The following is a 144,179-nucleotide window of genomic DNA, read 5'->3' on the forward strand; positions in this document are numbered from 1 at the left end:
AGTGAAAACAGAAAATGTCAAGTTGTATGTAGTGCCCAACAGCAGACATCAAACACTTTACAATTCCAGCTTCCTGGATGTATGCTATGGAAAGAATGAAGGTGGCTACTCATGTCTAGCTGGGGAAGAAGGTGAAGAGAGAGCCATAGCAAAAAGTCGTGTGGGCAGCCAATTAAGATACCCATTCATTCATTTCAAGAATGAAACAAGTAAATGGATTTCATTCTCTAGATAAAAAAGATGAAGATCTGTTTTATGTTTTCAGCAATTCACTGCCAAATGGAGGACTAGACAGTAAACAGCAAACTGTAATAAGCTTCAGGATAAAGGTACTAGCAACAGTCTGGTGGAATCCCAGAAAATAATTCCACTAAAAAAGTAAGAGGTGAATCTTGGATTGGAAGCAGGTCTCAGGGTTGGGTGAATCCTGAATAAACTGATGCTCATTTGCAGAGACAGAGGGAGAGAGAGAGAGAGAGAGAGAGAGAGAGAGAGAGAGAGAGAGAGAGAGAGTGTGTGTGTGTGTGTACAATATAGGAGGAAAGACATTCTAGAGCAAGTGATTCGGTTTGGGAGGCTGTGAGTGAGCCATGCTAAGTAAAAACGGGAGGCTTGATAGCTTGTCCTTCAACAGACGCGTCCAAAATGACTATATAAAGTAAATACCATAAATCACTGTTGTCAGGGCGCACACTCCACCTCCTCCCTCCCTTCCCCACAGCCGTCCTCATTTCCACACCCCCTCAACGGTTCAGGGAGAGCTCGTGGTCTAAGTAAACGAGAGGACTTCTGACTGTAATCCTAGCACGTCACTTTGTTGAAGGCAAACACGTGGTTCAGGGAGAACTTATAAATCTCTCCTCCCAGGCAAGATCGTGATGTTATCTGCTGGCAGCAGAAGGTCCGCTCCGAGGGGAGCTCCAGAAGCTCCCGACGAGAAAGAGAGAGAGAGAGAGGCAGGCAGACAGGAGAGAGAAGCAGAGACCGAGGGAGGGAGGCAGAGAAAGGAACAGAAGAGCAGGAGCGCAAGTGACGGAGACACGGGGACAGGGATGGGGAACATAGTATAACGGTCTAGGGAGCCATTCGGGAACAAAGTGAGGAGCTGCCCGGCTGCAGAAAGGAAGAGGACAGGGTCTCTTTCAGGGTGCCAAGTGCCCACCTACCCGCAGCGAGAAAGTCCGAGTGGGAGAGAACCCAGGAGAGGGTGGGGAAGGGTGGGAGTCCAAGGGACCCCTCTCGCAGCCCCCTTAAGGAATAACGCTCCCTAGTCAGCGCGTCCCCGGGGCTGCAGGCGACGGCGGCAGCTGGTCGTCCGTGGCCGGGTTGGCGTCCGGAGCGAGCGGAGGAGGAGAAGCAGGAGAAGGAGGGCGCTGGAGGCTGGACGCGTCTGCGAGCGGCGGCACGACGTGGAGTAGCCGGGCGGGTCGGCGCGCGCCGGCCGGGGTGTCGGCCACCGCGCGCAGCTCCGGGAGCAGGATCGTCGCCGCCTCCGCCGCCGCCGCGGCCCGCGCAGGACCCGACCGAGTCCCGAGCGCCGTGCGGAGCGCACCCGCCTCCCCGCGGCGCGCCGGGCTCGCCCCCAGCGCGCGCACACGCGCGCGCGCACACACACTCGCTCACACACTCACACACTCACACACGTGTGCGCTCTCCGCTCCGGAGCCGCGGCTGCTCCTGCTCTCAGCGCCGCAGTGGAAGGCAGGGCCGAACCGCTCCTTCTTTAAATACCTAAATTACCGCCCGGCCAGCCTCGGCGGCCCCCCGCACAGCGCTCCCGGCGCCCCTCCCGCCAGCTCGCCAGCTGCCAGCCCCGGGACCTTTTCATCTCTTCCCTTTTGGCCGGAGGAGCCGAGTTCAGATCCGCCACTCCGCACCCGAAACTGACACACTGAACTCCGTTTCCTCCTCTTAAATTTATTCCTGCCTAATAGCCACTCGTCTCTTCCCCCCCCCTCCCCAACTCGTGGCTCCAAGAAAACTTTTTCTTACTCCCCAAAGTTAGGGTTCTCCCTGCCCACCGTGTGTTAATGTTTCCACTTTTGGAACGACCTGCATCTTCTTTTTAAAGGAATTCAAGCAAGATACCTTTTTCCATTGGACGTTGACTCTCGATTGTTTGCAAAAGTTTCGCATTAAAAAAAAAAAAATCTACCTGATCTGTACTTGAGAGTTGTCGGTTTCTTTTTTTTTTTTCCTTAGTTTTTTTTTTACCTTTTTTTTTTTTTAACTTTTTCCACCTTTAAAAAAAAATGCACTACTGTGTGCTGAGCGCTTTTCTGCTCCTGCATCTGGTCACGGCCGCGCTCAGCCTGTCTACCTGCAGCACGCTCGATATGGACCAGTTCATGCGCAAGAGGATCGAGGCGATCCGCGGGCAGATCCTGAGCAAGCTGAAGCTCACCAGCCCCCCAGAAGACTATCCCGAGCCCGAGGAAGTCCCCCCGGAGGTGATTTCCATCTACAACAGCACCCGGGACTTGCTCCAGGAGAAGGCGAGCCGGAGGGCGGCCGCCTGCGAGCGCGAGAGGAGCGACGAGGAGTACTACGCCAAGGAGGTTTACAAAATAGACATGCCGCCCTTCTTCCCCTCGGAAAGTAAGTACTGTTTTTCGCTTCCATTCCCCGAGGCTTAGCGCTGCCCGAGGCTCTCGGGGCCGCCACGACTCCAGGGATCGCCCTTCCCGCTCCGGGTCCCCGTCTGCGCTCCCCCCCCCCGCCCCCCCCCGTCCTCCGTCCCACCCACCTCCTCGCCAGTCGGGTGCCTGAGAACGTTAGGCTTGCAGTCGGCGACTTTCGACTTAATTTTCTCCATTTCTCCCTTCCCCCAACGCCTCGGTCCCGTACGAGGCGCGATTCTGTCCTTCTGGCCCCCGAAAGTCTCTTCTCGGCCACCAGCCAGGAGTCAGCCCCCCTCCTCTGTCAAACGAGAGGCGCTCCCTAGGGCAGGGTCAAGCTGCGACGTCCCGGTGGGCTCGTTTTCTTGGCTTGGCGCGGAGCCCGCCGGGCCGGCGCACCAAGGGTTAAAAAAAAAGTGGCTCAGAGCTAGCCTCTCCGGAAGGCGCCCCTTTCCGGGCCGACCTATCAGCGGGTTCCCCAAGCCTTCCCTATTGTCTCTAACGCCCCGAAAAATGTCAGCATCGTCGACACAAAACCCGGTTTGGAGACCCCTCGAACACTAACTCGACACCCTCGACTCTCGCATCTGTTGCCACAGCTGGGTGTTTACACTCCCCGCAGAGCGAGCCCTCGTCACCACGTCCCCTTTTGAGTTCACCTGGAGTGGTAGAAGGGACAACGTCGCTTCTGACGGGGCTTAAAAGCGTTTTACTTGGCGTTATTTTCCAGAATCCACTCAGACCTGTCTTAAGATCGCTGCTGGAGCAGATCGGTTTCCTCACGGGGTTTACCGTTTATCTTTCCTACTCCTAGAGCCTCGGCTCCCGGCCCTTGCACAGGCTTCCTTGCAGTAACTTTGGTGCATTCCTAAATCTCACGTAGGGTAGAAGACAGCCGATTTTTTCTTTTTTTAAACTGGCTTCTCGGAGGGCAGCTGGCATATAGTAGCAGAGGGAGTAGTAAAGTGATTTATCGTGCAGTTCCTTTGGGGGGGGGGGGGCGGGAAGAGGACAGTTAGCTGAGAATGGTATCCAAGTTCTTAAAGAAAAAAAAAACAAGAGAGAAAAAAAAAAAGCATCATCCTCCAGTGATACCTGAGAGGGTTAAATACCAGGAAGAAGAAGAAGAAAAAAAGCTTCTACATTTGCTATTCCAAATCCCCAGTCATAAACTTTTCATTGGTTGCCCATTTCTCTCCTCCCCTTTCCATGCCCTATATACTTGCTGGCCGCCTTCACAAAGTCTCTGTGTCTTGCCTAAATAGATAATATGGCCATCTTAGTACTTTTGTCCTAGAGGCTCTAATTGCAGGGTGGTACTTCTCCTTCTTAATATTTCTTTTTAGTCTGACAAGTCCCAGTCCTGCGACTTTTCCCATGGCTTGTACTTGCGGGTCTCAGAACGTCAGCCCGTGTATCTAACCCCAGTCTTCCTGGCCACCTTTCCTTGGCTGCACCTTCTCGACTTCTTGTTCAAGAGCAGAGCAGATGCGGGGGATCCTGGCCAGCGGGATGGTTTTAGTACCGTCGTGAGGGCCTTCCTCAACCGCGGTGATAAATGCAGACACCCCGCTTACTCCCCTCGGGAAGTAAAGCGTTTCTACCTGGGGTGGAGCCAAGGAGATATTAGGAAAGAAAGTTGACTGTAATTGGCCCACAGTGCTTGAGACCAAACAGAAAGTCGAGTGAGTCCGTGTGCTTTCTCAAGCACGTGTATCCGTTCTACGGGTATTTGGGCTGGTAGGTAGGGAGGTTATATAGAATCTGCACCGTATTTACCTGCGAAAGTTCAGATGAATTGCCAGCACTTTTATAACAGACAGGAGGTCTGATCTCTGCTCCTCATTAAGACAGGTGTGGAGAGAGCAAGTTACCTAAGAGGGTGTTGATTCCTTGCCCTTTCTGGTGCATCTCGGTCCAAATTGCTGAGATGATCCAGCCCAGAATAATGATCATCAGCAAATTGGAAAAATCCTCAGATTGTTGGGATTTCAGAGGATGTCACTGAAGATCAGCCTGTGGATTCTCTTCTCTATCCTACCTCCGGCCACCAAATAGATTAAAAGCTCTGATAAGTCCGGTATAAAAAATATATGCAGATCCTATCAGTTTTCATACAAAGAATGCAGCCTTCTATGGAAGTTTAGGAGCAGAAAACCGTATTAAGAGCAGATTCGATACTACTGTGCAAGGGCTGTGGATAATTTTATAGAAAGTAGGTTAACTGATTTTCCAGCACTTTCTAGTTATACTGGAATATAGTGAAGCCTTCCAAAAAAAAAAGGGAGAAAAGAAGAAATCACTCCACCATATTTTTAAAGAGCAAATTGAAAGTACAGCATTGGCTTATATACCAGCTTTCCCTCTTTAGGACTTTCCACCCAGCTTTTAACTCGGGCGTCACTGAAGTAACCGTGGGGAGGAGTGTGCCTGTCATTTCTTGCAGTGAATCCGGCAAGGGTCATAAGCCCCAGAGATGAAGGCATGGGAAAGATCACTGGTTCACTTTTTACCACCAACTTATTAGTGTTCAGGGAGTGACTTCAGCTCAAATATTACAAATATGCTCTAATTATACTCAATGAGCTATATATCATTACAGATTGCTGATAGCCCTTTGTGGGACATTTTATACAGTTCAGACTAAATATTTTTAGCAATGTGGAGATTTAAAAGTAAAAATATAAGAGATATTGTATATGCCCTCAGGCATATTTTGTTTTAAATATTATCCTTGGCCCAGCATACTGTATAAATATAGTAAATATGAATAGAACTGGCCAGGTGCCAATCTCCTAGGATGAATTTTAGTCAAGAAGGTATTTATGGGATATAAATAATACTGTGTCAACATTTAAAGAAGGGGTCTGATTAGGTTTGAATTTATTCATATTGATCTTTTCACATGCTGTTGGTTTAAGGCTCAAAGTGGAGTTATGCTAAGGTTTACCGATAGTTTACCCAGTGGGAATTAGTAGCCGTCTAGTCCTTTTGACAATGCACTTGATGCTCAAGGCACATTGATTTGAAAGACACTGCACACAGCTTTAGAAATTTTGAGAGTGATTCCGTCAACTAGGGTAAGAATCCAAATGATTGACAGTTGGAATCGGTAGAGGCTTGGACAATCAAGGGAAGAAAGAGAAAGTTTCACTTTCTATCTTTCCTCTTACTTTTTTCATCATCACAGATCGGGCAGTGTTGGGATCCTAACAGGTGGTGATTCCGCCCTCCCCCTCCCTTCCCGGGAACCTGTGGCAATGTCTGGAAACAGTTTCGGTTGTCATGACTTGGTAGGGAAGGGGTGCTACTGGCATTGACTGGGTAGAGGCCGGGTTCTGTTGTTGACCCCCCTAAAATGTACAGGACAGATTCCCCCCCTCCACTCCCACCACCACGTACATCAGACACTCGTCCAGCCCCAAATGTCAATAATGTGCATGTTGAGAAGCCCTAGTAAGCCTGGTATTGATTTTGGCTTATTCAGTTCTGCTAGGAGTGCCATTTTAAAAGTAATATCCTAACCATAAAATAACTGAGTGTCCAAAAGGACATTAACCTGAGAGCATTGAATAGAAAGGTAATCGGAAAGTTATCTTAATTAAGTGGGAGTATGTACTGGACCAGTTTGGTGTGATATGTACATTCTTATTATGCTCTTCGAGCACCTAAATTGAAGACATCAAAACTCCCCATTCATTTAGCCTAAATAATGATGTTGCCCCACCCATCAGTGACTTCGGGCAGCAGCAATGTGATGTTAGAACAGAGCAAGAAGAAGTGAGGAGCAGTCTTGGATTTTCCTTGCAAGGAAAATCAGCAGTTCGTGTTAATGAAGAGTAGACTCTCCACCCTAGGCACCGGAAGAAAGTAAATGATTGTGTTGGTTCATTGTATCCAATTGAGTTAGATAAACTGAAAGCTACAGCCCGAGACATCACCATGAGGTTTCCTTTGTAATTGTGGCACATGAGAGTTAAGCATTCAGTAGCAAACAACCTCCTTTTCTATTTCCCCTGTAATTTTCCAAGTGAAATCATGGAATGTAGAATGAATACCAATAGCACTATGGTTTTGGTGACTTCGACTTAAGATTCTATTCATGGACATGTCTTTCTGTATACAGATTGCTGGACTCTTGGCCAGCCGCCCAATGAAGGCAAATGTTAGCAATTGCTGGAACAGAGTAGTATTTTTGCTTTATATTCAGGGGTTTTATTTTTTAAGATTCTGTGTGTCCAGAGGTATGAGAAAGAAAGAGAGCAAGATCAAAGACAAGCGGATTTGACCCCTTGACTTCTACCATGATTGAGTTATTAACACACAATGGACCAGACTTTAACTTCTGCATTTTTACTTGTATCATTGCTTGTCCTAACTCTAGTGCCTGACTGTGGTTCCGTTGAACTTAGGTCACATTCTTTCAGGATTTCCTCTCCTTTCCTCCTTTTGCTTTTCAAAGACTGGGAGAAAGATGCTGTTTATAACCGAAGGAGTTGGGCCGCTTTTGTTGCCAGGTGAGACCAAGCTCACTGCAAGCTTCTCCTGAGGCGTCCCCATCCCGTGGAGGCTGGGCTTTGCGAAGCTAGAGGGGCAGGTGGGGACCTCTTGACCTGGCAGAGGGACCTGGAGCCCTCTGTGTCTCCACAGCGACCCCTGGGGTCTACTCACGGAGCTGCACTTTCTAAATTCTGACTTTTCCCTGGCGAGAAGACGCTGATGTAACCTAGTCCGAGCATCTTTCATATAAAGATATGAAAGAATGACAGATCATTTTTCCTAGAGGAAACTGAGACGCGAAAAAAAAAAAAAGGGCTAATGACTCACTGCTGATCCCACATCAAATCTGGGTTAGCACCGAGGAGGTCACTGACTGTTAGGCCTTCGCCCAGAGATTACAACACACTTCGGGCTGCATTTTTAGAAGGTTAGGGAGACGGAGTGGAGGAGCCGGGCCCTGGGCGGGCGTGCTGGCGACCACCGGGTGGCTCTCGGTCCGACCCCGCCCCCTGCCCCCCGCCCCCTGCCGCCGCTCCCACCCCCCTCCCCGCTTTCTGCTGTAAGGTGAGCAGCCTCAGGGCAGAGAGGCTGCGAGAAGGAGTTCTGAAAACAGCCCTTTCAGCTGTCTTGATGTAGCATTTCCGGTCCTGACGGATCCTGGAGAGAGGATCTGGATTTGCCAGATGTGCTCGCTCTACGCAGGCAGCCTTTCTCCTGCAGGGTGTATTCCACTTTGCAGATTCGGAACAGCTTGATGAAATGTGCTTTTGGCCCAGATAAACAAATGTTTCCATTGTCATTTTGAAACCATATGGTGCGCTTTTGTTTTTTAATATTCTTTAAACAAAGATCGTTTTAAACCTAGGAATTCGACGTTCTCCAGGTATTTTAAATTAAATAGCTCGCTAAAGATTCTTGGATGGGTTTGCCTAGACTCAAAGCCGGCCTCTTCACTTGTTTAGGAGAAATTCGCATCCTGCTGCAACCACCGCGGGGTGGGTAGTCATTTGTTTCTTTCCTAACGTGGGAAATCCGGAAGTGGGTGTTGAACTGCACTGCCCTGTGACCACCTTGCGCCCTGGGGCCGGCTTGGTGGCCTTGGCTCTGCACAAAACTGCCCTTTGACCTCTTCCCCACAGTCTCTGCATTACCTTCTTCTTCAGCTATTCTGGAATATCTGCGTGCATGGCCGTTACCTTCACTTTACCAGGCCTCGCTTTCTTCCCTTCTAAAGATGGAGAATATACCTGTGTGTGTCCTAGGGTTGTCGGGTGGAGGATGGCCTGCGGAAAGTAGCGCCTAGCTCTGCGTGCAGCACGTAGTAGGTCTTCTTTGCAGCTATTGGTTCATTGAATCTCAAACATCATTGATTTTCAGAAGCGCCATTATTTTGTGTGGCACCAAGAAAGCAATATCACTGACCATTAATTCTAGCATGCCGCTAATTGTAAGACACATTAAAAAGAGGGATTTTAGAGATATTAAGATGGGATTAAAAGCAAGGCTCCGGGAACTACTCCCGCCAGCCTGGAATATCACTGGTACCTTCACTTCATTCTTGTCTTTGTATTACTTCCACTCAATGGATCCATTTCCCTTGCTTACTTGGATCGGGCTTTAGGTGACCTTTGTTGCATAAGAGACTGGGGAACAAAGGCGGGAAGGGCTGGTAATCCACCGGGTCTAGTGCTGTCTGTCTTCTGCTGTCTGTCTTCGTATAGGAAGCCCTTGAGAATTTAGGCTTCTTAGGTAAGATTTCAGATTTCTTAGATAAAATCCAAGACCTCTCAGGGCCTGGCCCCTCCTTGCTCAGCCCCACGTCTTGCTAAATCCCTGCATGAAAACTACACTCTGGCCACAGCAGCCTGTTTGCCTTTACCCAAATGGGCCATTTATTTTTGTGCCTCCGGGCCTTTGTCTGTGCTGTGTCTTCTGCTTGGAGATCCATCTTTTAACACCTTTCAACAGCCTTTGAGCTTTAGGCAGATGTCAAAGCCTTTGATTTGTGAATTAGTTCATCCTGTGCAGCCTCACAAGACGGATAACTCATCTCTACAGCAAGCGGCCTCTTCTCTTTTGCCGTCGGGAAAATCTAGCCAAATTCCAGCTGGCTTCTTCACCGGTTTGTAAATTGCCTCAGAACGGGAGCTGACTCTCACAGAAACTAGTGCATCGTATTTGCTCAATACCTGCCTCGTAAACGAATGAGCATTTCCCTTTAGAGAATAAGATCGACCTACCAGACGAAGGATTTATGGTTCCCAAGCATCAGGACCAGGAGATGTAGAGATGAAATCGACTCCCCTTCGTTATCAGGGAGAATGTGCCCCATGGATCCTATCGCTGTGGGAACGGCAGCACTGGGCTTCTCGTACCCATACATTTCCTGTTTCCGGTTTTACAGATAATAAAGAGCATCATGGTGAGAATGATAATGATGGCAGCCAACCTTCGCTGGGCGCTGACGATGTGTCGAGCACAGTCTTAAATATTTTACATGCAAGTCCTCATTGGATCCTCACCAGTAACCCTATAAAGTCCGTACTAGTATTTTCCCTGGGACATATGAGGACCTGGACGTAACTATTTCTGTCAGGGATGTGACTTATTAAAGTAAGGCTCTTAGTTACCACAGATAATCGAGGCCCTAAAATAAGAGACCAGGAAATGGAGAGCCTGACTTTCCTGGCCCTCTTGCAAAACGATGTAGCACATCCACAGAAGAGTGGTATCTCTCCTCTCCTACCATAAATTATGTTGTTAAGCTCTGAATTCTTTCCCTACAGAAGGCAATATACCTCTGAGGCCATGGTCCTTTTCCCATGGTCCTCTTCCCTGCCTTTAACACATTCAACTTTTCTCTTTATATTTGGTTGATGCAAAAATGCTGATTTATCAAGTCCCTGGTTTTGGCCTGGAGCTGCAGCCATTTCTTCACCAACGTTTTGATAGGTTTGATGGAAGGAGGATTCATCCTGTCTCTTTCAGAGAATTAGTGTTTTGGGGAAGGCAGGTTGGTGTGGTAATGAGCACGGGGGTAGCCGATGGCAGTTGTTAGAACATGGTCTTGTTTTAGTTAGCTAGTTAGCAGCTTCGCTGGTTTGGCGCCTGTTGTCCAAACTGCCTGAGGGACGTTTAACTTGCTTCCTGCTGAATTCGGATCTTGACTCTGCCATTCGTGGCTTCGTGGCCCCTTATTTAACCTGGCCTCAGTTTCTTCTCTTCTAAAGATAAAGAAAGAGACACCGGGGTGACTCAGGCAGTTAAACGTCCGACCCTTGGCTCAGGTCATGATCTTGCAGTTTGTGGGTTCGAGCCCCGCATTCAGCTCTGTGCTGACAGCACGGAACCTGCTTGGGATTCTCTCTCTCTCTCCCTCTCTCTCCTCTGCCCCTCTCCCTCTTCTCTCTCTCTCTCAAAATAAATAAATAAACTTAAAAAAAAGTAAAGATGAAGACAATAACACCCGTTCCCTAGTGTCAGAAAGGACTGATGAAGACGTGGGTAAAAAAGTATCGAGTGTAGCTGTTTCTGGCACCTACTAGGCTTGCTTTGCATTGAATCTCAAGGGCATCTTGTGGCGCAAGTCAGCACGTTAATTTCCAGTTTTGATTTTTTTTTTTGACATCTCAAGATGTTACCGACCGTTTCAAGGGGTATATACGTGTTTAGGGAAAACATGTCTCAAGTATTTTAACCGATCCCTCTGACTATGCCTATGGCTCACATAGCATTCACCCCTTTATCTTTCTCGGCCAGAAAGTTTGAAATGCGGTGATGCAGGGAGCGGATGTCGTTCCTAAGAGGCTGATACTAAGAGGGTGCTTCTGTGTAAGGTGCTTCTGGGCCTGGTTCAGTCCTTCTTCACAGGTTTCCTGCCCCTGCCCCGCCCCCTCTCCCGCCAAGTGAGAGTCTGCTGAGATGGAATCCAGGCCATTTGCACTCAAGGCTGAGCCAGATCAGGCAGCCAAAGTTAAGCTGTGGTGGACCTCATTTCACCTCCATAACCAAGCACTGGCCGCAACAGTTTCTTAGGTGTCAGGTGATTCATTTTTAAAAAGGCCTTAGCGACAAATGACATCAGGGAGTAGAAGTCTCCACGAGGAAGATGGATGGCAGGAAGGAGAGAGGGTGGCCCAGGGTCACCACAAAGGGTCTGAGGAGGAAATGAAAACTTGGGAGGTGATAGCCGAGAGGAGAGGCCTCACCAGGCCCTGGGCGGCTGTTCCCAGTGCAAGATGTTCTCCGTGAGAGGGAGCCTCCTGCTTTCCTGGGGCAGCCGAGTGAAGCCATGTCATTGGTGTGAGAAAAACATTGCCGTCCAGGCGGAGTTGCGTTTACCGGATGTGGCCTCTGCTGGATTTCTCAACAGCCGAGAAAGCCATCATTTGTGGACCAGGACGATCCCATCGTTCTCTCGCATGAGCTCTTGGATATGCTATCACCCGACAAGTTGGAAGCGTGGGGCTTCGATACCCCTTTCACCGCGGGGACTGAGCAATCGGAGGCAAACGGAAAATGCTTTCTGGAGGTTGTGAAGCTCAAACCTTCTGAAAATAGTTCAGATGCATTTCCGAGCTCCCCCCGCAGCTGTCTGCCCTCGCTGGCACGTTCCACGCGTTCCTCAGCGAGAGCACCGCTCTCGGTCAGGCCCTCCTTGCTGCCTGCATGCTGGGACCGGGGAAGCGGGCTCTTCCTGAAGCAGAGACACTGGCTTGCTGACAATGTCTATTTCAGCATGCGACGGCTTTTTTGGGAGATGTTGTTTGTTTCAGGAAATCCTGCAGCATCTTTCCAGTCTCCTGCAAGAAAAAGAAAAATGTTTGCGACTTAGACCTTGGCTCTGCTCGTTTGGCTTTCCCTATCTGACCCACACCACGCTGACAAATACCACATCTGTCTTGACGAGCCGGTTCACAAATAACTACTCATTCATAACTTTGGGCTGTTGTAAGGATCCTTATTTGTTACTTCATCTTGGGAATAGGAATGCAGAGTTTGGTTTTGAGAAAGACCACAAGTCCAGCGGCCTTTGCAAATCTAGATGGAAGCACTTTTTGGTGTCTTTTGAGCGCACTAAAACATTTATGGTTTTCAAAACGTCCATGGGAATTTTCGGGAAAATATAATTTAATTTTTGAGTCTTGGACTCATTTCAGTATTGGTAATTCAGTGCTGTTTTTAGACCAGATCGATCAGAGATTATTCTCTCTAGACCAGATTCGGCAGTGGAACAGTGGTTCCACTTGGGAGTTTGGTTCTTATTTGGTCATTTATTTTTCCATCCATTGGCTTAATCTCATTTTCACTTCTGCTTTGACGTCTTAATGACAATACCACTGACGTTGTTGCTCCCTGCTTTATGATAAAGGCTTAGGAGTAAGTTGCTGGCTGAGAAAGCACCCAAAAGAGTGGATGACATACTCAGAGTCTACTTTAGAAGGACAAAAAAAAAAAAAAAAAAATCACAGACTGAGCATTTTTTTTTTTTTCCCCAGAAGTTAGGCGATTTGGTAAAAAGAGCTGCCCCCTCAGAGGTCTGTTTGGGCTTTCTGAGGGGAAATGTTCCCACATCCAAGCTCATACCTTGGCATTTGGGGCTCTGGATGTTAGTGGGGAAGAAACAGGGATGGGAGTGAGGCAGAATTCCTAGCTTTAACTGGAATAGCTGGACAAGAACCAGAGCTGAGTTCTGGCCGCCTCCTCAAGCTCGGAAGGATCCGTGCTCACCTGCAGATATGTCTTTTGGGGCACCTGAGTGTCTCACTTGGTTGAGCATCCAGCTTTGGCTCCGGTCATGATCTCGCAGTTGGTGAGTTCGAGCCCCACATCAGGCTCACTGCTGTTGGCATAGAGCCCACTTTGGATCCTCTGTCCCCCTTTCTCTGTCTCTCCCCTGCTCACTCTCTCTCTCTCTCTCTCTCTCTCTCTCTCTCATAAATAAAGAGTCTGTTAAAAAGTCATGTTGATTTGAATAATAATTTAGTCACTCATTTGTACCCCCTCGGAGTATAAAGCCCTAGTTAAGTATGTTAATGAAAGTGAAGTATGTTAATGGAAGTTAATGGAAGTCACTGGTTAATGGAAGTTACTGGTCAGATGTATGAACTAAACCCTGAACCGCCACTGTTTTGCCTACTCCCTAAACTTGTGCTTCTCTCCCCCATAGAATAAGGCGACTGGTGCTAATTTGTCTTGGAGAGAGACATATTTTGGGAGAATTCCACTGTCACAAAATGTCACCATCAACAATGAAACTATGTGTAGAGAGTCATGTCTAATTTCATTAATTCTTTGGCACTAGTATCCAGATTCTAGAAAGAGGGTCTCGAGCCCAGGTGACCCCGAGTCATTATACATTTGGGATCAGCAGTCTGCCCTCTCTCAGTAACATTTGCTGGGAATTCGCGAAGTAGAGACTCATTGTAGTAAGTGTTGGGAAGAAATGATAGTACCCACGTACGAAACTGCTGCAGTCATGAGAAGGATGTTTGTGGGGCAGGTTTGGAGGGATTGAGGTGGGGACTAATTCCACACCAAGTTTACTGGAGCATTTGTAATGGCATTTAATTATGGTTAAGCTATCTTGCAGCCAGAAATGCTTTCTCTTTCATAGACACTTTCACACTACAAAAAACCACTACTTACCCAGAAAAGTAGACTTTATGAGAGGCTGATTTTTCCCTGATCCACCTGGTTGGATTGCCTCAAGGTCAAGTGAGATTTTGTAAAAGTCCTTTTTGAACTATAAGTCACAAATACCTATACTAAAGTTTCTCAAATTTTACCATGCAAAAGAATTCCCTATGTCAGTAGTAGTGCTTGTTATAAATGGGGTTTCTCAAACTTTTGTCTCCTACCCTCCATCCACACTGGGATTCAGTAGTTTTATTTATTGATTTAAAAAAAAATTAAATGTTGATTTATTTTTCAGAGACAGAGAGAGACAGAGCGGGAGCAAGGGAGGGGCAGAGAGAGAGGGAGACACAGAATCTGAAGCAGGCTCCAGGCTCCGAGCTGTCAGTGCAGAGCCCGACACGGGGCTCCAACTCAGGAACTGTGAGATCATGACTTGAGCTGAAGTCAGATGCTTAACCAACTGAGGCACTCAGGGTGCCCCGGGATTCAGTAGTTTTAAGGTGGGCCCCAGCCATGCAAAATTTTAATTCAGGACCATTTCTATCTTCCGACGTAACACGAGGGATAGTCCTCCATTATCAGTCAGTGAGTGCCCAAATACTTCTAAAAAGGACTGTTTCTCTAAAACTAATTCATGTCTCGGAATTTCATAGGTGTTCACACTTTATACAGCATTTCATACATATCCAAAGACTCATTGATCTAAAAAAGGATATTCCTACCACAGTGCCGCTTTAGTCATATGGATTGTTGAGACTGATTTTTTTAAAAACTAAGAATTGCTTTCTTTAACCTAAATAATCACTATTAGCATCACTTCTGTCTCCATCCGATTTCCGGTCTTTACTTCTGCACAATGGATCAGCACCAGAGCGCCCTGTCTTTTGGCCTTGCTCAAAAACAAACAAACAAAACAAAGCAAGAAAAAAAGGAAAGAAAGGATTTAATACAGCAGCTTTATAACAGAGTAAAAGTAAACCAAAGGTGCATACTTGAAGACGACTTGCTGGAAATTGCAAATGACAGTAGTTACCTTGCCTTGGTCCCACCCAGACTTCCTCTGACCTGGGTGACCTGGGGCATTTCAGAGATCGGGATTCTGTTACTAGAACTGTCCCTCTTCCGGCACCACGACATCCACTGGCCTGAAGAAGGTGCTGTTTCCCAGGAAAAGGAGTTAAATCCCCCCAAGAAATGCACAGGGCCATAGTTGGAAGAAAAAGTGTTGCTAGCCAAGCGACTTCCTCTGCATATTCTGCCTTTCTCTGGCTATAGTCTTGGAGATTTTTATTTAAGATAACTTTCAGCATCTCTTGTCAGAGGTCAGATATGAACGAGGATTTTGTTTGACTTGCTAATCTTGCGACAAACAGTTTATACCCAGTGTAGCTTCCTGTCTTGGCTGACGGGTTATTCGAGGGAATTTTCTCCCTGTTAAGGCTGTGTAGAAGCTCTAAAAATAAACAACATGGTTGCTCATTGGGGAGAACACGTGTGAGCAGATGCCGGCTGGTAGCGGCATATGGTGGCAAGATGATAGTGGCATATTGCAGAAACCTGGGCGTTGGCCTTCGTCTTCCGTGCCATCCGGGCCATCCGGAGTCCCAGAGTCTCCACGAAACAGGGCTCTGACCGGAAGGTGTAACCCACAGAAATGTGAAAGCATAGCCTTGGGGTCTTGGTAGTGGGCGGAACGTTGGAGACGGTAAGTTACAGGGTATGGAAAAAAAAAAAAAGGCTTCCTTATCCATTTTCAAAGTGAGAGATAAAATAGGCACAAATCTGGCAAAAAAAAAAAAAAAGAGAGAGAGAGAGAGAGAGAGAGAGAGAGAAGCATCCATCCACTTCTTTTGTCTTTGGTCTTTGGTCAAAAGAAGTTTGCAAGTCAGGTCTGAAGAGTGGCAGTGATAACCGCTTTTGGAGGACGTACCCTAGGTGAACGGAAGGTACATGGATTTTACATCTGGGTGGGGAGCTCGGGAAGAAGTAGGTTCACATCAGGTCTGGAAGCCGGTCGGGGATTCGTCTATCAGATGAGATAACTCATAGTATTACGTCCCTCGATCACCTTCAATTTGCCAGTGTCATTGTGATCTTCTAAAACCCCTCAGGGGTAGCGTTACGTATGCTTCATCTTACAGAAACAGAGGTTTGGGTAAAGCCAGGGATTTGTTCAGAGTTTTACAGGAAACCAGGGACAGGGTAAAGGTTTCAGTCTACATTTTGTTTTTTTTAATGTTTATTTATTTTTGAGAGAGAGAGACAGAGACAGAGACAGAGCAAAAACTGGGGGAGGAGCACACAGAGAGGGAGACACAGAATCCAAAGCAGGCTCCAGGCTCTGAGCTGTCAGCACAGAGCCTGACGCGGGGCTTGAACCCACAAACTGCAAGATCACCACCTGACCTGAAGTCAGACACTTAACCGACTGAGCCACCTAGGCGCCCCTCAGTCTACATGTTCTTATGCAGAAATCCATTTGTCACTCACCCCACCCCAGACAGAACACTCAAGAGTGTTTTCTCTTCAATTAGAGGTATTTTTTGGTGCATTTTCTTTTATAAAAATATGGTGGGCGATATATGAGATGTAGTTGCTGTTACTTTAGAGAAAGAAAAGTTCAAAATTTCATGATGGGTAACTGTCATGGCAGATGCGTTTAATCCATCCCACGCAGCGCTAGATTTCTAAACTGTAGCTCAGCAGCCCCGAACCAAGATCCACTCGCATTTTTGACTTATTCGAAGAGTTTCCACACGCGGGTTAGAAATGACGATGGGGGTTTTAAGAAAACTGAAATCTAGGCCAACCAAATGAAACATTCAGTTTCATTCACAATAGGTAGGCTGTCTTTTGTCAAAGGAGGTCAAGGCCCTTCCTGTTCATCTTTAATATAAGTCACGGTATTTATTTTACCATTTCCGTATATAAATTGTGCATTGTTATTTTGACGCTAGAGCTAAGTGTTAAAGGGAAAACGGAATTCAGGAGCATGGCTGGTGGTTAAGAGATCAACAGATCTGGGACCAGAATCCAGAATCCCTCGTAACTCCTTGGTCCCTGAGTAGCAGGGACCTTATGTATGTGGGGGAATAAGTATGTTCAGAGAGGCCCCTTGGACTTTGAATCTTTGTATAGCTCTGTGCGAGGCGTCTCCTCAGTAAAATAGCTAATGACTGTGCTTTTTAAAACTCCTAGCTGTCTGCCCAGTTGTTACAACACCCTCTGGCTCAGTGGGCAGCTTGTGTTCCAGACATTCCCAGGTGCTCTGTGGGTACCTTGGTGAGTATACTTGTCTGCTTTATACCTCATTTGATGTAGTGACATCGAGTCCATCTTTCGTGTGTGTCTCCTGTGGGGAACTTGTCAGAGGCAAGATAGAATTATGAAGTGCAGCCTTGTTGCTGAATAGTCACAAAGGCGCCCCAAAGTGTCAGTCACAGTTTACCTGAGAAAAAGTTGTGAACAGCTTTGCAGTAACTGATGACTTAATTGTTGTATGTGAAAGAACGGATTGTGGGTATATGACATGTGTGTCCCGGGGGTGGCATAGTGATCCGAAAGACGGATCTGCGACACCACCACCACCCCCCCCCCCCGACCCATGGAGGATGCTTTCTGAGGGGTTGAACAGCATGGCCAAAACATCAAGTGTCATTTGTTTGTTATCTTTTTTGCATCTATGTTCTTCTGCCCGGCATACAGTAGTTGCTCAATTAATGTTTCTTGTACTCGACGGAAGGGGAAGAAGGAGCTTTTCTTCTTCATAGGGAAGCCTAGGGGAAAGTTGCCATTATTTGTGACCTTCATGGTGTCATTTCTGGGTTGCCTGAGAGTGGATTGTCATGGGTCAGGCCTTTGGCCGACTGGACGTGGGAGCTGGCCACTCAACCCTGACCCTCAGCACAAGCGCACACCCCTCAGAGTCAGTACCACGTGTGAGGCCGAGGGGCACTGAAGCCAGCGGTCTCAGTGCTTTCTGATTCGAAACGGTAATCAATTCAGCCAGCCTTTATTGAGTGCCTACTGTATGCCGAGCAGGGAGACCACAGCAGAATAGGACTCAGATGATCCTGAGGTATTCAAGAACTCAGGGGTCCGAAGTTGCCCCTGATCCATGTTCAGGAAGACATGAAATGAATTTGCAACCCTGGCATTGGTTCACTTGCATTTTTGAGACCCCAAGAAGGTTTGGATGATATTGGTGCTAAATGTGGGCGGAGGTCCCGGATAGGGACAAAAGAAATGTTTTTATTACCCTGGTAGATACCTGATTCACTGGTATATCCTCCTCTGCAATGTACCATGCCCAACCTTGCTTCTTAGGAATCAAGGAATGAAGGATTAAAGTAGTTTATTTCCAACGGGCTGGGCCGGGTTTCCTCAAAAAGAACTGATTCTACTGAGACGATACATTTATTTTCATGAACTGAAGTGGCTAAGAACTGCCATGTGTAAAGAGTGAAAAGTTTAATCCATGCTTTTAGATTTCCCTTTTGTGACACAGATTATATTTTGTTTTCAATCCATAATTTGTATTTCATTTCACTGTCCAAACCAAGAAGAGTTAATTATCTGGTGTTTGTCCCACTAGCCTTTTGGAAAAGGAAAGGGAGGATGGAATGAGAGGAGGAAAACATTTGTTGACTCCCTCCTGTGTCCCTGGCATTTAAAACGCATCATCCTGACCCCTTCCCCGTGTCGGTGGGTTGGGCAGGGCCTGGATGACGATCCCCACGTGTCAGGAGACCGTGGCTTGGACAGGGAAAGACCCTGTCCTCGGGCACAGCACAGGCAAAGCCAGAATCTGAATTGAGGTCTGGCCTCCACGCCCTCCACCAGGCCACGGAGCTCCCACACTTTCCTGCCTCCTTTTTGCGTCCCCTTTGAAATCTCGCCCCCTTCATTTTTATCACTTTCTCGGTGACTACTTTGGATTCGTTTCCTTGTCCGCTTTTCTTCCCCTAGTAAACGAGTTGAGAGCCCCACTCTGCTTCCTTGTGTGGTTTTTCCTCTCAGACACTCCTCACTTGGGGTTATTTTCGGTCATTTAATGGCTACAAGCTTCCTTCTTTCTTTGGTGAAAAAAAACAAAAAAACAAAAAAACACTGGAAACCCACCCTGCTCTTCAGCGAGTCTGGGAAGATCAGGAGTGTCTCCGAGGGTGTGGAAAGGAGAGATAGGGCACCAGCCCCATGTCGATTCCCGTACAGTGGGAGGCTCTGTCACCCCACCCCCGGCCTCCAGGCCTGTGGGAAGAGCCCGCGGACCCCTTTCAGACCTTCCATAGAAGACCGCTGAGCAGTGGGGCTCTGCATTTTTTTTTTTTTGTCTCTGTTCTTAGAAATAGTAATTGAGTAAAAATGTAAGTGAGTGGGTGCCAGGGGGCAAGTGTCCAGGGTCAGGGTGAATTTCTCCATGCTGAGTGTGATTCTGAGCGCTCGTTAAGTGGAGGCTGGCCTGTGCCAAGCGGCTCCACGGCCATCCCTGTCACCTTGTGTGAACCGCCTCTCCCTTCCAAGGAGATGTTGGGAGCGGCCGGAGGGAGCTGGGCCTGTGGCGCCTCTTGCTGTTCTCACTCTCTAACCTGGGTGTAGTTGATAACTCCGTGTTCTGACACCCACGACTGGACTGGCGGTGCTGATGCTTCATCAGCTGGAAATGAAATCCTCTGGAGGACGAAATGGTCCTTGCTTCTCACAGCCCATGTGGCTGCTGAATCATTTTTCTCTTTTTAAATTCATCACCGCCCCCCCCCCCCCAAAAAAAATCTTGGTTGAGATCAGGTTAGCCTGCCTGAAGCTTTTCCTAATGAGATAGAAGAAGCCAGAAGATCAGCAACTGGAACGGGCTCCCTGTGGATAAATGGATTGAAAATTGTGAAGGCAAATTCAGGTGGTTTGGGGTTTTGTTTTGGTTTTGGTTTTGGTTTTTTTGGGGTTTTTTTGTTTTTTTTTTTTTTGAGAATTTACTGAATGAGAGGCTGTTAAGTAGCCCCGTGAAGGTTTAAAGATGGTGTTTCTCAAAGCGTGGCCTGCATTTGTATCTCCCGAGGTGTCACAGAAAGCAGATTCCCTGGCCTGGTCTCAGACCAGATCCGTGGATCTCAAGATCCGTGGAGGGGGGCGGGGGGAGTGGAGGCACCTGGACACCTAAGCAGACCCTGAGGGCTGTTCTGACCTCACTGGCGCTTGTGGATGCTACGATTGTGCAGGTCTGTGTACTCACAGCCCTTCAGCATGGAAGGATTCAGACCCAGTAGGGCTTCTGTTTGATCAGCTGGTTCTGCAAGCGTGGGACCCTTAATCCACGGCACGGCAGAATCTTGGCCCCGCGCCTTCCATTCTCCCACGTGCGTGCAGATACCGAGGTAGGGCTGTTGTCAATAGTGTCACACATTTCCCTTGCTCACTCTTCACCACAGAGGGAGCGATGAGTGCGTAAGGAAATAAATTAGACACACGGGGTAACGGGTGCCTAGTTTGGAAGTTATGCATGGGGGTGAATTTTTCCGCTCAAGTGCCTTCAACCGGGCGACTGTGAGTGGAAGGAGAATTTGGAAAACTCGTGTATTATGTGTAAGTGACATAGATAACGTATAAGTCAATGTATAGTGTTTAATTTCTTGAGGTTCTGTTGGATCAAAGCACTGCCGACCTCTTCATGGCCTGAATTCTGTTCTCAGACATTCCATGGGGTAAGGATCTAGCCGACAATGGAATGTAAACTCTACTCACTCTCTCAGCCAAACTCAGCTTTGAGTAACGGCAGTTTCCTCTTTCCAAATGCTGTTTTTCTCAACGAGAGGTAGTAGAGCAGGTGCACATCTGACCAGCTATTGAAAAGAAAAGTTAATGATAAATTGCTTGGTATCTATGCAGTCCTGTACCTCCTGTTATTCTGATGTGGTTTTGGAACCGTAAGTTTTTTGAATCCGGCCACACATTATGGATATTCTGTAACTACTGTAGGATTTTGGGGCTATCAAACTATTTACAGAAATGTTCGGTTCTACATGGACTATATCACCAACCATCCCACACGATTCAAGTATGAAAAGAATGAAATGAATGAAAAGTATGCAAAGAATGAACGCAGATGGTATTAATACTATTTCCCCCCAAAGCTTTTAATGAAAAGATCTCTACATTAATTACAAATACAGGTACAGTTCTGAGAGAAATGAATGTCAAATGCATGCAGAGATTGTGGGAAGACACAGGTAGAAACAGGACACTCTTATGATATTCGTTCATTCTACAGTATTTACTGAGTGTCTGCCGTGCGTCAGGCACCGATCTAAGCACTAGTGACCCTGATAAGTGAATCAAACAGCAAATCACCTTTGTCCTTAGAGAGGTCCACCTTTTGGAGGAAGATAAATAATTCATTTTAAAAAACGAAATAAGAATGGCAGAATTTTGAAAACGTTAGAGCGGAAAACGTGGAGCAGGGTCGTGGCTGGAGAGGGGAGTTGGAATTTCAGAGAAGCTGGGCCTGGAAGCATTCGTGGAGAGGGTGGCATTTAAGCAGAGGCTTGAAGGAGGTCAGAGAGGAGCCTGGAGCTGTGTGGGAAAGACCACTTCTGGTACAGGGGACAGCCAGTGCTGCTCTGGTCGTGTTCCAGGATGATCAAAAGCTTCCTAGGAGAGGAGATGAGAGAGATGATATTGGACAGACAGGTCCTTGTAAAGCCTGTGGCTTTTCCTCTGAGCAACAGAGGGAGGACGGTGGTTTTAGTCAAGGTTGTCCCGGTGGCTGTGAAGTTGAGAATAGTCCGCAGGGTGACTGACGTAGGGGCGTGAGGTGCAGTGAGGAGGTCTTCGTAATGCATCGCGACGGCCGTTTGGCAGCTGCATTTCCACGTGAAACTTCACTCTGTCAAGCATTTCAAATAGTGCTGAGTTCTTTCGTGAGTAATCATCTGATAGGCAAGCTACCATGGGTTCTGTATATAGAACATGGTTTGTTTTTAGTGTTTTAAATGAATATTCCTGAGTTATCGTCAACTCACCTGCCCTTTCTTTTCTGGGAAGAAGCTATCTGTGTTTTCAGATAACCTCTTGGGTCTCCCATCTGTGCTGACAAGTGTGGAATGGCAGAACTAGAGTTCATACTCGCTTCAATGCCTCTTCACAGCCATCTTTGACTCAGTGGCCAGGGACACGGGGCACTAAACTCATTGGGGACGAGGTACTGGCCTGAAAGAAGGACAAACTACCTTTCCTCATGTCAACTAGAAAGTTGGGCTTAGAAGCGTATTTGGATGTGTCCAGATGTGCCTAGTGCCTTCGCCTAAACTTTGAAATGAGGTCATAAGCCAGGGAATTTGCAAAACTGTGTCTCTTATTTGTTGAAAAGCATTTCTGTTGGACCAGAGTTTGCTTTCTAACTTTTAAGTTTTGAACCGTAAGACTGGAATGTCGATCTTATTCCTTCATCCGTCTGTACAAGAAGTATCTATCCAGTCTACTGTGGGCCAAGTGTTGTGCTAGGTAGGCCAACAGATGGAGGAATGTGGTGTGGATCCTATCCCCAGGGAGCCTGTAACTGAGTGAGGAAGTCAGGCAGACCAAACCAACCAAGCAAAACCAAAAAGCCAACACCGGATGGTTGGTTCTATCTAAGTAAGAGGCCCGATTCTAAATAAGAAGAATTGCCTAACTTGTCCTGGAGAGGTGAAGGAGGTCTTCCTGGGGGAGGTGATACCTGCCGCTTGAGGGACAACCTTTGAAATTACCGTTTGGCAGTCCTCAAGCAGCAATAGGAAGCTGTGTATGCTTTCTGGAAGGAAGAGATTTCCCTTTTTGTATTATTTCCTTCCTCTCTGAGTTTGCATGACTACCATCTTAATGAATCATGAAACAGCAGAGCACTTGGTGTGGTCTTTGAAAAAACTGATACATTCCTTAAGGAGACCCACTTGGAAATACTGAGCCTAGGGGATAGGAGTTTTATATCAAGTATTTCTTATCCAAGGCTGATACATTCAGCAGACACAATTTGCCTGTTGCCTATAAAATCCATTAGATGGTGATGTGTTGTGGTCACATGGGACTCTGTGGAATATGGCATTATTTTACAAGCTCAAGGTCACTATCTAGAGCTTTTGTCTTCCTCTCAATGGCATACCCCCAAAACTGACCTTATAATATGGTCATATTATAGGATTTGGGGGTTGGCTATGGCTTTGCTCGATTATAAGGATTTTTGGGTTGGCTATGGCTTTGCTCAATGACATCCTCATTCCGGGACCCAGGTAAAGGAGCAGCCTCTAACTTGGGCATGCTGATCTCCTGGCTGGACCAGGAGATATGGCAGTTTTCCATGCCCGGGCTCCATTGGCCACACCTGATTTCAACAGCACAGGAAGGGAGCACAAAGGTGGACGCCAGGGGGCAATGGGCCCAGGGGAGAGGGGCAGACATTTTGAACAACTGATACCATTCACCACAGTGTAGGTGGAGGAGTTGGGGAAGGAAGAAAGATGTCATTCATGCCGAAAACTTTCTGTATCGTGTGTGTGATGTGATTGGATTCACACTCTTGCTTTATCTGTGGAATTATGGGGACTTTTACAATGGATATTTACTGAATAATTAGTAGGTTGATTTTATAAGACAGACATAAATGTCATTCTCCATTTTTATCTGGTATAAATGGCGCAGTTGGCAAGTACTGGGTTTTTGAAGGAAGCCCTGATGTGTTAGGTGAAACTTACGTATGTCCGGGAAAGCCTAAAACTCAAGCTTGCCTCCCCAACATGTAGTGTAGTGACATCCCGTAGCCTCAGGGTTTCAGACTGCCACCATGGTCCTGACGCGCCCAGCAGTATCTGATAGATGTTGTCCCCAGTAAGACCCAGGCTGCGTCCCAGGAGAGTAGGTCACAAGATGCGTGTGAGTTCCATGCCCGTTTGACAATGGAAACGTCACGTGCCGTGCGGTTGCCTAGAATCCTGTCCAACCCGAACCTTGGTCTCCTGACAGCGACCTACTAGGTAGGTTGCTTAGACTCACGCTCCCTCCTGCTGTGTCCAGTGAGCAAATGGAGAGTGACCCTGCGGGCATGGGGCATCTCCCGTGTGACTCTCAACACAGTGACAACCGCCTGTCCGTGCTGATGGCCCCTGAGCAAGCTCGGTGGCTTGGTCTGGCACGCTCATAATCATCTCCACGGCCTGTCCCTAGTGGCCGCAGATGATGGGCTTTTCCATCCTGCCCTTGAGGTCCGTGGTGGGAAAGAGCAGAAAAAAATGAAAGCATTGTTTTGCGCACGGCTGGACATCTGTGTCTCTGAATCGGCCCGCTGTGTGCCTGGGGCAGCTGCTGGGGCTGTTTTGCTGAATGTGAACTTTGTCCGCTGACTCGAGTCACAATTGGTCTTGGATCCTCTGAAATCGAAACGGTCAGACCACGTTTTTCTAATATTCAGTTGGATCGTACCTTTGCTCTGAAGTGGAGCTGACTCGCATGCGTTGGTGCCGGCAGCAGGGGTTGCGTCTCTGTTTTCCTGGTCAGTGTGGCTTGTTTTTCCAAGGCTGCTACTTACCTTGTCCGCTGCCCACACTCAGGGGAGCGGGAGGGCGGCTCCTTCTGGAACTGCGGCCACGGACGCTTCAGGGCTTGTTGCCTTGAGTGTGAGTGTTAGGGAGAGGGCGGTCTTTTCGGAGAGGGATCAGGGGAGCACCAAGGACAGCTAACCTACAGGTTCGCTGGCCCCGTGGCAGGGACTTGGCCGTGGACTTCAGATAGCACCGTGCTCAGACCCTTCATTGGAAGCATTGACTGTCGACGCCTCGGTCGCCGTCTGAGGGCTGTAGTGTCGAGATTCTCCGCGTAGCTGCGCACTGAGTCACCTAGGGGGCATTTGATATGCTGGGGGCCACCTCCCGAAGTTCTGACTCAGTTGGTGGGGGCAGGGGAGGAACGGGCATCTTTTGTTTTCCAAAGAACCCCAGGTGATTCTAATGTTCAGCTAGAGTGGAGAACCTCTGTTTTGGGGGCTTCCATAGCTTTCGTTGAAACTATGATTTTCTGTCCAGCTAGAGTGAATTTCTGCATGAAGAAAAGGCATGTGTTTGAGTAGGGGTATTGGTAGAGGGAGAGGGCAGTTTCTGTCTTTAGTAACGTTAATTAAGGTGAAAAATAATGCCAACGCTGGCCATCGGTTATCGAATAGCTGCACTAGGTGCCGTGCTAAATATTAGCCTTATAAGGTAAACACAATTATCATTCTCCGTTTGACAGGTAAGGAAACCAAGGCTTAGAGGCATCATGGAATTTCCCCCCAGTCACCCAGCTAATAAGTGACAGAGCCAGAACTCGAACTTGGTCTCTCTGACTCCAAAGCTCATCCTATCAGTCAGGCCCCTGAGATGATAAACTTAACTATAAAATTTTGGACGAAAGGATGAGATGTCAGAAAAGGGGCATTCACTGAGAATAATATGTGTCTATAGTATTAAGAAATTATTCTTTTTTGAAAAAAGAAAAAAATGTTATGTTTGGATGTCTTTGTTCTTTTCCCTTAAATACGGTATTTCGCTCCTAAAAACCTAGGAAAGTTCAAGGCACGCGCCAGAACCTGAGGGCTTGAACACGGATGTGGGAATTAGGTGGTGACTTCCGAGTTTAGCGCGTCTGTGTTCCGTGTTCCCCATTTGGGGAATGGAAGTGGTTTCTTGTGATGTGAACAAGAAACTACAAGGAGGCAGCTCTTCTGTAGTTCTTGTAGTTCTTCTGCTGTCCAGATCGCGGAATCACTGGAGTGTGGAACACAAAATCCGGGCGTCTCTCGTTTTGTTCCTTGGTTAGACCAACCTTTCTGTGGTTATCGTTGTTGTTTTTCTGCAGGCTGTTAAATCTGAGTCCTTACTTAAACTACTGCATTTATCCTTGAATGCCTGTTAAAAGTCCAGAATGGTACCAGGCTAAGGCCCTAGAGATTCTGTCCCTGGCAGTCCTATCTATCCCCATACATATGAAAGAATGTTGTAGATTCGGGCACCTAGTAACTATTTGTTAAATGAGGGAGTGAATGAATTTTGCAAATGTGGGCCATGATGGAAACAGTGCCTTCCAGGTTGCTAAGGATTTCTTGGGGAGATGAGAAAGATCTTAGTTAATGGGTAAGCTTCCAGTTTCTGCCTGGGGCCACATAGTCTGGTAGCCAACTCCTAATTGCCTACCTGGGAGACCTTTCTGTACACAAAGCGTAGCAATATTAATGGGCTTGAAAACATCACCAGCCTCTGCTTATCTCTCTTAGCCTTGATGAAAGGAGGCAGACTTGTTCTTCAGCCGGCAGTAGTGTCTTTCATATTATAAGTTAGAAAAAGGGCAGAGTCCCCAGGGCACGGGAGGAGCAGGAGGAGGAGCTACCTCCCAGCCCGTGTGAAAGAGGAGAAGCCCCACTCTGATGCTGGCTTGCCATGCAGAGTCCTACGGGGACACCTGGATTGCACCCTGCTCCCTCTGCGAGTTCACACTGCTGTCACTGGAGTTATAAAGGGACGGTTAGGCCTGTGTTCTTGGGTCTTTAGCCAGACAGCACAAGTATTTTTAGGGCCCTTCTTGTCTCAATCTGATTTCTGCTCGAAACTTTAACACATGCAGGCTGCACTGGAATGACTTTTAAACTACTCTCTGGGTAGTGTCGAAGGGGGTGGATTAGCACTACAGCCTTTAAGCAGCGCTTTTTTTTTTTCTTTTTCTTTTTTTCTTTCTTTCTTTCTTTTTTTTTTTTTTTTTATTGCTAAATATCCAACAGGCTGAACGGAGGAAATTCAAGTCTAACCCTGGAGGGACCCCTGTTTAGTCATCTGTCTAGACAGACGGGTTCATATAATGGGCCTCTCTGTTTCTTTTGCTTTGTTATAACAGACGGTGGTCCCTTCCTTTAAACTTGTGAAGATGACAGCCTTTGGTTTTTTTGATCCTAACCTATGGTTGATAAAGCCAAGAAAGTGACTCACACATGAGCCAAAGATGACTCTTGAGTGTGGCACTTAGTCTATGATATAATAGAAAGAAAATACAGGCTTTGCATAAAAGAGACCCGGATAAAATCCTAACGGTGTAATATCGGGCAAGTCAGCTACCTTCTCTGAACCTCATCTTTCTCTTCTCTAAAATGAGAACGAATTTTTAAAAATCTGCTTCTTAAGGGGACTTCAAAAAAAATAATACATAAAAATAACTTGCACAGGGTAGGGGCTAAGTAAACCGTCATCATTCATTCATCCATTCATTCATTTCAGGGTGATCAGTGACATCTTCACTTCTAGCTTTTGTATGCTGAGAACTATAGAGAAACCATAAATTCCAGCCCATGTTTTTTAACATCCAATTTCCATACGTTGAGAAAAGCAAGCATACATTTTTTAAAAAGTCTACGAAAAGAATTTTAAAAAGTGCCAGCAACTTTGATAAGAGGAAATAATATCAGAGATACTGTTTAAAAATTGATGGAAGTAAGTAAGGCAGAATGACATTCTTTGTCTTCTCCGGAGGGCTTGAAGCTCTCAGAACTTGCCTAAAAGGACTATGTGTGTTGTTAACTCTTTCTGCAACGAAGTGGGTACATCTGCCTCCCTTGTTGTGTCTCTAATCCCTGCCTGGTTTGCCCCTGGAAACACTGATGTGGAAAATTTCGTTTTATTCAGTTTAATTCGGTAAATATTTACTGAGCATATAGTGCCTCAAGGGCTTGGTACCTGAACCACACAGGTGGATAAAAAGTGGGTCCCTTCTGGAAGAGGCAGTGCGCACGGCCCAGAGGAATACGCTGGGGTCACATAATCCGGGTACAGTCGAGGTGGCACTGTTTCTAGTTCCATATGTTGGGTTGGGCTTGTTTCCTGTTTAAGCCTCAGTTTCTTATCTTCCACCAAAATGGGATAATCCTGGTGGGGTACGAGACGGATGGCACGCCTTTCCAAACAAGTCATGTTCCTTTTATTGCTGTACTTTTTAAATTGTTATTGTTCTATTACATCTGCCCTCAAGTAACTTGTAGTCTGCTTGTGGGGACAGGTCTATACACTGGCAACCCTCTACAAAGCAGAATCGTAGAAAATTGCTGAATGATATTTACAACAAAGGACAATGGTAGCACAAGGGCAAGGTGGTTGGTTAACGAAACCACCTTTTAAGAGAAGCCACCTATACTTGTCCACGGAACAGTGTGTGTACCTCAGCAGCGAATAGCCACAGCCTTACAAGGAGAAGGGAACCAGAAAAAACTCAGCCTGTTCTTCAGCCGTGGAAGGACAGAAGCAAACGAGGTCTATGTCGATAACAAAGCTTTTCACATTTCATAGTACAGTTCGTGACATTCTCCTACATTGAAATTCCATTAGAACCCAGTGCTATACGTGGCTTCGGATATGGTATGTCTGACTCATGTCTCTTTCAATACAACTGCAATCAATAAAAAACCCCAGTAAAATGTGGTTAACCACAAGGACATCCCTCCCCACCAACCCCACCCCCAAATCAGCACTGTGATTCATTCAGTTCAGTGCTCCTCCCCCTAATATACTTTATATGGAGAGAGACTTAGCCTTCTTCAAGTACAAAGAACAGAAGTCCTGTTCTGTTGCTTGGTGCCTGAGCCTTGTGGGATAGCTTTGCCCCTGCTGACCCCCGGGAAGCCCAGTCCTCTCCTCTACCTTGTCCGGCTGTGGCCAGAGAGAAAGTCTACCCCATGTCATGGGGTTGCGAGATAGATGCCTCCAAAGGATGCAGTCCGAGGTCCCAGAGGGTCTTGCTGGATACAAATTCCTTCTGTCTCTCTAACAACTATAACTGGCTTCTAACTGTTCCTCAGTAACGTGAGCGGGGGGCCCCCTGTTTGCCACCATCTCCTTAGTTCTAATTCATTGTCTATGTGGTAGTGCTTGTCTCTTCTGTTTCTTACACAGAAGGGACCTGAATGAACAGCAAGAGCTGTGGGTGTACTAGGAGGGGTGGAGGGAGCCAGGGGGACGCAGGGAGGGGACGAGAAGGGTAAGAGAGAAACAGGTGTAGAAAGGGCACAAAGGTAGCCTTCACCTGCTTGCTGTTTGGGCCCATGGCCATCACCGGCTCAAGAAGCACCTTCCAGGGCCAGTGAGCCAGAGGGATGTCTGCCAGCAGGCTCGAGCTGTCCTTGAAACATGACCTTCTGTCACCCATGGGGGAAGTAAGGCCTCACTCTTACCTTTAATTGCAAAAGCAAACCAAGAGAGTGTGCGACATTTTCTTTATCCTTAGGGAAATGTTGCCCCTTTCTTTGTTCTTACCTGCGCCTCAAAGCCACCAGTTGTGTGCTTTCTCAAGGTGGCCATCTGGGACGAGGTTTTATTTAAAAATTCTGAGGTTAGGGGCACCTGGGCGGCTCAGTTGTTTAAGTGTCTGACTCTTGGTTTTGGCTCAGGTCGTGATCTCATGGTGTGTGAGTTCGAGCCCCCGCCTGGGATTCTGTGTCTCCCTCTCCCTCTCCCTCCCCCTCTACCCCCCCCCCCCCCGTCTGTGTCTCAAAAATAAATACATAAGAAACTGAAAAATAAGAAAAAAATGGTATTTTTTTTTTCTGTTCTTATGACCGAGAAAAGTTCAGTCCTGACATCTGAATTGGTGAAGTCCAACTTTAAGTTGCTGGCTGTGATATAATCTAATTTTACCATTTTCCTCTACTTGTTGTTAGTGGAGAAAGGAAGGCCTAGTAAAGTCTAATTGCATTTAGCTTCTTCTGCTTAAGGAACGAGTTACCCTTTGCTAGGATCTTTATATTCTGTCTTTTGTTTACACTTGGTATTTGGTCAATAATAACAATAATGACAACAACAATAACATTTACTACGTATACTTATGTAGTGCTTCTTATACTCCGGGGACTTTTCTAAGCACTTCAGAGATATTGGTTCATTTGATCCTGGCAATAATTGATAGGTATTATTATTGTCTCTATTCAACATAGGAGGAAATCAAGGCACAGAGGGAGATTAAATAACTTGCCCAAGTTCAACAGCAGTTAAGTGGTAGAGACAGGACACATACCGCCCATAGCTGTCACCTCCATGAATTAGAAGCTCCTATCAGTCACCAGTCATGTGACCCAAAAGCAGTGACTTTTCTTTTTTTATTTATTTTTTATTTTATTATTATTATTATTTTTAATTAACGTTTATTTATTTTTGAGACAGAGAGAGACAGAGCACGAACGGGGGAGGGGCAGAGAGAGAGGGAGACACAGAATCGGAAGCAGGCTCCAGGCTCTGAGGTGTCAGCCCAGAGCCCAACGCGGGGCTTGAATTCACGGACCGCGAGATCGTGACCTGAACTGAAGTCGGACGCTTAACCGACTGAGCCACCCAGGCGCCCCAAAAGCAGTGACTTTTGTTGCGATGCTTACAGATATAGACTCTGGAATGAAAGTTGCTTAGGTCTGTTGTTTCGGGGAAAGGCAGTCCACTCTGGAAGTAGAGTCCACTTGGACTAAAATAGATAAATCATGTGTCTATGTATATTGGAAGCCTATGTGGCACACATATGCACAGTGCTCCTTGCGTTCTAAACAGAAAAGAGCAATCCGCATGCCAAGTTCTCTTCGGATGGCTTTAAAAAAAATAGAAAGAAACGTAGCCCTTTGATTAGCAAACAGTACAAATGTTTATAGACTTGGAGGATTTTTAATATCTTTATTTGAATTGCACAAAGCAGCCAAATGTAGTTTGGCCCTGGGCTGCAGCATATACGTGTCTGGGGCCAACAAGTAACAGCACTCGGCCCGGGATGCCAAGCATTCCAGACCTGTTACCTTGTAAGTGTAATATTTACCAGATTTTTGCTTCATCTGGTGATGAGGAGCAGAGCTGAGCCGAATTGGGGGCGGGGCAGGCCGCCTGGAAGGGAGCTGGGTGTTCAGGGGAATCTCTGAATGAGTAGGTAGCGGGGAAGGTGAACAGACATTTGCCAGGGACAGCCCTTTTGCTGACGAACTTGGAGTGCGGGAAAAAGTGATAGAGGCCCAACCCGCGTGCTGGGGTGCTGACCGAGCGCCAGGCTCAGGTCCCAATCCTGTTGCACCCCCATGGCTCTGCGGGAGACGCTGTGTCATCTCCATTCCGCAGATGGGGAGCGTGCAGTCTTCAAGGCTGAAGTGGGTTGCCCGGGTTGCGTTCCAAGGTCTGTCTGTATTTTGACTTTAAGTGAAACTGGTTAAGAGCAAGGGGTGAGGGCGGCCGAGCCGGGTCAGACGAGCCCCTCCGTTGACTCTCCCTTCCTCTGGCCTTCCCAGCCACCCTCCAACTGGGTGTTAGTCACATTTTACAAATGAGGAAACTGAGGCCTAACGGAGCGAAGAGACTTGTCCCAAGGCCGGCTTTTCGGAGGCAAAGCCAGGAGTGGACTCCGGGCCGGCCGAATCACAAAACTTCATCCTCCTTGTGCTAAAGCGGGAGTCTCCATTAGGTGCCAGCACCAAGGTTATGGACGAAAGCAAACCCCAAAGCTCTGGGCAAACGCAGCGTTGTGTGCTGTTCCGAAAACAGAAGGGGCTTGAGGCAGAGAGCCCGTCCTGAACCCCGTATGTCGATACACAGAGCTAGTAAATGAGATACTTTATTAGGGGTGTGTGTGTATGTGTGTGTGTGTACACGTGTGCACCCGTGGGGAGTTGCAGGCTGGAGCGGACGAGCGTTATTCCCAAATCAGAGGGAGCAGCCGTTGCCAGAGAAATACACGTATCATGTCCCGTGTTTTAGTTTCGTTATCACTTCATCTGATGAGTAAATGGTGCTGAGAACAAGATCCCCAAGGTCAGCGGAAGGAGATGGTGAAAGTTCTTTCTGCCTTTACCAGATGGGCATTTCTGCCATTAGGACCCTCAACAGAGCTGTGATTTGGCAGGGGCGGGGCGGGGGAGGGGGGTGCGCGGCGGGTGGTGCAGCGTCAGGAAATTCAGCCATGGCCAGGGAAGCAGCCCCTCACTCCCACTCTCACCTCCGCCCCGTAGTGCTCGGGGCTGTCTTCCAATGAGGCTGGAAACATCCACAGAAGAGCCAAGAAGGCCCTGAGGCCCCGTGCGAGAGCCTTTATTCCACCACCGTGCCTGTTGCTTTGGGGGATTGTGCTTTGGTTGAATCTCACTCCGAAAGGAGTGGTTTTGGCCGAAGATGGAAAAATCATAAAAGTAAAGGGGAAATGAAGCTCTCTGGTAGTGTCGTCCGTGCAGAGACGGACCTTGAGACTTCAGCAGGCACTGGTTCTTACCGATGCTGGCCTGGTCCGGGGACGGGCTGTGAGCACCCGGCTTCACTTCCAACTCAGAGGAGGTAGTCAGGTTCATTCTCTGGAAATTTAGCTATTCTTCTCCCCTGGCTTCTCAGTGCCACTGGGTCCTGTGGAACATCTGGACACAGGAAACTGAGTCCATCATTTGAAACACAAAAGCAGGAGATAGTAGGGTGACCGGTCTGCAGTGACGCAGCCAGTGCTGAGAGTCGGGATTAGGCAAAGGAGGACCGGACTTACCAACCCCGGCTCCCCAAACCGTGCGAGACCATCTTCAACCGGCTACTTCTAGTCTCTGGGGGAGCTCCCAGCTTCGCGGACATTCCTTTCCAAGCACTGGGGGCGTATGGAGGTATGGCGTGCTGTCAGTCTTTTCGTCATTCTCTCGGTGTTTGGAAAGAAGTCTTTATGGGGGTGAGGAGGTTGTGATATGACACGAACCTATTGTAAATTGCTTTCAGAGTCTTCTTGGAAAGAATTGGGTTTTAAATTCAACATTAGATGACAAAGAAGGGTTTCAGGGAGGAGTAAAACAGCAAATGGAAAGGCAACGCTCCACCAGGAGGAAAGAAAACTGTGAAAGAGTCTGAAACTTTTGGATTCTGCCCGTGGATATTCCAGGAAAGCTGCAGAACTGGATTTATGATGTAAACAGGGGTTTAACTGGAACACTGTGAGTGCAAAAGCACCTCACGTGTAGACAGAATCTGAAATCCCTGTTTTTTCCATGTTTAATCCTCCTGGGATTTGTAAGGGATTTTTTAGGAGGTTTCAGAATGCAAGGCTGGAAAGCATGTGTCTTTTAAAAAAATGTATCATCCATTGTAAATACAAACCTACACTGACAAAAACACAATAGCATTCTGAACTGTAATGACAGGAGTGTTAATTTGTCCTTCGGAGGTCCCTTTCTTTTTGATGGGAAAGCTGGTAACTTGCAGGAAGGAGATCCTCAGGCTCGTAATGGCTTCAGAGGCAACTAGAAAATCCTTGCAGAAACTGCTCACCCCTTTAACTATGATGTTTGGGAGTTTTTTTACTGACGAATGTCAACAAAAGTGCATGTCAGAGGGCTCACAAAATTTGGTGATATGTTTCATGAGTCAGGTTTCAAGGCGTTAGAAGTTGCAACAGAATTAACCACAAGCTTCTGAAGAACTTTCTATGAAGGGCATTTTTAAATAAAAAACATATTGCCTTTGGATTTCCCCACCTAACAAGGTAGAGAGTCAACGCGTACTGACAAAAACGTACCACATTCTGGAGCATCCCGAGAATTGGGAAATGCCCTAGAACGCCTCCCCTCCACCCTTTCCCTCTTTTTGACATCGGGGAGCTTTTGTCACACATGACAGTTTTGTGGTGGTGTGTCAGTGCCATAGGGATGAGATCTACAGAAAGTTTATTTAAATCATATAAAGTAATTTGCGGGGCTTTCCCCTCTTCCTCTTCCAGGACCTCTTAATTCATGAAAAAAAAAAAAAAAAGGAGAAAGTAAGAGACGAGGAATTAAATATCATTGGGTACTTTTCTTAGTTTTAATGACTGCATCCGGTTATTCCTTGGTTTATAGGATTAAAAAGTTATGATCCTTTTCCTGTAGAGAATCCACATACCTATGTGTGTGAGAATAGAATTAGAAAAACTTGACATGGAAAAAGCATTGCAGGTATGTGGGAGATTTGAAACGCTGAGAAAAGCAAGAATGTTAAATACTCCGTTATTATGAACAGGATTGTGTGTAATACGGGCTGGTGTTACCTTTTGAAGTGATGCACTACAACTGGTCCGTGGTAAGACACTTCTTTGACTGCGCCATTGACTGCCTGTGTGACCAGTGATACAGCACTCAATCCGTCTAAGCCTTACCTCTTCATCTGCAAATGGGAACGAAAATGGGATATACCTCGTAGATTCCTTGTGAGCCTTAAAGGGGAGAATCCAGGGAAGGCTCTTAGCTGCTGGTGTTATTATTGGCCCTTTCCATGTTGGGAGGCTGACTTTCCAGGCAGTGGATTTACCATATGTTTGCTTCACCTCACCTCTTACCCCCCCCTTTTTTTTTAAGGATTTATTTTATTTATTTTGAGAGAGAGAGGGAGAGAGAGAAGGAACATGTGCAAGCGGGGGAGGGGCAGAGAGAGGGAAAGAGAGAATCTCAGGCAGGCTCCATGTGGTAGCACCGAGCCTGATACGGGGCTCTATGCCACGAGCTGTGAGATCACGAACTGAGCTGAAATCAAGAGTTGGACACTGAAGCAGCTGAGCCACCCAGGCACCCCTTCACCTCCTTAAGTTCAGGGGCCATGGATAGTCCATTCCCATCTGTAAGGTGTGGCCAAAAAGGAACAGAAGGCAAAACTCAAATCTGTCGCGAATGGATGGTTAGATTGACCTGGGACCGGGAAGGGGGACCTGTAAGGCCACTCAGTGAGGCTGGGAGAGCAAACAATAGTTGGCTGCAGGTGTATTGAGGCTGCCCCGGATGCAGGCAGAGCCCCAGGCAAGTGTCATTCAAGGGACTGGTGTCACAGGGATCGCACATAACCGTCCTGAGGGTGGCTTGAGTTCTCTGCCTTGAAATCTGCACGAACCCTTCCCAAGTCTGAGGTGATGTGTTGAGTGGAAAGAACACCTGTCAGGGGTCAGGATCTGGGCTTGGTAATCGCTTGTTAGTGCTGTCCGGTCTCAAACTCTGGGCCTCAGTTTACTTATCTGCAGAGCGAGAGATCTATCTCCAAAGTTATTTCCAGGGGACTCAATAAGGTACTGTAAGCAAATGCTTGTTATCTTGGAATGACTTCCCAGTGTGTGGACGGCCTGAACTTCTTCAGTGACGCCTGAAAATAAGTTTAAGTACAGCTCTGTCACCTTACACTTATTTGTCGCTTTACATTGGACAAAACGCTTGCACTAACGTCACCCTATTTGAACCTAACTGGAGCCCCGTGAACGAGTCACAAGTTCGCCAGGCACAGAGAGGCTATGGGGTGGTCCCCCAGGCAACACCGCTTCAGAGGCAAATGGGAATTCTTACCAAGAAATGGCATAAACCACCCAGCCCCTTCCTTGTACAGGCTGGGAGTTTTTAACCGAAGCGTTTTGATAAAACCGTATGTCAAGGCGAAGGTCAAAGTCTCCCCACTGAGCTATAGCAGACAGCGTTGGGTCCGGGGCTAGCAAATCACACACACAGCGGGTCCTCCGCTGGTGAGAAGGGGCTGTGACCCAGACCTCAGAGCGGCTCCTTCAAAATCCAAATGAGGCTTTTTACGAGTTCAGTCTCTGAACTCTTGGTGTGTCTGACCCCTCCCTCTGTCCCCTTTAGGAAGACTGAACGTTCAAACTGCTAGTACCAGGCTGGCTTGATAAACTTCAGCGTAGTGTGCAGATCCTCAGGGGGGTCGCCTTTGAAAGGCCATCTGGTTCTGCCATCTCTCCTTGACTCCTGTCGTAAGACTGCTCCCAAATTACCAGCTTCTTCTGTGGATAGCTTCGACCCGTGGAAGGCTTGAATGAGCTTGGGTTGTTCTGGGGCTTTCCACCCCCTGGTCCTTAAAGTAATACAGAACAGACCTTTATCGGAAGGAGACGTGGGGCCACGGATAGAGGGTGGACTTGGGAACAGAGAGACTCGGTTTGCAATTTCTGGCCCCTTCTCTGTTCTGGCTGTCTTCACAAGTGGCTTGCCTGTAAACCCCAGTCCTTTCACTTATACCCTGGGAGCCGCAAGGGGTGGGATGATCTAACGCAGAGCAGACGCTGTCAACAGACGGTACTTACATGAGATGTCACTAGGTTTCAAAAGATTGTGTGCAAGAAAGTGTTTTGTAAGTGGTATGTGAACGTGGGTACTTTTAATAGCAGAATCACTAGAAGTCTCCTTCTACCCCTGGTGTAGATGGGAGTAAGCCGGGGGTCAGCAAATCTGGTGAAACCGAGAGTGGTTTTCTAAGACACGTCCTACTGAATCGGGCTCCCCTGTGCCCACAGGTCTCTGATTCTCGTTGTTGTAAACTGAACAGCAGAGGCAGACCCGAGGGCTGCACTGAGGGTGTGCGTTCGATTCTGGAGAGCAGAGAAAAGGATGGCTCCCGTCCCCAGGGTTTTGGGTACAGCTGCAGTTTTGAAATATGGGACCTCTTCTTTCTTCCTGGTTGGAAGAGTCTCCTTGACACCAGTCTCCTGGAGTAGATACAGCTTTCCTGCTGTATCTGGATGGTCATTTCCATGTACTCTGGATGGTCATTTACAATACGACCTTACGTTTTTTTGGCTACTTGTTATGTTCCTATTCATTATTTTATCTAACCCTTCACAGCAGTTCCTAGAGGCAAGAGTTGGCATTAGCTCATTAAAAACAGAAATGAGCCCGAGTCTTTGCCCTCACGCTGCTCACATCTTAGGGGGTAAAAAATGTGAAGAGCTGGCTATGATATACGATACGACCAGTGCCGTTGGGGCACAAAGAGGGGAGAAATCGATTTCGCTCTGGAAGAGCTGGAACTTCTTCCGAGGAGAGGAGGCACCAAGGTTGGACCTTCCAGCATGAGTAGAATTTGCCAAATGTCAAGGGTTTCTGGGAGAAGAAGTAATGCAGCAGGGGTGTGGGTGTGGTGGTGGGTCGGCATCTGGCCGGTTGGGAAATCACAGGTGCATTTAGGGCAGAATATACTGTGGCAGGGGCGGGAGGGAGGACAGATGGCAGAGGGCCCGTGAAGCTGGGAAGGTCAGCTGGGGTCACAGGGTCACAAAGCCAGTCGTGTCGTGAAGTTGTCTCTTTGAAGTTATTGGACGTTATTGTAGAGACGTCGGTGGTTGGAGATTAAGAGGGAGGAGAGGATGGGGAAGCATGGAGGCGAGCTTGCTTGGCCCCGTGGTGCCCGACCTTCTAGAAAAGGCATGCCAAGCTGTAGCCGAGTCTGTGCTTTCTAAAGCCCAGCAACCTCAGCGGAAGGCGGGGACTCTCCCAGCCTTAGACGGAAGTGTGGAGCCCAAGCCCAGCATCCTCTTAGGTGTGGAGGAACTGAGCCCTGCAGGGTTTGCTGATGCGCCACAGTGAGGGCTGTGGACAAACTGTACCGCGGTCTCTTCAGTCTCATTTCTGCAAAGCCCCTCCCTCGTTGTGCACCTTACACCCCTTCCCAGCCTAAATGGGCACCGCTGAGACCCATTCCCACTCGACCATTTCACTTCCCACCCTGGACTTAGGAGAAAAGCTGGTCCGATTGAAGGCTGGGGAAATAACACTGACTCCATGCTGGCCGTCTCCCTCTCTCTCTAAAGTACTTTTAGGGTTCTGGGATCCTCCTCCAAGATATTTGAGGGTGCCATACATGCCATGAAGTTCATGTCTCTGTTGGTCTTACCCCATCCCCTTATCACCCACCTGCTCAGTGTTATTCATCATAGAAATGAATGCAGCCAGGGGTTTCTCAGTCAGTTAAGCATCCGACTTCACCTCAGGTCATGTTCTCACTGTTCAAGAGTTTAGAGTTTGAGCCCCACGTCGTCAGGCTCTGTGCTGACAGCATGGAGCCTGCTTGTGATTCTCTCTTTCTCTCTCTCTCTCTCTCTTCCTCTATCTCCCTCTCTCTCTCTCTGCCCCTCCTTCACTCACACTTTCTCTCTCTTTCAAAATAAATAAATATACTTAAAAAAAAAAAAGAAATGAATGCAGCCTGGAAGGTCCACCAAGAGCAGAGCCACACATCTATGTGTTCTGCAAGATTAGAATCCATAGTTAGAGGACACAGTGCGCCCACAGAGCAGTGGGTGTGAGATGAGACATAGGGTAGAGTTACAGCATTTTAGAGAAGCCATATTTGCCTTTTTGAGCCCTCCTAGCTTCCCTCCTACAACAAAAGCATAATGTGTGGTCAGCTGGTTTCAAAAAAAAAAAAAAAAATTAGCAAAGGGATCAGTTGGAGTTTGTAAAAGTCCATCTGTGTTTGGGCTGCACTGATTGTCTGTCCAAGCAGAATGGCCTTTGTGAGGCCATCTGAGGGGAAGGGAGCTCACATCTGGTGCTCCACATCCAAAGGGAAATTCTAAAGTGCTGTACGGGCGCTTGGGTGGCTCAGCCAGCTCAGCGTCCAACTCTTGATTTCAGCTCAGGTCCTGATCTCACAGTTCATGGGATTGAGCCCCACATCAGGCTCTGCAGACAACATGGAGCCTGCTTGGGATTCTCTCTCCCTGTGTCTCTCTCTCTCTCTCTGCCCCTCCCCTGTTCTTTCTCAGAATTAATACGCACGCGCGCACACACACACACACACACACACACATATTTATTTATATAAACTCCCAGACTCTCTCTGAACTGTGAAAAGTGATTTTGTCATTGAGGCTGACAGTCAAAAGGTGCCTCAAAGTCTTTGTTACGGCCACCGCGGCAGCTGCCTGTGGTCCAGTCTCTCCCCCCCCACCATGGAAGAGAGCAGAGGGTTCTAAAGAGGTTGCACATCTCCTGCTGATACTGGGGGACATGAGTCTCTTCCTGCCTCTCTCTGTCTCATTCCTAGGTCATTCTCAGAGTCCCAGTTAACAGAGGTCATGGTATATCACGGTCCCCAAGGTGGCTGCCTGAAATGAACATCAGTCCCTTTCTGCATCTCGTACCTTCTCTGCACTGGCACCCCTGGGCTGCTGTGCTTTTAAAGGAAGATGTTTCTGCTCTTGGCACTAAAAATAGCTATTCAGCAATAATAATGGAGACAAGACACAGGGAAGTCTTTCAGATATGTTGTCTAGCCTTTTAAAATGGTCTAAAGTTACAGCTGAAACTAATATGATGTTATATGTCAATTATATCTCCATTTAAAAAGCACCTTAATGAAATCAGTGCAAAATGACAAGAAATAGGCATCTAAAAAGGCATAACCCACTCCCCCTAACATGGCAACAGTTATTCCACTGACTTTAAGGTACATTTGGATGTACATTATGTAGCCCTCTGCTACCTTTGTATACCCGATCTCTTTACCTTCGTGTGCTCCTATTTTATTGTGGTTAAGCACGTGAGTAGATACCACTCTGGTTCTCTGGGACTTCTGTTTGCTTTCATTTAAGAAGCACCAGCCTTGTTCGAAGAGCTCTTCTTTAAAGGGGACTTAGTAAATGCTTTTGAGGAAGTGGAGGAGAGCCGCTGACTTGGGACTGAGGAGAAGCATCTGTCTTGTGCCGTGAGAAAACAGAGTAGATAGAGAAAGGTTCAGAAACCACCTGAGTTTTGACCCTTTGCCAGAAAGACTTCTGATGTTTTCTGGAACAAAGAAAAATTAGAGAGCTGGAAGATTAAGCTTTCCTAAAGAAGAGAACCTCTTTTCTTCTTCTTTTTCTTCTTCTTCTTCTTCTTCTTCTTCTTCTTCTTCTTCAGAATTCTCTCTCTTCTCAAAGTTTCAGCCCCTTCCATCTTTGCAGGGGGTATAAAAGAAAGTGGATGGGTTGGATGAACTCTTTGGACGTCCTGGATCTTGTTGTTCTATCAGTTCTAAGTCCCTAAGAGCAGGCTAAATTTCATATATCTTATAGCCTCTGTACACCCAAATCACGGGATTGACGCTAAACCATTGGGCTTGCTCTCAGACCCTTACATAAAAATAACCATACTCAAACATTTTAAAGTACTCAGCTGTGGCTCTAGTTCTGCCATGGAGATTTCCTGTTGTAAAGATGGTTTCTTCTCCTCCCGCAAAATGGCGGCCCCTCCTTGAACAGAAAGTAGCTTAGCACCCAAATGAACACGATTTCTTAAAACAAGCCTAACACCCGCGGCTCCATTCCAGCACGCATTCACACCGCAGTTAATCTGGATTCCTATAATTCCTGTATGGTCCCATATCTTAATTGCCCATAGCTGTGTTGCCAGTACAAACAGGATGGGGAAAGAGTACACACCCTTACTGAATACATCTACCAACCCAAGGAAAGCACCATCCTTTGAAACTCTAATATTTTTTTGCAAGGTACTGAGTGGCCATCTTCTGAAATGCTCAGAAGAATATCTGATAACTAAAAATTCCTTCAAAGCAATTCTTACTCCCTACCATTGTTATAGTTGAGACTCAGGGCTGGCATTCAGCACGAAGAACAATTCAGAACTTCCATGCAGCTTTGGAAACTAACCCTCAGAGTGCTGATTCATAGAAGATCGGCATTCTGCGGTGAGGTGGGTTCCAGAACCTTCCTCAGCTGTGTCCCGTTGGCCACTTACTTGGTGATCTGCAGTTGGACACAGCTGGCCTGCCGATCTGCCTTGACCAAACTGTGCCGCTGGGCAGACGGAAACCTCTGTGGCACTAAGTGGGTGATTGTGTGGCATCGGGGGGCCCCTTCCCATGCACTTGGCTGTCCCCACAGAGATGAGTGGCACAGTGATGGTGCCTGCCGCAGTGGAGACCCCTCAAAGGAAGAAGTTCTAGAATAGATTCACGTCTGTATTCACCCAAGCAAAGTTTAGGAACTTTGTTCATGATCTGTGAATGTAGGGGATTTAATGAAATATATGCCAAGTGGCTTTCTGATTTTAAGATTCTGTCCTCTGCAAAATCATTTAGCAAATGAATGCACAGGCTTGCCAAATCAGATTTCAAATCCATCTCAGCGTACCTGAAATGAGGAATCAAGTCAAATAAGTAGGGGTATTTGAAGAAAGGTGGAATGATTGTAAAATTCGCACACACACAAAAAGCCTCAGGGTGTAAGAAATAAGACAATAGCGTCTGTAGAACAGTTTGTATGGAAAAGACCCAAGACTTGTAATTTATTATGCATTAAAAACACACAGAAAATACGAGTGCAAATGTTAAAAAAAAAAGAGAGCAAGGATAATTTATTGTTGGGATGCATTAATAAAAATGTAACTCCCGCAGTAAGGGAGGTGATAGGTCTACTCTGTTCTGCCTTGGGGATTATGTTCAGATTGAAGGCTAGGAGTTTAAGATTGGAACAAAGAGGAAACATCCACGAAAGTAAAAGGCTTTCGTGAAAAATAATGAAAGGAAGTGAGGACGTTTTCTTAGAAAAGGAAAGAAATACGGGCGGGGAGACTTCAGAACTGCCTTCAAAATTTCTGAGCACAGTCAAGCAGAAAGGAAGTAAATCATCTCGTGTAGCAGATCCTTCGGGATCGAACTGGATCCTTCGGGAAGGGCTGTGAGCACGCACATCTCAGCCCAGCATAGGGGAGAGATTTGGGGCAACTGGAGCCACCAGAGATCGTAGGAGGCCATTTGCCTGAAGTTTGAGTTCTCTGTCACTGAGGAGTTCTGGGAGCTACGGTCTGGTCTCATCTTGGAGAGAACACTGCAGTAAGAGGAATTAGGTACCAACAACACCGAGAGAGGCCCTGACAGGCGCCAGACTTGCACTTCATTTCTAAGTGCAGTGAAGAGTTGCAGAGAGATAGAATGTTGGCCGTATTTGTTTTCCTTCTCCCAAACTGGATAATCCAGACCATCCATTCCTCTTTATATTTACTCACTCCCAAGCCATGAATTTAATACGTTCGTAATAATAGCCCATGTTACTTGGTTAAGTTGGTAACTAGCTTGCAATCCTAGCAGGGTGTGCCTCGCGGCTTATTAGCTCAGCTTCAGGGCAGAGCAGTAACAGATCAGCACAGCTCCCCAAAGTAATTAGGCAATTGCCTGACAGAGAGGTTCGGCCACAAGCAAGAAGCTTACAGCAAACATAGACAGAAGCTTGCGGAACCAGACATGCTTTGGCCATGATATGCATCCCCGCCATACTTTTAGAAAGATCAGAGAAAGGTTTTCAGCCTAGGAAAGAGCCACTGCACCCATTAAGCATGTTGAAAATCCACGCTAAGCATTATAGAGCTGCAGGGGAAAGTGCGGTAGTTTCTGGAAAGGGGGATGTTGAAGTTTGGGGATAAGAATGCTCTCTTTGCAGGGATGGACAAGAATGCCTAAGATTGTGCATTTTAATCCATATTTTGTCAACGTTTGGTGTAATCCTGGAAAGATTTTACTCCTCGGTTTCTCAGTCTGTAAAAAGAGATTAAAAGCATGCCTCTGATCCATGAAGAGATTAAGGTTGACCTACTAAATTTCCAAGTTTAATTTGTTAGTGAAGTCAGCCCATACTGCCTTTTTTTCCCCCAGTTGCCCTTGTTGGGAGCAGTTGCTGAATTCTAGAATAGCTGTATGGAAAACTATGTGGTGGGGTCACTGGCTTCTCTAAGTGCCATTAAGGAACCAAAATCATGACTATTTTGCCCCCTAGATATCCTAGGGAGAATAAAAAGCACAAATTGAAAAGAAGAAAGCAAAAGCAGAGAGAGAAAATGGAGCAAAGGAAGGAGAGGAGGTAAGAATGGAGAGAGAGAGAGAGGAGGAAGGAAGGAAGGAAGGAAGGAAGGAAGGAAGGAAGGAAGGAAGGAAGGAAGCCAAACCAAGAGAGCTCTATATGCTCTAAAGAATGAGGCAGTGGCAGAGAAGAGCGCCACCAACGCCTGTTGCAACCATGAGGGCAGCCTGCCGTTGTGAGGTCACTCGAAAAGGAGATGCTGCATTCACGGGATGCCTGCCCACAGAGGAGTGTCCAGGAGCCCTCGCCACACTCTTTGTCTGTGATACTTTTCTGTGTCACCCACTGGCCTCTCGGCAGCGCCGCTTGGCCCGCCCCTTTCCATAGGCATGGATTTTACCGCTAACGCCCAGCAGGCCCTACACGCGTCTCCCACGTAGCCCTGACCGTGACGGTTGAGAAGCGTGGAGGGATTGAAACGGAAGAGGCGGTTCCACGTAGGCGGGGTTTTAGGAGCCTGATGGAAGCTGGGGAGCAGACGCTAGAAAGCCCGTGTCTGCCACAGTTCAAGAAAACCCACCACCATGGGCCGGCAGCACTGTGATCTTCCCGCTTTTGCCCTGTGCGGGAAGGGGCCCGAACACTCGGGCTGACGGTGCGCACGGTCTCAAATAGCAGTGAGGCGGAGGCCAAGTCACGTAAGCCGACGCTGACACAATTAGCCTCGCAGATGCCAACAGCTTGTCGAGTGAGACACTGTCCCCGTCTTGGAGACGCTCCCCCCCCCCCCCCCCCCCAAATGGCAGATGCTTCGGTGCTGTGTTACATTTAATAGGACGGATGGCCGGGAGAGAAAATCAGAAACCACCGCTGATGCGCTGTTTATTTCTCAGTCGTTTTGTGTTAAATTGCTGTGACTTGAATGTCAGCAGCGTTTGGGATGTGGTAGTGAAATAAAATCCATAGCCGGTGTGCCAAGACAAATTTCAGAAAACCCCAGAACGCAATTGTCTTGGTTTCTTGCTGGCTGTGTCTGTGCACACGCAAATAGAAGCTAGTTTACTGCCCTCCAACCATTCAGTGGGTCGCTTGTCTTGCCGCGCTCCGGGGGATGTCTAGTGGACCCCAAACTGCTTCCCTCAGAGCTGGGGGGTGTCAGGAATGAGGGGCTGCTACGCTCATTAAGCATGTCGGGAGTCTGCGCCAGTTACTGCGGACCTGCAGGAAAAGTGGTCATTTCTGGAGAGGGAGGTGAGGAGTTCGTTGTGTTCACTCGAGGAGCTTGGGGTAAGAGTCAGCGGAGGGTAGTGGGGCTGCAGCCGCCAGGCACAGCTCTACGGGGTCCATAAGATCCTGGACAATACCGGTATTAGCAAAGAGCGTCTCATAGGGAAACATTCACACCGAGCAGGCCCCCAGGATCTCCTGACTCTTTTAAGGAGTATCAGTGAAAATATTTGATCTTGCATTGAACTTTCTTGACCTTTAAGGCGAGGTCGAGCTGATCTCTAGTGGGAAGGGAGCGACTTTCTGCTCCAATGCCCGTGTGGGTATTTCTGCCCAGGGTAGTATTCATGCCTTCCCGGCAAGGGACTCCTTTGCACAAAAGGCAGGCATCATAATGAAAAGCCAGTGATATTGACTGAATGGGCAGGCTCACCTTGACCTTAGCCAAGAGCTATTTCACTCCCCTTGTTTTTAATTTCTCTATCTGTGAAATGGGGATTAAAAACACCCTCTGAGGGGCGCCTGGGTGGCGCAGTCGGTTAAGCGTCCGACTTCAGCCAGGTCACGATCTCGCGGTCCCTGAGTTCGAGCCCCGCGTCGGGCTCTGGGCTGATGGCTCAGAGCCTGGAGCCTGTTTCCGATTCTGTGTCTCCCTCTCTCTCTGCCCCTCCCACGTTCATGCTCTGCCTCTCTCTGTCCCAAAAATAAATAATAAAAACGTTGGAAAAAAAAAAAAAACAAACACCCTCTGAGGGGCACCTGGGTGGCTCAGTTGGCTAAGCATCTGACTCTTGATTTCGGCTCAGGTCATGATCTCACAGTTGTGAGACAGAGCCCCGTGTCTGGCTCCATGCCGAGCGTGGAGCCTGCTTAAGATTCTCTCTCTCTGCGCCCCAGCCCCCCCACTCTGTATGCATGTGCACACGCACCCTCCTTCTAAAAAAAATCAAAATAAAAAAAATAAACAAAGCATCCTCTGAGCAGAGATGAAGTATATAAAGCTATTATAAAATGGGAGGGGTCATGAAACAGAATTCTGAGGCTATAGTGAGATCAGGCCATTCTTCTTAGGGTGTGGATGGTGATGGACATATTTTATTCATCCCTGGCTAGTTCATGGCACTGAGTAACGAGAAGGGAAGGCCGGCCAACTTTTAGTGGTTGGACCATAGTCTAGGGCAGATGCTCCCAGACCTGAATGTAAAACAGAACCATCTGAAATGATGGTAGGTCTGGGGGATAGAGCCAGACAGCAATAATAATAAAGCCCCCGCCAACCCAGGTAATTCCGACTCAGGCGGTGAGTGACAATCATCTAATGCAGAATTTAGGGAAGGAAAACAATTTTTGGAGGTTTCATGAGTGGGGAACATGAACACGAGAATGATGTGATGGCAGAGCAGCAGGTGACCTGGGTGGCCATCTAGTTCAACCTGCCATCAGACCCAAGACACCCTGCTGCATCTTTCAGCTTGCAACCAAATGGATTCTTCCAGTGAGGTGAGAGCTCCCAACCCAGAAGGACAGTGAATTTTTTAAAACCTCTTCTAAATTATTAGAAAAATTATATGTTGAGCCAAACTATGACCTCCCTGCCCTTTTGGAGAGTAAGAACTTCCCATGTGCAAGCCCCTGAGATACTTGGAATCTTTCTGGTGTCTCTAAGTTGAATTTTCTTCAAGCTCAGTATTATCAGTTCCTTTTTAAGGGATTGGGCTCTCGCTCCTGTCTCTGAGATTCGTCTGAGGAGCTGAGAAAAGTCACTCCGAGTCCAATTAATTAAACAGTCTTTGGGGCCGGGTCCCAGGCATTCTTCTTTTCAAAGTTCTTTAGTTTGAAAGGTGTAGTCAAGGTAGACAATTAGTGCAAACTATGGGGGGATTTTATTTTTCTATAATAAGAGCCTCAAAATCTCATGTTGCTGCAATTGTGTCTTTTCTCCATCCTACTCTTTTTTTGTCATGCCTGACCAAAAATATAGATGCTCCAAATAAATAACTTTTCTTCTTAAGAAGGTCTAGATGTTCCTTTTTCCTTTAAAAAAAAACATTCTAAGTTATTTATTGAACTACTACATTCTATGTACTTTCCTAGATACTTCAGATATTTCATTGTACGAAGCAAAGATCAGTCTATGGAGTTTATATTCTCCAGGAATATAAATGGACAATTTATGGAAATGAACAATTAAAAAAAACACAATAGACTAATTGGGGCGCCTGGGTGCCTCAGTCATTTAAGCGACCTACTTCGGCTCAGGTCATGATCTTGTGGTTCGTGAGTTCGAACCCCACCCCCGTCGGGTTCTGTGCTGACAGCTCAGAGCCTGGAGCCCGCTTGGGATTCTGCGTCTCCCTCTCTCTCTGCCCCTCCCCGGCTCATGTTCTGTCTGTCTCTCTCAGAAATAAATAAAACATTGAAAAAATAAATAACAAATAATAGACCAATTAACTAATATTTTTTATTTTAGAAGTATGTTGGAAGATGATCAGTGCTTTCAAAAAATTTTTAAAAATCTACCTTAGGTGCTCCTTTGTCTTTCTGTGTGGATTTCTCTTCCCCTGTCCTTCATTTCAGTGGTTCTTAGACTTTAGGGAACATAAGCATCGCCCAGGGAGATTGATGAATTGCGGGTGCCACTACCCCATGCCCACGCTTTGAAAACTGTGGAGACTCCACACCTACTAACCATCAGGGGCCTGGACTGCTCTCTAGGCCTCTTGCAGCCTTTTCTCTGAGGGGGAGACTCGCTTGTATTTAAGGTTCAGGTAATTGGCGAAGGCCTCGGGCAAGAAGACAAAACTAGTTGGAAATAAAAACAGCTGGGTGACTGAGGCATTGCCTCCCTAAAGGCTGAGCTCTGGACATTCTTGGGGGTATTTCTTTCAGGCCCCAAATCCACATTCTTTGTCAGAGCTCATCACATGCTGGGGATGTTGGAAAACCTTCCTCGGATTTTGTTTTTTTGCTCACCTTTTTTTTTTTAATTTTTTAATTTAAAAATTTTTCTTTTTTAGTACTCCTATTATGAGCATCGTGGACTAGCTTGAGGCAGAGAAGTCTGATGAGAAGAAAGATTCTCTTGTCACCTTTCTGATGTCAGGGTTCAGTAAATCAGGTGGAATACGGAAGGCTGGTGGAGGAGAGTCCGAGGGAACTCTGGATGACTCCGGTAGAGTCCTTGACCAAATGCCAGTACACTCAGCGCCTTCTGCTTCTTCCCTTCTCTTCTCGGTGTTAGTCTCCCTGGACATATTCAGGGAAGGCCCAAGGGCCGCTTGACAGCTTTGCTGCAGAATGGGAAAGGGGACAGGAAGGGACCTTTCTGAGGTGACATCAGTGCAGGACCAGTGCTCAAATGTTCCATCTACTTACTCTCGTAATCCTGACCACACGGTTCGATGCGTGTGATCTAGGCAATTACTTAAATCGTATCGATGAAGAAACAGATTCAGAAAAGCCAAATAACGTCCTTGTTGCCATATAGCCTGCTCTGGATGACTTGGGATTAAAATTCAGATGGCCTTAAAGGTCCCTCATTGCATTAAGATCCCGTATCTCTATTTCACTGTGGTGGGGCTAGCTGTAAAATGTGTGGGACACTCTTCAAAATGAAAATGTGGGGCCTCTTGTTTAGAAAGCAGGGAAGAGACACTATTGAAGGTTCTAAAATGTAAAACTTTCCCCTTTGTTCCATGCTCTCTCTCTCTCCTCTCTCCTGACCCGTTGTGGTGTTTTCATGTGCTCTTTCTTTTTTTTTTTTTTTAACTTTTTTAAGGGTTTATTTATTTTTGAGAGAGAGATAGAGCACAAGCAGGGGAGGGGCAGGGAGAGAGGGAGACACAAAATCCAAAACAGGCTCCAGGCTCTGAGCTGTCAGCACAGAGTCCAATGCAGGGCGCAAACCCACAAACCATGAGATCGTGATCTCAGCCGAAGTCCGATGCGTAACAGACCGAGCCACCCAGGTGCCCCTCATGTGCTCTTCTTTTTTTTAAATGTTTATTTACTTTTGAGAGAGAGAGACAGAGACAGAGCACGAGCAGGGGAGGGGCAGAGAGAGAGGGAGACACAGAATCCGAAGCAGGTTCTAGGCTCTGAGCTATCAGCACAGAGCCCAACGCAGGGCTCGGACTCACAAACCGCAAGATCATGACCTGAGCCGAAGTCGGACGCTTCACCGACTGAGCCGTCCAGGCGCCCCTCCATGTGCTTTTTGATGTCGTGCTTCCCTGGGTATGGGGATGTTCCCAGAGTGGTAGCAGGCTCACAGGCACTGGGGGCCCTGTCCACTACCCTGGTGCTGGGCAGCTGGGTTCCCCCTGCCTCCAGCTACCAGGCTGATGCCACACTGAGCCTGGCATCTCCCTTCCCATGGGACCACCACTTCGACCCATAGGATTGCAAACTCTGTGACGTGCTTGGTACCCGGATCAAGAGTGGGCCAGAGTTGCCCTCTGAATGCTCTGCAACACTGCCAGCCTCGGGTGGGGGCAGCCTGGCAGCTGCCCTGAGATAGTTTGGTTATGTGTACATGACCCTGACTCTCCCAGGTGAAGCTGGGGGCACCAGAGGGTGAGTGGTAAGAGGCCAAAGACCAATCTTAGGGAAGCCTGCAGGTCATGGGAGGTGGGATAGCATATGGGCCCAAGTTTTATGTCCCCTGCCCCTGTTTCATTATCCCATCAGACTTAACTTCTAAAACTGACATTCAAAGATGAAATTATTAGGGATTTCACGATGGTGAGCATAGAGCATTAAACTTCAGTGTGAGGCTTTTCTGAGCATGGGGCCTCTGTGTAACTGTACTGGTCCCATATCCATGAAGCCAGCCCTGGGCTGTGGAGAACCAAAGAATCACAAGTAAATGTTCCTGAACTTGAAGTGGTTACTTACGGAGAAGATAATATACAACGAGCTAATAGTGAATCATTTGGAACAGATAACAAGTCAATGTACAATGCTTATAAAAAGCAGCTTGTGATGAAGTGCTAGAATTAGGCTTTCTGTGCACTGTTACTTTGTAAATTAATAACTAGTTAGATTTCCTCATTTTTTTTTCCCCTCTGTCCATTCCCCAAAATTTGTTTCGGTAAGGATGTGTGGCCAGGGTTGAGGTGAGGGGAACACCACTCACTTGATGTCATTCTGGAATCTCCCATGCGTAAGATTTTCCCTGAGAGGCAGGCACACAGGAGAGCCCGGGAGGAGGGGCAGAATCAGCCTGGTGGTCTGATCCAAAGGGTTGCAGGAAAATCGATTTGATTGAACCAAAAAAAAAAAAAAAAAAAAAAAAAAAGTGGGTCAGAAATTGAGAGGGAAGAGCCAAGCAGGATGTGAGTGTGGGTAAGTTGGCAAGGGTCAAGCCCAAGTACCTGACCACCTGGCGATGGAATAGGAACTGGGATTGGAATTACAGAGGACTTTGGGGAGAACTCCCATTCCAAAGGGGGAAATGAGTTCTTGGAGAATGCAGAGGAAAAAGCTCCATCCCTCCAAGGCTAAGTGGGTGGATCAGGGCTGCACAAGCCATTAAATACCTACCCTGTCGCTCTGCGCCCTGAGCCCGGGGAGTGAGCCTGCTGCCTCCCGGCTGGGCGTAGATGGGCCACTGTCTGTTCTCCCCACACCCCGCATCCAAAAGCTTTTATGAGGTAAGGGTAGGTTCACAGACGAGGCCGAGCAATTTGCTGTGCCTTTTTTTTTTTTTTCAATTGTAGAAACATATGCCAAGTCATTCAAGTTCCTCTGTCGGGCAGGGGGCTGGTGACCCATAGCAGATGACAGCAGGGGACAGCTGCAGGCGGCCCTTGGAAGCAGTAGTCAGTTCTTTGGTCAACAATCTTTACCGAATGATCTCGTGCTCTCATGCGCTGGAGCAGGGGGTGTGGGGGAGGCTGCTGCTTCCTCCTGGCCTGGTCCCTTCACTGTGGTGACAAGAGCAAAGCAGAGTCGTTAGTGGGGGCTGCTGAGCCGTCATGTCACCTGGTGCATTGACTCCTCCTTCTCAATCAAGCACCAAAAAAACAAAACAAAACAAAACAAAACAAAACAAAACACACTCAGATTGGTATTACCAGGCAGTTGGAACACAAATGACTGGTTTTAATAGCCAGAGGAGAGGAAGGCTGTTTGCCAACGTATAGGGAGCAGAGAACAGCTGCACTTAACTAATCAAGCTACCCCTGTAAATATTTGCAAACGCCCCTTCAAAGCTCAAAAGCCTAGGACAGGATCATTGGACGATTTGCTTAGAAGAAGAAGAAACAAAATTGACCTCATGGTCCAAAGCAGCCATAAAAAGAAAGAGTGAGTTTGGGCAGAAGACCAGAAAGGGAAGAAAGTGGTTCAAAGTTTAATAAACACAAAAGAGAATAAAAATAAATCTCAAGAGCACTTATTTACAAACTTGATGGAAGGATAAGATTGGGGCGGGTGGGTGTGAAAGATGGGCGGTTGGGGAAGGAGAGCTGGCCTGTGGGGTTCCACTGAGTGGGGGCAGGGGGAGAACACCCAGGACGTTTATTCTTCCTAATGACAGGAAATGCGCTGAATTAGCTTTGCTCTTTCAGGATGCTCTTTCAAAGCATGTTTGAAGCTTCTGCTGTCTAACGGGAAGGCAGAATGCAGCCACTAGGCCTGTGGAAGGTTCTGGCCAAACTAGAGGGTGTAGAAAGCCAGAGAGCCTGGCTCCAGCCTCGCCCCAGCTTCTCTGCCTGGGCATCTGGCCGGTTTTCAGCTGAGCTGGTCAGGCCAGTACCAGCTTGTCCAGTCACCTGGGGTGGGCATGCTCCAGAGGAGAGAAAGATCGATTTCTTCCCAGCGGCTACCTTTTCAAATTGCAGTGCTAGGGGGCTCCAAAATCCTGGCTGCCTGGATGAATGTTTGCCTGAAAACCATCCACCAGCTAACTCACGGTAGTAACGCAGCGGGCCATCACTGTGTCTGCATGAATACTTCCTTTTCTCTGACACCGGGATGCTTTAGATTTTTGGGGTTTTTATTTTGTTTGTTTGTTTGTTTCTGAGGCTCCTGGCTCACGAGCTACAAAGCTTCAATTCACATAGGCGTGTGTGAAGCAGTCATCGGGCAGAACGTGGCTTGGAGTCCACTGCCTCCCCATGAACAGCTTTCTGAGAGTCACAGGACACGGGGAAGGGCACGGGGGAAAGCCCCCTTGAGGGAAAAAAGTGCTGGGCTCTTAAGATCAGCAAATGTCGGTGTGTTCCTAGCATTTTTTTTTTTTTCCCAGTGTAATCGTCAGGGCATGGATTTCCCAAGAAATCACGAAAGGTATTTATTTCTATTTTAAGATTGGCAAGACGGCTCATTTATTTAATAAGAAGTTAGTCTTGCCAGTAGCCAGATGCCTGAGTCTTTCAAGACTCCCATTGATGACCAACTATACAAACAGTGGGTAGTTGGTGAATTCCATGTGTGCAGGGCCCTGCCCTAGGTATGTGGAATAGGGAAGACCTGACAAATATGGTCTCTGCCCTCAAGATTCTTAAAATTTCCTGGGGGGAAACAAAATAAACAAACATAACACAGAAGTAATAAAAGCACTTGTAAAAAGCCATAAACAACTGTGAATTATTATGTTGTAATGAAGCTACATAGTTGAGAAGTAGGGTAGAAAGTAATGGAACTACAAGATTTGGATGGAGCATTCCGGAATAATGAGAGAACGTTTGCAGAAGGTTATAGAAGAGAATCGTAGAAACATCTGTAACACGTGGGCTGCCCAGTGTACGTGCTCAGTAAATGGGTGCTGGGTGTGAAACACGTGGAGAGAATTAGGACCTCCGTTGGTTTTGTTGGTGCGGCCCAGTGGCGCATTCAAAGGCAACGTCAGATTACTCCAAAACAATAGTGAAACTCTAGCAACCCATGAACTTGAAATTGTTGTGTGCCATCTGCATCTTTGTGGTTTCCATGGCTCAGAAGAGAACGAAGTGGGGCTGATTCTTTCCCTTCATTAGCCGGGATTCCCTCCCACCAATGGACGTTATGTTAAGTGAAGAATTTTAAGATTGGACCTGATACAGCCAATTTGGGGGTTTAGTTTTTGTGGATTCAATTTTTCTCACCCTGACTTAACTAGAGGGTGCATTTGGTCATATGTGTGGGAAAAACCAAAATACTGAAGACAGAAAAGAGGCAATACGTGAACCTGGATAGAGTAGAGTATTTGGATGCCAAAACTTCAAGAAAAAAAAAATACATGGGCAAACTGCTGGCCATTAGGAGCTATATTCTTGGCACATCTGATTACAGTGTATGCAAGCCCAACAGCTCTCTCCAGGCATCAACTGTCAAGATCTTGATCCAGTTCAGAACCATCTAGGATTTTCCACTGTGCTGTCAACTTTCAAAGGATAGGGTTAACTGCATGCCCTCAAATGGAGTTGGAAGTGGTTTGTTAATCTCTATTAATCTGCTGCCCCTGTAACCACATGCACATGTTTATTTATTTTATTTTTTTCTGGTTAAATTGTTAACGGTATTAAATTGGCCATTGGAAACTAAATGGTTCTTGTAGATATATCCCTTATGTTTTCTTGAGACTATCTCATGCTGCACAGTCTTTTTGAGAGAACAATGGATTTTGTCATTTTCAATGATCGCCCTAACTTTTTACAGATGCCATCCCGCCCACTTTCTACAGACCTTACTTCAGAATTGTCCGATTTGACGTCTCAGCGATGGAGAAGAATGCATCCAATTTGGTGAAAGCCGAGTTCAGAGTCTTTCGTTTACAGAACCCGAAGGCCAGAGTGCCCGAACAAAGGATCGAACTGTATCAGGTAACTTTTGTGGGGGTTGTTTTGGTGGAAAATCAGTTTGAAGTCTTGGTCATAGATTTTCTGAGCTGATATAAGCCACTCTGTACACGCACAATCCTGACAGAGGCTCTCATTTGCTATTACTCTGCCAGTGGCAGCTCATTCCACAGTCAGTCTGGAAGGAAGAACTTTTGGAAGGAAGTGATGGAGGTCTGAGCACACTTCTTCAATGACACAAATGGCTGGAGTACCCACCCTTGGGAGGGATGGCGTCCAGAAGTCCACCCCTCAATCTGGAAAGTCAGACAATGTAGATTCAATTCCACCCCAAGGGAAGAAGTTAGCTGGCATTCCTTTTCTTTTCTTCCTTCCTTTCTTCCTTTCTTTCTTTCTTTCTTTCTTTCTTTCTTTCTTTCTTTCTTTCTTTCTTTCTTTTTCTTTCATGTTTGTTTATTTATTTATTTTGAGAGGGAGAGAGAGAGAGAGCACGAGAGGGGGAAGGGCAGAGAGAGAACCCCAAGCAGGCTCCGTGCTGTCAGTGCAGAGCCTGATGTCGGCTGGAGCTTATCAACCCTGAGATCATGACCTGAGAGGAAACCAAGAGTTGGATGCTCAACCCACGGAGCCACCCAGGCGCCCCCTTCTTTTTCTCATCCTATGGATATCGTTTTCTCCTTTTTTTTCCTTTTCCCTCCTTCCTATTATCGTCTCTCTTCCTGTAGTTTTTCACTTCCTTTTCTTCCTCTCTTTGCTGTCTCCTGCCTCTTCACTAACCTCATTCTGACTCCTTTCCTTTTCTGATTCTACCCACTCTCTCCAGTGTCTCCCTGTCCCCATTCTCTGTCTACCCCTCACCTGCATTATTTCAGGCCACTCTGACATCTCTTTCATTCCCTTAAGTACAGTTGCTGGACAGCTGTGTTAAAAGATGTTGTTGTTGATGATGATGATGATGATGATGATGATGATGGAGAAGTGCCAAGTCACTGACATTTCATGTTCCTAAAAGCTTCTCAAGGGGATCGCAGGGCACTAGATCAGCATTATCTAGAAGCTGTGAGGGAAGCAGCATCTCAAGCCCCATTCCGGACTCACCAAACCAGAATGCACAAAATGTGGAGCAGAACCTACTTGTTTCACAAGGCCTTTGGGAGATCCCGTACATATTAAAGCACTGGTCTAAAAGCCCCGAGTCTGGGGATGAGGCAGACCGGTGCCCGGGGAACTTACGTGTGTCATTGTGTCATATGAACAGTGTTTGTAGAGAGCAGAGTTGGAGAGATTTCACCAGGGAGTGGACTCTAGAAAAGGGGGGCCTTGAGAAGTATCTGTTGAAACAGGATGAGGGACGATCATTCTTGACAGAGGACTGACCTGTGCAAAAACAGTCTTGAAGGGGCCTGTTGAGGGAACCGCATAGATGGTGCTCAGGAGAGGTGAGGAGAGACTCGAGGGAGGGGAAGCCAAAAAGTGTTCAGAACTGATAGGAGAACCACGACACTAAGGAGGAGGCCTGTACGACTCCATGGCTAATGAGAGGGCTTACTTGAGGAAAAGAAAGGAATCGGCATCTGTATGCAGAAACCTCTAGATGTTCTGGATTCTAAGCATTTGGAAACTTCAGTATTTGGATGAGAATCTTCTTTGTGTTTATTATGAAAATGGGGAATTACCATAGTAATAAATGTTGTGTATGAGATTGCAGAGAATATGGTTTTGTTAATTGTATTTATTTATTTTGAGAGAGAGAATGAGAGAACACATGAGTAGAGGATGGGCAGAGAGAGAGAGAGAGAGAGAGAGAGAGAATCCCAAACAAGCTCCACGCCATGCAGGGCTCAAACCCATGAACTGTGAGATCATGACCTGAGCAGAAACCAAGAGTTAGATGCTTAACCGACTGAGCCACCCAGGCGTCCCACAGACAATAAGTTTTAAAGTTTTGAAAAGAGTCTTCAAGTACTAGTTTACATGTGTGTTCATGAAAAATAATTCTTACTTCTTAAAATGAATCCGCAAGGACCTAGTTTTTGGAGAGCTTCAAATCTTAATGCATGTTCTGAAAGCACCGTGAGGGCAGCCATTGCTTCCTGTCCCCTAGAATAGTGTCACAATCAGCTTCCTGGGTACTGGAGCTCAACATGTTACAAGTATTGTCTCCATTAATACTCACAGCTATACTGTGAAGCTGGCATGATGAGGTGTTCTTTTCTTTTCCAGAAATTATTGAAATATAATTGCAATATAACATTATATTAGCTTAAGGTGAACAACATAATGATTTGATAGACGTACATACTGCAAAGTGTTTCCCACCATAAGTTGAGTTAACATCCATCATCTCACAAAGTTACACATTTTTCCCCCTGTGGTGAACGCTTTTCAGATGTACTCTCTTACCAACTTTCAAATATACAACACAGCATTGTTAGCTATAGTCACCATGCTGTACCTTAACCCCCCAGGACTTATCTATCTTATTACGAGAAGTTTGTGCCTTTTGACCCCACATTCACCCACTTAAGGTATTCTTTCTATTACTGTGCCCTTTCTCCTTTCCACAGGGAAAGACACTGAGTCACAGAGAAAGTAAGTCACTTGGCCAGGATCACACAGCCAGAAAGTGGCAGGGTGGCAATACCAATCCAGCTGTGACTCCCAGATGCTCACTTCTCACCACACACTGTGCTTTCTCTCCGTCTGTGCCTCAGTATCAGCTCGAATAGAAGAAAAATAAGAGAAAGTAGGCCAACTAGAAGGTAGATTGATGTTTGGAAAGAAAGCAAAGACTGGTTCTCTGAAAAAGAAGTTAGATCAAGGATAGCCAGGTAGATTGCAAGGTGATTCCAAACAACAAAAACAAGAATATGATTCCTTGTTCTCTTTTTTCTTCTTTTTCAATTAAGTCGCTCACACATGTCTCTCAGTAGGGACAATAGCATCATGGATTGTTCTCCCAGGCCCTGTTTCAATTGCCTGATCTCTTACATTTTGTTGCCTGTAACATAAGCTGTCATTCTTTGGCCCCTGGCCCGGTGCTCTGAGGAGTGGCCTCTGATAGTGGAATTACTGATCACTTGCCTTACTCACAGAGGCCATCTCACCTCCAGGAAGGGATGTGTCCCTTGAGGCTGGTAATTTAGAGGTCCTTAGTGATTTCTTAGAGGATGTGTACCTTCTTAGAGTTACTGCAACACCTGCTGCCCCCATCCCATGGGCCATAAGATCCACAGATTGGAGTCTTCAGGTGGAAACGGTACAGCCAAAGATTGAAGCATGTTTTAAGAAGAGGGGGAGTGTGGGCGGGTTCACTGTCACTGAACACAGGAACCTGGAAGGAGATAATTTTAGGGGAAAAGTGAAGAAGAAAACAACTCCTTATCTATCTGGAACTCAGCGGGGCAGCAATCCAACCTCCTGAAACACAGCCAAGGTCTAGGAAGTAAGTCAGAGATTCCTGAACACCCTAACAGAAGACACAAAATACATAGACAGCTGAGTTACCAGAAAGGCAGTCTTTGGCCCTTTATTCACTTGTGACCAGATTGGTTATCTCTAGAACCACAGGAAATTAGAAGCACTGAATTAGAAGGGGAGGGCTGGAGGGAGATACTCCGACAGGAGCATATGATGCTTTAGACTCGAGATTTTTGCCCGTGCACCTTGGTGATGGTACCCAGAAAGTCAGGTCACAGAATGAATACAATGCTTGTTGCGGACACTTTCTCTAAATCTTACCCTGTTTAGAACTCACCCAGCTGGTCCTTATACCTATGGCATCCCACCTGGCCTTCTGACGTCTACTGTGGTGTCTTTCTGGCGTCCCATTTTTGGCTTGTTCTCCGACTTTCCACTTGCCTTTAGCAGCCATTTGGAGGCCTTTGCAGCCTTCAGGAGTAAACTCCCTTTTCTAGCCCCAGTATGGAAGTCGGTGCTCATGATAAGAGCCTTGAATTATGAAGGTGAGGCTAAATTATATTCAGGAAACTAAATACATGCAGTAAAATTTCAGAGTTTAATGTCCAGAATTTTTGACATGTTATTTTGAGGGAAAAAAGGCTTGGTGCTTACATGGGAAGATATTTAGCTATTTGGAAAGCTCAACTCTTCAGAAGAACAAAGCCTCTAAAGTTTCTAGATGCCCTTTGATTACCATATTAATTGACACATAATTGACATTCTGCTCCCTAGATGAAGAAGGGTGGGGTGACTGAATAAGTTCTCAGGCTGTTCAGATGGTTGAATGGATAATGTATTAGGATTCCTTAGGGCATTGGTTTTGTGCAGGGGGAGAATGTGTGTGTCTATGTGTGTGCACATGCAGGTTCATGTGTGTGCACAGGCACTCCCCCAACTATGAAAGTCCTGCAGCAGGGAGCTTTTGCAAGGACTCCCCCAGTCCTTTTCTGGAGATTCTGATTCTCCCTGGAGAAAAAAAAAAGAACTGCTTCTGGACAGATGTGGTTTGAAAAGGCTCTCATAATTATTTGGATATGATCATTCTCCACTGGGAATCACAGATTTCAGGAAGGGTTTTGGGGTCATTCTGTATCATAAAATGTGTATAGGTATTCTCTCTAGAGTCAGAATACTAGGCTAGAAGGGCATAAGATAGCATTTCTGTGAGTTCAGAGCTTGACTTGTCCAGGGCTGTGCATCTGTTGATTCTCCTTGCCTGGGAGGGTGAGGACACCCGAGCTTCCGTGGAAGTCCTATTTAGCTTGGCAAAGGATCTCGGAGTTGTCACTGCTCTCCTGTCTCTACAGAATAGTCTGCCAGAACTTTGATGAATGGTGGTAAAATAAAGCCTTACTGTCCTCCTGCTCTCTCTGACTTCTGTTGACAGACTCTAAATAGCATATACTGTTGTGATCACTGTATGACTTCAAATATACACCAATATTAGAGGGAATAAAGAGATAGAGCCCTTTGATAGATGAAGAAAAAGAAAAGACAAAAAAAGGATAAAAACTGAACTTTTTCCAAATGGGAATGACCCCTACCATGTTTTTAAAGCTTTATGCCAAAGGCAGACTTTATTGGAATACGATCAGATAAAGCCCCAGTGCTCTGGGAGTCCCTTCGAACCTACAATATTTAGAATAGCTCTCAGCTCATTTGGAAATTTGAACACATCTTTCTTTGATTAGCTTGCTCCTATATTTATGATTAAAATCATGCCCAGCGTTATGAGAGAGAGAAAAGGAAAGAAATATTCTTCGCATTGAGTATCACCAACATGAGCCAGGGCACCCGCCATCTTGGACTGGGGTAAAGCCTCAATTTTACAAGTGAAGAAATGAGTCCCTGAGAAATTAATAACTTATTTAAGGACATTCATGACTTCATGGCCCCATGGGACCACCAACCAATACTTAAGATAGCTATACTGACTTCAGAGGACCTTGGAGCTTTCAGATATTTCTAGCTTGTTCTCACTAACTCACACCCTTTTCACACTAACTACTCATTTCAAACTTGACCACCTCTGGGATAATAAGACTTGTACCTTTGTGACTGTTTTGGCAATCCATTCGCTGAATAATAAGCTACCCCAAAATTTCATGGCCTCAAACAATTGGTTATTTGACACTATGTCTCAAAAGTACAGTCTTCCCACTAATAGAGATAGACCCAAGGTGCTCTTAAAACAAAAGCTGAAGGATCCAGAGAAATACCTCAGGACTCATTCCTTCCAGAAAGGGTGCTGTGAGAATTTGCGGGGGGGGGGGGGGGCAGCCTGATGTCTTGGGTGGAGCCATCTATCAAAATCAAGAGATTCCTTTGAGCCCAACAATATTTATAGTAGGGAAATCTGAATAAACTGGATTGAGATTGGAGCAGGTTTGGATAGTTGATATGCATAGCATTTTATTTTATTCATGTTGGAACCCCTTTTATGGTGTTTCAACGTGCACACGAACATCGTGGGATTCGATGACCACATCTGTGCTGTCTGTTCACCCTTTGTGAGGCAACACGGTGGAGTGTCCAGTGGCATGAACATTGTGACCTAAGTTTGTGTAATAATCCTGGTTTGCTTGGTATTTATTGTAAGAGTGAAATGAAGCAACGTTTCTAACTGCCGGATGGAGAGTGGGCACGCGACATCTATTAGTCCGCTCCCTTCCATGTCCTCTCTTAGAATTTGGCTTCAAAGTCTTTGATTCCTCTAAGCAGAAGAGCCGTCTACAGAATTATCAGCCAAAGACAGTTTCCAGATTATTTTTCAGATTAACTTGTTAGCTTCCGACCACTGACAAAATCACGCAGAGTAATTCTTTGGGAGACAGTGTGATGTACTAAACTCATACCTCATAGCATCGGGAGAAAAATGTCACCTTTTCACATGGCCACCAGGTATGAGGCCCCCAGGATTGGTGCCAGGTAGCTTGGTAGAATACAATCCGCTGATGGGTCCCTGTCGGTAGAAGATAAACGTGCTGAGATGAAATGAGCTCAGTGGATTTCAGAGGAACCTTAGAGTTCCTGTCCGTGACCTTAGAAGAAGCAATGGCACTCTTTTGTAGGGAGGTAGAACACCCAGCTTCGGTCACCTTCGTCCTGACAAGAGGAAATCCCCCCAGTTACAAAATACTCTGTTAGAACTTTGACAAAGAAGAATACAGTAAAATCCGTCCTCCTGCTTTCTTTGACCTTCTTCTTTAATACTTGGATTTTATTTTTATTTTTTTTTAAAACATTTTTTTTTTAATTTTTTTTTCAACGTTTATTTATTTTTGGGAAAGAGAGAGACAGAGCATGAACGGGGGGAGGGGCAGAGAGAGAGGGAGACACAGAATCGGAAACAGGCTCCAGGCTCCAAGCCGTCAGCCCAGAGCCTGACGCGGGGCTCGAACTCACGGACCGCGAGATCGTGACCTGGCTGAAGTCGGACGCTTAACCGACTGCGCCACCCAGGTGCCCCTGATTTTATTTTTATTTTTAAGAAATATTTATTTTGAGAGAGAGAGAGGGAGGAAGGGGCAGAGAAAGAAGAGAGAGACTCCCAAGCAAGCACTGGGTGTCAGTACAGAGCCCGACACAGGGCCTGACGCGGGGCTCGAACCCACGAACCGTGAGATCGTAACCTAGGCGGAGATCAAGGGGAAGATGTTTAACTGACTGGGCCGTGCAGGCGCTATGATATTTGGATTTTAATGCGTGGTTGAGTTTGAATTTAGACAGTACCAGTTTGTCAAAGGCGATGAAATCACATTTTAGGAGATCACTTGCAAGGATATATAAAACAGTAGCTGAATCCTAAGTCATGTGTATCTGTTTACTTTTGGCTTTAAGCTATTCAGGAAATATTAAATGATTTTTCATATTTGGGGGTGAAAGGATGAATTGATGTTTGTGAAGTGAAATAAGTAAGCAAAAATTTCAGTAGGGAGGAGTGAATCACCAGCCACTTTTAATAAACATTTGATACATATAAAATCTCTGCCAAAGATTTTAAATTATGCCTACCCCTGAGGCTTTACAATGCAAATTCAAGGTTGATGGTCAAGGCCTGCTTTTTAAGGGACTCTAATGCTTCAGTATGAAGGGTGAGGTTCCTATCATTGTGGGGAGCATAGCACTAATGGGGTTAATAAAAATCCCCCCCCTTTCCCTACCCCCAAACACATGCACGTGCACATGTGCGTGGGCACACACATACACACAGAGGTCGGTTTTCATTTCTCATGTAGCCCAAGGGTAAGTAAAATAAAAAGAAGTCAGCCAAAAAAACTGACTGTTCAATTAGACTTGCAAAAAGTGCTACCAAAAAAAAAAAAAAAAGTTATACTTTGCTCCTGTTGTACAGAATTTTACAGCATACGGTCCCCTTAATGCTGATCCTAACTTTGGTGCCACATTGGAGACACATACAGTAAAGTAACCCACTTAAAAAAGCCATGAGGTATGTATAATCAATGCTTTGTTTGCACAAGGCTGTTAATATCTCAGGTTTTTTCAGACTGATCGAATGACATGCTTGCCTCGTCAGAAAATCGGATCGTTATCATTTGCATTGTTATGAAATTACCAAATGTCTGTTAACCTTGTGAGCAGACAGGACCCCAAAAGTGATGTGAATAGTAGTCGTTCCCCACTGTATTCAAAGAAATGTTGATGATCATGCAATAGTAATTAATAATTCCATGTTTGTTTTGTGTAATAGAACTCAGTAACAGTAATGATAATCATCGCTAACACAGGCTTACTGTATGCTAGGCACTTTTTTAAGTGCTTTAAATAGAGTCGTTTAATCCTTATAATAACTCTATGAGGTGGGTTCTTATCTTTGCCTTATAAATGAGGAAACTGAGGCACAGACAAGTTAAATAACTTGCCCAGGCCATGCAGAGACCGTGTTTGAACCCAGGCAGACTGGCCCCAGAGGCCATGCTCTGGACCACTTTACCATACAAGTAGGAACACTGAGGGCTCTGGACTTGGGCCAGTGTGGGTTCACGTCAATGAGACGATTTCCCCATCAGGAAAATGTGGGTAAAAACACCTACTTGGCCGGGACTTTGGAAAGCAAAAAGAGAACGCACGGAAACCCCTAGCACAAGGCAGGTCTATTCCGTGGCTGCTATCATTATTATTCCTATCGTTTCCGAAGCACTGAGTTTGAAATTTTACAAGAAACAGTCTCTTAAATGTATGATCTGCTCAGAATCTCTTAAAAATGGAAACTCAGCCCGGCCTCTACTGCTGCAGGGTCAGGTTCTCAATGGCTGGAGTTTGCTTCAGAGCCTCCTGAAATACTATTTCCAACTCGTTCTGCTCATGGAGGTCTCATTCAGTTCCCGATGCGCAGCTCCACACGGGAGAGAAGAGAGTCTTTGCAGCCGGTGGGCCCTGGGTTCATCTTCCACCTCTGGTTATTAGCTTTTTGCTCTTGCCAGTTACTCGTGTTTCTGAGCTTGTTTTCCGTCATAAAATGAAGATACTGGTGCTTGTCTAATGAGTTACCGCGAGGAGGATCCATGTAAAGTGCCTGGTGCGTTGGATGTGTGAGGGACGCGTTATTGCATGTCATCCAGAACATGGGTTGCATTTCCCCTAGAGATGGCTTGTGATTTTGTCAGTCATCTCTGGTTGGACGAGGTCTCCTCTGACCGATTTCCTGTTATCACTGGGGCAGTGCAGGGTTGTGGGGAGAAGGCATGGTTGCAGTGCCCCGCGTGTTTGCTGTATCGAAACTCTAAGGGCACCAATGGCGGGCTGGGGCCATGATGTGTCTTGCTTTTCTTCTGAAGAAAGCTTTTTCGAAGAATGATTATGGAGTGGCTGACCCCGGGGCGGGCGTCTTTATTACCTCTTCCTGCTTCACCACCATATGAACAGGCATGATATATACTTCCTGGATTGATTTTAATAAGGCTCCAGTTTTTAAAAATATTGTTAATGTATGCCAACTTTTCTACAACCTCCACTGGAGTGAAGACTGTCCCAAAGGAGGACAGATGTTTATTTCTTTTTTTTTTTTTTTTTAATTTTTTTTTCAAGGTTTATTTATTTTTGGGACAGAGAGAGACAGAGCATGAACGGGGGAGGGGCAGAGAGAGAGGGAGACACAGAATCGGAAGCAGGCTCCAGGCTCTGAACCATCAGCCCAGAGCCTGACGCGGGGCTCGAACTCACGGACTGCGAGATCGTGACCTGGCTGAAGTCGGACGCTTAACCAACTGCGCCACCCAGGCGCCCCCAGATGTTTATTTCTTGATAGCAAGTTTTCAGAATTGGTTTTGGAACTGCTGTTCTAGGGCTGTGCTCAGAGCCTACAGCTACATAACTGGGAATTCCTTCAATGGAAACAAATCCAAACTTCCGAGAAAGGTAGTGTTAATTTTTGAAAACTGCCAAAATTCTGCTGAAGAGGAGGAGAGAAAGCAATGAATTTTCCTACCTGATAACACTTTTCAAAAGGTAGATCTGAAATCCAGCTGCTTCTCAGACCATGCCTGCTGCTACTTAGCCTGTCTAAGCAGTTTTCGTCTCTTAACTTCTATAATGGCCTTCTGGCTGGTCTGGCCGTTCCCCACCCTCCACGACTCCCACCCCAGCCCCCTTAGAGCTTGTGTTTAGCACAGCAGTTATGAGTGATTCCTGTTAGGATGTTGGTCAGATCTAAATCCTCTGTTCAAAGTCCTGCAATGGCTTCTCACCTCACTTGGCCTAGGAGCCAAAGTCCTTTCTGTGTCTGGACCTGTCCCAGCCTGACTTCCCTCACTCAGGCGCCTCCCCCGTGCTGGCCTCCTTGCTGTGCCTCAAACACCTGAGCTCACTCCCTCCTAAAGCCTACGGCTGCTGTGCCCTCCTCCCACATGCTTCTTCCTGCTCTCTTTTTCACTTAGGTGCTTCCTTGGATGTCACCCACTTAGAGAGGCCTTCGTGGTCACCCGAGCATCTCAGGGCCCCTCTTCCCGATACTTCCTACTTCCGCCCTCCGCTGCACCCTGCTCCCTCCCTTCTCATTTAGCTGTGCTTGATCTTCTGCTGTGTCTCTATCTCGTTTCTGGTCTCATCTCCACCCTGAGGGACAAATTCCCGGAACACAGCGCCTGGTGCGTAGTGGGTGCTCAACAAACATTTTCCAATGAATTTAAGAAACATTTCAAACTAAGATTCAAGTACGAGGAAATGTTGTGAGATAAGTGTGTCATATCCCAAGGGGACTCTTTTGAGAAACATTTTATTTGGGTTTGAAAATTCTGCTACGTTTGTTTGAAAGGTACCTAACTATTGATAAAGAAAGAAGCACTTATCTGCTCATTTTTTGCTATATATTCAGAGCTAATGCTGGTTAAGTGGATAATAACCATGGAGGTAAAAGAAAATTACGTAAGAGATTAATTAGACTGATATTCTTAGGTAACCCATAAACTCTCCTGTTTGCAGAAAAACCAGGCTCATTACTTTATTTTTTTGACTCATTGCTCTATAATCACACCCCCTAAATTAAAGTTCTCAGCTGAATATAAGAAGGGACTTAAATTATAATGTAGGCCAGATGTGTTATTGGTAGCCAGGAAGTAGGAAAGGGTGTTGGAAGTGTGGTTTTCAAGTATGTGTGTGTTGGTATTAAGTCAGAGTGGAATTGGAAAGGGAGATCAGTCAAGAAAGTCAGAAGATGTGGCCCCGGAGAGCTTGCAGTCTTCTTGGGGACACTCCTTCCCCTCACAGCAGGAAACAACTGGAATTATCAAACTCCATAGCACTAGGCTGTGTGGTCCAGCCACAAGGACTGACATGACTGCATGTCTTGACATAGTTTCCTTTCAGATGCTTTCACTGAAGGTTGTCCTGCACATATCTCTTTCCTTGCCTATACTGATGTGACTTGTGTGCAGTTGAATGTGTTTTCTCTGCTGTGTGATTTATATATGACGGTCTTATGAATGCTATTGAGCTGTGACATCTGAGAGACTTTCTGTTCACACAAAGGACTCCTTCATCCCTCAGACCTGTGGAAATGAATTTACTTGTTTATGCATATGTGCAGTCAGTACAAAGGCCCATCTGTAGAGGAGTTTAAAAACGTGAAGGAAACAATAGAGAATTATAAGGTGTTTTCATCATAGAGGAAAGGCTTTCCTGTGTGTGTGTGTGTGTGTGTGTGTGTGTGTGTGTGTGTGTAGCTTGAAGACGTATCTGGTGACCTTTCCATAAAGACCACTAATGATCTATATGTGCCACTCTTTATCATAATTGCACATGAGTATACGTAATACAGGAACTCTGCACTATAAGGAGAAAGACTTAAGGTCGTGACATAATAATGAAGATATCTGAGCTCCAGAGAGACTGTATTTTTATGTGTGTCTTTCTTTTGAAGCCGATACGTACTCCCTGGGAGTCTACTGTGCAGACTCTCTCGAAGCTCTTGTGAGGTATACAGCCTTAGAGGGATGCAGTTTCAAAGGAGCCATGGCAACTACAAGACAGGGCGGTGGCAACAGCAAGATAAGTATCGGGTCTGCTCAGCCACTTCTGAAGGATAATCAGCAGTCAGTTTCTCAAGCACCCCCAGAGCGACCCAGCAGTGTTACGGGGGGCTATGGGGCAGCAGGAACGGAGAGCTACATTTGTGTCTGCAGGAAGAAAAACCATTGCACCCACTTCTGATTCTTTTGTAAGGCCCTGTTTTCTCTTCCCTTGCAGATGCTCTTTCTTGCCTTTTCTCCCTTATATTCATTCCACAAAGAGATGTATTAAATAGAAGGGTAAAAAAGCAGTATAAAATTGCTTACAGTGATGATTTTTTTCTGTCCTTGAGATGTACACACACACACACATACATACATAATCTTTGTGATGTGTGTACATAAAATTCCAAGAAGTAGTTTATTTTTTTAATGTTTTTATCTTATTTTTGAGAGAGAGAGAGAAAGAGAGGGTGACAGCGGGAGAGGGGCCGAGAGAGACAGGGAGACAGAGGATCTGAAGAGGGCTTTGCCTTGACAGCAATGAGCCCCATGTGGGGCTTGAACTCACAGGTGAAGTCGGATGCTCACCTGGCACCCCCAAATTCCAAGAAGTCGTTTCTATCACTCTCAAAGACTGATTGTCCAAGGGCTTATTTGTCACTTGATTGTGTGCGTCTTTCTAATGAGTCGATCGGAATTTACCAAGAAGGGACTGTGCAAATTCAGTGGAGAAGACTCCGCGGAATACGAGCCAGAATGTCCTTTGCTCTGAAGGACTTCATAGAGCGTTTCGAACATACGCAACCCAGGATAACCTGTGAACACCTACTGTTTGAATTATGTCCCCTCAACAAAGATATGTTGAAGTCCTAACCCCCCAGGACCCCAGAATGTGACCTCATTTGGAAATAGAGTCATTGTAGATGCAATCAGTTAAGTCAAAATGAGGTCCTACTGCAGTAGGGGGTAAACCCCTAATTCTGTGTGATCAGCGTCCTTATAAGAGATGACTGTGTAAAGACAGACGTGCAGGGACAATGCCATGTGAAGACAAAGGCGGAGGTTGAAGTTAGGTAGCTTCAAAGCAATGAATGCCAACGATTGCTGGCAAGACACCAGATGCTGGGAGAGGTAAGGAAGGCTTCCTGGAGGCTTCCCAGGAAGCATGGTCCAGTCAATATCTTGATTTCTGGCTTCTTGCTCCCAGAACCGTGGTAGAGTGAATTTCTGCTTGTTCAAGCCTCTCTGTTAAGGCAGCCCTGGCAGTCTAACATGCCTACCGAGCAAACTCTCCCTAAGTTCAAGCTTATAGTGCTTAGGATGGATGAAGGAGTCCTGCAGAGAAAGGAAAACACATTTATTTATTCTCTTTTGTAATGAGCCAGCACATCTCTGTGCCCTGGACTGCGTTCTCACAGTGCCCAGGATTCTTGCCAGCCTTTCAGATGTTAGTAGTTAACCTTTTTACCTCGTTGATAGCTATCTCCTTGCTCCAGGAAGTGCCCGGCTTCGGTGACCTCATTCTGCCCCATGAACACATCGCTTTAAATTGTTGTTGAGAGGTCTGCGTTCCCTTACTAGCGTGTGGACTATTAAGAACAGGGACCATCTTATTGTCCTGGACAGAAGGGCGATGCCTTGCTCACAGCAAGTGCTTAATATCTGTTGAACTAAACTGGAGGGAGTGAGCTCTAAAATAAATGGGAACAAATGAATAAATGAGGACTCGGGCACATATAAGATGGCCCAGCAATTTTTCAACAAATGGATGAATAACTAAACAAATTAACTGATTGTATTAAATATTTTGGAACATGTAGGTTGGTTTGGCTTTTGGCTTTTGTCATGTGGGCAAAAGGTTCCTCCACAGTCAATGTAAGTGGTATGTTGGAGAATCTGTTGTTCCTCCTGTGGATAAGCCAAGAAACACTTTCATCAGTGTGCTGAGTGTCTCTTTGCATGAGAGTAAATGCTGGTATTAGCAAGATTTCGACCCAGAGAGTCGAATCTCCAAAATTAAATCAGTGAACATGTGTTCTTTTTTTTTTTAATTTTTTAAATGTTTATTTATTTTTGAGAGAGAGACAGAAAGAAACATGAGTGGGGGAGGGGCAGAGAGAGAGGGAAACACAGAATCTGAAGCAGACTCCAAGCTCTGAGCTGTCAGCAGAGAGCCCGACATGAGGCTCGAACTCACGAACCGTGAAATCACGACCTGAGCTGAAGTTGGATTCTTAACCAACTGAACCACCCAGGCGCCCCAGTGAATGTTATTCTTGAAGCCTCCAGTGTCAACCAACTGGAATGCAAGGATTATGGAGATATAAATAAGTGCATGCTTCCCTCTCTCTTTTAGTAGCTTACTAACTACCCCGTTGAAAAAAATGGATACTTACACTCATGCAGCATTACCCTCGAGGCCACTGTGGGCAAAGGGCTGACTATTCAGCACCCCCAGTAATTGCTGGGGGCCTAGGATAAGAAAATTGACTTCAGAGTGAAAGTAACCATTTCATTGAAAAGCTAGGCTGAAGAATAGGAAGGTTTTCATTATTGTTTTGTTTGTTTTTGTTTTTAAGTAAAAATGGGAGGAGTGGGGAAGGTGTCCTGAGGGATACCGGTCTAAATGCAGAGTTGAGATGTGGAATATATATTTTAGGGATACTGTTTAGATTTGGTTTCTAGGGATGAGAGGTGAGTCTGGGATGACGGATTGGTGACAAGTTGTGTCTGAAATACTGACCTATGGAATCTGAAGCTTATTCATTAGATAGTAGAAGCTTCTGGAAGATTTTGACCAGATAAGGAACATAATTATCATGATAGTTCCCATTTACTGAATACCAGCAATGTGATAGGTGCTTTCTCTGCTTGTGTGTTGTTTAATTCTCTTAACAAACATAGAAGGTGGTGTCTTATTAACCCATTTCATAAATAAGAAAATCACAGATCCAGTAAGTGATAGTTTATGTTTGCCTGACTTCAAAGCCTATGAAACTTTTCACTGCATTAATGATTTCCAAAGGCACTTGGCAAACCCCGTGGGTTCTTCAAAGAAACTTAAGGGACCACAGGACCGGTTATTAGTTGGCAAAGATGGGCAAGACTCCTGGCCTAAATTGGGCCTCACACCTTACACGAGTGAAGTTCTCCTTTTTTGCTGCCACGTGCAACATAACCACAGGATGTTGATCAAAGAAACAGGGCCCACCAGGAAAGAAGTACCCAAGGACCCAGCAACAGGGTATGGTTTTGGCTCTAGGTAACTTAACATTGTTCTCATCACCTTGATGAAGCACCAAGTTGCTGATGCTACGTGGCCACAAAGAATAGCATATACGTTGAGTAACAAACAAAATTCAGAGAGATCCCAAAAGGCCAGAGTCCAATAAGTTCCAAATTAAGACAGATAATGTGTAATTTGCACTTAACCAACTGCAAGAATGAACTGCATAAGCATAGACTTGGGCAGTGGTTCTCAGAGTGGACCAGCAGCCTGGGCATCACCTAGGAATATGTTAGAAAGGCAAATTCCTATTAGATCAGAACCTGGGGGGTGGGGCTGCACAATCTGTGTTTGAATAAGCCCTCCAGGTGTTTCCAATGCAGGCTGAAGTTAGAGAACCATGGGCCTAGATAGACCAACTTTCCTTTCCCTTTTTGCCTTCCTTCATTTCTTTCTCTTTATTCCATGTCATTCCAGAAAGGATTTGGGGTAGAAAATCTGACCTAACAGTTTGTGTGTCAGGACAAAAGTTTTATTTTATACAACGTTTACCCTGACTCAATGGTGTGGTGTGGTTGCTGACAAAAGTAAATAGTTTGCCTCAAAAATAGCGACCAGAACAAGGAGGGCAAGAGCCCCTCTCTTCCACGCGGGGCACATTCTGTAATATTCTCCACATTCTGCTAGATTGCACCTGAGTGTGTTGAGGAAATTATTATAGAGGAGTATTGAAAAGGGGCGTGACAAAGATGGTGAGGGACCTCAAACCTTGTCCTGAAGGAAGCAGTGGAGAGAAGCCACCTCTTATGGCTGGTGCCTGACGTGGAAAAAGCATTTTACATCTGTACCGGAGAGCAAAATCCAACATGGGGGAGCCCTTTCCGCTGGAATTCAGAGGGCAACATGTCAGTCCAGACTTATCCTACAGGGCGTTGGTAACCCAAGTAAGTACTTCAGCCTCTTTCCATTAGCTGAAGACTGTAGATAATAAAGACTGTAGATAATCACGTCCACCTCACAGGGTTCTTTGGAAGACTAAAAAACGTGAAAACGTGCAAATGTTTGAATAAATGCAAGTGACTGTATGAATGTGGAGCAGTGGTACTGTCATTAAGGAAGGCTAGTTGATGGAGACTTTATTTTTTATTTTATTTTTTTAACATTTATCTTCGAGACAGAGAGAGCATGAACAGGGGAGGGTCAGAGAAAGAGGGAGACACAGAATCTGAAACAGGCTCCAGGCTCTGAGCTGTCAGCACAGAGCCCGACGCGGGGCTCGAACTCACGGACCTTGAGATCATGACCTGAGCCAAAGTCGGAGGCTTAACCGACTGAGCCACCCAGGCGCCCCAAGGAGATTTTCTTTAAAAAAAATGTTTTAATGTTTATTTATTTTCGAGAGAGAGAGAGAGAGAGGGAGGGGCAAAGAGAGGGCGACAGAGGATCCAAAGAGGGCTCTGCGCTGACAGCAGACAGCCCGACGTGGGACTCGAACTCACTAACGGGATTATCATCTGAGCCGAAGTCGGACACTCAACCAACTGAGCCCCCTAGGCACTCCGATATTGAAAATCCCAGATAAGGAAAATTACAGCATACAAATTACTCAGAAGCGAGATGGCCTTTCTCAAGAAGTAGTGAGGCTACTTTCATGAGTAGTCTTCAGACAGAGACCAAAATGTTAGAGAATGAATCGTATGGGTTGGAACACATGGCCCCCAAGTGCCTTTCTAACACGGACGCTTCATGCCAGTAAAGTTAGAGAATGTGAGGTCAGGCAGATCTGAGAGAATGTGGCCAATAGAGTAAACGCTTAATTCAGCATCTGCTAATCACTTTGTGCAAGTAACCGCAAACATTTAAATACACTTAAATGTTAAGTACAATAAAAACATTAAATGCCTTTAAAAACAACAACTGGTTAACCAGGATCCGGTTTTTCTCTACAGCCCTATTGTTACATTTCTCTTTCCATTAGAAGTGTGGTTGAATTGGCCCCCTGGTTTTCCTGTGGGTCCGTTGATGTTTGCATATGCAAAGTAAAATAAAATACCTAATGCTTTCTATACCTCTTTGCAGCCTCTCCTAGGAGCGGAATGGGTATCGCCCTTGGTGTCTAAGCCAAATCCTGAGTTGATTTACAACATTATACCTTTAAGACTAAGCTTTCCTCTGGCTGTAATTTGCATCTAGTCCCCCCTTTCTTTCTTTCTCCCCCAAAAGATTGGGTAACATCAGTGACTTTTGCCTCCATCCACTCTTGATTGGCTGCTTTCCAGTGGCAGAGAGATGAATGGATCCTTTTGTGTAGGGAGTCTTGTAATTCACTGCCTTGCCAAAGGCAGTATGTGGGTATTTTGCACGTATTATAGATAATGTGTGTATATCAATAATGTAATGAAGGTAACATTCATACCGCTGTGGGTGGTAGCTAAGTGAGAGACAGCTAAATCTCATTGTCAGTGTATTAGAAGCTGTCTTTTCTAATTCGGTCAGAAACAGTTGTTGGTCTGTTACTTGAAAAAAGTCAAAGGGGCGGGCGGATTATAGAAACAGGAGTGAGTGAGTGTGGGGGATGAGTATTTTAACTTAAACCATATATATGTGTTTTTTATAAAAGGCCAAGGGCTTTTCTTGGACTCTGACTCTGCCTATTGCCAACGCATGTTGTATTTTTTTTGTGAACGACATCCATTAGGCATCATCTACAATTTGGGGTTTTTCGTTTCTTTGAATAAGAAAGAAGTTTCAGGCCAATTTGCTGAGCGACGGGCGTGCAGGATCCTTCTAGGTTTTTATCAGATTATTCCTATTGTTATTTCTTCAATAGCTGTCTCTCTGACATCTAAAATTAGAAGAAAACTTTGTTGTGGTACAATATACATAAAATTTACCTTGTAACCATTTTTTAAGTACCCGATTCAGTGGCATTAAGTGCATTCACAATGTCATACAGCCATTACTACTGACTATTTCCAGAAATTTTCCATTATCCCAAACAGAAACTCTGTACCCATTAAATGATAACTCCCTGTTTACCTACCCTCCATTTCTGGTAACTTCTGTTCCACTTTCTGTATCTATGAATTTGCCTATTCTAGCTGCCTTATGTAAATGAAATCATATAATATTTGTCCTTTTGTGTGTGGCTTATTTCACTTAGCATAATGGGTTTTTTTTTATGTTTATTTTGAAAGAGAGAGAGCATGTGTGAGGGAGAGAGAGAATCCCAAGCAGGCTCCACGCTGCCAGCACAGAGCCAGTCATGGGGCTCGATCTCATGAACCGTGAGATCATGACCTGAGCCAAAATCAAGAGTCGGATGCTTAACCAACTGAGCCTCCCAGGCTTCCTTAGCATAATGTTTTCAAGATTCATCCATGTTGTAATATGTGTCAGAATTTCATTCATTTTTATGGCTGAATAATATTCTGATATGTGTATATACTACATTTTATTTAGATTGTTTGTATATCTATTGATGAACACTTTGGGTTGTTTTCATCTTTCAGCTATTATGAGTAACATTGCTATGAACATTGGGGTACAAGTATCTGTTTGAGTCCCTGCTTTCAGTTCTTTGGGGTATATACTAGGAGTGGAATCACTGAATCAAATGATAATTCTATGTTTACCTTTTTGAGGAACCACCAAACTGTTAAAAAAAAAACTTTTTTTTTTAACGTTTATTTATTTTTGAGACAGGGAGAGACAGAGCATGAACAGGGGAGGGTCAGAGAGAGGGAGACACAGAATCCGAAGCAGGCTCCAGGCTCTGAGCTGTCAGCACAGAGCCCGACACGGGGCTAGAACTCACGGACTGCGAGATCATGACCTGAGCTGAAGTCAGCTGCCCAACCGACTGAGCCACGCAGGCACCCCCAAAAAAACTATTTTAAAGCAACTTGTATGTATGAAGACTTTCCAAAGCATTCAACTTGGTTTTCACAGAAGCAACAGCTCTCTTCACTTTTGGTCCCGTATTTCATCATTTCTAGGCCATTTAATTCACCTGTAAAATTATAATATCAAGTCCAGCTATCATAAACAAGTTTAGAAACATGTACAATTGATACTTGCTAAGCATACGACTCAACGGGTAAGATCAGAAGTGCTTGGAACATAGTAGAGAGTAGCTTTCCAGCAAATGAACCCCAACATAAGCTAATATATATTATAGAACAAATGGAGAATCCTGGTTAATCTGGCCAGCTAAGTGGAGGACAGCTAAGAAAGCTTCTAGTGTTCAACTAAACTATCTTGGTCATGATACGATATCTATAAAGGAATTTAGAAGCGAGTTTGGCTCTAGAAAAAACAACAGCTGCATTCCCATGACTGTTCACATTCAATACACTTGTTAGGAGATAGGAGAGAGACAGACAGCAAAAGCTAAAATAGAGTGGGGAGTTGACTGATCTAGTCATTTTTGTATGAACTCTTGAATTTAAGGAAGTACTAATCGATAATAGCAGTGGGTTGATTTTCTTCCCTTCCAGTTTAATTTTGTGTGGGTGATAAATGGAAGATAAACAGGGAATAGGGAGGCTGTGCCTATTCTTAGAAAGAAGATACCTTTCAAGTTAAGATTTGAGACTCTGAGATGTGATTAGAAGGTTTTCTAGCCAGTTTTGAAACAGCACCATGAAGCTGTAGGAGGAGTATTTTTATATAGCATCATTCATCCTAGTTAGTGACCCAACTGATTAAAGGTTTGGGAAATTGCCCCTCTAAATATGGGCTAAAGGAACAGGGTTTATTTAGCTTAGAGAGAGAGAGAGCAGGCATGCTGAGGGGGACTTAATAATAGTCTCCAAGAATATGAGGGATAGTCTATGAGTGATGGAGAGCAGCTGTTTCCTGTTTCCACTGAGGACTGGGTAAGAAAGAATGGAGTTACACTGCAACAAGTCGGTTTAAGACCTCCTTGGCCATAAAGTTTGAGACAGCAAACCCACAAGACCAAAGCCACCTCTCTGTTTCTGAAGGGGGCAGCTAACTAGCTGTCATTCTTGGGTGGTTTAAATGGGCTTGCTCTTGAGCTGGTGAGAAGACATAGAGAACCTCTCAGTCCTATGAGAATATGAAGTTGTCTGCTGTCAGAACCTCGTGGTGTTTTGTGGCCGAGGGACCACTTACTAGAAAATGAGATTTAAGAAAGAAAACAAGTTTCAGAATCTTCTCGCTCCGTTTTGGTCTGCCTTTAAAGCAAGATCATCTAAATTTACCTCTTCTTTCTAGGTGAAGAATTTCCATAGACTTACCAGTCTGTGTTTTCCCTGCTGAGTTGGTCAATGTGGTGGTTAAAACAAATTCTGTGTCTTCAGTGGGACTCTCTATATATTTATATCAGAGCTAGATATCATAGACATTTGATATATTTTATATATGCAAAATATGTAATTAATAACAACAACGAAAACAATGTGCTGATTAGGAGCAAAGCCAATAAAAGCATTATGAAATAATTCATCATTATAGGAGGTTGATGAGGGGAAGAAATTTAACATCAGAAAAATGAATTCTGGATTTGCTACTGATTTTTTAAAATCTTTTTTTAATGTTTACTTTTGAGAGAGAGAGCGCGCACGCGTGCGCACGCGTGCAAGTGGGGGAGACACTGGGCCCCACGTTGACAGCAGAGAATCCGAAGCGGATCTAGACCCCACACACCATGATATCATGCATGACCTGAGCCAAAGTTAGACACCCCACAGACTAAGCCACCCAAGGGCCCCTGGATTTCCTACTAATCTTTAAGCAGTGAGGCAGATGGAAATGCTGAAAACTTCTCAACCATTGTTATATCATTGTTATCCTGTTAGATTAATCATACCATTAATTATGAACTGGACGTGTAGTGTCTTATTTGCCCAACTGGGAGTGTTTTCAAAACATGGTTTGATTTACAGAGAAGTGGACTGCTCTTAAGCTGTACCTTTAAAGTTACAGGTTTATGACTGCATTAACTGTGTGTACATTCCACACGTTATGTTTCCGTCTTGTACCAACATTTATTATAATCTTATTAAAAAATCTCTGCTTCTATCACTGAATGTTTTTTGTTACCTGGAAAGGGGTAAGCATGAATCATGATTCAAAACTGACCCCCATAACTCTTTGGCCTTCAAAATCCAGCACTGAAACAGGAAAATTAGGGGATTGTTTTGAATCCTCTCTCAATACGTGTTCACCATGAGGCACTGCATGAGTTACTTAACCTCCTCAGGTCTCTGTTTCCTCAATCTACTTTACAGGAATGTTTTGAGGATTAAATGAAATGAAATCATGTGTGCCAAGCCCAGAACCCAGTGAGCACAGCCCTCAAGCCATGTTTACTTTCTTCCTTTAATTCACAAAGAACATCTCTTGCCTGTGGTAGAATCATGATTGCCTCTAGATTGTCTTCAGTTAGTGGGAGTTTGTTGAGCCTCAGGGGCAAGACCGTAGAGTAGGTTTTGTCTAAAATTCACTGAAGGCCCCCCAAAATTCAATTGTGTGAATGTCTCTCCTTTTCTAAATGTACTTGATCCAGAAAAAAGTCGACCATAACACCAAATATCTTAGGAAGCGTTTGTTGCAAAAGTACCTGAAACAAATCATGTATACACAGGGAAGAAAAGTTCATTTTGAAATCAGCAAGAAGAGTATGCATTTTTGTTTTGCAAGGTTTAAAGGAGAGTAAATAAGTCTTCTGGGTATTCAGAGAGTCATGTAATATACAGTGATTAAATTGAGTTCAGTGCTTTGAAATGGCATCAAATCAAAGATGTGATCATGGCCATGGGGAAGCTTATGAACTTGATGGAGAGACTAAACCTACATGTATGAAATGAGCACAGAGTAGTTAGACTTAATATCAGGAGGGGCAGGTATCACATAATAGGGCTTGAGACCCCAGGTACTAAGGAAAGGCAAGATACAGGTTTGGGTAGGGATTTAATAAAGCTCTAGGAGACCTGGGATCTTGGTTTGACTGGTTCATAAAACCCTATCATTTAAAGACAGACAGAATTTTTAAAAACCACATAAAACATTCACTTCCTATAGAAACCCTATAGTTGCTCTTTACGTATTTGAAATAAATGAATCCTTCTGAAGTCTCAGTGTTCAGGCTGATTTGCTTTCAGGCTCTTAATACACACTGCCAGACTGCTCCTGCCCAAATTCATTCTTGGTCTGTGGGATATGGAATATCTTTATAAATCATAACAAGTCACATTGAGAGTAAAAATCCCAGCTAGAGATTTACCTCAAAAGCTGAGGCATGCCACATATATTAATGTTGGTGGATTTAGAAACCAGGGTGAGACCTTTTTGTCTTTATTAGCAGGAGATTTCTAATTCAGAGCCTTCCAGAGTGTGGGCATGGATCCTCTGAACTGGCCTGCTCCTCCTATCCCTCCCCACCTTCCAGCTCCCCAAATTAAAAAAAAATGGAGAAGCAGAACAACAAAGCCATTAACTTATTGGAATAGAATTTATGGCTGAAATCTTGCAAAGCTTATATCAGCAAAGTAAAAATAACTACTGTCACTTTCTTTTAGACACTTGGCTTTAAGGTTCCTGTCACCTTTATCCTAACACACAGATGACTTAGTAGCTCTATTTTTCATGGCAAATGGCCTGGTGTTATGTTTTTATGCTCACGGCCATGCTATTAAATGACAATACATGGGGATGATACCAGAGTGGAGCTACGTTTAGATAATGAATTGGAATAGCGTTAATGGTTTTGGGTTAGGCATGCTGTCCATATGCCAGCTGAGCTTTTTCCTTTCTCTCTCCTTTCCTTCCCCAGATTCTCAAATCCAAAGACTTAACGTCTCCAACCCAGCGCTACATTGACAGCAAAGTCGTGAAGACAAGGGCAGAAGGCGAATGGCTTTCCTTCGATGTAACTGACGCCGTTCATGAATGGCTCCACCATAAAGGTTTACAACCACCCTCTGTGTTCATCCCTAGCTGTTCAGTGACCTTAAGTTATTGTAAGTTGATTGCAGATTTAAGGGTATTGTCACACATCCAAATGACCTCCTTGACTTCATGTTTTCCAGACAGAAACCTGGGATTTAAAATAAGCTTACACTGTCCCTGCTGCACCTTTGTGCCATCTAATAATTACATCATTCCCAATAAAAGTGAAGAGCTAGAAGCAAGATTTGCAGGTAACTGAAACTTGGTCGTTTGAGGTGGGGGAGGGAAGGGCCTATATTGATAGTCTCATGGGGGACGAAATCAGTTTGCAGGTGAAATCGGGATTGTTTGGTGAGGCCTGGGGAGTTTTAGTTGTGTGGGTAAAAAAATGGTTGGATAAAGATATATAAAGGCAGAAAGGATTGGGACAAAGGAATTGGTTCCCTGTTTACGTTGCTCAGTGCTCGGTGATGACCGGGCAGTAGTAACTGGCTGATTCATCAACTTCCCAAACTATTAGTCCGTTAACCCCTTTGGTCTTCATTTAAGCGAACCAACTTTCCACCTGTGCTGGTATTATAGACGACGATAGCGGACATTCAAGGAAATCCATTGATAATGCCCCAGACCCAATGTCGGGAGCTCACAACTGTATTTCACAGAAGGGAATCTCTTCACACCACAGCCTCTTTAACTAACCTTATACGGATCAGAACCCTCCACCTTTCCTAGCAAACGGCTTCCTTATCAGACTTTTGTAATCATTTAAAAAACACATAACTATAAGTCTTTAGTTTTCCCCTATTTTGCTTCCCTCTTAGTGATTAGCCAAAGTTCAAGGAGAGTGAAGAGATACCAAGGGTTTGAGGCAACTTCTCTTATTAGATAACCAGATTGGAGATGAGCGTTAAGAAGGAAGTGTGCTGCGGGCTAGTGCTGTATGGACTCCATACCACCGCATCTGGGAGCTGAGTTCCCTTCCCAACCACCGCCACCTGAGACCTTCATCCTCATGCAGAAGGCTACAGTGGCCCTTACTCATGGAAAAACACTCCCAGAAGTCTAGAGATTTATTTCAGTCTCTAACCTAGCCATGATTCTCTAGAGTGTGGAGATTAAATGCTTAAACTGGCAGTCTCTTGAGCATGCTTTGGGGAGCTCGAGTTTCTAAATCTCAGATGGAATCAGGAAAGTGTTGAGGATGCCATAAAATAAATGAAAAAGCCCTTTCTTCGCCGCTTCCCAAAATAGCATTAGGTAAGGGTGACTTCTGTTTCACTTGAACCTAATTCACTGCAATTTAGTGTAAGTCTCGGGTTATGTTCATTAGAGAAATCTTCTGAGTTTAGTAGTCTTAGGAAGAGAGTGGACTGGTGGGTGACAAGGCATGTTCTTTTCAGTCGCTGAGGGACTGAACGTGGCCTCAACTGAGGGTTGACTAAAATAAACGACCTAGGTTGCCCTTGGACTATGGTCAAAGGCCTCTTCTGTGGTGATCCTCATAACCAACAAGCCCTGACTTGGACACCGAGCTGCCTCCTGACGAGAGCAGCTGCAGTTAGAAATGTTCCTTGTCACCTCCAATTGTCTTCTTATGTCCTATTTACGTGGGGAATGACTGTAGCCAGGTGATGATGCTGTTGTGGTCATCACTGCCATTTGTGATAGAATACAAAGCAAAAAAAAAAAAGGCTGGTTATATTTGATGAAGGTAAAGCTAAATGTTTGTTACCCAAATGCATTTTTTCAAGGTATTGATGGCACCTCCACATATACCAGTGGTGATCAGAAAACTATAAAGTCCACTAGGAAAAAAAACAGTGGAAAGACCCCACACCTCCTGCTAATGTTGTTGCCCTCCTACAGACTTGAGTCACAACAGTCCAACCGGCGGAAGAAGCGTGCTTTGGATGCAGCCTATTGTTTTAGGTAAAGGAAATAAAAATAAGACGAAGTAATTATGTCTGTTGACTCTTGTGCTGCCTTTGCCCTTTCTTACCAACTGACCTAAAAACTGCACTTATTGCTTGAGGCCAGGTACATACAGTACAGTATAGCCATCATATCTCCCAAGGTCATTCTTCCCAGAGGCTTAAAACAGTTTTTCTGCGTTGTAGTCATCGGCTTCTTGCAATGAACCAAGGGTGAAGTCAGAAAATTAGCTCCTGAAGTTGTTTCCCAGATCTCTCGGAAGCACCTGGGGGCTGAAGAAGAAATTGAGCTCCTTGCTCCCCAAAGCAAATATAAGTTTACTTGAGGGGTATGGTGATGGGTCCTTAATTGGAAAGACTCACTATCTGTATTGGAAAACGCTCCCCTCCCCCACCCCCAACAGTAGAGTGCCCATGGTCATACCTTTTGTCATAGTTACACATATGAGAGAAATAGAAGTAGAATGCTATTTATTGTGTCGTTAGCTACAGAATATGAGGGACTAAAGGCAACTCAAATCTATTTCCCATTCTTACAAGAGTTCATGGTGGAGAGAGTGCTAGTGTTCTCCTGTGGTTTCTTATCAAGCCTCATAAGAGGAAGTTTCTCTTTTTATTTTGAGAGCTGGGCCAGGGGGGGTGGGCAGTGAGGGGTTCTCACTGATGAGAACTGCTCCAAGAGTTCATGAGTAAAATGGCTTTTTTTGCTCGCCACAGTCGATGGTTGCACTAAGCAAGGCTCCACGGTTTTTGATCTCTGTTTCGTTCCTGGATCAAGAGACATGAGATAAAATGAAGGACTCATTCTCAAAGGAAAATGTCTTAGGTGGTTCCTTGAAAATAGCTGTCGTACTTGATTCATTTTATATTTGAAAGGACAATCAAGGCTGGTTGGCAAAACTGATCTCTTCCAGCCACCTCTCTGCGTATATATAGTCATTCTAGGGAAAGGTTTGACGTTGAAGGGTATGGCCAAAAGACTCAGGGTGTAGAATTCACAAGGGAAAGTAGTCCAGCAAATCATCGTAACACTCCATCGTGGAAGTCGTTCGAGATTACTATAAAACCATTCGAACCTGGCCCATGAAATGTGCTCATTGGATGCCATTTGAATGAGTGAATGAGTCATTTTTCTGACTTGGAATGAGGGGTGGGGGAAATCAGCTTTAAAATCTCCACCGCTCTTTCTTCTAACAGAAATGTGCAGGATAATTGCTGCCTACGTCCACTTTATATTGATTTCAAGAGGGATCTTGGGTGGAAATGGATTCATGAACCTAAAGGGTACAATGCCAACTTCTGTGCTGGAGCTTGCCCGTATTTATGGAGTTCAGACACTCAGCACAGTAGGGTAAGTATTTGGCCTGTGTCTCTTCTATTCTTGGGTTGCTAATGTGTACCTGCTGAGAGTATGTCCAGTGAATTCTAATTAGCCTGGTGCCCACTCATCAACACACTTGAATGGGTGCTGGAGAGATCCTTTTGAGTGATGGGGAAGAATGCCGGCTGCAGGTGAAATCAGAAGTAACAATGACCAGTTTGAAGAGTAGGTTTTGCCTCCCCGATGAGATTATAGGCAACCCGAAGACAGTGTTGTTTAATTGCTTTCTTTTTATCTTATATTCTCAACGGCTGTAAGTGATTGGTAGCTATAAAAAATCAATATGTCACTTAGTGTCACATATACAGCTAGGATGTGAAGGGACCCAGGTCCCCATCTAAAAGAGGACCTGTTATCACCTACATCAGGGACTGTCATAGTAAAGAAAACTTTGAGGACCTCAGCTGATGGCATGGCATCGTGACTCACCAGTGTATGGCAATTAAAAAGTCATTTATATAGCCAAATTATGGAAAGAGCCCAAATGTCCATCAACTGATGAATGAATAAAGAAAATGTGGTGTGTGTGTGTGTGTGTGTGTGTGTGTGTGTGTACACACACACAGTGGATGGAATAAAACTTGGCAATGAAAAAGAATGAAATCTTGCCATTTGCAGCAACAACGTGGATGGAACTGGAGGGTATTATGCTAAGTGAAATAAGTCAGTCAGAGAAAGACAGATAGCGTATGTTTTCACTCATATGTGGAACTTGAGGAGCTTAACAGAAGACCATGAAGAAGGGAAGGGACAAAAATAGTTACAAACAGAGAGGGAGGCAAACCATAAGAGGCTCTTAAATACGGAGAACAAACTGAGGGTTGATGGGGGCAGCAAGGGCGAAGGGAAAATGGGTGATGGGCATTGAGGAGGGCACTTGTTGGGATGAGCACTGGGTATTGTATATAAGCGATGAATCATGGGAATCTACTCCCGAAGCCAAGAGCACACTGTATACACTATATGTTAGCTCACTTGACAATAAATTATATTAAAAAAAATAAAGATTAAAGAGTCATTTAACTTCTCTAAGCCTCAATTTCTTATCAGTAACAAGGAATGTTTATGTTAAAAGTGGTCTTTAAAATAACAATGCCAAACTCAAGAATAGATGTAAAGAGCAAGACGATGAAATAAGTGAAAATGATTTGAAAATTAGGATCTCCAAGTCTTCATAACCCAAAGTGAACAAGAATCTAAATATTCTGTCAAGTTACTTCAGTGAGGGTAGAAGGCTAATTCAGAGAGCAAGTCCTAGATTGGATGTCATGGGTTAGTAGCCCAGATCAGCAAAGACTTTTTCTATGTAGTGATGCCTGTCCAAGCCAAGTGTTTTTTCCTGGTACCTCATAATGTAGGGTTTTAGAGATGGAAAGTTATCTTGTCCAAACATCTCATTTTTCTAAAGAAATCCGGGTCCAGATTGTGTAGATTACTTGCCCCGGATCAAACAGTTGGTGACAAACCAAAACTTGGAAGGCATTTGGAAGGCAGGCTTCCTGGCTTTATAACCAGGCCTCCGTTTGCTCTGTCTTACTGAGTTTAATTCCTGAAATGTGGCTACACATTGGGGTTATGCCTCTGTAAATCTCCTTATTAAAGAGGCATTAGAAAAATTGCCTTCACTGCAGGGTAGGAAAATGAATCTGCTGCCAGAAGGATCACATAATGCATTCGGCTGAATTCAAGAGTTTTGGGGTTATCAATTATTTTAGACCATCTGCATTATAAAATTTCTCTTTAATGCATATGAAAAATCATGTGCTAGCAGAACATGAAGTCTATTTATTTATAAATGCCTACATATGCTCGACTTTAAATTGACAAATAGGACTCTCCTTCCTTCAGCTGTTTTCCCAACTCCCCTGTAGATTTTGGCACTCCAGGCTGACCATGTGCTTGGCCATGTGAGGAAAGCTTGCTCATGTCTGTCCCTTTGTCTGAGCTCTCTGGCCAGCCTGCTTCAACTGGGCTGTGGCCACAGTAGCTGTAATGTGGGCAAGGCCCAATTGCCAAGTAGAAACATAATTCCCCTCCCTGATACACAGAGGGAGTGTGTGAAGGCTGAGACCATGCTTGTTTTTCAAGGAGAGAGGAAGAATAACTGTCATGGTCACAAATATGTGGTTTGGACAGTTACCCAGGGAGCCAGAGGTAGTTTAATAAAGTAGTCAGTGTTGCTGCACTGAACAGACCTTCTGTCTTAGGCTGAAAAAATGGCCGTGAATGTCGAGGAAAAGGTCACTTGCTGTTTGCCTAACACATTAATGGAATCCTTGGAAATGTCTCTTTATCATCACTGGGGAACCTACATACTTCCACTGGTAAAAGTCGCATAGTCCTTTGATATAAAATGGAGTTAGGGGCATAGAACCGACTCTAGAACTTTCTCTTCATTCCATTTTAGGGCTGGCTATCCGCCCTCCAACTTAGGCACTACCATTTGCCACGTGAAATCTAAATGGAGGGTTGATTATCATTGTTGTTTGAAGCAAAACGTAAGAAAGTGAATGTGTAAAAATACAGATTTCTTTTAACATCATTCTTAATTAACTCTTAACTGCTGAACTCTCGATTGTATTTATGAAGCAATGATAAGTGAAAAGACTTGCATCTTTTTCTCTTTTAAATGAAAATGTAGGTGATATTAAATTGGCCCGAGAAGACACAGCACAGAGAGGTCTCACACTGCAGACAGGTGTCTTTTTCTATGGCTAAGGGTAGACGAAAGCTTTGGTGGTAGTTTTAATGACACCTGTGATTCTTCCACTTCTCCGTATATTCACTTCTTCACCGAGTGCAGGAGTCTCCTTTCATCCAGAGAAGACTTACTAGGGCCATCAGGTCAAAACAAAGTCCAGAGAATCCCTGACCACAAGGGAACTCTCATCTAGGTGGGAATTGGAAATATACACTAGGTTACAAAGAAGTGTAGACACAAGAACAGATACTGAGAGGATCAGCTTTTTCGACGGCCAGGCAAGTATGTGCAGCAAAGTAGAGATCGAAGTGAAGGATTCTTGGGGAAACTGTAAAATCTGTTGAATGAATGATTTTGTGCAATCTGAGCTTCTACAAAACCATCTGTTTACGATGTATGAGAAAAGGATTCTGTAGGAAAATGATGAATTCAGTGATTACTAGGAACACATATCAAGTTGACCATAATTGGGGGTTAAGAGAAGGAAAGTGACCAAAAATAATTTAAATTGTCTACTGAGTACTGTGACTGATAACAGTATGGAATGGTTCTTTTTAAAGTAATTGCCACCCCATTTTTTTTGGTCTTTTCCTATGTTTTCTTCCTTCTCCTGTGTCCTTTCAGGTTCTCAGCTTATATAACACCATAAATCCAGAAGCATCTGCTTCTCCGTGCTGTGTGTCCCAGGATTTAGAACCGCTAACCATTCTCTACTATATCGGCAAAACACCCAAGATTGAACAGCTTTCAAATATGATTGTAAAGTCTTGCAAATGCAGCTAAGATTCTTGGAGAAGTGGCAGGACGATAATCACATGGTGGTGATGATGATGAGGACGACAAGAACAATGACAATGTTTGTAACAAGAAAACGTAAGAGAGCCTTGCTTCAACAGTGTTAAAAACATTTTGAAAAAAGCGGTACTAGTTCAAACACGTTGGAAGTTTGTGGTTGTGTTTGTTAAAAATGGCATCTGAAACAAAACAAAACAAAAAATTGAAGGCTTTATTCTACATTTCATCTACTCTGTAAGCGAGAGAGACAAGAAGCAAAACCTTTTTTTTTTTAAGACAAAAATAAACACTGGAAGAATTTGTTAGTGTTAATTATGTGAAAGGAACAACCAAACAAACAGGAAAATCCCATTAAGTGGAATTGCTGTACATACTTTTCCTATCCCATGCCTCACTTGATTTTTCTGTATTGCTATGCAAGAGGGACCCTTCCCGTTCTTACCTTTAGAGTTAACGGTGAGTTATTTATTGTGTGTTACGATATAACGAACATTTCATTGCCCTTGGAAAATAAAACAGGTGTATAAAGTGGAGACCAAATACTTTGCCAGAAACTCATGGATGGCTTAAGGAACTTGAACTCAAACGAGCCAGAAAAAAAGGGGTCATATTCACGGGATGAAAACCCAAGCGAGTTATTATATGACCAAGCCAGCCTGCATTAAGATAAAGACCCTGAAAGCACATGCTATGTACCAACTGCCTAAGGAAGCTTCTTGTAAGGTTCAAAACTGAAAAGCCTGTTAATAAAGGAACTTTCAGTCAGAATAAGTCTGGAAGATTTTTTTTTTTCTTTTTAATTGTAAATGGTTCTTTGTCAGTTTAGTTAAACCAGTGAAATGTTGAAATGTTTTTGATACGTACTGGTCAAACTTCAGACCTGAAAGTATTGCCGTATAGCTATGCTATTGGTTTTTTCCTTCGTTTCAGATATATGTAACCGTACCTATATTATTATAATAGATGGGTATAGAAGCCAGTATAATTGGAAACACATCTGCAGATCTCCTTTGCAAACTATTAAATCAAAACGTTAACTACTTTACATGCAATGTGTAAATTTTTACCATATTTTTAATGTTCTGTAATAATGTCAACTATGATTTAGATTGGACTTAAATTGGGGCTCTATTTTTAATGATTGCTCAGAACTGTGTGTTTCCTTTAGCTGGCCAGTACTTTCGAGTAAAGCCCCTATAGTTTGACTTGCACTACAAATCTGTGTTTTATAGTGTTTCCTCCACTGTGCTTTGTGCATTGTCCATTATTATGACATAAGCTACCTGAGTCCACTTGTCCTGTAGATTTTCTTTTATAAAAAGGACAGATTCAAGTTCAGTAGTCTTCCTCCATCTTCTAAGCATCCTTACTAATCAGTTCAGATGTTAACAGTCTTCTATTTTAGGAAAATTGGGGAATATTATAGATGTATACATAATTGAGCTGAAATATTTTAGTTTTAGCAGAGGCCTAAGGATCTGACTGTAACTCGGAATCTTTGTGGCTGAGTTAAGAAAGGTTTCTGCAACTTGGCTTAAACAGTATGCTCACCGAATTCTATTGTTAGTAGAGATCAGACAGTTCATAGGAAACATCTTTTCCTTTAATCAGGTTTTTAGTGTTCAGGGGGGAGATGGAAAGATTTACATATTTCTTGATTTCTTTTTTAAGGGAGAAAAAAAAAACCGCCCTGGTCAGCCTAAGTCACTCAGTTTGTTCCACGGAAGTTAAGGTTTTCATGTGTGTTCTTTGAGGGTTGTAAAGGTACAAGCCAAATCCTCCCATGATCAAAAAGTGATTTTCTTCTCTGAATGAGACTTCTCTAGATCTGAGGCGAGAATTTACCTTGCTTTAATAAATGAATGATTTGCCACATCGTTGCAGGGAAGGTACCCTTCCGCCAGGGTTTGTAGGAGACGACAGTTTGCCAATTGTCCCTTATTCAACTGTCAGATGAAAGTTACTAGGTAAAACAACGGAATATTTGCAGCGTCACCTAAAGGGCAGGATGGCGAGGTGCGAATCCAAGAGAAATTGTCTGATAACCTGTACTTCTAGATGTTTGACTTTTCCTGGCCGTTAATCAAATGACAAATTGGATTCGCAAATTTGAAAACTGGAAAAGCGAGAGGGGGGACGCCCTACTGGTGAACAATCTTTGTGTTGGGGGTAACCCAATCCCAGAAATGAGTGTGTTGATTTTTTTTCCTTCCGTTTTCGATGAATTCTATGTAAATCACTTTTATTTCTGCAGGTGTTTTCCTCTCAGATAGAATGACGTTTGTTTTGTATTATTTTGTCTTTCCTCATGAATGCACTGATAATATTTTAAATGCTCTATTTTAAGATCTCTTGAATCTTTTTTTTTTTAAGTTTGGGGGTTCTGTAAGGTCTTTACTTCCCATAAGTAAATATTGCCACGGGCAGGGAGGGATGCGGGAGGGAAGGGGAAGATGTTAGTATACGGGTGGGGTGGGGCTGCAGTTTTTATATGTTAAGCAGCAGTACAGTTTTCTGGTTGGCATGGTTTAAAAAGAAATGGACTATAAGATTAGCTGTTTTGTATTTTGATGACTGATTATGCTGTATTTTAACATGATGTATGTCTGTTTTGTGGTGCTCTAGTGGTAAATAAATTATTTCAATTCTATGTTGATGTGTTTTTCCTATCATGGTGTTATCATTGAGACTAGAGAACACCTCTCCTGCAATGAGAATCATCTCAAGCTGGGAAAGTCATGCATCTTTAAGACTGTGCTCTTATTCTCAAGGATATTCACTTCAGAAATGTCATGGTTTATAGCCCATGAGCCAGGGCATATGTACCAAGGACTAAAGAAAGCCCTGTGCAGTCTTTTTATTCTCTTGTTTATTGCTATTTGGTCATTGTTTGAGATTTAGTTTCCATCCAGCTTGACTGTCTACCAGAAAAAATGCAGAGAGATGTTTGAGCCATGCCTCGGCTTTCTGGTTCCATGTTCTGCCAACCCCAGGGCCAAAAGAACCGGTCTAGACAGTATCCCCTGTAGCCCCATAACTTGGATAGTTGCGGAGCCAGCCAGATATAACAAGAGCCACGTTGCTCTTTGGGATGGGTGTTGGGAGCAACTACTCTTCTGTTTCACCCAGACCACTGCACCAAAAAACCCTGGTTCCCGCAAAGTGCTTTGGCTGTTGCCTATAAGACCAGACTTTGCAAGTGAGTTGCCAGTCTCTTAATAAATGGAACAAATAGAAAAGCAGTTGGGGCTCAATCTGGTTGTCTTGCTTTATCTCATGAAAGAACCAGTTTGTGCCCATTGTCTAAACCTCACATGGAAACAAACCATCAATGCCAGTGTTTAGGTAGAATAGAGAATAGTCCCTTTTCTGTGATCCTCTGTGTTTCATCTTTCATACTCAACTCCTTGATAAAGGAAGTGTTTCACTTGAGCACAATTATTTCACACTTCTCTGCAGAGTGGCCAGTACCGGGCCTATCCCCCCCAGCCCACATCACCTTCATGTGATGAATAAGAAAAAGAGGGTGTCGAGGTAAAGAAGAGAATCACCTAATGGCCATATCAACTTCGCCAAGCTTGTCAACCACTCTGAGCCTTGTTTCTTTAATCTTAAAATGAGGATGAGACTGCCTGCTTTACAGGTTTTGCACAGTTTGTTTTTGATTCCTTGTTGTTAAGTGAATCTACGCACGAAAAGAATTTCCTTTGGTGTTTGGCCTATAGTTGCTGATCAGTAAATGGTAGTCTTGATATTTCTCAAGTTGTTCTGTCTTTGGCTTCTTAGCAATTCCACTGTAATGAGCTTTTTATATTCAGACTGTAACCTGGGCCTATATTTCCCCACCTTGAGAGTGAATGTGTAAGCCCTCTAGACTCTAATCTCATAAATGGATCAAACCATCAGTTATTTCTGAGAATATTCTGTGGTTCTATTTGTTAAACTTTTGGTTACATGTCTGACCAGAAATTGTTAAAAATAGCGGGGGAAATGTTCGTGTAAGTCTTTGCTTATGTCTACCAACTAAAATTCAAGGTGAAAGAGACAAAATGGCTAGTTGAATGACCCATTTCCTAAGATGATGATGCTATAATTGCAGTTTGCTGAGCACCTACCAGGTACTGTTCTCTGTTAACCTGTTTAACCTCACATATTACCTTATGATGTAGGTTTTTAAAATATATATAACTCCATTTTAAAGGGAAGTGAGCAGATGCAGAATGGTTAAATCATGTGTCCAGGATCCCCCAGTTTGTAAGGGAAGGGTCTAGAATTTCAATACACTAGCTACTAGGCATATGTGGATTTTGAGCAGTTGAAATATGTCTAATCTGAACTGAGATATAACAAAGTGTAAATACACACATCATATTTCAAAGACACTACAAAAAAAGAATGTAAAATGTTTCATTAATTTTTGATACTGATTACATGTCTAAGTAATACTATTTTGGCTATATGGGATTAAATAAAGTATATTATTAAAATTAATTTCACCTGTTTCTTTCTACTTTTTTAATACAATTACCATAAAACTTAAAATTACATACGTGGCTGACATTTGTACCCCGTGTTCTATTTCTCTAGCATTCCTTTTTGTTCTTAGGATTTCCATCTCTCTGCTTACATTGTCCATCTATCCATCTCTCTGTTCTTGCATGTCTACTTTATCCTTTAGAGCCCTTAACACATTTAGTCAAAATTGTTTTAAATTCCCAATTTGATAATTGCAACATCCTTGCCATGTCTCATTCTGATGCTTTCTCTGGCTCTTCAAATTATGTTTTTGCCTTTTAGTATGCCTTGTAATTTTTTCTTGCTAGCTATACACGACATTGGGGAAAAGAAACTGCTATAAACAGGTCTTACTAGCTTAGTGTTGAGTCAGCAGGGGAAGCATTCTGTAGTCTATTGGTGAGGTTTCAGTCTTTTATGGAACCTCTGCCTCTGGACTGTGAACTTCACAAGAGTTTCCCAGTTTTTTTCTCCACCACCATTAGGTGGCACATGATGGTTAGAGTGGGCTTGAGTTGCTTTTTCCCTTTTCTAGGTCCATTAAGTTCTGATACTCCAGCTAGTTAACCTTTGGTTAATTAGTTGCCCTCAAGGGTAGGCCATGTCAAGAACAGAGTGCTTGGGTATATTTCAAAGTGGCTACTTTTCTGCTCTCCATGCTGGATGTACTATGGAATTGTTCTCCCATGGTAGAGCTCCTGGAGGTAAATCTTACAATATTGTGGGGTCCCCCGTGTGACTGTGTCCCTCCGGAGTTTTTATCTCTCAGAGTTGTTTGCACTGAATCTTCTGCAATTCATGCATTATGGTTCAGTTTTTCCTACCCTGGCAATGTTTCTTGCACTGGTTCCTGCTTGTGAATCTCTGGTCTTTTTATTTTATTTTATTTATTTTATTTTTATTTTTAATGTTTTATTTTTGAGAGAGAGAGAGAGAGAGAGAGAGAGCAGGGGAGGGGCAGAGAGAGAGGGAGACACAAAATCCAAAGGAGGCCCCAGGCTCTGAAATGTCAGCATGCAGCTCAACGCAGGCCTTGAACCCTTGAACTGCAAGATCATGACCTGAGCCAAAGTTGGACACTTAACCTAGTGAGCCACCCAGACACCCCGTGAGTCTCTAGCCTTGTAAGCAGTGATGGCCTGTATTTGCCTGTCTGTTTCTCCAATTCTAGAGGCAGCAGTTTTCTCCTCTTTTATGGATCCAAGAAGACTTACTGATTTTTCAGACTGTTCAGGTTTGTACCAGTTGTTAAGATGAAGTGGCCACTTCCAAGCTCTTTACATGCAGAACCAGAAACTGGAAGTTCTTTTTCTATTAGACAGCTCTAGTGTAGAATTTGGAAGCAACTCTCTTTAGAAACAAAAGCTAAACTACTCCCATAAGGTATATTGCCAGCTTTTGCTTTTGTAATTAACATATGGTTGAACACCATTAAGCTAAACCCTATGAAACTAGTTTTTCAGGTCATGATTTGTTGTATATTGGCAATTCTTTAGGGTTCAACCTAACACTTGGCACCGATTGACTAATGTGGTAATGAAAATACAAATATTATACAAGCCCCACTGACAAGACTCTTGATAAAATGGATGGTTACATAGCAGCAAAGCTACTAAGAGGGACAGTATAACCTACTTCTAGAGTCATTGAAATATTGTATTGTTTTCAGTCCATAGAAATCTTCATCTGTATACCTGTGAGAACTTTTACTGCTGTGTCTAAGGGGGAAAAAAGTCAAAACACTCATTGTGCTCATTTGAGTTACTGGTCTTGAGAAGACATGGCTTTTCTATCTGTAAATAAGGTGTATTGGAGCTTCCTTGGCTTATAGGCCTTAGATGGGTGCATCTAGGCTTTATATTCAGGAAACTTACATAAGGGAGGAGTTGTGTTTTTTGTCATTTTTTTAAGGAATAGAAATTACAAATCCAAAATTTGATTCAGAGCCTTAGAAAGGGCCTATAAAAATGAAAAACCAGGACATTGTGAATTTTAAGAGCTTTACTGCAAACCTGCCTCTGGGCTTTTAGCTGACACATGCTTTTGTTTCTATCAAAGACTATTACCTTGTAATTCTAGCTAAAACTGGGTTTCATCTCTTTATTGTTAATCTGTTAAAAATCGGTTTTAAATCATTTTAAATCAGTTGCTCTATTCTCTGCCCTCCCCGTGTCTCTGCAACCACATTTTTTGTGCTGAACAAAGGAAAATAAGATCCTGGTTTATAATATTCCAGGTCAGAGATAATGAAGGAAATGTTATTTTTAGATCTCTTTTGAAATATCCAACGAGATCCCATGAGATTGCAGAAATTGTTAATCTACATATTTGATAATTATATCAATAGATATGAACAACTTATTAAAGTTATTACCTGAAATTATAAAAAGAATGCCTTTTTAATGGCATTTTTAAAAAATGAAGGAATCGCTTCAGGTTTTTTCCTGATTATGTCTTAATTTCCCTGAAATACTTTGAGTTGGTTTCTTGATTTCAGCAAGTAATGGCTGTTTGGAGAAGAGAGGAGTATGTTCCTGTAATTGGTCAGAGACCTAGTGAAAGGAACAGAACGTACTGAGGGAGGCTCTGTACTGTGTGATCAAAACTAGGGAAATCAGCCTGTGAGAACAGACATAATTAAAGAGCAAGGCAAGAAATTAGTGGTAAAGAAAAAGGCCCAATATAATCTCTCCGGCTTTTCCCCCAAAGTAGGATTTTCTCTCCTACACATGCCAACCCAACTGAAAGAACACAGATGTGTTACTCAGGTGACATCATGAAGGTCTGGCCAGCCCCAGCGATGGAAACCTTCTCAGGCCCACATCTCCATTCTGAACCATATAGAAAATCCCAGATCTCAGGATGTTGGGAGCAAACAAGCTAAAAAGTTATGTAATCCAATACTGCTCTAAAGGCGATGTGAAGTCATGCAGTTTGGCTAGTCCTCAAATATGGGTGTAACGCTAATTTCTTCATTTGAAACAAAATTAAATTAAACAGTACAGAAAACTGAGAACTTTCAATCAAGTGGTGGTGGTTCATTTTGCGAAATACCGAATTTCACATCGCCATGTGTGTGCGGGCATCTTCCCCCTGCTCATATCCTGGTGTTCTGAGAAACCACTGGCTGCATTCAGAGCCTGACAGAGGTGAACTCAATAGAAGCTGCTGTGGCAGGTGTCATGGAGCCCCAGGGAGGTCTGGCTATCCCCTGAATATGCCTACTTGTTACAGCCTCTGATAGTCAACAATGAGGAATTACTCCTGTAGGATTTTCCTTGTGTGTGTGTGTGTGTGTGTGTGTGTGTGTGTGTGTTTCAATTTTGTTGTGGTGTGGCACAAGAACCAACTCTAACTCAGAGGTGCTAGGATCGATTCTGATTTATTTACTCTTCATCAGGGATCTGGAATAGTGAGATCCGTGAACACTTAAGGGCACAGTGGAAGTGAAAGGAAGGAGGGGACACAGGGAAAGGGACAGGAAGGGAAGTGCATGTGTGGTTGGGTGGGGGGGGGGCACCTATGCAGGGAGCTCACATTTAGCCAAAGGGTTTGATGTCTATATGTGATACCAAAGCAACCAAACAAGTGTAGTGAGAAATACAAAACAAAGTGGTCAACTGGGCTTCACTTCATGGGGAAGATTCAAAGGAGGAATCCCATGGTGCTCTTATCTTTTACTAGGAGTCTTTAAAAGCCAACCTGCTGCTTGCATGTGACCAGAAGAAGTGGCTCTTTGTTCTCTGTCTCTGTCCTGCTGCAGGGGGGTTTTGGGAATGGTCACATCCCATCCCCAGGGATCTCTCTCAGAATAGAGCCATCCCAATCCTTTGTTTCCTACTTTGGACCAGCCCTTATTTATCTTGGGTTCCCAGCACCTAGTGCACAATTTAGTTCATGGAAGTCTAATAAATGTTCAATTGAGGAAAGGCCTGGGATAGTGTTACAGCCCCAACTCTGTAACTGAGGCACTGTCTGAGAGTGTTCTCAGTATTTCTTTCTTCAATAAAACAAAAGTATTGGATTAGGTGATCTATGAAAGTGCTTAACAATTTTTTTTTCTGATTCGTAGGTTGCCCTACTGTGTTTTTCTATGATGGGACCAGTGAGAAGGAATTATCATTCATTCAACAAATAATTACTGAGCTTATCCTATATACCGGATTTTGTTTTAGGTTTTGGGTTCACAAACGTGAACAAAACAGGCTGAATCAGTAACCTCTGCCCTCAGTAAATTCTGTTTGGGCAGGGATTTCACTCGGTGAAAACCTGAAAGATGCTAAAATCTGCTCTCACACTGTGCCTTCCCTGTGGCCAGCACTGAGACATGGTTTCCATCACTGATAGAGGCAGACTCCACAGTCATTTCTTTGACTTGATTTGATAGATACAGGAGAAGGAAGAGCCTCTACTCCCCAAAATGCTTTCTCCATCAGAGCTTGTCAGTGGGCAAAGCCTTTCATTTGCCAAACAGAGATAAGGCTGGAATATAAACCCTGTGTGAGATAACCCAACTCTGCAAATTCACGCAAGAGAATTGATAAACCGCTTTTCATAAAGAAGGAAGACTGGAACAATGTTTTCTATGCAAATGGAGGACCAGCAAATAGGGCTTCTGATGTTCATTCCACTACTATAATCCTTGAAAGTCAAGAGTAACTGGTTGTGCACCCCAGGAGCTCACAGCTTACAGTGAAAGAAACAATGAACCAAGTTATCATCATTATTATTCGGTTTTTTGTCAGGCATGCCATCATCTACAAAATCATGAGTGCAGCTTACAGGTGTGTATATCTTGATTTATATCCCATGGGTGACTCCATCTAAACCGGGGACTCTGAGGTGGGAGCACTTTTGCTCCCTTGCCTCTGGAATATTTGACAAGATCTGGAGACACTTTGGGTTGTTACAATTCAGGAAGGGCTACTGGCGTCTGGTGGTTAAAGACAAGGACGCAACTAAACATCCTATGATGTACAGGATAGCCTCCCTCAATAAAGAATTATATGGCCCCCAAATGTCAATATTTCTGTCATTGAGAAACTCTGATGTAGATAAGAACTTCCTCACCATTTGTCAGTTACCAAGTGTTTCATGAGACAGTGAAAAATTATTAAATAGTGTGAATAACTGCGACGAGTTTCTGAAATGACCCTCTAGTTGCATGGTAGCAAGAGGGAGAATTCCAACATTTATTTCAACCAGAGGGTCTCGAAGCAAATTTTGCATCAATTTGTGTGTATTCAAAAGGCTCCATTTGCAATGTGATATCACTGCCCATGCTCAGAAGTCTGGGAAAGTAGGCTTTAATGTTTTTTATTTTCTGTATTTGTGTTTTCCTCAGAGTCTTTAAGGAAATTTGTTTTGGGATCTGTACTTGATAATGAAGGAAAAGGAATTGTATGGTCATCTTTATCAATAGGGACACTTATTGGAGGGTATATAAAATTGTCCTCTATGACCGGATTGTTCAAATCCCTAAAAAAGGTCACCTCTGGACCCCTCAATTTATGCTGTTATAAAAAGACAAACAGGTCTGTCTGTCTCTTATCTTGTCCCTTCTAAAACATTCTTCACAGTTCAGCAAGAGGATCTTTCTCAAGCAATGATCAAATATGCCAACCTCTGCTTAGAAGCCTTCAGAGCATTGCCATTGCATAGAGGGCAAATTTAAAATCCTTAACGTGGCAGATGTTTGTTTTAAGACTGTGTATTCAGATGTGAAGAAAGGAATTGTAGGTTTTTATCCTGAATCCCCTTAACTTATAAGCCTCTCATTTCATTTAGGTAGCGGAACAATAAAGCCTGCCAAGTAAAAATAACTATCACCTCAGCTTACAAGCTGTTTCTTTTGGCTAATTACTCAGTATGGGATTTGTTCTGCCCACTCATCTTTTTTCTCCTGTTCCCTAAGTAACACGTGGTTCCCGGTGGAGGCATATGGGGCCTATGGAAGGCACGTATTTGGTCTGTGGTACTCTTTTCTCTTCACTGATCCCTGGGGTATATCAGAACCCATCAGATCATGTCCAAGAACTGATCTTCTATATGAGACAGGGCCAAAACAGGAAAATGAAAAACACTGGTGTTGAAATAGAAATCTAGTGTGCAGAACTGGTTACCCAGGTGATGAAAGAGCTGAGAAACCACACGGGGGACTTTTAGCTTGACTCAAAGGTGAGCAACAGTGGGAAGCTGCCACCACCCCTAAGCCAGAGGGACAAGAGAGGAAACAGTGTCACCAGAGCTCAGGGACTGCATCAGAGTAGCCTCCCTGTTGGGAGATCAAGGCTTGACGTACACCCAACCTTTGCTGGAAATGTTGTTTGAGGCAAAAGAAGACAGGAGAGGTTTCCTAGATTCCTCCTTGCCCTTGCCCCATGTCCTGCCGGTATCTCCCCTAGTTAAACTCAGTGGGAAGCCACGTGAGATGGGAGTCACAGAAATGCAGTCTGTAAGGGGTAGCTTCCCCATATTGGCAGACAGAGCAGGGGGACAATGAGGAATGGATCTCATGGCAGACAAGCCCAGGCCCATCACCATACCCTCTGTGTTTGCTTTATGTGGCCCTGGTATCAGAGGACTTGCTGTGGCTTCCTCGTTGTCAGGAAGATATGCTTTACATTGTCCACATCCCATTCCCCTGTTTCTAGTGGTTGGCTGACCTTCCCACACTTCTGTGCCTTTTTCAGAGGGGTTGGAAACTCTTGCCTGTTTTTTTGTTTTTGTTTTTGATTCATGCCGAATTCGTAAAACTCTCCGATGCTTCCTTAGTTTCATCCTTCCAAACACCTCCTTCAGTCATTGTTTTCCACAGTTCAGGTCCCATGTTTAGCTACCCGATGAGGCTGGCTGTCTGGGAAAATGGGGACTTGGATGCTCCTCAAGCCTGATGAAGGCTATGGGGTCATGTTCCTCTTGTCTTCTTTTACATTCTAATCAAGTTACCTCCTATCTTCTTCCTACTTAGTTTTATAAACCTCTCATCTCCTTTGAGGAAAGAAAACACTCTTCCCATCTTACATTGGACACTTAGTTTATAGGTCTTTAGATCAAGAGAAACAGTACTCAGGGTGATGTACCTAAGGATTTTCACCTTGGCTTTATCCATATTTGGATCTTATTTAAATGACAAAATCCTAGACTTCAAGTTTATGGCATGAGACATGGAAGTTTTGAAGGAGGGGTTGGGTGCCACAATAGATCCCATCCCACATGACCATCTTACATTATGATATGGACAATCTTCTCATTCCTTGTGGGGGTCATGTCTTGTCCCCTTGGATCTGACTGGACTTGGGCCTGTAATGGAGGTGGTACTACATGACACACAAGGCTTGATCATAAAAGGGGGTGTAACTTTTATCTGGTTCTCTTCAGGCACTTGTTCTTGGAAACTGCTCACCATGCCATGGGGAAATTGAAACCACATGGACAGACCATGTTTGAGTGTTCTAGCCAAAAGCCTCAGCTGAGATCCTAGCTGACAGTCAACATCAACTGTCATACACATGAGTAAAGAAGGCTTCAGACAGTTCCAGGAACAGCCATTGACTTTTTTTGCACAAAGAACCTCAGGCAAGTATTACTCAGCTGAGCTGAGTCAGTGCTCAGGATCAGGAAAGGTAATAAAAATAATTATTGCCATTTTAAGCCATCAGTTTAAGGTGATTGGTTACACAGCAATGATAACAGGAACAATTACTCTTTTTGTCTTTGAAATTAAGAACTTAGTTGCATGACTTTTAAGTTATTGATATAACTAGGAGTCTGTAAGTAAAAAAATTTACTAGGTGCTTTCATGGATCCTTTTTTTCTTGCAAAAATTATATTTTTCACCGAGTTCATTCATTCAACAACTTATGTTACCAGGAACTGTGTAAGTTGCTGGAGATTCAGAGATGATAAATTCACAACCTCTGGCCACAAGGCTCTCACAGTCTCCTGTAAGAGACAGATCTACAAATAACTAAAATACAATCTGAAAGTCAAAAACAACCAAACCATGAAACATTGAATACCTGTAATGCAATAAGCACTCTACAGGTATTGGGAATATAATGGTGTTGGACACCTGGAAATTGTATTAGTGGGTTATAATAATGCATGTGTGAAATGCATTGGAAGTGTATTGAGGTTCTTAGCAACAAATAGTAGAAAATTACTCTGGCAAAGTTACTAGGTTGAACCATATGAAACTGGGTTTTTTTGCAAGTCATAACAAAGATTGACTATTGATAATTTCATATGATGTTCAGAAAAACAAGATTCAGGCAGATCAGACTTGAGGATTAGTGGTGACCAAGGAAGGTCTGGAAGGACTGGAGGCAGGAAAGAGAAACCAGCTTCCTGCTACAGGAACAGCCAGCAGAGATGCTGCTGAGGCCACCACCAGTGCTGCAGAGGCTACTGAGCCCCCTCAGGCCCCCTCCATCTGTGCTTCCCTCCCTCAAAATGGAAAGTTCCAGAAGAGAGCTTCCAATTTGCTGAGCTTAAGACACTGGCCAGTTCCTTTGCTAGAATATGGGGATTTAGAAGAAAAATCTGGTTGCCTTGGCTTCTACTGGGGAAAGAGAGTTACCCTCCCAGCAAGACTACTTATACTAGGAAAACAAAATTACACAGGAGAAACATTACATTTATTAAGAAGGAAGACAGAGGCTGGGCCACCAAAGATTGACTGATGTTTATGTGCTCGCTGCCTAGGGCTGCTGTACCAAAACACCACAAACAGGGTGGCCCAACAACATAAATTTATTTCCTCACAGCTCTGGAGGCTGGAAGTTCAAAATCAGAAAGTGTCAGCAGGACTGGTTCCTTCTGAGAGCTGTTAGGGAAGGATCTATTCTAGGCCTCTCTCCTTGGTTTACAGACAGCCATCTTTTTGCCATCTCTTCACATCATCTTTCCTCTACCCGTGTCTATGTCCAAATTTCCTCTCTTAACAAAGATACCAGTCATATTGGATTAAGGCCCACCCTAATGGCCTCATTTTAATTTAATTAGTTCTATGAAGACCCTGTCTCCAAATAAGGTCACATTCTGAGGTACTGGGAATTAGGATTCCCACATACATTTTTGGGAGAAACATGATTCAACCTATAGCAATCTAACTCAGAAGCACAGAGGAGAATGACTACTTTATTCCTGAAAACGTTCAAAGAATAATAAACTGTATACAAAACAGTCTTTATCAATCTAAAATGGTTGGATATTTCTGCCAATAATTAAGATTTGGACCAATCAGACCAAATTCTGTTGCCAGGTCCTCTTTGAAGACGGTTTGAAAAATCTGGGGAGCCTGGGTGGCTCAGTCGGTTAAGCATCCAACTCTTGATTTCGGCTCAAGTCATGATCTCACGGTTCGCAAGTTCAAGCCCTGCGTTGGGCTCCATCCTGACAGTTCAGAGTCTGCTTGGGATTTTCTCTCTGCCTCTCTCTCTGCCCCTCCCCTGCTTGCTCTCTTTAAGATAAATAAATAAACTTAAAAAAAAAAAAAGAAAAAGAAAAATCTACCATGTGGGGTAGAGCAAAACTCTAAACTCCCATGTGGACAAGCACTCCACCTGCCCTCAAAGGTCCCAAGCCAGGGTACACAGCAGGGGAGAACTTTTAAAACTGAAGATTCCTAGGTGCATCCATGACCTACTGAATCAGATCATTTTGGAGAACGGGAAGGGGATTTTAGTGTTTTAAAAAAATGTTCCAGATAAACCTGATGCAGCATCTAACACCAGCATTTGTCAATTACGGTCTAGCCAAGGAGATTCAGTTTATGAAACAGTGTTCATAAAAACAAGACCCTTTCAGGAAGCGATAGTTTCCAGACGCTGCAAGCATTGGACAGACCATCAGTCTGAAGATAGTATCAATAATGTCATGTCTCCAGGGATCTTGATGGTCTCGGTCCCATTCTCTGCTGGGAGATGCTTGCCTATCTGCCTGGCCCTCCAAAAACAGCGTTGTTCTTCTCTAACAAAAGAAGCATAATTTTTTAAGTTTATTCACTTATTTTGAGAGAGAGAGAGAAAGAGAGAGAGATGGATGAAGAGCACACGTTTGAGTGAGGGGAAGGGTCAGAGAGAGGGGGAGAGAGGGAATCCCAAGTAGGCTCTGTGCTTTCAGTGTGGACCCCTACATGGGGCTCAATCACGGAAACCATGACATGATGACCTGAGATGAAATCAAGAGTTGGCCACTTAACTGACTGAGCCACCCAGGCGCCCCGAGAAAAAGAAGCATCTTTGTCTCCATTCCATTGCACGGTGAGGATAGGGACAGGTCTCTTGGGAAAATGTCACATATCAAACATGAAATGTTTAGAAACCACAGTTTGTCATTTCCCAAGAAAAGATGTATCCCAGGACAGAAAGGAGAATTGTTTCTTCACGTGATGGTAGCTGCAAGAGGTTGAAATGGAAGTTTGGCAAGTGGGGTGGTCTGTGATCCATCATCTCAACTAGACATTTCCTGTGGGTCTGAGTTTTTCTATGGGAATGTTCTGGAGAGTTTCTCTTGTAGAGAGTCCTTCCCTGGTGGCAGCTCTTGATTATCTCTCTCCAACGGATACAGCGTTCTGGCTTCGCTACTAGTCGCCACCCAACTCAATCTTTCGTGACAAAAAGAGCAAGTCAATTTTGCTAATTTCTCAAAAACTTAAGTCACTCACCTAGTTGATAAGTTTTACGGAGCCAAAATAACTGGGGTTTTTATTTTCAACAATGCTTTGGTGTCTGCCGTGTGCCTTTACTGAGGTGTATTTCTGAGGCAAGAGGAATAATTCTGGGCTTATGACACGAGGAATGAATGTTTTCCCAACTATGTGGTAGTATTTGGTTCAGGTACCTGTTTTTTTCACCCAGCACCTGTCTGCCAGGTGCAGAGGGAAGTACAGTGAATAAGCAAAGAACCGATGTGTCTATGCGCCCCGATATTTACCGCTTAATTGGTTCACAGGAACCAGATTGCCGCAGTTATTTCTAAAGAAAACAGGTGCTGCCAAAGAATGTGAGTGCTTGACCTTCAGAGTCCTCAGATAATATTGGTAAAAATGCCAACTCACAGTGGCACCTATGAGACGCTGCATAGATTCCGGTGTTCTCTCTTCATCTCTCTAATCATGTTATATCCTCAGCTCACGGCCTTTTTCTTAGTGGCAGATGTCCTCCTGAAGACGGCTTCCATGCTTTCTTCAAACTTGTTCCAACGAGGTTTGCTTGGCAGCTATTACCTGCCCATCAGGCAACACTTGTGTAAGGCACTCGTCAATTAGGAGGCTCACCCCAAAGCAAATCTGCGTCCACGGATGCCTCGTCTGTCTTCACAGCTCTCCAATTACCCACTTCTTTTGGAAAGCTTCCCTGGCTACGACGGTGCTGGGGTACCCCAGAGTGCGATTGGCCATTGTTTGATGTCCTGGGAGGAAAAGGAAATCTGCTTTTTTTAGGGGCCAGGAGAGGTAGCAGCGTCCTGACGCGTGTCGAGACTCCGGCTTCCTGGCGATTCACTCAGCTGGTCCTGTAAAGGTTGTCTGCCCCCTTACCATGGCGGAACACAATTGCTTTTAAGGAATGTTTGGATAAAACATTTTCCAGGCCACATTTATTCCTCTGCAGGACTATGTTATATGTGACAGCATTCCAATTTTGAGGCATGACTTGTGCCAATCCACACAGGCAATTAGAGCTGACACATTCCAGGGGCTATTGGTCAAGTCCTCAACAGACCAGAAAGAAAACCCACAAAGAAAAACTTTACCAATAAAGGGAACCAATTGGAATCCTGCACGGAGCCTTAGAGCAGACATTTCTCCCTCAGCTTGTATGCTGGGCTCTTTTACTACATCACCATTTCTCTTGCCTAAATCCCAGCCCCACCCCAGGCTGGGTGTGTTGGGTGCTATGTAATGTGGCTGATACTTGGACATGGCCATCTGATGCTCAATCTGCAAAGCTCAGGGACCATTCCTGAAGAGTTGAGTAGTTTAGAACCTTAAGTCACCTCCAATACCATTACAGTGAGCCCAAAAGCAGGCCTCACATCACAGGAGTGCACTGCAGTTGGTATGAAAAGGCTCCCCCTCTTCCCACCTCCATGAGCGACAATCACTATCAGAAACACCAGTCAGTGCACAAATTACAAAATAAATCCACACACACACACCCCTTGAAAATTTGTGATGGAATTTCCTAACTACAGATCTTGTTAACTCTTACTCACAAGTCTTATATACAAAGAAAATGCTATCTTGAGCTTTCTGTGATCTTTTGCAACACAAACCAGCTGTTCAAAAAGGAAGCCTGTTCCATGGATGGTTTTGGAACTCTCTATAGTTCTAGGGGCCTGGTTCTGATCACTGAGCTATTTTTATCTTGTCAGTATCTATATAGCTTTAATTATACAGATGCATTAATTGAACCATTTGAATTAATCGAAAGTCTACTTGTGAGATGTCACTTAAAAATGCAACATTGATATTTTCAAGTATTCAAAGTTTCGGTCCCACTTCAAAGTGCTGGGAGAAAGAAAATGTTACAGAATAGAGGTTTTGGGAGGCTTAATAAAAGGACAATACAGATAAAACACAGAAGAGCTATTTTTAGTTGTTGTCAGTATTTGGTATGTAAACAACTTATGAAGAGCTTTAAATTATTCCCAAGCATGTTTAATAAGCTCAGTGCAGTCTTGGTTCTAATTCATTTTTCCAAGCTTTGTAAAAAAATATTGTTTTTGATGCCATAATCAACATACTAGTTAGGCTCTATTTTTTAACTCATGGTCTCTTCTCAAGGGGAGTGAACTTCATGCATTATCTCAGGCTGAGCCCAAGATGGAATCCCTTATGCTAAGCCCCATATCAGCAAACCAAAGCTTACCCACATTCCTATGCTTGACTTTCCCAGAAAAGAAAGGCTTAGGTCAACCAATCAGTGCTTGCCTGCACAAGTTACCTGACAGGGCTCCCTTTGCTTCATATAAGAAAAGTAATCTTATAACAGTAACCAGTTTGTTTTGCCCAAAATAACTTCCTTGTTCCTGCTCACTTTGCTCTATAAAACCTTCTCAAATCGTACGACTCTTTGGAGCTCTGCTCTGTCTGCTGTCCAGTGAGGTGCTGTCGGATTCATGAATCACTGGATGAAGCCAATAAGGGCTTTCAATTTTACTCAGCTGAATGTTGTTCTTTAATATTTCTATTAAGAAACTGTAAGTAGGAATTAAACATAGCAGTAAAAGAGGGGCACCTGGGTGGCCTAGTCGTTTAAGTATCCGACTTTGGCTCAGGTCATGGCCTCGCGGTCCATGGGTTCGAGCCCCGTGTCGGGCTCTGTGCTGACAGCTCAGGGCCTGGAGTCTGCTTCGGATTCTGTGTCTCCCTCTCTCTCTGTCCCTCCCCTGCTCGCACTCTGTCTCTCAAAAATGAATAAATGTTAAAAAAATTTTTTTTAAATATAGCATTAAAATAAAATACTATGTTAAACCACATAGACTTATGATAAACCAAGTAAAAGCTGCTAAATCAAGGATGATCTGTTGTATGTGAGGTGATTTAAGTTTGTTTTTACAGGTATTATTTAATTTTAAAAGCAAGTAATTATGTACTTGGAGAGCATGAAGGGAAGATGAAAGACGATTTCCGGAAACATCTATATTTTGATAAATATTTAAAATATAATCCTGACTGTGTTCTTTTTGGTCCCACATATAAAAGAGCATACAAATATTCCTCTTACAGTCATCTGCTAATAGAATACACGTCTTTCCTGATATAACAGGAAGTTTTCTTTAATGAGATTATAAGAGAACATGATGCATCAGTGATCTATTTTTATTTTGTCTGCCAGTGAACTCAGAGCTAAATTTTATAATCAATCCCAGGAGTTAGTTTGCACAGGTTGCCAGGAATAATTTTCCCCTCCTTCCCCTCTGCTCTTGATTACTGAACCCCTATCTATTAATTTTTTTTAATGTTTATTTTTGACAGACAGAGACAGGGCATGAACAGGGTAGAGGCAGAGAGAGACGCACACAGAATCTGAAGCAGGCTCCAGGCTCCGAGCACAGAGCCTGACGTGGGGCTTGAACTCATGAACCGTGAGACCGTGACCTGAGCTGAAGTTGGATGCTTGACCAACGAAGCCACCCAGGTGCCCCAGAACCCCTGTCTGTTATGTCTCTTTTTGCTGTAGCACACAGTTTCTGAAGATAAGTCTTTATGATGACCTTATGGTTGATTCTGTTATAGCCCCCATTTTTCAGATGAGGCATGTGGGACGATGAGAGGTCAAATGGGTTGGCCAAAGTCACCTAGGTCTCAAGTGGAGGCTCTAATATAAAAGCAGGTGACTGTCTCCAAGTCTATGCTCTTAAGCCCTGTGCAATTCAGCAGAGAAATGTACCCAAATGCTCCTCACTCTTATGTCCCAGGAGTGGGATAATAGTTCTTATCTCTCTGTGTTGGTTTTCCACCTTATGATCTTCATGTAGTAAATGTATATTAATATTACACTGACAAATCATTCTCATTCAAAAGGCAGAACCATTAAACAACACCAAAAACCTCGGGCTCATAAGCACGGCCTATGTTGCACAGCACAGTGGAGGATTTGATGCAACGCGCAAGGCCCTCACTTTGGAAGGTAACGTAACAGTTTTGCTAGGACTGTTGTCCAGTGCAGGCCCATGATTTTTTTCGCTGACTTTCTGAGAAGCCACGAGGCGGAGAGTCGGACGAGGTCTGAAAGGAAAGCGAGTGGAGCTTACTTAGGCAGTTGGCCAAAATGGCGGCTTGGCCAGCACTGCGGCAGTGATAACAGAGGCAAGTGGATCTAGGATGTTTGGGGATAGGGTCTAGTCTCTCTACATCCCTTGTGTTGAGCCATCGGTCTAGTTCCCTTTTGTCTGCCGCCCATCATGTGAAAAGGATCTTGTTCCAAAAACCTTTTATTCGTTAAAATCAGCCCCTGCCTTCCCTTCCTGAAAGTGGCTTCTGAACTCTTTCCCCCTCTTCTCCTGAGAGCCCCCTGGGAGAGACAGGAGTGAATGCAGTTTGTGATACGGTGGCTGCAAAGGTGACCTTGTCTGCACGCCGCCCAGGCCTTTCCTCGCCACTGAAATGGGATTTCCAAGCAGATCCAGTGAAAGCCAGCTGAGGAGCTCCACAGAATCAGAGCCGGGTGTTCAGCTTCATACATAGTTTTGAGATGACTCACTACCAAATGCTTCCTAAAAGAGACTCATTAAGTTACGGTAACATTTTAGAATGGTATTTATAGTGCCAATAGAAAATAGGAGGGGCCAGTTATTTGCACATTGCCTCTTTCTGTGCCCAACCACCCAGCCATTTCTCTCTTTGTCAGTTTTGAAACCTTCTTTGTCCCCTGACCAAAGGCAGAGCCTCCAAGAGACCGACTTCTGAAGCCCCGGGGGGCTTTGCAACTGACCCCTCAGAGCCTCTCAAGTACTCAAGTGTCCCCATTGTATCTGGCCTCCCAAACCCTCGCCCCAGCCCCTCAAGCCGGACCCTCCAATCTACTAACGTTCCTTCCAACAGTTCTGTTCTCTGTTTATTAACAATTCAGACGTACTGTCCTGAAATGAGTGGAAATGCCAGAGGTTATTTGTTCTGGTTTCCTTCCACTGTGTATGCTCCGTTTCCGTGGCTGTCTGTTGGTTACCTAGGATATGGGCAGGGGAGGCAATGGATTGGCTGGGAGCTTGGATGGATTCCCCGGGAGACTGTGGAGCAGGGCTTAGTGGTCAGTAGGATGCCCTAACTGAGTGCCTGATTAACCACTCAGTGACCCCTTGTGGGCTGAGCTCACGGTGTCTTCTCGAGGGCTCCAGGAGTTCCTCATACATACCCTTATTTTGACTTTCCCCCAGCTGGTTGTATAAATGTACGTACCTGCCTACTACTAGGCTACGGAATCCTCTACATCTATGATCCTATGTTATTCTGCGTTGTGTCCAGCTCAGTTCGAATCACACAAAACAGGCTTAATACATGTAGGTCAAGTACATGCTCAAAGGAACACGTGTTCTGTTTCTTTGGAGCTTGAGCTAACTGCAGCATTTTATCTTCCATTAATGGTTTTGTTGAAAAATGAAACTGACATTTATTAATCACCTATTGTGTCAGGACCCTTTTCGATATCTTAACTTCAAGCTTCACAGCGATTCTATGATCCTGCAGGCATTACTGTCTACAATTCAGATGTGAAATTACCGAATTGAGGTAATTTTGCCTGAAGTCTCTCTCTTAGTAAGTAGTGAAACCAGGATTTGAGCTTCTGGGTGTCTTATTGTTTGCTCGGCTTCATAATGCTCCAGACTAGGTTGCTAGCTGTAGGTATGTTTGGGCCGTGTAAATTAAACTGGGAAAATGTGCTTTTTTGAAAGAGTCACTCAAAGAGTTGATGTTGAAAATAAATGAGTGGCTACATAAAATCTTAAAAAGCTTTTTATTATGGAGAATTTCAAACATACACAAAAGTAGCACGAACAGCACAACAAACCCTCGGGTACACGGGCCTTGTCTACGTTTTCAGTCACTCTCTTCTTCCCCTCACTGGACTATTCTGGAACAAATCCCAGATACTGTATCAGTTGACTAAGATGATAAAAATCATCAGCGTAAAGATTTTTTTTTCCTTCCCTAGAACATAAACAGACTCAGACAATTTGGGCAAAGCCAACTAGAAAAGCCGATTCCCTCCAGGTGCCAGAACCGTACAGCTGCTGTTCTTTCCAAAAGAATCAGGCAAACGGTTCACGTTATCCTCAGCTCCCATTAGTCCTGCAGGGGATGACGTGTGTCCTAGATGAGAGGAAGACAGAAGATCCTTTAAAGGGTAGTCTGTATTTTAGACAGATCCACAATTTGGGAATAAGTATGGGATTCTGCGTGTTCACTGTGAAACCTCCAAGGAGTGCTGTAGATCGGCACAAATGAGTTAAACTTTCAAGTGTTAGTACTTTTTTTTTTTTTTCCATCGTGGATGTTACATGCCATATCACGTAGGGGAGCTTTCTCCATTCTTCTCAGCGGTTCCTCTGTCCATTTCTCGGAGACTGGCTGTTGGTAGGAACTGCTGGAAGGAGAGAAGCCACAGCATTTCCCATTAGACCCTCACGCGTTCAAGACTGGTTCGTGGAAATAGCTAACATTTAAATGCTGATAGAAAAACTCACAGCCACCCCAGCATTTTTAAGAAAGGTTTCGGGAGGAGGGCTTAGTAAGAATGGCCTTTTATGTGCAGGAAATGACAGTTCAATATTTCTACTCCTCATCGTGGTTTGGGTTATGGTCGAAACTAGAGATTGTGGCAGTGGGGTTTTAAGAAGAGGTCTGAGGTGTGTGTGCGTGTGTGTGTGTGTGTGTGTGCGCACGCGTGCGTGTGTTTGCAAATGTACAGACAGTGCACCAGACCAAGGGGAGAACGGTCTGTGAAGGTGACGGGAGGGCATGTCCATGAGGATGAGAACCATTTTGGTATCTGTGGTCTTATACACTTTGGAATCTCAGGTCTAAAAATAACCCCCGTTTGGAACCCGTGTTGTTTATCTGTATCCTGGGTTTTCCCATTCTTAAAAATACCCTGACATGCATATAAAGACTGTGTTCCAAAGGTTAATGCTCCTTAATCCTGAAGGGAGTGGTGAGTAAATTCCTTATATATCAATCTAAGAATAGGTCTTGGAGTTATTCTAGTGTATGTCATAATGTGAGTGGTTTCTTCTTCTTTTTTTAAAGGAAGCAACTAGTCATGGACGGGGAAGGAGAGGATTAAAAAGAAGAGATGAATTTCTTGGGACAAAGTAAAAATTACCCTGAACCTTTATCCAGAGCTTCAAAGAATCATTGCATAGAAATGATTTTATCTGGGAGTGGAGAGGCACAAGACATTGTGTGAGAACACTTCCCCCACTGTGGCGTTTCCCATGGAAGCCAATCCAGACACTGGAAATCAGAAGAAAGTGAGCACTTCAAAAAAAAAAAAAAAAGAAAATTAAGGCTGCTTTCCAGGCTGAGTTTTTTTTTGACCCCAGAGATTCTGATTGTTCCCTCTGCAAGCGAGGAGAACAGGCCTTACCATGTCCCGCTTGCCTTCTCAGCACAGAATCCTTTCTGTCTTTCTGTTTCTGACAGAAAGTCTGGCAACCAGACTTTCTGAATCAGCTTTGTTTCTGCCCCGCTGCTCCCGAGGTGCTAGCATCCAGGCAAAGAGTGAAATCAAAAGAATGGAAGCTGACTTAACCCGGCTGTTAAGTCTGGTTTCAGAGAGATCCCGCTCTCCTCTCTCATTTGATTGCCCTTCTCTGTGCCTCTTTAGGCTCCCGGCCGCCACCTTCTGTGTCAACGGATCACCTCGGACCAACACGGTACCTGGTTTTGGGTGAGTTACAGACACGCAGAAAGTGCAAAAACGGTTTTGAACATCTGCACAAGTTGGAAAGGTCGACTAGATTTTTGTTTTTTTAAAGGATGTATTCCGCACCACTCGCTGCGCCTTCTCACTTCCTGCTAGCGTGATTACAAAATGAATCTGGGACACAGTGAACCCGAGGAAGACTTCCCGGCATAGGATCAGGGGCCCCTTTGCCGGCGGGCCTTTCCTGGGTTCCCTTCTAGGCCCACCAGCAAAGTCACAAATTGTGCAGAGGTAACAAGTTTTTTTTTTTCCTCCAAGCTGGCTTGTTACATTAAGCATTTCGGGAAAACTAGTGGCTGCTGATGGCTGAGACTTTTGCTCACATGTAGCCCCGATGGAAAGAAACTACCCTGGAAAGGGATTATATAATGGATTGTAATGACATTGCTTGTGGTGATTGTTATTTTGAAACGTGTCCTGGAATAATAATATATTTCCGCACTCAGTTTAGATTTCATGTTCTCAAGCAAAATCACGTATAGTCAGGAGTGAGCCCTCTGCCCCTAAAAAAAGAAAAAAACCTCTTGTTCTGATGTCATACCTATAATCCTATCTGTTCCTATAGGTTACTTAAACGTCTACTGAAATAATTAGTTGCATGTAGCCAACCTTGCTTTTTATTTGAGGTTTTTTTGATAAAAGATGAATCACATATCAAAAAAAAAAAAAAAAAAAAAAAGAAGTACCAGTTCAGAATAAAGGCAGGAACATTGTAAACATTTTTGAAACATCAGCTTAAGTATAAAAAATAAATTTCATAACTAGAGTTATGCACTATGCTATCTCCAGTCCCAGGCCCACATTGCTTAGATTTTTCCCGCTATCCCTGCCTCCCTGATGTTACTGTTCACATCCTTGTGTTGCCCGCTCTAACTCCAGGTCTGTAGCGTTAACCTGTCTGCGAGGCACTGGTCACCCATCTCTAAGGGTCAGGTGAATAATTCACTTAGGTGAGTGGCCACCTTAACCCCTGTTCTCAACAGAGGTGATGTTGCCCCCCAGGGGATATTTGACAATGTGTGGAGATTTTGTGGCCTCATACCTGGTGGGTGGATGCCACCAGCCAGTTGGACTGAGGCCAGGGATGGTGCTATACATCCTACAACGCATAGCACGGGTCCCCACCCAACGTCAATAGCACCTAGACTGAGAAACCCTGCCTTAACTTGAGGTCAATGTACAGTTTCCCTCCTCATTTCCACTTCTTCCATGGAACTTTCTCTGCAGGACCCTATGTTCTGCTTTCTCTGAATTCCACTACACATTTGGCACTAAGCCATGTACTGCACTGTTCTTTAGAATTCATGTGCGGAGAGCTCATCTTCCTAATTGGATTTAGGTTTCCTGACAGAAGGGCTCATCTCCTCTGCCTTTTATGACTTTAACTGTACCCAACCTAGTCCTCTGCGCTTAGCATTTGCTCAATACATTCCAGATAAACGAACATACCTTTAGTGGATGATTGAATCCTGAAGTTTGAAGTTGATACATTGGAATGATGGCAAGGATTCTCCAAGAAACTTAGAGATGGGGTAAAAAAAAAAAAAGACATTCTTAGAGATTTAGAGACATTAAATAAGCCTATAATGGAAGTAGATAGCATACTTTCTGGTGCCCACAGGAATAGCCATTTGATAATTGGTTAATAATAACCTTAACACTCTTCTTATTTATTTATTTTTTTAAGTTTATTTATTTACTGAGAAGGAGAGAGAGAGAGGGAGGGAGGAGCAGAGAAAGGGAGAGACAGAATCTCAAGCAGGCTCCATGCTGTCAACACAAAGCCCGATGCGGGGCTCAAACTCATGAACCCTGAGATCATGACCTGAGCCAAAGCTGAACGCTTAACTGACCGAGCCACCACCCCAATCTTAACATTTTTAAATAAAGACATGCAGCACAAAAAGAAAGGAAAAACAGAATTAATGATTTATGTTAAGTCTTAGCTGAAGGATTGAAATGACTGAATTTGGGACACATATCTGTATAGTGTTTCCGAGATGATGGGAATTTCATTAAACCTTATCTTTGCTTAGATGACATGATCCTCAAGACATTCCCCCACCCATTTGTTTCAGTTCCACGCCAACCAAGCAACATTCAGATTAATAACCAGCCTTCTCGCTACTCAGTCCATGGAAAGGGGTGTCTTAGATGGGAGGGGCAAGCATTTAGGACACTGGACCTAGATATCCCTCATAATAAATTAGTAAGTTGACCTTTGGTTTAAACATTAATCTCCTGTGAACTGAGAGTGTGAGTCTCTCCCCAAGATTCTGACGACGTCTGGGATTATTGATAAGGTCCAGTTGCTGACTGAAAAGGCAGGGGCCAGACTCTGTTCTATGACTCATTCACCAAAGCAATGCCATGTTGGAAACTGCCTGACCAATAGCTAGCTGGCTTTTCCCTTGTGACATCCCTATGTTGCCTCAAGCCTTTCTTTCCAGCTCCAACATATCTTAGCATTGTAAGCTTTTGAGTCCCATTCTCGATTCTGGAATTATAACCTCCCCCTCGCCCCCCCACCCCCGGCCAAAGCCCCTTGAAAATTCCATTTATACTTTATTTAGACATATTCTGATTGGAAAAAAAAAAAAGAAAACAAAACAAAACAAAAAACCCCACATGCGGCTTCTTTTTAATAAAGGAAACTAAGTGGGAAGGTCAAATTGCTCTTAGAACTTTTTATAGGCCTGGCAACACTGGAACATTTCATCATTAAAGAACGTGTGACAAGTCACTGGGACCATTTACTGAGGGTTTCTCAGGGACAGACCAAGAATAGCAAAAGGGATCTTTGCTAAAAGACTCCATGATTTGACTTGGTTTTCCTGAGAACAGCTAGGACTAATTAGAAATAACTTACAGCTTGTATTCGTTCTATTTGAGTATTTGTTAACAAGCTCTTGTATGCAAAACAAAGATTGATTTCAAGTTAATTCATCCCTTCATCTCTTTCCCTGCCTGCCTCCATCTTTTCATTGAAATGCAAACATTTCTTGTTTAATGCCATTAATTAACAGAGGAAGTTAGGATGAAAATATCTTGAATGCTCCACCTAATTATAATCCCAGTCATGAATGCTGGAGAAAATGTGGCGTCTTAATAAAAAGAAAACAGTCTAGAACAATATTATGCAGTTTATAAATTCCACTGAACCACTGTACAAATAAACAATGCTACTGAATCACACAACAAATCATCTCACAATTAGGCCACACAAGACCAGCTGCTCTACAAAGGAGCCCCTGAGCCAAAGAGGAAAACTTTGAAGATAAATATTGCCATATGTGAAAAGAAAAAAAAAATTCCCAACCAACCTTAATTGCATGGAGCATCATTTTCCATTTGCCAATGCTATTTGCCATGGGAATAAAGGACTTCGTGTTGTGACCCATGACAGTTGCAAGTGTCTTCTTCAGTACGGGGTGTACAGAATTTCGGATCAGATTGATGGCAGTGTGGGCCTGGGTACCTGCGAAATGTGTCTCTTTCTGGCTTCACCTCTTCTCTTTCTTTACCTCGCTGGTATTTCTTAACACTCCACATACAAAATCAATTCTCCATTAATCTATGTGCAGTGTCCATTTTCTACGTCAGCTGAAGGAAGCTGTTAAGTACAGGCTGGCCTCCCAGAACTCCGAGTTGGTGGATCTCCCCAGGGCATAGACTCATTTTAGTATTTGTTAGAGTTTAACAAGAAGGCTTCCTAAATTTGATGATCCATTCCAAAGCCAAGCATTAATACTCTTTGGCTTAACTGCAATTCTTAGATTCTGCTTGCCTTCGACAGTCATTGCAGTTCTTGGATTATCCTTGTCACCCCTCCCCCCTCCCCCCCGCCCTCCCTTTTTTTTTTTTAAAGCCTTGACAGCGATTGCATTTTCAACCTCTTTTCTCAACTTATGTCCGATAGTAGCCAGGGTGGGACAATCACCACAGGAGAAACTAGAAAAATTCCCAGGGTGCAAAAGCTTAGGCAGGAATGCCCACATTTTCAGGCCTCAGCCACCATTGTGGAGCCCAGAGAGTAAAAGTCACCCAAAGACTAGAAAGAAAAATTCTTGCTCAAATTTCTGGGGATTTTTCGCTCTACTTCTAATTGTAATCGTTGGGAATGCAATACTCAGCGGGCTCTTTGGAAGAAAATCATACCTTTATTATTATTTGTAAAATGTTGATAAACCAACATTTTTTTATTCACAGGTTCAACTTACATGGAGTCTTCCTTTGGTCCATGATGGGTGAAATAGTAATACTGACATCAAAACTATACTTGTACAATATCCTATTTGCACTCTGTTTCCTAAGATAAGATATTTCCCCCATCATGCTTCACAAAAGAAGTGTTTCTCTTTCCTCTTACCTTCTCTCTCTTTGTGGAGGAAAGGAATCAAATGTGCCTGAATCAAATTAGAACCTCCCAAAGGGACAACCAAGCTTGTAGTTAGTTATAGTGTATAACATTTGCAAAATGTGGATGCAAAATGCTTTAAGGTTGATGACGGAATAATGTTACATATTTGTGAGCAGTTATCATAGTTTGTATAATATTTTATTTTAGAAAACCTGAGAAGAAAATTAGAGTTTACAGGAAGCTGAACGGGGTGCCTGGGTGGCTCCATGGGTTGAGCATCTGACTCTTGATTTCAGCTCAGGTCATGATCCCAGGGTTGTGGGATTGAGCCCCGTGTCGGGTTCCACACTGAGAATGGAGCCTGCTTGAAATTCTCTCTCTCTCTCTCTCTCTCTCTCTCTCTCCCTCTCTCCCTTTCTCCCTCTCCCTCTGTCTCCTTCTGTCCCTCTCCCTCTCTTGCAACCTCTCACTCTCTAAAATAAAATTTGAAAATAAATATATGATGGGGCGCCTGGGTAGCTCAGTTGGTTAAGCGTCTGACTTCGGCTCAGGTCACGGTCTCATGGTTTGTGAGTTCAAACCCCGCAATAGGCTCTGTGCCGACAGCTCGGAGCCTGGAGCCTGCTTCGGATTCTGTGTCTCCCTCTCTCTCTCTGCCCCTCCCCCACTCGTGCTCTGTTCCTTTCTCTCTCTCTCTTCTTCAAAACTAAACATTAAAAAAATTTTTTTAAATATATGAAATTAAAAAAAAATTATAGGAGGCTGAATACTTTCTCCTTTGCAATGGAAATACATCCTTAACAGCAACAATAAAAAATTGGAAGTACCTATTTACTTAAAAAGATATTTAGAACTTAAATTATATATAATTTGGGAGATCTTTTCTCCTGTATAGTTACTGGTTACAGGTCATCATCTCCAAGAATGTAAAGCGAGCGTCCTCCAGTATCATTTTCCCCAGGGTTGCTTGGGCTACAACTCTTTCATTAAGTCTGCTCTATATTTGAAATCAGTAGTGTTAACACAAATAGTGTCTGCAGTGATGTTGGAAAGAACGATGGTTCCCTGATGTCTCCTGGGTCAAATACAACGCTCCTGTTTGTTATGAACTCCAACTTAACACAATAGTTAAGATCATGGCTTATGGAGGCACATGCATTTGGGTCAGTAAAGTTGTGTGTGCATAGAAGTGCTCAGTTATTAAGTGGAAGTGGTATAGATGAGATCAGGTTAAAGCAGTTCCTTAAGGCAAAAGTAAGTTGCATGTGCAAAAACAGAGATACTCATAGGGCATCCCGTTGCTACATTGCTTCTTCTGTCTCAGCATGGGCATATGGCCTCATGGAAGTTCCCTATTATCAATTGACTGAGGAGAGGTTCATTTATACCTTGTTTACAGATCGTTCTGGATGGCATACTGGAACTAACCCAAAGAAAATAGTTACAGATTTATAGGTCCACTCTGCGGTGGCCCTAAAGACAGGAGCAAGGAAAAGTCTATTAGTGTGCAAAACTTTAAGCAGTGTAATTAGTTGTTCGTTTTGCTTAGAAGGAGAGGGTAAGAGATGGCAATGTACAATGGTTCGTGGGCTGCGGCTATTGGCTTTTCTAGATGGTCAGAGAATTGGAAGGCACTCAAGTGGAAAATTAGTGACTGGAAAATTAGTGACAAATCCTTGCTAATAGGAGAGACCAGCACTGAGCCCCTAACATGGCACCACTCCCTGGTGGGTTTAACCAGAATGCCTGGTGGCAGGTTGATTGCATTGGGTCAATTCCTAGTAAGAGACAACACCAGCATTTTGTTCTCATTGGGATAGAATTTACTTCTAGAAGTAGATTTCGCCTTACCTTCCGGCTAACACTTCTGCTAACACTACTATCTGTGGATTTAGAGAATACCGTGACCACCATAGAACATTGCTTTTGACAAAGGGCTTTATTCTACAGGAAATTAAATACTGCAGTGGGCTCATACTCATGTAATTCAGTGGTCTTACTGGGTCCCCATCACTCTGAAGCATTTGGCCTGATAGAATGGTAATGTCGCTTTTTGGAGAATTGTTACAGAGTCAACTGGATGTCAACAGCACGGATGACCATAGTAATAGCCTCCAAGATGCTTGATCTGCCCTAAACTTGTGAGCAACAGATGGTCCTTTTTCTCTTTTAGATAGGATTGATCTATCTCACAGAGATAGAAATGTGGATGGTTTCTCTTATTCTCACCCCTAGTGATAAACGAGTGGAATTTTTTCTTCACGTCCATTCTCTGTTGGTCTAGAGGTCTTAGTTATCAAGACAATGGAAACAGTAATGGTTTCATTAAACTGGAAGTTGAGAACCTGGAGAGGGTCCCATGCAGTACCGTGGCAGAGTATGCAGCTCTTCTGTACAATGATGTATCTATCATTGGGGTTGGAGACTCGGAGGCAGTAAGAGGCTCACTTTGGTTTTGGTTTAGCCTCATAGATTCCAGCCTATCTTCATGGATTTGTTGAGTTGTCCTCATGGATTGTTCTTGCTCTCCCCTACTTTGTGTCCATCTTTCATTTCCTGAAACCCTTCCCTTTTGACGTCAGGCCCAACAGTACTTAAACTGTTTAGCCAGTTCCTAGGATTGTGTATGGTCAAATATATATTGTTCCTGGTAATTTTGCTTCTTGGATTGAACTCTAATTAACTGATTAAATTGGATTCCGATATCTGCCTCTAGCTATAAATGTGGTCATAGGCAAACCTCTCTATGTGGCTTTTCTCATTTATAAAATGGGGATAATACCAACTATCATATAGGATTGCTGTGAGGATTATATGAGCTAAGAGCTGAGCACTCTGCAAGACATAGGAAGCACTCAATAAATGGTTACTACTACCTACAAAACATGACTTTAACTCCAGATGATTTTACACAGTATCAGGGAGTTTGGAGGCCGGAAAACATTTTGAGATGTCATCTGAACCAGTAGCTTGCCTTTAAAAGATCAAACTTTCCAATCTTTTTTTTTTTTTTGGGGGGGGGGAAGCTTACCCTTGCCAGTTTAATGTCACTATACCCAGTGTTATTTATAAGCTATATTGCAGAGAGAATTCCTTCAATGTTTGTTATTGCTGAGCAAGGGGTTTCAAAACTAAATATTAGATTTTACAATCCAAAGGAATGCTATTCTGCAAAGTAATCTTTCTGAGTCTTTTTTTTCCTTTTTCTTTTGTAAATGATGGAAATTGGAAAAATTATCTTCAAAGTCCTTTCTAATTCTAGAATGTTATAAAGATTATATTCATATAATCATACAAAGGCTATTCATTTATCCAGGGAAGATTTCTTTGCTTTTTGGAGGCAGAAGTAGGGATTTCTGCTTGGACATTGTCTTCACAATTAGTTTTTTCAGGTCAATCCAGAGAGAAAGTCTCATTACATTGTAGCTAACCCTTGTTTGTTTCTCAAACTAAGCTTGTGTTATGAAACTTGGCATCAAAGAATTCAGGGCTCTTTCCAAAAGTCAAATCATTGTCTAAGGAAGAAAATGTGCTGTCATTGAAGATATTCTGGTAGACAGTACAAAAATGGGATTACACGAATTTTGGGGGTAACATTAATACCATCTCGGAGTATTACTAGCATTTAATTTGACTGTTTTTATGTTGGCAAATGAGAGGAAGCAAAGACTTCCTCTATCTGCCCTAAATTGGAACGTGTGAAGAGTTAGGAAGTTCAAGGTTAAGCCTTGGGCCCGGCATTTACTAGCTTTTCCCTCAGGATTTGTGGAAGTTTTAGGAACTTCATCTATAATATGGGTATGATGTATCTATCTAGACTTCTCAGAGAATTGTTGTGAAGCACAAATAAGATAATAGGTATGAGGACCTCTACTCACGTGAAAGCACCAAGAGTACAAAGCAGAATTTGGCAGACGGTGGGTGGCCGCTTAGGTCAATTAGTCTATTGTCTGTTTTTGCACAGCCCATGAGCCAAGAGCGATACCGGTGAGCATTTGCCTCACTTTACTGATAGGGAACATCAACTCTAAACCCCAACTATAAAACATGTTACCACCCCCCCCCCAATAATTTCTATCTTCTTATTAGTAGATCCATACTATACAAAATTACAGTCAATTTTATTATTGTATTTTGAATTTTATTAATAAAAATTGCGACAATTTGTCTTCTTTTTTATTATCTAAATACTTAGACAATATCCTCCATTCTGGTTCCACAAAGCCTAAAATATTTGCTATCTGATTTTCCAGAAAAAGCTTGTCAGTCCCTGCTATGTTGGGCAAAGGGCTTTGTATTATTAATAATAAGCAGAGTTCTTGCTCACATGCAAAGTTTGTTGTAAACTATTTGTTTGCTTTTTCCTAGTTATAGTACATTTCTTTGTTTATACTTTAATTTGTATAACACCACATTCTAACAAATAGCAAAGAGAGAAAGAAATCTGTTACCTAGCTGAATTGTAATCTTTTTCTCTTAAAGTCTATTTATTTTTAGGAGAGACAGAGACAGCATGAACGGAGGAGGGGCAGAGAGAGGGAGAGAGAGAATCGCAGAGAGGCTCCACACTGGGGGCACAGAGCCCAATACAGGGCTTGAACTCACAAAACCAGGAGGTCATGACCTGAGCTGAAGCCAAGAGTCAGATGCTTAACCGACTGAGCCACCCAGGTGCCCCTTGATGGATTATAATCTTCATTTTAACAACCGAATTGCAAAATTGCCAACTTCCAGATTTGTGAAAATGTAAAGAAAAAAAGAGAAAGTTAACCAAAAAGAATCTGAAGAACCAAACTAAGAGGGGAGCTCCTGGCTTGTGTCTTATGTTCCCCAAAGCCTTTGGGGGGCTTCTGTGATGGGTGGACTCAGGGGGGCCCTCAGAAGAAGAGCTGGGTTTTGAGAAGATGCACCAGGGAGCCTCCTGCAGGCAGGCAGGCAGACAGGCAGGAGCTTCCTTACCTGCCTCAGACGGAAAGTCCGGCGGCTCTTGTTATGACAGTAATCACATCTTTATAGGCAGACAAGTCTTTAAAAATGAATCGAAGTTAGTTGGGTCTGAGAATGATTCCAAATGTGGGTGTAGTTAAACGAAATACAAAAGACCAAGAGTCATCTTCATGGGCCATGGCTTTTCTTGCGTGTTTTCGTGACACATGTTGTTATCTTCATTCCAGGAAAAAAAAAAAAAAAGGAGAGAACATGGAGAGAAAGGAAAGGCGAATGATTTTCAAATGTATACTACCCATTATTGTTTCAAGTGCTTGTCTCACACAATGCCTGGAGTGTCTTTGTTAGACATTAATTAGGCAAATTTGATTTTCTAAATGAGGTGAACCAGAATGGCAAAGGTGGTGTTTCTCTCCTGTGAGGGGAAGTCAGGGGGAGATGAAAGAGAGAATAACCTTTACCTCATAATTTCCCTTCCCCTCCTCTCTGCACAAGCCACATTAGTCTCTCAGTGAAGGTACTTGGAGAAACTTGCTAAAATTTTCCCTCATGCTTGAAATTTACTTACCCTGGGTAACAGGAAATGTGGAGTCTTGTGATGTAGATTGTTATACCAGATGGTAATCTTAGCACATGCTATTTATGTAGATCAGCCGTGTGTGTGAGTCATCCATTTGGGGCTGACCTCAGCCACTGGGAAATTGGGTTCCATACCACTCTTGTTAATAAATAATAATAATAATAATAATGGCACTGATTATGTGTCATTCGGATGCACATTTATGAGGCCATTACCTTTACATGACATTAAATGTGGAATTTTTTTTTTTTTTCCTAAATAGTACTTTGTCACCAACTGGTTCTATTGCCAGATTGTTGTTTCTTATCAGCTAGGGCAAACACAAAATTTAACTCCGTTAAATAGGTGATTAAAATACCTGCCACTTGAATTGTACTGATAATTGACTGCCTTGACTACATCGCTCTTCTATCCAGCAAGTTTCTCTTCTTATTCAGAGTGCTCTCTTTTTGAGTTATCCTTTTAAGGCTGAGTTTGGGTGGAGGGATCCACATTATTTCACCTTCCCTCCCCTTTAACCTTAACTGACTATGTGAGCTGTGGAAAACATTTTCGTCTTTATTATAATTTTGAGGATCTGGTGGTTACAAGTAAGCCAGGCAGTAAAGGTTATGTGGAGATAAACTCTTCAAGGTCAGGAAGTATGTCTTCTTTGCTTCCAACCGTCTGTCCGTTCAGGCCTTCTGCCTCCTCTCCCCTACCTTGCTTCCCTCCTGACTCCTTTACTGGCACTTTTCCCTTAACAGGGCCTAGAGCTGTGTTTTGCCCATAAAGGCCAACGTCGCTTTGGCTGGGGAGCCATCTGCCGGCATTTTCCCATGTGGCACTTGGCTGTCCCTGGCTTTCAGGGCTCCCCACTGACGCTCTGTTCTCTCATTGACATCGGATGCCACTTTCCTGCATATCCGACTCCCCCTCACATTTCACAGCACCTGGACAAATGTGCCTCTTCTTGCTTTTCTTCCTCTTCCTTCCCAGCTGTTGTTTACTTCTAAATTTGGTCAGATATTGGACCTAGGGGAAGTGCAAAACCGAGATTCACCCCCTCTGACATTTCTTTCACCCAGCTCTTGTTTTTCTTGGGCTCCTTCCGTTATGCCATGTTCCTGCTCCAGCTTCCTTCTGGCAGGAGGTGTCATTGCCCTCCTTCCTCTTTCTCCGCCTCCTTTTCTCAGGATGCCTTCAGAACTTGATCTGGTACTGGCACTGTTTACACAGGCAATGATGTGGGGTCATCCAACATTTCTGATCATTTCCTGTTTGTCTCTTGGAGACGGATGCCATCATCTCTCTTTTGCTTGGTTTCTTTTACTCCTAGATAACATTTCTGACTCAACATTGTTAGGATAACAACTCTGAGGTTTAATGGTAATGAGTGTATATGCCTTTTTTTTCTTGGCTTCTGATTACGACCAGAGTCCTTCACTTTTTAGGCTAAATGTGGATCAGAAGACAGAGATAGCAAGTTCATAAGGGGTTTTAATTTGCACAGAACTCCTCTGAAGCACCATAATGATGAAGGTACAAAAGAGGCACCTTTCTTTCTTTCTTTCTTTCTTTCTTTCTTTCTCTCTCTCTCTCTCTCTTCTCAAGTTAGTTAACATAGAGTGTAGTCTTGGCTTCAGGAGTAGAACCCAGTGATTCATCTCTTATATATGACACCCAGTGCTCATCCTGAAGAGTGTCCTCCTTACTAAGAGGCAAGTTTCAGGCACCTGGGTGGCTCAGTCGGTTAAGCCTCTGACTTTGGCTCAGGTCATGATCTCACAGTTTGTGAGTTCAAGCCCCGCATTGGGCTCTGTGCTGACAGCTTAGAGCCTGGAGCCTGCTCCAGATTCTGTGTCTCCCTCTCTCTCTGATCCTCCCCCACTCATCTTCTCTTTCTCTCTCCCTCAAAAAATAAATAAACATTAAAAATAATTTTAAAAAAATAAGAGGCAAGTTTCAATGGGAAATAGGAGACATTGTTTTACCTCTTTCTGGTGGCAGTTAAAGAGTTAACTGTCAGTGACATTCGGCTGCCAATATTACTGAGCCTTAATTTTAGGTAATTTTATTTTTTTTTATTTTTTTTTATTTTTGGGACAGAGAGAGACAGAGCATGAACGGGGGAGGGGCAGAGAGAGAGGGAGACACGGAATCGGAAACAGGCTCCAGGCTCTGAGCCATCAGCCCAGAGCCCGACGCGGGGCTCGAACTCACGGACCGCGAGATCGTGACCTGGCTGAAGTCGGACGCTTAACCGACTGCGCCACCCAGGCGCCCCAATTTTAGGTAATTTTTGATTTTGTTTTTGATTGTTTGTTTTGTTTGTTTGTTTTAGGTACCTTCCCGAGTGAGGCACGGAGCTACAAGGTCTCTAGGATCTTTGGAGTGAGGTCCTTTATTATCAAGGACTTTCTGGGCACAGCTTCCCCCAAGGGTACAAGTTGTGTCTTGGCAATTCACCTGCCCTTTCTCCTGCTCTCAGGAGCACCCCTCATACCTCAGAGGAAACAACTCTTCACGGCCTATGAAGGTCTTGGGGAGACTCATCTGAGACCGTCTTGGCTCCCAGCTGGGAAGGGCAGTCTGGCCTCAGTAAGACCGCAGGCTTCAGATAGCAGATCAATGGAATCAGATCAATGTAAGGTGGAGCTCCAATCCCAGTGACTGTAACATCCAACAAGTAGCAAAAGCTCTCTTTGTTTTAAATTCCTCATGTATGAAATGGGAATATTATAGCATCCACCTCATAAAGTGGCTATGAGGATAAACAGAGAATCGTGTAAAGTACCTGGCACCAGTAGAGGCAGCTATTTTTATCTATGAGCCAGTAGGTAGAACATTTCTATGCTCCCCCCATCCTGAAATGGAGATGCCTTTACATCATCCTTCATGGCTATTTTAACGACTTTTGTCATTTGACTTCTAAGTGCCCATCATAAGCTTTCAATCGAGCCAAATGCCTGTAAAACAATATGAATAACCATTATATAAACAGTCTCTGCAGAGCTCTTGGGATCCTGAAATTTGGTCAGAATTTTTAGATCAGCATTTTATGAAGGCCACTGAAAAGCAGAGCATTTTGAGTCCAGGATTATCACGAAACTAACCACGACGTCCCCCCTGCCATAAAATGTTAACACCTTACAATCATACAAGATACTAAGTAGTAACATACGGGTAGAATGTAAGAGGTCAAGACTAGAGTTAGGAGATATAGATTTCAGGATTGGCTCTTCCAGCTCTAAAATCCTATGATCCATGATGGTGATCTCCTAGATTATAAACTTTTTGAAGGCTTTATTGATTTCTGGAAGGAGGTAGATGGGTGTTAGAATTTACAGTGATCTGAAACAGAATGAATTCCTATATTGCCTTCTGGGCTTATCTGAAAATTCTACTTCTCTCTGAAAATTAACTAGTCTTTCCAAATAATGAGCCTTACAGTAATCTGTCCATGCAGTGAGCATCTGTCTGCATTTCACAGATTTCTTATGCAAAGCTCACCCTTCATATAAGGGACTTGCATGCTGATTTCAAAGTGATATAATAATCTAGTTAAGGAGATAAACAGTTTAACCTTGAAACACGAAGAGCATGATATGATTATAAAGCAATTTATCAACATAGACTGTACTTGTTCTCTTGGGTTTTCCTTAACACACAGGGTACATACTCAAAGCTGAGTATTTTGTTCTTTTCTGAAGCTTTTTTCCCCATTCACTTGTTAAACTGCTAAACATCGTATCTATAAGATGCTGTAGGAAATAAGAATTAGAAAATTCTTGAATATGATCAATAAAAGTGCCTTTTATAAAGGATAATGAACACTAGTTTAAGATTCTGACTACAGATATCAACAGGATGGCTGATCAACGTGATGGTTCTATTAGAAAATGCCAAGAATCCAAAGACACTTGTGTGATGAGTCACTGCCATTTCGCTTCTTCCACAAATGGTCTTAACCTAAGCAGGACTCTTAAATCAACAAATGGTAGTTGCTAGAAAGGCATTTTTCAAATTAGCAATGAAGCATTAATTGCTTTTCAGTTTTTATTGGTAGTCTTTTTAGCCTATGGCATGAAATTTGGAGTCTGAAAGATGTACAGATTGGGCCCAATCCTCATCCAATGTGTAAATTCATCCCACATTTTCTGTGAATGTCCAGTCCCTTAAGACACCAGTACCATCCACTAAAGACAGAATCTGAACCCACATATGTAACTAAAGCCACATATGTAACTAAAATAAAGCCACATATGTAACTAAAAAATTTCTAATGATCACATTTAAAAGTAAAAAAGAAACAGGGGCGCCTAGGTGGCTCAGTTGGTTGAGCGTCCTACTTTGGCTCAGGTCATGATCTCACAGTTAGTGGGTTCGGGCCCCATGTCGGGCTCTGTGTTGACAGCTCAGAGCCTGGAGCCTGCTTGGGATTCTGTGTCTCCCTCTGTCTATGCCCCTCCTCTCCTTACGCTCTGTCTCTCTCTGTCTCTCAAAAATAAATAAAAATGTTAAAAAAAATTTATAAAAAAAAGTAAAAAGAAACAGGTGAAATTAACTTTAATACTACATTTTATTTAGCTTAATATTCCCCAAATATTATCAGTTCAGCATGTAATCATACAAACATTGCTGAGGTATTTCGCATTCAAGTTTTTTATACCAAGTCTTCAAAATCCAGTGTATTTGACATTTAAAACACATCTTAACTTGGACGAGGTACACTTTAAGTGCTCAATACTCACATGCACTTAGTGGCTACTGTATCAGACAGCATAGACCTATATAGTCACAAAGGAAAAAAATCACTCCAATAAGCTCTGACCCTCCTCCAGAAAGCCATCATATTTTCAACAGTGTAGGTATAAGAAATTTCTTCTTTGTTTTGCACTGAAATCTGCATGCTTTCAATTTCTACACTTAGTCTGTGTTCTACCTTCACAATAATACTTAAAAAAATTTTTTTAACATTTATTCATTTTTTGATAGAGAGAGACAGAGCGTGAGTGGGGGAGGGGCAGAGAGAGAGAAGGAGACACAGAATCCAAAGCAAGCTCCAGGCTCTGAACTGACAGCACAGAGCCCAATGCGGGGCTCGAACTCACGGACTGTGAGATCGTGACCTGAGCTGAAGTCAGATGCTTAACCCACTGAGCCACCCAGGTGCCCCACAATCATATTTTTAATACTACTGAAATGTCACGTTGGCTTTCAGTAGCATATCATGATGTATTCTGGTTCCTTTCAAGTTTTCTTCTCTTAAACCACGTGTCTCTATTTTTTACTTTTGAAATTGGAGTTTTTAGATCAGCTACAGAATTTTCTATTTAAATTTATTACGTTTCTCCTTGCTAGTTGGCTGATTGTTCGTGACTGACAAAATCTCTTTTGGAGCAGAATCCTCTCAACTAATTAATCAGGTATCTCTTTCTGGTTCATGTTGTCTATATAGGTCATCAGCACATCAGCAGTGTCCTCATTGAATTCAGGGAGAAATACGTTTAGGGCATCCATGGCTTGTTGTGAGAATATTCTTTCCAGGTTAGGTGCCCTCTATGGCTACCTCGCTTAGGTTACATTTAGACAGTTATAAAGTCACCAACCAACTAATCATTTTGGTACACATTTCTTCATTTTCCCCATTGGGACATCATGACTCACCTTGTCAAATGTCCTCCCCAGACGGTCAAAGTTCTCAGCTGTCAGAACAGGAAATAAGTTAATACTTCTTGCTTAATTCAGTGAACCCAGAGTGAGCTTGGTCCAGAACCACATTTTTCTCTCCCCAGGCTTCTGTCACTTTTCCTGTTCTTCAGAGTTCTTCAAAATAATTGACCATGGCTCATGGTTCTCATCCTTTGGTTTTCTTATTGCAGGAATCTTATATACAATAAGTGGTTGTCTTTCTTCATTCTTTTATCGTCATTCATTCTTCCCTAAATTTTCAAACATTCTGGCGTAAGTTACATGACTATAAGTTTTTAACATTAACTTATTGAATGAAATAATCTGGAGAGAGAGATAGACAGAGACAGAGAGACAGAAAGAGAGACAGAGAGGGAATTGCCCATCAGGGCAATTTCTGAAATCAGAAGGGTCTTATAACTAGGGTAATTAGAAGACATTTGCTTCTTGGATCACAGAAGAGGGAGAACAAGTTTTTGCCATAGAAAGCATGATTCCAAGGGTCTACTGATATCATTTTACTCTCCCTTTGTCTTTCTCCCCAACTGATTCACTTTTTTTGGTGGTAGTGCTTGTTCTGCTATTCTCTTTGTATTATTCCAACTTGCTGCTTCTCTTTAAATTAAAGGAGTAGGCTTATTGTCTTTTCCAGGAATATAAATGATAGATCTGAAGGTTTTGTTTTGTTTTGTTTGTTTTGTTTTGTTTTGTTTTGTTTTGTTAGCACAGAAAAGCCACCAATCACAAGTCTGGTAGAAGAATATTTATTTCCTTCAGCTCCTTATAAAGCAATGTTCTATGTATGGCCCCAAATTGGGTCATGTTGTCAGCTCATCATTGACTACATTGTATTTTACTTTTCTTTTTGCAAGACTGGCTTATTCAGTATTCCATGAATTGCTGGATGTTAGGGGCTCTATGTTACTAGTCTCTGCATTATCAGCCCTTATGTTCAATAGTCACTTCATAAATGCCATGCCATAAATGAATAAATGAATGAATGAATCCCTTATATGCCACTTAAATAAAACTTTTACCTGAGTGCTTCCTGTTCTGAAATACTAATTTACTAGTTAACCTATTACTATGTTGGATAGCCTCCATGATAAAAAGCTTTTCTTTTGTATGAAGCTAAAGCCTACCCTCAAAACTACCATTTTCCCATAGAAAACATCTTTCCCATGTACTTACTCTACATATTAAACTGAAGGCTTCAGGCCTGGTGAAGACAGCAATTTTGTTTTCAACAGGAAGTACTGTGCTTATTCCTTTGCTTGTTCAACCATCTTCATTCCAGTGGCATTCCAGCGGCAAGCTTCTGGCATGCCAACCACACAGGTCATTTAGGGAGAAATCCAAATTCCATTTAGACACATTTTGAACTCCTCTAAATATTGTACTTTCTCAGGCTTCCAGGGAGCCAGTGTTTATCACTGGATGAGTACAGTTACAGAGAGATCAAGGACTTAGTTTATTCTGGGTCACATCCATTATAATGGCCTAGTTTAGGCCAAAGAGTCCTCTTGTTCCCAACCCCTTTCCTTTCGTCTTAGACCGAAATTTTCAGCAATGTTGTCCTCCTTCCCAGGATGAACCCACCCTGGAGCCCAGGCTGTGACTGTTCTTTCTTTACTCCAGATCAGCAGTGCTTACTTACTCTCATAGTTCTTACTCTCTCCTAGACCCATTGCCAGACAATACAGTACGAAGAACCCAGTATCGGACACTCATATTTGGCTCAGGGCTGGTTTGTGAATCACATGTCAGAACAGAACTTTAAATCTCATGTCCAACACAAAGAGATGACGCCAGGGCTTTGAAATGTCTTTAAACATGAAATATGTCAATTCGGTGACCACCCTCCCCTACTTCCCCCGCAAGCTCTGCTCCCTTCTTTCTCCTGCATTGTTTTGAGATGTTTAGAGGTTGTGTCATCTTTGTTTGTGAAACACAATTTTAGGATAAAGGTATGTCAATGTTGTGAACCTGCACTAAATACTGCAAGAAACATGAGACCATGATCATAATGTCTTTGATCACATCGATTACACTAATTAAGAATTCCACTGAGGAGAGTGCTGTGGAATCACGTAAACCCTGTGAATTACCTAATAATGATAGAAATATTCAAAGCATTAGTGATTAATGAACAGATGTGAAGAGGCAATGCAAACTTATGGGAAACCATTTCTAATGGTGATGTCAGCAAGGAACGATTTGCAGACATAATTACTAAAAAATTATCAGAGATTTCCTTGTCAAGTATTTTGTATGTTTATAAAGCTGTTGGTGACTCATTTTAGAAGTCTGGGAGACTTATTTGATTTGGAATCAGGATTTTATTATAGCTTAGCTGTTATGTAATAGTTTACTCAGACTGATGGGGAGATATTCTTCCATGTCAACATAACTTGTATGTGTGCAGTGCGATTTCCTTGTAGTTATTTCAGCAATTCATATCTGAATGCTTTCCCATATTTTCATGCCTAAGTATATTCTCAGTTGGTAAAACAGAGTTCTTGAGTGGTTATGAGATTAATTAGTCAATAGATTACCGCTGACTCTGATGGGTTAGGGCATTGGAACAAAGTTGCTTTGGATTTTAAAGCTGGTATTGTCATGTGAAGTGACTGTTTCGGGAATACCATTGAGTCAGTGTATGAGATTTTTGTCATATATATGTCATGTTACTTAGCACCGTAAACCAAAGTCTTCTATGGCTTTACCAAGGGCGGTACGACATTAATCAAGCTTTATCCACATGCCCTCAAAATCCCAATGTTTGAGTGCAAAGTCATCTGGGAACATCCAGTTTTTAGGTTGGCTGGGAAACTATTGTTTGATCAACACCTCTAGTTGCTAACTAGAAAGAAGCATTTCATTTGGAGTTTCCAAAATACTAATAGCAACCAGATAGACATTATGTCTGTCCTTTGCCTCAAATTTTAATGATGTTGTTGTCTCCAGAACAACTCCAAAAGAAACATAGCCTGAAAAATGTGGTGCTTTCCAAGAAAGGTTGGGTGTTATCTTTGCTCTAAAGGGGACAGTGTGGAGAAATAATGAAATAGAATGAGCAGAGAGGGCTCCTGTATTCTGTTCCTGGTTCTTCAACTGCCTAGCTGCTACTGTACCATTGATAATTTTTCTGGCTTCTTTTTGTATAAGTTTCTTTATCTGTTGACTCAGGGAAGCAGAATTTGATCATGCAGCTATATAATTCTTCTGAATACTTGCCTACATGGGCTTATATGTAGATATGGGATCTTATTTAAACACTTGTAAATGGGATTATTTTATTACTTGATATCCTACGTGATAGTCCTTTCTGCCTTTGTAATATATATTAGCATGGAGAGGAACAAGGAGGGAAGGAGAGCATAATGAAAAAAGAGGATTTGAAACAATAGGTGAAAAGTAATAGACTTGTTCCTGTGGGTAAATGAAGGTCAATAACGTATTTTGGATGATAGCTACGTAAGTCTTCAATGCAAACAACAGAAATGCCTCTGTTTTGTGGTAATGAATAATGAAGAACATTTTATGATCCAGAAAAGTCAGAAAGTCACTGTATAAAGGCATCACTTCCTTTTGGCCAGTTTTTCATTTACAATAAACAAAGCTTCTATTTTAATTCCTGAAGCACACATTGTCACGCAAGATGGTCCCAAGAGGAAGGAATTGTGCTTCCTTTTGGCATGTTTTGGAAGTTTTCTAAAGCAGCAATGTGCTCTACCCTTTCACGGTGAATGTCCACGCATCCGTGTAATACCTCGTGGGATAAGGCTGAATAAGAACAGGGACATGCGAGTACTTCCTTCTCTGGTCCAGTCTATTTTCAAGTCTCATCTTCAGCTTCTTCCATATTCTAATGTCCAGTCAGCCTGTGGCACTGGAAAAGCCATGCCCCCTGCAGTCTACCTAGTTGTTGATGCTCTTCTCTCTACCTCTGCCTGTCAGACTCCTGCCCATTGTCTAATCTTCACTTCACATTTCATCCTCTTGAATCATACTCACCTGCCAACTTTCTTAATCCCAATAACGTGCCACGTTTCCTCCCTCCGCCGAATTCTAACTGCTTCATGCTCGACTTTATCTCTCTACTCTATTCCCAAGGGACCCGGAGCAGAAAGTGTCTGGCATTGTTACTGTCGGGCTTGAACAATTGTAAAGGAATGGATGACTGTTATGTACCTTGCATGTCCTTCTTGTGATTCCTGGGGACAAAGTCTATGATAGATTCCTCTATGTCTCCTATAGTGTCCAGCCAGGTCCATGTATATGTAGGTGCTTGGTTATCAGTTGAACTGAACTGTGCCTCCTGGATTTCCTTGAGTACGAGAAACTATGAGCTTGTTGTCATTTAAAATAAAACTACCATGACAGGTTTTTGGATCATTGAGTATCTAATGTTGCTCCATTGATGCTGTATAGGGCTTCTGAAATATTAGGATATAACCATACTAATGTTATAGACTACCTAAAACCATGTTACAACAGAACTGCATAAGTTGTTTGTTGTCTCTGGATATGACCATTTAATTTGTTGGACAAGAAAACAGGGAGGTGTCTACTATCCTCAGTTATTGCTGTTAGATCAGACGCTGGGTGGCAAGTCTTCGTGCTCTGAGTCCAGGACTCATTTCCTACAACTTGCTGCCTTGGCTTTCCCAGAACATGAAGATCAGATTAAAAATAATAAGTCTCTGAGCAGATTTAAGTACTTGTTTGCCACTGGCTTGAGAAAATTGGGTGCAGTGTTCAGCAAAAGTAGTTTCCTTTTTATTTAGTTGCAACTCTTTAAGAGCTCTTAATTTTAAGTCACTTTCATTAAAGTGGGTATTTGCATCTGAAAGCATGTCTCTGATTCTTCAAGGTACTTCAGAGGTCAAATTTCACTACGAAACTACACTTCCTTCAAAATATACTTTTAGGTGCCAGAGATTCCTTCTAGCTGAGTAATGAACATTTCTTTAGTATTAAACAATCACAGTCATTGGAGGTTAGAAAGATCTTAAGACTATCAACTCCACCGATCTTATTTTATATTCAAGGAGACTGAAGGTTAGAGGGGTTCTAACTCTATAAACCCTCCTGCTCCTCCAGCAGCCAAGACCAGGAATAGAAATCTTTCCAAGATAACAGATAGCTATCGTCATCTGTGTTTAAAGGCTGAAGAATATTAAGGAATCCTGGGTCTTGCCCTCAGGAGGGTTATATGATAATGCTACAGCTATTGGGAAATTCATTTGCTAATGATCATTGAAGAGATATTTCCAAGGGTAAACAAGCAGGATTCAGACGCTGACTTGACCTGGATGATTCAAGGATGAATGTTAGAGACATCAAGGAGGGTGGTGATGGAGGAAGGAGCTGTTGTTAAAATAACCCCAGGCTTTGTCATGGCCACAGCCTCTAGCCAGTGAGTTCACAGAAGTCTGGCACCTTCTTTCACTGAGTGTCTCCAGCTTTGAGGACACTGGTCTACCTCATATTAGTGAATGTGTGTTAAATGAATAAATGACCTGATAAGAGAGTGGTGGCTAGATCTTTATTTAAAAAGACAGAAAGGTGGGTCGCCTGAGTGCCTCAGTCGGTTGAGAGTTTGACTCTTGATTTGGACTCAGGTTCATGATCCCAGTGTCCTGGGATCTAGTCCTGCATTGGGCTCCATGCTGAGTGTGGAACCGGATTAAGATTGTTTCTTTCACCCCCTCTGCCTCTATCCCCAACTTACATGCAATCTCTCTCTCTCTAAGAAATAAAAAAAGAAAGGAAAAAAAGAAAGAAGAGGAACCAAATAAAAAAATGAATAGCACACTAAACAATACCCCAAATATATCTCTAGTACGGGGTTATAAATATTTAAGGTATCATTAAAGGCTTTGTTAACTAAATCTGGATTGAGAAATTGGACTTGAGTTACTTAGGTATGAAAAACAAAGCAGACATAAATAAATCACGCAATAGAAATCACAAAAACAGTGTGCAAGAGATCAGCCATGATGCAAAGTTGGGCTCTCAGTGTTTGCTTATTCATTTATCCATTCATCCATCAAACACCTGCCTAAGTGCCATTTGGTGGGATACAAAAACATCAAGGTGATTGCCTTTGCGGAGCTCAGGAATCTACTCCAACTGTCCCCCTTCTTACACCAAATTCATATGTTCTATAGTATAAAATAAAATGAGAAAATGAGAAAAATGTTGAATGGAAAATATCTTAAAGGAAGTTTGGCATTATTCATCATGTATTCTTAATAGGAGTTTAATGGTGTTACTTAATTTTTAATTTTGTCTCCATACCTGGGAATTTGAAAATGATTCTGGCATTTCCTCCAAACAAGATACCTTTCCTTCAAAGGCATTTGTGCATCTCAGGAATGCAGCGAGTTGAGGCTGCCCTTCCAGCAGGTCTAATGTCATAAACCCTGCAGAAATCCTTGCTGTGGTTGGGCACATTCAGAGCTTTCAGTGAGTCCACACACACTTGCTCTGTGCCTGCATCCCCCACAGTTTAGTTAAGAAAGCCCACCAGCAAAATGTTTTGGGAATGAGATTATCATTCTACTTGGAGTACCCTAATATTTCTAAAAATGCCCACATCAAGCAACTCTGAATGACTACCCAAAATGTAGACAGAGTAAGAGAGGAGTGTGCTTTATCTAAAATCGACTAATTATTAGAAAATTACTAACCTATGCTTAGTGTTCTAAATCTAACATCCATATATTTTTTTATTTCATTTTTGGTGACCTCTACAGAAAAGCAAAAATTCTTAGGAAATTTTGATTATGTATAAAATGACTATGTATAAAAATGATGATTATAATGAAAGCTCCTGAGCAGGGATGATCATCAAAATGTCTAACTACTAGACTTACATCAATCAGAATCGTGACCACAAACAACTGGTATGTTTGCACTGGTGAAGGTTGGTTAGATATCAGCCCCGCTTCTGTGTTGCATTCACTGAGCTGTTACATGGAAATGACACCTGAACTATACCTGTGTACCTTGGAGATGGACTGATGTCCATTACATGGACATTACATTACATTACATGAGATGGAGATCAGCATTACATGAAACAAAGAATACTAATGTTTGTTAACTAGATGGATACCAATTTCAAATGCAAGTGTATTTATTGTTTGTCTCCTTTCGTCAACTTTTCCTTTTCCAATGGATTATTTCTATTAGTATGAAAACATACTGTATTTTATCTTACTTAAAAATCCAAACACGCTTTCTTTATGTTGTACCATCCTGTGTCTACCTTGTTGTATTTCTTTTCCTGAGAGCAAAATTCCTGGAAGGAGTTTTTCCACAATCAGGAAACGTCTTCCTTCTCTTCCTTCACTTGCTTTTACATCCCCTTCAATCAAGCATTCTTCTCTCCTCTGGAAACGCTACTGTCAAAGTCACCAAGAACATGCTCATTGCCAAAACTGATGGGCACCTCTCAGACCTCTTCCAGGTGAATGGAAGTAGCATTTGGTTCACTTGACTTCACTCTCCTTATGGAAATGCTTCCTTCCTCAGCTTCTTTTTTCTTTTAAGTTTGTTTGTTTTGTTTGTTTGTTTAGAGAATGAGAACAAGTGGGGGAGGGGAGAGAGAGAGAGACAGAGACAGAGAGAGAGAGAATCCCAAGTAGGCTCTGTGCTGTCAGAGCCTGATGTAGGGCTTGTACTCACCAACAGTGAGATCATGACCTGAACTGAAATTACGATTCAGAAGCTTAACCGACTGAGCCACCCAGGGGGCTCTCCTTACCTGGATTCTTGATATCACTGTCTCGAGCTCCTCCTACTCCACTGGCTGTCCCTTCTCAGTATTTGCTGGATCCCTCACTTCTTAGCTTTCAAATGTTGGAGGACTGTAGTGCTTGGTCCTCAGACCTATTCTCTTTTCAAGCTGTACGTGTTCTCTATGTGATCTCAGCCAGACTTTACACAAATCTCCCCATCCGGGAGACTTTCTCTGAACACAATCTCAGCAGCAGCTGCCAAAGTCAGTCTTAGATCCTTGTCCTACTTTGTTTCTCTTCATTACACTTATTGTCACACGATATTCTATAAATATCCAGCATATCCTTATTGATTATTGTCTTGTTTCTTCCACTAAGAACACAGCTCCAGGAAAGTAGAGACTATCTGTCTCACTAATGTCTCTTTAAGGCTAAAAAGTGCCTAGCCCAGAGTATTCACTCAATATATTTTGGTTGGATAAACAAATGAATATGTACAAATTGAAACTAAAAAAACCAATAAGTGAAATCTGTTTCATACTGTGTAATTTATGAAATGTGATCCTTTTTTTTTATTTGCAGTGACAGCTTATGTCAAGGGTTGGTCAGGCCTGCCATGGGTCAAATCCGGCCATGCTCATTTGTTTACATATTGTCTGTGGCTGCCTTCACATTGCAACAGTGAAACGATAGAGTCATGGTGTATAACCGGCAAAGTTGAAAACATTTGCTATCTGGGCCTTTCTAGAACATATTTGCTGACCCTGGTTTATGTATGTCAGGGGGACAGTTTAATGTAAAGGGTAAGAGTGTAGATCTGGGTCTAGATGTCTTGGGTTCAAATCTTAATTCCCTTCCTGACCATCTATGGCCTTGGTTAAGCCAGCTATCCTCTCTGTGCCTTGGTTTTATCAAATGTGAAACGGGAATTAATACCAGTACTAACCACATTCGGGTAGTTGTGAAGATAAAACGAGTTCATATATGTGAAGTCCTTAAAATCTTCCGGAAACACACTTATTAACATTATTGTGTGGTAAGAAAGCAATTGAAACTGGTTCGAAGACAAACATCTAAGTATAGGGATGTGTGCTGAATTTATCCCTGGAGACAGTACAAATGTCTAAATGCATCTGCCTTCTCTGCTGGTTCATTCTCTTGAGTCCTGGGTTAAGTTGGTAGGAACAGATCCATTTTCCTTGTGATGCAGATGGAAAAATTTACATGCAGACTGTGCCTTTGCTAAACGAATCTTTGTGGAATACATACACAAAACAAATAAATTGGTGTGTGTCATCTCCTCTCTGTTTTGATGGAATTCAGGGGAAAAACTCAGTTGAAATCAGTCACACAGGCATTCACGTGGGTGTTTATGTGGAGATTTGTCTGACGCTCCTTTTTTCATTTGCTTCTACGCTGTCAGATAGGTCATGTCCGAGGCATCTTAGGATGTCTCCTCAAGCATGCTTGCAAATTTCCTCCCCTCGTCTTCGTACTTGAAAATTCTATGTAACTTGTCCTGCTTTTCAGTGCTTTCAAGTTCTTCCTCTTCCGGGATGGCTTCCTGGTTCTCCCAACTTCCCAAGTGCAGAGAGACCTCTATCTTTCGAATGTCTGTCACCCATTCTCTTGGTCCCTAGAAGAAGATACTTGTTAACTTCTTTTTTTTTTTCATCATGTACAAAAAATATTCTATTTTCACAAACTAGAGTTCTACTTGGAGCAGGGGGTTGAGTCTTACCTTCTTGGTGGGCTCAGCTGTGTCTGTTCAGCAAGGGTAACTCTTACTGTGGTTACTAAGGGCCTGCAGGATGCCACAACACCTCTGGTGCCTTCTCGTTTTCTGTGCTCCAGCTACCACAGTCTTCTTTCAAATCCCTCCACCCTGCCACGCTCTGTTCTACGTCATGCTATTTATTCCCTGTGTCCAGATTGCTCTTTTTCCATATTTGCGTGGTTGGCTACTACCCAGCTTTCAGGTATTGGTTCAACGGTCACTGCTGCAAGGAAGCTTCTGGAACAGGTCTTCTCATCCTTGACCAGGACCAAGTCAGGCCTCTTTTTTCATTGTTCTACCTTTTCCTTCATGGTAAATATTGTCCTTTGTACTTATACATGGCATTTTTATGTGGCTGTCTGGCTAACGTCAATCTTTTCTACTACAGCGAGGTCTCCATAAAGAGAAATGATGTCTGCTTGGATCACGTCTTATCCCCAGCAACTAGTGGAGTGACTGATTCACCATTTTTGAATAAATGAGTAGAGAATAACTGACAAAAATTAAAAAGACAAAGGGATGATTACACACCTGTTTAGTTTGCAAACGTATTCAATAAATTTTGCTGAATGTCCTGTGTGTGTCAGCACCATGCTAAGCACTGGGAGATAGCAGAGAACAAAGCAAGTGTGGAAAGAGGTGAAATTCAAATGGGCAACTTTCAACCCACTATCTACACAGTCTGATGGATCACTAGGGGTTCTCTCTCAGGGAACCTGGCCAGGCTTTCCAGATGAAGGGCAAGTGACTGTGAATTTCCCAATATGGTATCCCAATATGGTTGCTACTGAGAAGATAACGACTCCACAAAACTGAGGGGCCACACTCAGTACACCTCAAATTACTAATTACTAATTACTAATTACTAATTAGTAGTTACTGCAACCAATTAGTAACTTTTTAATCAAGATTTTCTGTTGAGTTTTCCAATTGGTTTATATCACTCTTCCCCCTACTTTGCCAGTAAGTCCAGTATGAAATGCTAGCCATCTTGCCACCATTTTCCCATTGTCCACATTTTGCTAATCTTTTGCCTTCATACACTGTTAGTTATAAGTTTTATTTGTTTAATGCTCTCTGTTTAATTTTGTGTTTGCAGTCTTAATTTTGTCCTCTCAGACTACCATTTTGTAAAAGCATGAACAATTCAGACTAACAGCTATTAATTACTGACAGTTAATTTGATTTCCTTTTTTTCTGTTTTTGTTTTATTGCATTGACTCTTGTTACAGATGAAGGAGAGACACCTCAGAGAATCTGGACCCACGATCTGTTCATCCAAGTGTGATGTCCACTACAGCTCTATTGCAGCAGGGTGCCAGTATCTGACAAGAAAGTCTCATAAGGCACAGAATCTCACAATGGCAGGAGTCTTGGGGTCAATCAGGTCTAATTGTCACATTTTGAAGTTGAGAAAATAGATCTGTTGAGATTACATGACATGTCTTCTGAGGCTGGGACAAAATTCCTGATTCCCATTTCATGTGCTCTTTCTGCTTTTTCCGTGCTATCACACTAATTTTCATAATCTTTATGAAGCAACAGATTTTCCCCTTTCTAGTAAGAGTAGACTTTTAACCAAAAAGAAAAAAAAAAGCCCTGTGAAACCTCCCTCTGTGCTTTCGGGCAAGGAGGCTCTTTTCATATCGTTTAGAGAAAGGAGGTCACATTCAGGTTGCTCTTTTGTGACAAGGATTTAGGAATCCTTCCTCGGTGAGAACCAGGCCCTCAGTGGAGCCATTGGTAGCCTGCTACCCTGTGGCTGATGGATATCAGTTTCCATTTACATATCTCTGCTCTCTGGTATCATCCATTTGGAGATATGCCTCCATGAAGTTGGCTGAGGGAGGGAAAGACATTCCTCAGCCCAGCTCACTGACTAAATAGCCATTATATTCTCCAGACCAAGATGCTCTTGTTTCTCTGAGCTTTTTCTCAGGTTGCTACCCTCACGCGGTCTGGAGGCACTGACTGCCCATTGGCTTTGCCCCTTGAGCATGACCCGTAGCAAGTTTAGACTTTTGTTAGCGGCCTACCGACTTCCTGGCACAGAGAAAATGAAATCTTCCTGAATGGTGAGTAGGGAAAGCTCGGCACCTGCTCTGCCTTGCTATTCTCCTCTCCAGCACCCTGGGGATAACTGCCCTGCAGAACAGGAGCCCGTTTGTGCTTGATGCCAACTGGAGAACCCTGATTAGAATAACGCCCAGTGGGTTTCTGCTTTCTCTTCTCCTTTCCCTAGCCTTTCCCACCCTTACACAAACCAGGGGATGGCTGTTGCTAAGGGCCTAAATAACTAGACGTGAGTGCTTTTAATTGTTATTTTTACAATTAAATTAACGGCTTTTAATTGTTATTTCAAAGACCGGGAGCCAGCATCCATGGGAAAGGAAATTCAAGACACTGAGAAGGCTATTATAGCCTACTGAACTTAATGGGCAAGAAGGATTTTATTCAAAGGATGAATGAACAAAGGATGAATGAAAAGTATGGACAAATTTATATTCAAGATGGAACATTCTCTATTTAGTTAATATTAGCCAATCAGGTGATGGGTGAATGTGCTCAGGAACCCAGGCAAAGTGAAGGGGTTAGAAGGCAGGTGGAGACCGTTTTAGATAGGGTTTAAAGTTGGGACTAGGCAGGGCTTCAATTCTTTCGCTATCTTTAATTTTGCTTCTTAACACAGACAGAAGAACTGCTTCACCTCTTGTCTACCTCTCCCTTTTCTTTCCCTTCCATTCCTCTTCCATTCTCTTCTTTCTTCTGAAGCTTAAGTGGACCCTGAATTGAAGGATGAAAAACAACCGTTTCAGTTCTCATGTTTAGCTCAATGATGGTAGTTCCTGAACGAAACCTCTACTCACTGATGAGAAAGGATCCACATCAATTTGGATACACAGTACATGTCAGCTGGAATTGGTTTTTACCCCAGAATTCCAATGACAAAGACTTTATGAATCCTAACCAAAGAGGTAAAAGCATATTAGATGGAATGTTATGTTGTTCTGTCTATAGTTTCTGTTTCTCCACTTTTGTTGTTGTGTTGTTGTTGTTGAAAAGGAAAAACTCTATCCCTTAGAACACAATTTGATGGGGTCTGGTTAGAACAGAATGGAATGGAGAAATGCAAGATTTATGATGTTTGGAGATATTGCAGGACCCAGGGGCTTTAAAAGCACTCTAAGTTTCCCTATCCTTATGAGGAAGAGAGGGAAAGGGAGAGAGGGAGAGTGGGAGAGAGGGAAAGAGGGAAAGAGAATCTCATTGATCCTTTGAAGGACTATTACTCAATAAGGGAGAAGTCCTGCTCAGTGTGGACCCGTTCAAGTCAACATAAGTGATGATTTATGCTGTGAACATGTAGGAGAGGCTGGAATCCCACACAGTCCTGCTGGTAGACTTGGGAGGTTTGTGCCCACAGTGACTGTGGAGGTAGTTACAAGCTGAGGCTGTGGGAGGAGTAATGGTGATGACACGTATAAGTCACTAAACTTCATCTTCTGAAATGAGCCTGGAGTGTTGCAGTACAGGAAGCTGTGAATTAGTAAGTGGATTTTCCCTCCTGGGATCTTTGGAGAAAAGGAAAACATTGGTATGTGTCCTCAGTAGATCCTCCAACTTGTGGAGCACTGATATTTGATTCAAGAGAGAGAAAAAAATGTGTATATATATATGCACATACATACAATACTGATGTGTGTGTAGTACATATATATACGTGTGTGTGTATGTATATATACATATGTATATACACATACATCCATATGTCTTCTTGTGTGTATAAATATATTTGGTAAAATTTATTAATAAAATTGATGCAGTCATCCTTTGTCCCACTCCCCCCATCCATATGTACAATTAATAAGGGCACAATTTTCTGGTTTGTAAAACAATTGCTTTCCTTTACAAAATGATTCTTTGTAAGGTTGTAAATGAATAAACTAGTGAGTTGCCATAGTTTCCTTAAAATAAGATTTGCTATAGTATTAATAATAATAATAATTTATAAGCCTTGTCTCTTGGATAGGGTGCTGAGCTAAGAGTGCTATATGAAATATCTCATTTAAATCTTCCAATCACCCTAAAAGGTAAGGTACTGTCACTACCTCCTGCTTTTCAGATACTGAGGTTTAGAAAATGAACAGCTTGCCCAGTGATAAGAGGGGCCACTGGGACTGGATCCTAGATAGTCTAACCCTAGAGTCCGTAGTCACCTCCTCCCAGTGGCATATTTTGGAGTACCATAGCTCTTATGTAAAGCAACACATCTACACAAATAGTTTGGGAACAAGCAGTGCACACAACTAAGGTGTGACCAGAGATAAAAGTATTGACTCTTGGTTTGGATCCAGATGTCTTTCATTTTGGCCAATGTTTTCCTTTCCATCATTAAGGATTTTTCTTTTTAATCTGGAAAATCTGATATCAAATAAATTCGCTGAATTTTTGCTGTGCAACCATGTGGCAAATGCTACTTCTGGGCATGGAAAGGCAGACAAAGTATTAAAAGATAGAATGTAGAGAAACTGCCAATCTAGATTGTTCTCTGTATCAGAAAGTACGGTTCCTTTGATACAGAATGGACTACACAGGGGCCAAAGCATTTGGCTATTGGGCAAGAAGCTGTGTTGATTTTGAGGCAATGAATCACTCTTCATGCACAGATTTTATGCAAATAAAAGCAATTCTGGCATTTCATGATGTTGTGCAGAGGTAATCCAATTACACCCAAGTGCTTGGAAAATCCATTGGATCCCTGTCCCCTCTCACATACTCTCCCTGTACACACATCTCATATAGAAACAGCCATACATGAGTGATGGAGTTGGAGAAATGACCTATAGTTATTCAGTTAATAAAATACAGAATTGCTTTCCTAGAAACACCAGTGAGACAAAGGAGGATGGAGAGAGAAATCCTGGTCTTACCAGAGGGATGAATGGGTGTGAGAAAATGCAAGGGAGATTTCTTGTATAAACATAACTTCGGTTAAAGATCACTGCAGCCTAGCCAGGCTAAAACATGGACAAGATGAACGTGCCAGGCTGGACAAGCAGGGTGCTATCTATCAGGGGAAGTGAGGAGTGGGTAGGAGAGGGGTCGATGGCCTGTGTTTATCTACGAGCTGAAGTTTTGATCTCAAGGCTGGGAAAGCCATGGCCAGAAATAAATGTTTAGGGCATGACATTCTTTCCATGTTAGGACATTGCATTCTTGCTATTTGGTGGCAAATGACTGAACAGTGAGCTTGGTCCCATTTATGATCTAATTCCATAGAAATGAAACCCTGGGCATTTGATCCAGAGCATTCCAGGAAAGAGTTAAGGCTGAATATCGCTGCCTCACTTTTTTCTTCCTTTTTGGTGAATGACAGGCTGGGGCACTGGACTGGCTACCTCCCAGAGGCGCTTTCTCTCTCTTTCTGTGGGTTTTGTTTTCTGTCTTCTTTGGCAGAGAACAGCTCTCCTGCCCTTCCTCTTCCCCTTGGCATGAAAGCACTCCTATTGAACATATATGTGTGTGTGTGTATATATATATATATATATATATATATATATATATATATATACCTTCTATCTGAGGACCACATATAGAGGGTAAAAGAAATGGAAAATCATTCCCACCTTGAAAAAGCTGACAGTGAGTGAGTGTGGGGTGTGTGTGGGTGTGCATGTTCCGAGTAGGAGTGTCTGAGAGGGGTCCGCCCAGGAGAACTTGCTGCAATAACTCTCTAACCGACTGAACAAAGCTTCCAATAATACATGGTGACATTTACACAAATATTTGTGGTTATGCTTTCCATTTCTTCTTATAGGAAACAAGTAAGATTTTTAAATGCTTTGGTGATGTGATCAGTAGACAGTAGTGGGAAAGAATTTCCCTGAAATTTGACTTGCAATCAAAATAAGGAAGGAAGATCTGAAAGAACTGAGAATATTTCAGCTAATCAGGATATGGCACTTTCCGACATCTGGATGTCCAAACAAGTGTTTTGAATTCAACACTATTAACATGTGTCACTTTAATGAATATTTTCCTTTGGAGTCGATTGGGTGGTTACATTTTTGGCAATGATCTCGTGGTCTGTTGCCTACATTACCTGACCCACAGTCCATTTTCCTTGTGTTGGCTGTGGGAAAGAAAAAAAAGTGGAAAATATCTCAGAACCTGGAAAACAGTACTGAGAATGTGACTCATCTTTTAATTGAACCACTTCAAATAGAAGCTCTCTAAGGATTGTCTTCTCAATGTCTGTGACATCATGTGTAACAAAAGAAGTAAGTTCTCTTTGTATCAAAAAAAAATAGGAAACATTCCACAGAATGCGATGGGACTTTTTTTTTTTTTAAGCCTGAAATAGAGGATTAGGTCTCTGTGCACTCATCCTTTTGACTTCTAACAAAACCGACTAGAGATAAGCAACTTCTTTGGATCAAAAAGTATTTTTAAGGGGTGCTTAGGTGGCTTAGCTGGGTGAGGGTCTGACTCTTGATTTCAGCTCAGGTCATGGTCTCATGGTTCATGGGACTGAGCCCACACTGGGTTCTGTGCTGACAGCGCGGAGCCTGCCTGGGATTCTTTCTCCCCTTCTCTCTCTCTCTGCCCCTCCCTTGCTCTTTCCCTCTCTCTCAAATAAATAAATAAACATTAAAAAAAGTGTTTTTTAGAGGTCAATATGAGATATCCTAATTGATCATTTAAAAAGTCCCACACAAGAATAGAATCTCATGCACTGAAAAGTCTTTTTAAGACTCTGGTCTTTGCAGACTTTTTAAACACATGGCATTTTCTGTAAGGGAGAGTTCTTGACTAACTCAGAGGGCCTTTATGAGGAGCAGAAGGTGAAGGAGAAGGGCAGCCCAAGGTTGGATGCTGTGTGTGTGTGTGTGTGTGTGTGTGTGTGTGTGAGAGAGAGAGAGAGAGAGGGAGAGAGATGCATATGTGTGTGCATGTGTATGTGTGAGTGTGTTTCCCAGTAGGCACTAGGCAATTTGAGACAGTTATCAGAATGCTTAAAAGCATAGGCTTTGGAATCACAGACTGAGGGTTCTATCCAGATGCCATAATTCTCTAGCTATACAACCTCCAGCAGGTTGCTCGACCCTCGGGGCCTGAGCTCCTTCATCTGTGAATGGAGACACCAGTAGCACCCATCTCACAGGCTGCTGTGAGGTAGGCGTGGAAAGTGATTTGCACAGTGCCTGCTGCAAAAAGGTCTCAACAGAAAACTCAGACACCATTTACTGGATATCTCTCCCCTTCCTAGCTCCTGGAGGAATCTTGTTTTTTGTTTTTACATAAAGTGGGTGTTCCATCTGGGTTGTGGATGCTCTGACTCATAGCAGCGTGTGGGTTCTTGTTTCAGAGAAGCCGTCCACTCGGTCTGTCGGGAGAGGCAAGGCCACCCACCCCTGTCCTCTGTGCACCACTTCCCCTCTGAAGGTCCCACGTGTACATGGTGCACAGCTCTGCGACTCTGACGCTGGAGTTGTAGGTGGGGAGAGGGGGATTCCACCTCCCTGCACACTATCCAGTCCAGGGCGCACAGAGTCTTTCTCCACAGATGGGAAGGAAGCCGAGCCTACAGAGAGCAATGGACTGCACGTCCAGCGGATGGTTTTGTTTCAGACTGATTTTGAATTCCATTGAGTAGCCGTATAAGTTCCCACATGTTGCACTGCAAATAAGAGAGAGACGGAGAAGGCACATTGCCTTTCCATTTGAGAGGCCATTACCATAATGGTTTGGCGAACTACGTTCTGGTGGGATATTCCCCCTGGGGCTCATGACAGTCACTTTCCAACTTACCTCCCCTCTTTCCACATTCTGTATTTCCTAAACTGTCTGTGTAGGGCAATATCGTACTGGAAAGCTGATTCATTAGTTACGGTTTCAGAGTTGTTTACTTATGCATTCAACAAATACTCACTGAGTATCCTCTAGGTGATAGGCACTGTGCTAGATATTGGGAAAAAGAAGTCATTTAAAACACACTGTCCCTGATTTCGAAATGTTCACAGTACAGTTGAAGAGAAAGACAAGTAAGACGTTGATCTCAGCGTGATGTGGTAAGTGCGGTGATGGATGTGGTGGCACAGGACTTGGGGGATGGCAGGCAGCAAGAGGAGAGATTAAATAATGTCCAGGGTCACAAAGTTTGTAAAGGGGAGAGAAAGGATTCAAGCCCGATTTCTATGACCATGACACCTTTGTGCTTACTTACCTACTAGGATGTGTCTCTTCATTTCGTTGCCCATGTTATAGATGTTACTAGATAACTAAAAAATGGTATTATACTTTAAGAGATGGCAACAACTCCACAGTCCTATTAATGAAGGCTATGTCAGTGGAAAATTTTAAATTGTACATTATTTTTAAGAACCAAAATTTTATGGGTGACAATAGTGATATGAACCAGGCTGATAGACTGGTAAAGGCTAAATCGCAGATAGAAAACATAACATGGACAAGAAGAATCATTTATGGGGTGTCTGAGTGTCTATATCAAATTGTATGTTCATGGGGCCGGCAGAAGCTTCTTCAGTCAGTTAGGGGTGCATTAGACTGCACAGAGCCAGACTACAGTGGCTTCCACAAGGTCCGACATGGTAGTTCAAGGTTGGTGTAGCCACCCACAGAAACCATTGGGAGCAATGGCTTTTTCTAGCTTCCTATCCCACCATTTTCCCCATGTACTTTTCATCCTCAGGGGTGCAAGACAACTCTTTCCACCTCTAGGCGTTGCATCTACCCTCAAAAGAGAAAAAGCAAGATGGGGTGAGGGCAAAAGACGCCTGCCAACAGAGTTAGACCCTTTTCATTAGAGCAATAACCCTATGACCTTACACTTCACCCTTATTATCCTGTGCTGGGTAGTATAACCACGTTGAGCTGCAAAGATTCTGGAAAGGTGCATGCTTCTATTAGGGTAAGCTGCTGCCCTACACAAAGTCTGGGCTCTGTCAGTAATGAGGGATGAAAGAACGCATACCAAGGAGGCAGCCAGCACCGTCGGCCTCATTCTCTGGAGTAGGTTAACTATTTGCTTAAACTTGTTTAAGCTGTTCATTGTCTCACAAAACTCATGAAAATATATACAGGGCAAGACTATGATTCAATTTAGGCTTGTGTGGATCATCACACAGTCTAATCTGAGTCCGAGTTACAGAATTTGTTCAAGGGTAACAGGTACCTTTTCACCTTCCTTGTGTTGCTGTAGCCCCCAGAGCTTCTTTTGGAGAGAAAGAGCCAGTTTCCCAGCTCTGTTATGCTTTCAAATGAAATATTGCTAGGCTTGTTATATTATCTGGTTTTCTTTTATTCCTCATTTGTGCCATTAGTTATTTTCCTTGGGTTGTAATAAAAGTTTTCATAAAATAGGCCTTGGATTTAGAATAAAAATTAACAGAAGAAGAACTGAATAAGAGTGTGAATACAGATTCAATAATGAATCACTCAACACATATTTATTGAGTGTTTTCCACGGCCAAGGTAATTACTTTATAACACAAACCTTTATTATGTCCCTCAGCACCTGTACCGTGTGTGATGGTCAATAAACGTTGCTGACTGACAAAACTGTGTCTACCCGCGGGTTGAAACGGTCAGAGAAATAGTGTCATTTCGCTGATCCTCATCATCAACATCATCACCATTATAGTCCTGACTGGTGGAGAATGGCCGAATGTTAGTTTTAAAGTGCAGTGGTCACGAGCTGGGAGAGCAGGAGACAGAAGGAAGACTGACACGGTCAGGAGTCCTGGAAAAGGGGAGTCAAAATGAGACTCTCACCACGAGGGCCCCGAGGAGAATCTTCCAGAACTTTCAAAGCTGCCACTTTTATTGCTGACTCCCTTGATGGGTTCCCTTGTAAAGTGGCAGGGCCTAGCTTCTGACAAAATGATGCACACACCAGTTAATGTTTTGCATGCAGACCCACACAAAAGGGCAGCTCTCTTTGTGATAGCCCCTTGGGTAACCAGCCCTTGGCAGACGGAGGCACCTCACTGCAGACTCTGTGAATCCAGCCCAAATGGAGAGGCGTGCTTGGACTCAGTCAAGGAGAACGGAAATGTCAACACATTTTGAAAGAAGACATTGTGAGACAAATGTCAATTGATCCATTCATTCGTTTATTCATCCAACAAATATTTATTGAAGACCTGCTACTTGCCTGGTGTTGTGTTATATGCTGTGAATACAGCAGTGAACAAAAACCAAGTCCTTGCTCTCATAGAACTTCAACTCTGGTGAGAGGAGCCAGACCATTAGCAATAGATAAGTAGGCACACACACACACACACACACACACACACACACACACTCACACATGTTAGATAGTGCTAAGTGCTCAAAAATAAGATCAATCAGGTAGCAGGACAGAGTGCTGAGGTAGTGGTGGAGGTGGGGTACTGTCTCAGGAGAGTCAGCGATGGTCTATCTCTGATAAGGGAGCATTTGAGCAGAGACCTGAAGAACTTGGAAAGAAGGGGAATGTGTGTCTCTCTGGGGAAAGCCAGTTCTGTAGAGGAAGATAAAATGACAGAAGCTGCTTGGCTTTTTGCAAAGCAGTGAGTGGAGAAGTTCCGGCAGGAAGACGAGGTGAAGCGGCCGAAAAAGGCTGCTGCCATAATCCAGCTGACGATGTGTAGGAAAACTTGGGAGAACCAAAAGAGATGTCACGCATAAGCTGAGCAAAGTTCTTATGGAACCATTTTATAAATGCCGGAACACAAAGAACAAGATTCAGCGTGTTATGAGGCAGAAGGTGGCAATGCACCGTAAGGCCTTGTGCCCCTGCATCCAATTTGTTGCAAATAGTAGGATTTCCTTCCTTTTTTATGGCTGAGTAATTTTCCATTATCTATATCTATATCTATATCTATATCTATATCTATATCTATATATCACAACTTCTTTATCCATTCATCTATTGATTGATACTTAGGTTGTTTCCAGGAAGCCCTGTTAGGGATTTTGGTCCCTGTTAGGGATTACCTAAGAGTAATGGGAAACCACTGAAGTGTTTTAACCCAGAAGGTGACTCCATCAGATCTGTGTTTCAAAGATTCACTTTTAAAATAAAGATCATAACAGAAAGATATGCCTGATGAAAAATCACCTAGAGAACTAAGAAATACACACTCATAAACACAAATAGTCCCCCATGTAGGGAAATATAAGTATATTTTTATCAGAAAAATGAGTTGTGTGGGTCTCTCAAGATAATCGTTGAGAGAGAGAGCGATCAAGACATAAAAATGTTCACTAAGGAACTGACCACAGACCAAATTAATCCATTCTCAGTTCTTTCAAAATAACCCTGGGCTTCTGCCTGTCATTTCTATTCCATGCCCGACCATCACATGTTGTCTGTCTCCCTCGGCCTGTCTGTTGTTTACAATGCCACATACATAACAGAGTGACTTTGCGAATTTTGTGAAACCATGAAGGGTTTCAGACATTCAACGACTGTGATGTTGAAGAACTGCTGTGATGAGCATGATGGACACTGATGGTGAACATCTGCCAGAGTTTGACCAGCCCAGTGATCACTGTGGCTGACTAACCAACTTTTTCCACTACAAATGATTAGTCTAAACCTATCACAGTAATCTATTCCTCTTACTACTTATTTACTTAAGAATGACTTGAGTTAAGTAAGATTTCAAGGATGGATACATGAGGGAGTATCTTTCTGAGATTTTTAAGTTTTGAAAATTTTGCTTCAATGCTTAGAGGCAAAAAAAAAATAGTGATATTAATTTAGACCCAGGACAGGTCAACTTATTCTTAGTTCAGTTAAAAATTGTAACATTAGTGGGTATGAATTGCCCTAGATGTTTGCAATACTTTGATAACTATAGGTAACTCTAGGTAACCATAAGTAAGTCATTCCTGATGTATCCATACAGTTAGGCACTTGCTAATTTTTAGGCAGTACACAGCATGAAAGAGCACAGAAACTAAGGAAAATACTATTGGAGTGTCAATTACAAGTTAAAGGTCAGAGATGAGAAGGCAAGGAAACATCACTTGAAAGACAGGAAAAAGTCTACAGATACACTGGGATATCACTTGGTAATCCTAAATCCAATGGAAACAGAAGGAAGGAAGAGAATAATGCAGAAAATGAGATGTCAGTATTAATAAGACACTTAGTTGAACATCATCATTGAGGATCTACCTCTGCCTTTGACTCTCATTCACTGATCTCCCATTTCTTTGAGCCATAACCTGTTCCATGATTCTTTTCTTTTACATTTTTTTAATGTTTATTTTTGAGAGAGTGAGAGAGAGACAGAGCACGAGAGGGGGAGGGGCCGAGAGAGAGGGAGACACAGAATTCAAAGCACGCTCCAGGCTCCGTGCTGTCAGAACAGAGCCTGACGTGGGGCTCAAACCCACAGACTGTGAGATCATGACCTGAGCCAAAGTCATATGCTTAACCGACCGAGCCACCCAGGTGCCCCCCAACCCGGTACCCCTCCCTCCTTGATTCTTACAAGCCACGAAGCAGTTGTCCACAATGTCCATGTTGGCTTGTCCGTTCTGTCCATAGACTCTTAGTAGTGTACCTGCTGATGCAGCTTGAAGGATCCCTGTAAGTTTGTAACTCCCACTTTTTATCTTTTGCCCTAAACTCCCATCTTTCCTTCTCACCACACTTAAGCTATTTTGAAAATTCTTGTAACCAGCTAACTAAATATGTCGAATCAGAGACTCCTAATCTTAGCCAAGGTACTGCTCCTTTATCCTTGTCCCTAGAACTGATATTTTAGGCTACTGGATTTTAACTCTGGCTGCACAGTGGCAATATTGGAAGAGCTTTTAAGAAGGTCCCAATGTCTCATCAGCTTGGAGAGATTAGAATTTAATTGGTTGGAGTTGGACATTTGATGGTTCTCTTAACGCAGCCAGGGTTGAGGAAGTGTAACCATGCCCTGAGTGTTGGCAACTTTTCCACGGAGTCTTTTCCCTTCATTTCTGTGCTGTTTCTTCCATTTTCTTGACCTTGCATCTAACTCACAACCGCATAGAAAGAAGGGAGCCCTCTCACTCTCAGCACTATTAGGAAGTAGGGAGTAGTCTTGAGCCATAATTTCTGACATGGTATTATTCTTCCCAGAAGTCTGTATTGTATTCTGAATGTAGACTTTAAAGAAACAGAGTTAGGTTTCTAGACAACGAATCTCAAGGTCCCCCTACTCACTGGTCTTCCCAGGGCCTTTCCCAGCCTCCCTGACAAAGGGATCTATGTTTTTATTCTCAAGAAAATTGGTACTTTTTATCTTGTTTATTTCTTTTCCCCCTCTTGCCTCCAACCATCATCGATTCTATTTTCCTTTCCTTAAAGTTAAATCTGTACCCTCTGTTCATTTTCCATACTTGAGTTGCATTTTCCTTTGCTAACAGTATCTGGTTCGAGTCACTCTTTGGATAACTCTTCTCAGTAAAGACAGTTCAGTCTGTATTTACATGATTCTGCCTTTGTGCTTTTCAATTCTTTATTTGTTTGGTGTTTTTTTGTTTTTTTTTTTTTTGGCATTTCTATGACATTTTTTAACTTCTCAAAAGTTTTAACCACCTCTTATATCCAATGTGTTCTATATACAGAAGGCACTCTATGAATGCCTAATTGACAGTCACTTCTCTGCTGACCTCGTGTGTGACACCTCAATCCTTTCTGGCTGGGCCAAATCCAAAATGCAACTCTCTGATCTACCACACTGATTGGTGTGCCTAGTCCTCTGCCCAGACCCTGCGATTGGAATCCTTTAATGTGGAGATCACTATCTGTGGGCACAAGTATGGCTTGATGCATGAGCAAAAGTACTTCCCACGCTGAGCACGCAAGCCTTTGGTTTCCAGCCAGAGGCAATTATGTGTAGAATCTGGAACTGTTTGTGATTCTGTTTCGTGTCCTTTATGCTTTTCTC

The 144,179-nt window shown here is 43.6% G+C and overlaps 1 protein-coding gene and 1 long non-coding RNA gene across 4 annotated transcripts; one reads left to right on the top strand and one right to left on the bottom strand.

Annotated features, from left to right (window-relative positions):
• The first annotated feature begins 2,241 nt into the window (after window positions 1-2,241).
• On the top strand, window positions 2,242-84,849 carry TGFB2 (transforming growth factor beta 2). Of its 3 annotated transcripts, none has more exons than XM_003999507.6 (8): window positions 2,242-2,598; window positions 16,956-17,039; window positions 52,179-52,342; window positions 75,276-75,408; window positions 75,532-75,642; window positions 77,143-77,320; window positions 78,520-78,673; window positions 82,029-84,849. In XM_003999507.6, exons 1-8 carry the CDS (start codon window positions 2,253-2,255, stop codon window positions 82,185-82,187), a joined length of 1,329 nt encoding a protein of 442 aa, XP_003999556.1. In that variant the 5' UTR covers window positions 2,242-2,252; the 3' UTR covers window positions 82,188-84,849. The 3 variants fall into 3 exon arrangements, with proteins under 3 accessions (XP_003999556.1, XP_006943034.1, XP_003999555.1); XM_006942972.5 differs by having other exon boundaries at window positions 77,258-77,320; XM_003999506.6 differs by lacking the exon at window positions 16,956-17,039.
• A 21,753-nt stretch (window positions 84,850-106,602) lies between these two features.
• Window positions 106,603-120,935, bottom strand: LOC123382787. The gene is made up of 3 exons (XR_006591738.1): window positions 120,685-120,935; window positions 114,468-114,671; window positions 106,603-106,668 (listed from the first exon to the last, which is right to left on the bottom strand). It is a non-coding gene; the product is annotated as an uncharacterized LOC123382787 (long non-coding RNA).
• Between the last annotated feature and the right edge of the window lie 23,244 nt (window positions 120,936-144,179).

Source organism: Felis catus, chromosome F1, assembly GCF_018350175.1.
Source record: "Felis catus isolate Fca126 chromosome F1, F.catus_Fca126_mat1.0, whole genome shotgun sequence".
NCBI classification, from domain to species: Eukaryota; Metazoa; Chordata; class Mammalia; order Carnivora; family Felidae; genus Felis; species Felis catus.

Coding starts and splice junctions, on each gene's coding strand:
- TGFB2 (XM_003999507.6), top strand. CDS start 2,253: ATGCACTACTGTGTGCTGAGCGCTTTTCTGCTCCTGCATCTGGTCACG. Junction 17,040..52,178: donor GGTGCTCTGTGGGTACCTTG/GTGAGTATACTT, acceptor AACTTTTTACAG/ATGCCATCCCGCCCACTTTC. Junction 78,674..82,028: donor CAGACACTCAGCACAGTAGG/GTAAGTATTTGG, acceptor GTGTCCTTTCAG/GTTCTCAGCTTATATAACAC.